Genomic DNA, 144,179 nt, shown 5'->3' on the forward strand with positions numbered 1-144,179 from the left:
TTTGGAGAACAGGTACTTTTTGTTAGTTAATATTTGTTGTGTTAGGAAAGATAACTGCCCCTATTTACAGCCTCTCTCCCTAAGCAAGCATATGGTACACTGCCTATTGAAAAGAGGACAGAAGGACTAAAGTCTCAGGGACTGTCACATAGTTCCAAATGTATCCAAAATAATGACATCCTCCACCCTGAAGTTGGACACCTGCGTTTCGAATTTCTACCCTCAATTGAATTTGTATTCTCTGCAACACCCAAACCATTACACCAAACTAAGTAGAAAAACGTCCAGCATGTCTTTTTTTGGGAGCATTTGATTTTTGGTGTTTAGAATTTATTTTTCAAATTTGGATTTTTGTAATTCTTTTCTTGATTTGTTTAAGGGCTGGAATAAGAAAATGAAAACAACATATATACCCCTCCAGACACAGAGCAAACATATTCACAGAAAAGAGATCGTCCCTCTCCCAATCGTCTTTCGCTGGGCACAAGATGCACTCCACCAATTTAGACTCTGATACAGAAACCCCATCAGACACCTTAAGCAACCCCAGGACCAAGAAGAATGTGGCAATGGGGGAGCTGTCTTCATGCCCTCCTTGTACTTTTGGGAGAAAACATGGTCCTTCCTCAAACTCTCACTTAGCTTCATACCTGCTCCAGACCCCTGGAGTCCTGGCTCTACCCCAGACCCTTGTTGTATGGAATCTCCACCTCCTGAATCCTGTGGCACTGCCTCTCACCCTGCCCCTGTGGTACTGGTTGTGCCACTGAATGAGCCTCCTTGCCCAGTACACCCAGGAGCATCCTCATCACTTTCAATCCCACCAACATCTTCTGCAGCAGCAACATCGGAAGGAGCGGGCAGATATCATGTGCGCCTTACTTTGAGAATACCTGTAAACTGCACATCCCCCTTTTTTAATTCTAAGGAGGAGGATAAGCGATCCATGTCCGCTGGATCCAAATTGCTTACTCCCCCTGCACAGACATCATCAGACCCCCCCCCCACTGCATCCCTGGCATGTTTCCCCCACAAAACAGAGGTTACCCTAAAAAAGTAAAAATGTAAGATTCTTCACTTCTTTGTCGACTTCCTTGAACCTAATATGTCTCTTTTGTATTTTATTGCAGATCAATTCACAAGCCAATGTGATCGCTGGTACCCTTGAAGCGGAAAAAGCGCTTGACTCAGTGTTGGAGGACTTCCTTGTTTCAATATTGAAATCTTTCTGAGTAGGTCCCTTTTTCACAGTTGCATTTGGTTATTAAGCAGAATCTGCGCAAATGGCTTTTTATCTCGTAATATAGCACTGGTTAGCGGCAGGTGAATGTGTGTCCCCTTTCTCCACTGCTGTATGCTCTTTGCATCAAATTGCTAGCTTCAATCACACACGTGAATCATGAACACCGCAGCCTATGTATCTCTGAAATTCTATCTTTATACATGAGCAATGGTCACAGCGCACATTTACATGAGTCTGTCAGGTGGTGAGTTAAATTTCCGGCAGAGTTTGAGCCAAAAAACACAAGACTGACAAACAGAATATTTCATGACGGATGCACAAGTTTCCTAGGCAGTGACACGTGCATCAGCTGGTATATATGTCAATATAGACTACGAAGCCCATAATTCCAAGCGACCGTTTTGTGAGGTCTAAACGCATGCCTGCACAGCGTTTGCAAAACTTTGGCAGACGATAGAAGCGCAGACTCCTGACTGCACAGCAGAGTCCTGATATCCAGCTCTCACCTTTACAAGGTAAGAGAAGAATGATTTTCATAAACAGCAGTGCCGAAGTGCACCAAGTTTAATGAGCAGATACTAATCAGGCCGTTCTGTGTCTGTTGTTTACATAGGCAGCCTTTCGGTTCACGGCCGTAAATCTTGATACACTTCTTGCTAGTGAGCCGGAACAGCGATTTAACATACGGCTGTCTTAAGTAAGTTTTCCCGGTTTTTAAAGCGTGATTGTGCTGTAGTTTATTCAACTATGACAGATGGTTACTGCTTTGAAACATAGCAGTTAATGCATGTTTCTTTGGCTTCGTTTTCTTCTTTGCAGGTGATTTAAAGACACAGTTGCTTTAATGAATTAATTGGCATTAGTTTCGAATTGGAAATTAGAAGAAAGAGAATAATTTCCTTTCTGAGAGTAACAGTGAGTACCAACCCATTATTTATAAATGACCCGAGTAGGTTCTCATTTCTGAACTTTAAAACACACATGTCCTTTTTACTATAGGGCATCCATTATGTGAAGCGCCATTGTTGGAAGCATTCACCACGGGATCTACTCCATCACACCGGTTCACCAGCCCCTGAATGTTTGAGAGGAGGTTAACAGGTGATATATAGTTAACTAAGTAAACTATATGTAGACACTAAGTAAATACAGAGATGACAATTTTTTATTCTTTCTTTCTTTTAGATTTAAGGCTCTCCTGCCACACACCGCTCACCTTTGGTTTTTTTACCAAGAGACAACGCCAAAGTCGGCGATTGTTCTCCTGTCCTGAAGAAGGTTAAACACTAAGTTAATACACGAGGGGACTATCTTTTCCTCGTATGAAAACTTAACCGAAACATGTTGACAACAGTTTTAAAAAAAACCCCGAAAACCAACAGAGGGGCACATTGTAAAATAACTGAGTGTTGAACTTGCAATTGACTGATTTACTATTTGTGGTATATACAAAAGTATCACCTTGTTTTATTCAATTTTTGCAAATATGATTATTGGATGAGTGATGAATGAATGGTTCTGAGTGGGATGTATTGTATTTGGTTCGTAGAGCCGATTTTTTCATGACATGTGTATTTGGATAATAAACAAAAAACTATTTTGATTAAAACAATAGTTATTTGTCATCTCTGGTCTAGTTGGCCTCATTCCTTATTGTATTACAAAACTGCCTGAGGGGCCATAGACAATAATCAGGCCTTCCCTTTTCTCTACCTCTATTTAAGTACAGCCCACGGCTGGAAGGGCTGAATAGTCTTTCTATTAGGTTCCTAAAAGAAATGGATAATGTGAACCTTTTCTCTTTTTCTGATGAACATTACAAAAAAATCCTAGAGACACCAGCATGGCTAACAAAAGATCAGATAGCCGAAACTACCGTAGGGGGTGAACAAGATAAAAGTGAAATAATTTTGCAAAAAAAGAAAAAGATCACCCGCACAGAATTACATGGCAAACTGATGCTAGAGTACCTCAGAGCCGGAATTATTCCGGACGGTCTCCAAGTCAGAAACATACTGTGTATTTTTACTGACAATCCAAAATTTTAAAAAAACTTCAGTGGGGTTGGTAACCGCTGCTCTCGAGATTGGATTCTATTGATAATCGAGACCGCAGAGGAGGAAACAAAGAAACAGGGTGAGGAGCTAGCGATTTTAGAAAAAGAATTTCTTGAAAATAGAAATATACAAGACGCAAAAAAAACTCTGGAAAATCTAGAAATAGAAATTAAGAAATTCAAACAGCTCAATCTAGATCGGAAAATACTTAAATTGAAAAAAGACATAGCTAGTTACCAAGAAGAGAAAACTTACCCGTATCTAAAAGAAGATTTTTTTACTAACCCTCCACAACACTCGAACCAGAACCCGAAACGTAATCGGGTAGTGACTTTTTCCAATTCATCTGGGTCGTCTAGTGGATCCGATTCGGCTTTAGCTGGACCCTCAGGATTACCACAGAGAGGACGTGGTATACTCCGCCAACAAGGGGGTTTTCCCAGAGCAGGCCCCAGAGGACGACCACGACAACGAACCCAGCAACAACAGGGGGTACGAACCAGGCAATGGTACTCGAACCAATGAATCAAGACACACTCCCGATCTTTAATTTATCTACACATATTCTGAGCTCTACAGAAAAGAGTCTTTTAGCCAGAGGTCTTTCTTTCGTACCAGTCACTAAAGCAGACCCTTTCAATGTAGAACTAGAACTACAACAATTTTTTCGGAACATCAGGTTAAAACACTTTTTCGAAGTATTTTTACCTAATCAGAACCAAAAACAAATAGGGGACAAAACAGGGGATTCAGCAGATATAAACATCACAGGTCTTAAAATGAAATCCAATTTCTTTCCACCACCACATACCTGCCCACCAGAAATCATCACCTTTGAAAATCGGGTGACTAAACAAGTTTTAACATGTCTAAAAAAGAAAAATCACTGTACTGATAATTTGACTAAAAATGAGAGATTGAGTTTTCAAAATCTCAGTAACCAAGAAAATTTAACTATGAAATCGGCCGATAAGGGCGGAGGAATAGTACTGATGGATACTGTAAATTATGACAAAGAATGTATGAGATTACTAAACGATACTACATCATACAAAAAATTGGACCATGACCCCACAGAAAGATTACAGGATGAGATTAAAAGTTTAACAGCACATGCGCGACAAGAAGAATGGATTTGTTTGGATGAAGAGAAATTTCTCAACAACATCCAAAAAGGCAGCATTTTATATACTACCAAAAGTACATAAGAGCCTGGAAAATCCACCTGGTAGACCTATTGTGTCAGCAATAGAGTCCCTATTGGAACCTCTTTCCATCTATAGCGAGTTTTTTCTCAAACCTTTTGTCCTGGCGATGCCGTTTTATATCAAAGACACAACGGACATGTTGAAAATCCTCCGAGATGTCACGATAGAAACAGGTGACTTTTAGTGACTATGGATGTGGAGGCGTTATATACGTCCATCCCCCAAATGGCTTGTTTGGAGGTTATAGCTGAAGTATTTGACTCACAGTGTTGAGGGAACACCGTGAACCTTTATGTCACGTTAGTCTCACAGAACTGGGGGCATACTCTGCATTTTTAAGTCTCTCCTGTTTTGCAGGGTTGGGGGAAAAGACTCAATTTCTAAGTCTCTCCTCTCTCACAGGGGTGATGGCACAGCCTGCATTTTTATATCTCTCCTGTCTCACATGGGTGAGAGCACACATTGAATGCTTACATCTCTCTTAAACACTTGTGTATAGGCGTGTTATAAATGCCATATCATATCATATGATATCTCAAAGGCGTGAAGCAACATACTTAATTTGTGTGTCTTTCCTGTCCTGTATTGGTGAGGATATAGAGAGATTGATGTCCTGCACACCAATTTCAAATGTTAACTTAATATAGTTCTAAGCTGGTTGATGAATTTCTGGGTGGGTTGAGGGGGAGTAAAACATAGCTCTGGCACCGAAAGCTGTTACTATAACACTTACATTTTTAGAGTCCTTGTATTAGTGAGGACACAGGCTCACATTTAATGTCTCTCCTGTCTTCCATAGCTTGCATGTTTACATCTCTCCTGCCTCGCAGGAGTGGGGGAGCACATTGATATTTTACATCTCTCTTGTCTTGCACGGGTTGGTGTAAGGCTCAATTTGTATGTCTCTCCGACCTCGCAGTGGTAAGGGCAGAACCTGAATTTTGGCATCTCTCTTGTATCACAGGCGAGTGGACTCACACTCCATTTTCACATCTCTACTGTCTCCCAGTATAGAAGGCACACACTCATATTTTACATCTTTACTATCTTACATAGGTAAGGGCACACACAGAATTTTAAAGTCCCTCCAGTCTTGCAGGGGTGAGGGTACACACTCAATTTGTACATCTTTTCTCTCTCCTGAGGGAACTTACTCAATCTGTCTGGCTTTCCTGTCTTGCTGTGAGTGAGGGCACATAGTAACATTTTATGTTTTCCATGTCTTGCAGGAGTGGGGACACACACTCAATGTTTTAATTCCTCCTGTCTCACAGGGCTGGGTGCACAGCTTAAATTTGAATGGGTCACCCAGGAGACTTGAGCCTGAAAAAAGAAGAGTGGATCGAAGAAACACTCCAAAGTCAGAGCTGAATATCTGCACATGGTGGGATTTAATCCAAAACATTATTACCAAATCTTAGCAAGACATACTACACTGTTACCATAGAGGAGTCTCACACGTATCGTAGATCTACATTAATAAAAGTACAAATGTGCAGGTTTGTGGCTTGGTGAAGCATAGTTCCTTAAACAATTCCACGCCATGTCTCCATTTTGCACTGAAAAATGCATAGTTACCTGTTAGGACCCTCTGCACATTACTGGCTACATGACATTTGGACACCCCACCCCTTTCCCCCGATTTCAACACATTCACACATGAGATGGTTGCCTGAAATTAGCGAAACATCAATGTGGTCATAGAAAGACCGGCCCCTACATGAGGAACAAAACTCAAGGTCCCAGCCACGTTTCAGGGCACTAGGATGCATAGTTTCTGAGATATTTGCACTGCAATGCACTGCATGCGAAAGGTGGGGGGAGAGCACAGAATGTCACAGTATGTAGCAGCAGACTAACCCTCACCTCCCCCAAACATCTGATCCGGGGTACGTCAGCCAGTCACACACACCCATTCTCAGTACATTTAACTTCAGGGTGCCACGCTCATCAATCGATAAGCGAATCGGAACAGCAACCTACAGGATCATTGACTTGCAGCAATTGATTAGAGTGTTATCATGTGTGTCTACAGAATCCATTTGGAGAACAGGTACTTTTTGTTAGTTAATATTTGTTGTGTTAGGAAAGATAACTGCCCCTATTTACAGCCTCTCTCCCTAAGCAAGCATATGGTACACTGCCTATTGAAAAGAGGACAGAAGGACTAAAGTCTCAGGGACTGTCACATAGTTCCAAATGTATCCAAAATAATGACATCCTCCACCCTGAAGTTGGACACCTGCGTTTCGAATTTCTACCCTCAATTGAATTTGTATTCTCTGCAACACCCAAACCATTACACCAAACTAAGTAGAAAAACGTCCAGCATGTCTTTTTTTGGGAGCATTTGATTTTTGGTGTTTAGAATTTATTTTTCAAATTTGGATTTTTGTAATTCTTTTCTTGATTTGTTTAAGGGCTGGAATAAGAAAATGAAAACAACATATATACCCCTCCAGACACAGAGCAAACATATTCACAGAAAAGAGATCGTCCCTCTCCCAATCGTCTTTCGCTGGGCACAAGATGCACTCCACCAATTTAGACTCTGATACAGAAACCCCATCAGACACCTTAAGCAACCCCAGGACCAAGAAGAATGTGGCAATGGGGGAGCTGTCTTCATGCCCTCCTTGTACTTTTGGGAGAAAACATGGTCCTTCCTCAAACTCTCACTTAGCTTCATACCTGCTCCAGACCCCTGGAGTCCTGGCTCTACCCCAGACCCTTGTTGTATGGAATCTCCACCTCCTGAATCCTGTGGCACTGCCTCTCACCCTGCCCCTGTGGTACTGGTTGTGCCACTGAATGAGCCTCCTTGCCCAGTACACCCAGGAGCATCCTCATCACTTTCAATCCCACCAACATCTTCTGCAGCAGCAACATCGGAAGGAGCGGGCAGATATCATGTGCGCCTTACTTTGAGAATACCTGTAAACTGCACATCCCCCTTTTTTAATTCTAAGGAGGAGGATAAGCGATCCATGTCCGCTGGATCCAAATTGCTTACTCCCCCTGCACAGACATCATCAGACCCCCCCCCCACTGCATCCCTGGCATGTTTCCCCCACAAAACAGAGGTTACCCTAAAAAAGTAAAAATGTAAGATTCTTCACTTCTTTGTCGACTTCCTTGAACCTAATATGTCTCTTTTGTATTTTATTGCAGATCAATTCACAAGCCAATGTGATCGCTGGTACCCTTGAAGCGGAAAAAGCGCTTGACTCAGTGTTGGAGGACTTCCTTGTTTCAATATTGAAATCTTTCTGAGTAGGTCCCTTTTTCACAGTTGCATTTGGTTATTAAGCAGAATCTGCGCAAATGGCTTTTTATCTCGTAATATAGCACTGGTTAGCGGCAGGTGAATGTGTGTCCCCTTTCTCCACTGCTGTATGCTCTTTGCATCAAATTGCTAGCTTCAATCACACACGTGAATCATGAACACCGCAGCCTATGTATCTCTGAAATTCTATCTTTATACATGAGCAATGGTCACAGCGCACATTTACATGAGTCTGTCAGGTGGTGAGTTAAATTTCCGGCAGAGTTTGAGCCAAAAAACACAAGACTGACAAACAGAATATTTCATGACGGATGCACAAGTTTCCTAGGCAGTGACACGTGCATCAGCTGGTATATATGTCAATATAGACTACGAAGCCCATAATTCCAAGCGACCGTTTTGTGAGGTCTAAACGCATGCCTGCACAGCGTTTGCAAAACTTTGGCAGACGATAGAAGCGCAGACTCCTGACTGCACAGCAGAGTCCTGATATCCAGCTCTCACCTTTACAAGGTAAGAGAAGAATGATTTTCATAAACAGCAGTGCCGAAGTGCACCAAGTTTAATGAGCAGATACTAATCAGGCCGTTCTGTGTCTGTTGTTTACATAGGCAGCCTTTCGGTTCACGGCCGTAAATCTTGATACACTTCTTGCTAGTGAGCCGGAACAGCGATTTAACATACGGCTGTCTTAAGTAAGTTTTCCCGGTTTTTAAAGCGTGATTGTGCTGTAGTTTATTCAACTATGACAGATGGTTACTGCTTTGAAACATAGCAGTTAATGCATGTTTCTTTGGCTTCGTTTTCTTCTTTGCAGGTGATTTAAAGACACAGTTGCTTTAATGAATTAATTGGCATTAGTTTCGAATTGGAAATTAGAAGAAAGAGAATAATTTCCTTTCTGAGAGTAACAGTGAGTACCAACCCATTATTTATAAATGACCCGAGTAGGTTCTCATTTCTGAACTTTAAAACACACATGTCCTTTTTACTATAGGGCATCCATTATGTGAAGCGCCATTGTTGGAAGCATTCACCACGGGATCTACTCCATCACACCGGTTCACCAGCCCCTGAATGTTTGAGAGGAGGTTAACAGGTGATATATAGTTAACTAAGTAAACTATATGTAGACACTAAGTAAATACAGAGATGACAATTTTTTATTCTTTCTTTCTTTTAGATTTAAGGCTCTCCTGCCACACACCGCTCACCTTTGGTTTTTTTACCAAAAGACAACGCCAAAGTCGGCGATTGTTCTCCTGTCCTGAAGAAGGTTAAACACTAAGTTAATACACGAGGGGACTATCTTTTCCTCGTATGAAAACTTAACCGAAACATGTTGACAACAGTTTTAAAAAAAACCCCGAAAACCAACAGAGGGGCACATTGTAAAATAACTGAGTGTTGAACTTGCAATTGACTGATTTACTATTTGTGGTATATACAAAAGTATCACCTTGTTTTATTCAATTTTTGCAAATATGATTATTGGATGAGTGATGAATGAATGGTTCTGAGTGGGATGTATTGTATTTGGTTCGTAGAGCCGATTTTTTCATGACATGTGTATTTGGATAATAAACAAAAAACTATTTTGATTAAAACAATAGTTATTTGTCATCTCTGGTCTAGTTGGCCTCATTCCTTATTGTATTACAAAACTGCCTGAGGGGCCATAGACAATAATCAGGCCTTCCCTTTTCTCTACCTCTATTTAAGTACAGCCCACGGCTGGAAGGGCTGAATAGTCTTTCTATTAGGTTCCTAAAAGAAATGGATAATGTGAACCTTTTCTCTTTTTCTGATGAACATTACAAAAAAATCCTAGAGACACCAGCATGGCTAACAAAAGATCAGATAGCCGAAACTACCGTAGGGGGTGAACAAGATAAAAGTGAAATAATTTTGCAAAAAAAGAAAAAGATCACCCGCACAGAATTACATGGCAAACTGATGCTAGAGTACCTCAGAGCCGGAATTATTCCGGACGGTCTCCAAGTCAGAAACATACTGTGTATTTTTACTGACAATCCAAAATTTTAAAAAAACTTCAGTGGGGTTGGTAACCGCTGCTCTCGAGATTGGATTCTATTGATAATCGAGACCGCAGAGGAGGAAACAAAGAAACAGGGTGAGGAGCTAGCGATTTTAGAAAAAGAATTTCTTGAAAATAGAAATATACAAGACGCAAAAAAAACTCTGGAAAATCTAGAAATAGAAATTAAGAAATTCAAACAGCTCAATCTAGATCGGAAAATACTTAAATTGAAAAAAGACATAGCTAGTTACCAAGAAGAGAAAACTTACCCGTATCTAAAAGAAGATTTTTTTACTAACCCTCCACAACACTCGAACCAGAACCCGAAACGTAATCGGGTAGTGACTTTTTCCAATTCATCTGGGTCGTCTAGTGGATCCGATTCGGCTTTAGCTGGACCCTCAGGATTACCACAGAGAGGACGTGGTATACTCCGCCAACAAGGGGGTTTTCCCAGAGCAGGCCCCAGAGGACGACCACGACAACGAACCCAGCAACAACAGGGGGTACGAACCAGGCAATGGTACTCGAACCAATGAATCAAGACACACTCCCGATCTTTAATTTATCTACACATATTCTGAGCTCTACAGAAAAGAGTCTTTTAGCCAGAGGTCTTTCTTTCGTACCAGTCACTAAAGCAGACCCTTTCAATGTAGAACTAGAACTACAACAATTTTTTCGGAACATCAGGTTAAAACACTTTTTCGAAGTATTTTTACCTAATCAGAACCAAAAACAAATAGGGGACAAAACAGGGGATTCAGCAGATATAAACATCACAGGTCTTAAAATGAAATCCAATTTCTTTCCACCACCACATACCTGCCCACCAGAAATCATCACCTTTGAAAATCGGGTGACTAAACAAGTTTTAACATGTCTAAAAAAGAAAAATCACTGTACTGATAATTTGACTAAAAATGAGAGATTGAGTTTTCAAAATCTCAGTAACCAAGAAAATTTAACTATGAAATCGGCCGATAAGGGCGGAGGAATAGTACTGATGGATACTGTAAATTATGACAAAGAATGTATGAGATTACTAAACGATACTACATCATACAAAAAATTGGACCATGACCCCACAGAAAGATTACAGGATGAGATTAAAAGTTTAACAGCACATGCGCGACAAGAAGAATGGATTTGTTTGGATGAAGAGAAATTTCTCAACAAAAAACATCCAAAAAAGGCAGCATTTTATATACTACCAAAAGTACATAAGAGCCTGGAAAATCCACCTGGTAGACCTATTGTGTCAGCAATAGAGTCCCTATTGGAACCTCTTTCCATCTATAGCGAGTTTTTTCTCAAACCTTTTGTCCTGGCGATGCCGTTTTATATCAAAGACACAACGGACATGTTGAAAATCCTCCGAGATTTCACGATAGAAACAGGTGACTTTTAGTGACTATGGATGTGGAGGCGTTATATACGTCCATCCCCCAAATGACTTGTTTGGAGGTTATAGCTGAAGTATTGGACACACGAAGTAGACCACATAAACCACCCACAGGATTTATATTAGAATGTACAAGACTGGCCATGACAGAGAATTTCTTTCTCTTTAAACAGCAGATTTACAAACAACAGAAAGGGGTCAGCATGGGGGCTACATTTGCCCCGCATGTGGCTAACCTATACATGGCTAATTTTGAATCAAAATATATTGCTGATATTCTTCTAAAAAATCAGACTAATGGACAATTGAGGATGTGGCGTCGTTACATCGACGATGTTTTCCTGATCTGGCGAGGGGACATTACATCTCTCCTCGCGTTTCACAAATGGTTGAATACGTGTGATTCGAACATTAAATTTACCATTGAATGGAGTAAAGAACAAGTAAGCTTCCTGGATTTGATGATCAGAAAACAAGGGAACAACCTAGTCACCTCACTTTATAGAAAAGCTACGGACAAGAATACTTTATTACACTATTCAAGTTTTCATCCAGAGAGTCTTAAATTCAATCTTCCTTATGGTCAATTTTTAAGAATCCGACGGAATTGTACCAATAAGGATGACTATAATATACATGCCACACAACTCAAAGAAAGGTTGTATAATCGGGGATATCCCAAACGTCTGGTGAAGAACAATCTAAAGAGAGCTGCGAATATAAACAGAGAAGTTTCTTTACAAGTAGAGGACAAAAAATCTAATGATAGATTGGTTTGCGTTACCACATTCAATCCCATCAGTAACGATATTAGAAAAATAATCAATCAGAATTGGGATTTGGTAAAAAATCCCGGTACTTTATTACAGAAACCTTTGTTCGCTTTTAAACGCAACTGTAATCTAAGACAAAAATTGGTTCACACTTATCGAGAGAAACCCAGGGATACTACCATCATGAACCAATGGGGCCTTCCTCCCATCATCGGCCATTATAAATGTGGGAATTGCAGTGTTTGTCCACTTACGAGACTAAACACAGTTTTTCAATACGGGAATAAGACATGGGTGATGAAAAATCACACCAACTGTTGCACAAAAAATGCAATATATGTGATATCCTGTCCATGCGATCTACTATATGTAGGGCAAACGGTCAGAGCAGTTAAGGTCCTTATTGGTGAACATTGTTCTTGCATAAGAAATTACACCCCTGACAAACCACTGGTGGAGCATTTCAGGAGGCTTAATCACAAAGACACAGAAATGAAGTGGTTTGTGTTACGGACCCTAAATCCAAAATCAAGAGGTGGAGATATGGCAATGGCTTTACATCGCCTTGAACAGAAATGGATTTATTCCCTAGATACAGTACATCATGGGTTAAACATTTCTGTAGAGTGGAATGTACTAAATAGCAGCTAACTCCCTGTAGCTCAAACTACCTCATCCACAATACATTGCACACGTGAGCGCTTCACTGGTGCATAGTATTTTTCAAGTAGCGAAGAGTCTCTTTGAAACCTCACCCATTGAATAAGCTCTGCGATAGAGGCACGATATGGTAGAGACATGTGTATCAATTTTTTACAGCACAATATTTTATTATATTGAAACATGGACAATTCTAAATGGGTGTTCTCTGGTCACAGCGCACATTTACATGAGTCTGTCAGGTGTTGAGTTAAATTTCCGGCAGAGTTTGAGCCAAAAAACACAAGACTGACAAACAGAATATTTCATGACGGATGCACAAGTTTCCTAGGCAGTGACACGTGCATCAGCTGGTATATATGTCAATATAGACTACGAAGCCCATAATTCCAAGCGACCGTTTTGTGAGGTCTAAACGCATGCCTGCACAGCGTTTGCAAAACTTTGGCAGACGATAGAAGCGCAGACTCCTGACAGCACAGCAGAGTCCTGGTTTCCAGCTCTCGCCTTTACAAGGTAAGAGAAGAATGATTTTCATAAACAGCAGTGCCGAAGTGCACCAAGTTTAATGAGCAGATACTAATCAGGCCGTTCTGTGTCTGTTGTTTACATAAGCAGCCTTTCGGTTCACGGCCGTAAATCTTGCTACACTACTTGCTAGTGAGCCGAAACAGCGATTTAACATACGGCTGTCTTAAGTAAGTTTTCCCGGTTTTTAAAGCGTGATTGTGCTGTAGTTTATTCAACTATGACAGATGGTTACTGCTTTGAAACATAGCAGTTAATGCATGTTTCTTTGGCTTCGTTTTCTCCTTTGCAGGTGATTTAAAGACACAGTTGCTTTAATGAATTAATTGGCATTAGTTTCGAATTGGAAATTAGAAGAAAGAGAATAATTTCCTTTCTGAGAGTAACAGTGAGTACCAACCCATTATTTATAAATGACCCGAGTAGGTTCTCATTTCTGAACTTTAAAACACACATGTCCTTTTTACTATAGGGCATCCATTATGTGAAGCGCCATTGTTGGAAGCATTCACCACGGGATCTACTCCATCACACTGGTTCACCAGCCCCTGAATGTTTGAGAGGAGGTTAACAGGTGATATATAGTTAACTAAGTAAACTATATGTAGACACTAAGTAAACAGTTTGTTGAGTAAACACAGAGATGACAATTTTTTATTCTTTCTTACTTTTAGATTTAAGGCTCTCCTGCCACACACCGCTCACCTTTGGTTTTTTTACCAAGAGACAACGCCAAAGTCGGCGATTGTTCTCCTGCCCTGAAGAAGGTTAAACACTAAGTCAATACACAAGGGGACTGTCTTTTCCTCGTATGAAAACTTAACCGAAACATGTTGACAACAGTTTTCAAAAAAAACCTGAAAACCAACAGAGGGGCACATTGTAAAATAACTGAGTGTTGAACTTGCAATTGACTGATTTACTATTTGTGGTATATACAAAGTATCACCTTGTTTTATTCAATTTTTGCAAATATGATTATTGGATGAGTGATGAATGAATGGTTCTGGGTGGGATGTATTGTATTTGGTTCGTAGAGCCGATTTTTTCATGACATGTGTATTTGGATAATAAACAAAAAACTATTTTGATTAAAACAATAGTTATTTGTCATCTCTGGTCTAGTTGGCCTCATTCCTTATTGTATTACAAAACTGCCTGAGGGGCCATAGACAATAATCAGGCCTTCCCTTTTCTCTACCTCTACATGAGCAATAGGCCAGTATACATGAGTGACCCAGATACGAACGTCAGCTTCATCCTTGATAAAGTAAAACATTCTCTAAATACTCAGGCTATTGTGTTAATTGGTCTTAATCTGAATTGTTTCCACTAACAGATGCTACTGCTCCACCGAGGGATATGCTGGGCTTCATATGGCCCCCTAAGTCCATTCACCTGGGTCTCCATGCATCTAGATCATCTAAATCCCTACATGCTGACAACCTTGCTAGATACCTTTGGATTCTCACTGCTGAACTAGACTTATGGTCAAGACTTCACATATCCTTATACTCAAACTTCAACACTACTTCGTGAATATACTAATATGGCCCAGTAGGGCTTTCTTTGATGGGATTCATTCACTTGTATCTTCTTCCCTCTGGGCCTCGGGTAAAGCTAGATTAGCTTGATCTAAGAAAACTAAGGATAACCTCTGTCCAAAATCTATACTTGCCCTCACAAATAAATATATACAATGTGTAGAGATGTAGGAAATAAAAGAAATAGTGTACCCATAAGTAGGGGTACTGGACAGTAACCGTTGGTCGGTCAATGGTGGTGTACAACTTTGACCCTTGGATCTGGGGCAGTCCTTGATCGATATAGGGAAGGGGCCATCTTGAGATGTGGACCTGTTTGTTCAATCCCCTCAGGTCTGCACATAGTCTCCACTGGCCGTTTGGTTTGAGTATCCCCAGTACCAAGTTGTTGAAGGTACTGTTTATAGGACAAATTATCCCACGGGATTCTAAATTCTTAAGAATCTCTGTGAGTGACTCCATGGATGCGAGAGGTAACCGGTACTGTTTCACAAATACTGGAGCCATCTCAGGGTCCGTGGAAATGGTGGTTGAATGAATGGATGCGTCTCTACAGTCCAGTCGCGTGAGTCCACCGAAAAGGATAACTTGGAGTTCCACGAAGACCTGTTTCAGCATTTGTCTTTGCTTCTCGGTCTTACAGGCATCAGCAAGATTGACACTTTCCTCGACCATCTGCTTGAAACAGGGGATTCAAGGTAGTGGTCCATGACTCTGATCACTACCTCCTCCCTCCTAATGTCACAGGTCACCTCTTGAACTCTGTAGGGGGCAGGAAGAGTACACCAGGAAATTCCCTCAATACCTAGTAAAAATCTTTTTTGGTGGAATACCGTGGCTGAGGTTGAAACAGTCGTTTGGAATTGTTCCCATGATTTCTTGTCAGCACCTAAAATGATACTTCGAGGGTCGCTGTTACCCACCAATATTCGAATGGTGTTGTGTTCTAAGTCTAATAGAGGTATCAAATTTAAATACAAACCTTGTTGTTGGAAATCGGAATTTAGATTTATATTGGTGTCCTGAGGTTTGAGGTTCTGTCCCTGCTTAATTTTGAGGTGCAGAGTAAATTATCCCACCTGCCCTGGGATGGTAACCTCTTCTCGCACTTGAACTTCAACGGCATAAGACAGCAATTGAGTCGACTAGGTCAAAATTGATTGCAAATCGGTTGAGAATGTCAATCACCAGATAAAAGGCAGAAGGGACATCGCTCACGACCCAACAATTATGTTCTATGCTTTTGTTGCATATAGACATTTTTAGAATACACCTGCTAGGCAGGAGATGTTTGGAATTTGTGGAATTTGGGGTTTCCAGACCTACTTCCCATTTGTCAATCAATTCAAATGTGGGCATGGTCTGATCTTTTGGGAGTTTGCTGACTAATTCTTCACTGATGAAGCACCTCCCATTATTCAGGCATACCCTGGTGAGCACTGGTTCCTCTCCCTCATTTTACTGAATGGGGTAAAGGAACCGCTCGGCCCTTTTTCTGAATGCCCATCAGGCTTTGAGCTGGTTTGTTCCTTGTCTGGTGTTTCTTGTGATTTTGGACTGGTGTCAAATTTTACGATGTTCCCTTCCAGTGTTTATTGCCACTTAAAAACTGGGAGGAAGGTTGATTTTCAAGAATGAAGAAGGGTTCCCATCACCAGTTTGTTCTCCTACAGAGATGACAGTGATATCCGGTACCTGATTATTCTTGACATGGAACTCTACATTCTTAGAACGTTGATCAATTACCTAACAGGTACCATTCAGACTTACATAATTGGTACTATTTTTTTATTTTATAGGGCTGTTAGTCAGACTCCAGAGGACCAGGTTTACACAGTCAATCAGAGGTGATAACCTCTTCAGGAGATTGTTCACCAATAAAAAAGGTGTGCCCTCTCCAGTCACAACTATCACCAGATATTTCAGATGATGCGGTCCAATTTTTATTTCCAGATCTGTAGTCCCTTCAACACAAATATAATTCCCATCGAAAAATTGGAGTTGTCCAGGAAGTGGTGTGCGTGGAATTTGGTGGCCCTCCCCCGTCCTCAGTTTCGTTGGTCAAAGGCCTTTTGGACAGGAGAGAAGCATAAAATCATCCTTATCTCACCTCCAAAGTGCAAAGAAAGTGTGAGTTATTTGACAGCATGGTGGTCATTTTCTTAATATTGAACTCCGACAGTGTGATCTTGGGCAGTTTTCTTTGTCGAAGTTCGGGAATCTGTAAAAAAACGTTGCAACTCGCAATGGGAGTTGTTGGGGAATCCTCTGTTTCCCTGGCTCCTTGGCTGTCACCTGTTACCTGTCAAGAGTTTTCAGAACCTGTTTGGAGAAAGGACGCTGCCTCTGTTTCATTTCTATCTGGCTCACATGTTTGCGGTTGAATAGTTTCTGTTTCTGAGTCGGTCTTCTTATTCACCCTGTTTACAGAGGTCTGCTTACCTGAATCCTCCAGGGATTCTTCTCTTTCAAAGAGGATAATCTGGAGTACCTGCAGCAAGTGGGTTCTTCTTTGACCTCTCCTACTTCTCCATAGCTATATGGGTTCTAAAAAGTTGGGGGTAGAAGAGACACTTTCAGGCTGAGAGGTTTTTAGGGGTTCTGTTTGGGTGAGAAAGGAAGCTTCCTCTAGGGCTTGGCATCTCCCCTCTACCCGGGCCCCCTCCTCAGGAACCTGTAGTTTGTCTGAGGTTTACTCCCATCATTTCCCCCCTGAGGCATCAGACCTGGGTGTTGGGGAATTCTGGGAAGCACAGTTAGGTTGATAGTTGGACTGAGCCCTCAGCATGTGCCCCAGGACATTGGTCAGTTGCTGGACCTGTCGCTCCAGTTGCAAGACCTTATCTGAGTGGTAGGGAGGTCTCAAGTTATACCTTTGCTGGTCCCAAAAAGGGTAACTGTTCCTTCTCCTGGCGTAGCTCAGGTACTGGGAATTTCCCCCATAATTTTTCATCCAGAATCTCCCTTCTCCCGGGTTCAGGATCTATTGCCCTGGAACCAGGAAGAGAGAGGATTGTTTTGGTAGTTTTGATTCAGGGTATATCTGTGGAAAAAGTTCAGATGGGGAGGTGAAGTGATACTTCTCTCCTGAGGGAAGTTTGGAGTGAAGTTTCCCGGGGAAGCATTACCTGATTAGTCCTCTCCTTGGGCCGGGGGAGTTTATAAATACCCCAGGATTGGTTTAGTGCCCTTGTACCTAGGATTTATATAGGTAGCAGGGTCAGAGTGATCATTGTTCTGGGCCCCTGCCTGACTACCATTTGATTCAGTGGGGTTGGGGGTTCCTTCTGCCTTCGATTTTGTTCGTTAGCAGAAGGGTCACTTTTAGGCTTCCCCATCTACAGATCCAGAGGAAGGGTCATTTTTACCTCCACCACCTTCGCAGCAGCAGGGGTGTTAGATGGTTTGGGAGTTTTGGGGGTGTTTTTACTCTCAGCAGGCTTCTGAACCTCATAGATCATGGCGGTCTGTTCAATTACCCAATCCAGGGTCCTATGCTCATGAAAATCACGCACCAGTCGTTATGTATTTGGGGAGCAAATGGAAATATGTAGTTATGCACTCCCTGCTATTGGTGTTCACCCGCTGGGAAGTCTGAGCAAATGTCTGCTTTAACTCCTGCACACACTCCCTAGGAACCTGCTCTCCCCACACTGCAAGTTATGTGCAGCCTTACGGGCCTCTTGTGGGTTCCCATGAGTGGACAAATGTTTTAATATAGAAGCCTTATACTGATCCTGGTCCTCCAATCCTGCAAAGAAACTTGAGTAGTCAGGTGAGAAAGTCCATTCTGCAAATGCTATACAATTCACATCATTCATCATCTGGAATGATCACATCATCTGCTCATAAGCGCTCCCATACTTAATATGTTGCATTCTTATTGTGGGGAGTCAAAAGGCTCTTTATGGCCTTTATCTGTCGAATCGGGTCTTTAACAAAACCCTTCTTCTGTTTCCCTGCCTTTTTCTTCTTCTGCACCAGAGTCCATTTACCGTCTGACTCAGAACTGCTACCGGTACTGCCTTCCTTGTCTTCTAGGTGCTCCCTAACTCTATAAGACTGGGAATATCTCCCAGAAACACGGGGTCTGGACTCCTCTTGCCTGGACCAAAGTGAATTATCAGGGTCACTCTGCCTGGAGTTCCTTGTATGCCCAGGATAGAACTCAGTTTCCTCATCCCTATACCAGAGAGTCTGAGGAATTCCCCCACTTCCCCTGGTTATACAGACATTTTTAGAATGCCCTTCCTAGGCTGAGGATCTGGCTTTTCTCCTTCAGTGAAGCAGGCAAGGTGGTCTCTTTGTAGTCACATCTTCAGCCAATCTAACTCCCAGACTTTCTCCTCATAAGAGTTTTTATGGTCTGAAGTACTTACAGTATTATTGCTTCCTTCCCAGGACACACTGGTCCGGTCCCTTTCCCTTCTGTGTGGTATAGATGAATATTCATCCTTATCAGTCAAGGAATGCCCTTCTGGATCACTCGGACTAAATCTGAATAAATCCAACTGCCTCGTGTTCCCCTGTTCCTTGTCAGTGGCATACATGAGGTCAGTTCCCATTTGTACATGAGAGGTTGCAAATGATGGGCCTGAGACCCCTGATTGGATGGAAATCTCACTTTGATCGTTGGGCCTTGTCCCATTTCCTGATTGGTAAGGATGCCTCAGACCCTGTTTGTAATTCTCAATTTCCTTGGTGAGACTCTCACCCATGCTTCTCTCTGTCCTTATTTCCTGTTGGTATTCAGAGAGCTTGCGTTTTAATTCTGACACTAGGACCTAATTAATCTCATGCACCCTGTTTGGAGGTGCCAACTGATCTTTTATTCACTGTACCTCATGCTGAAGTGAGTCATTCTCCCTCTGCAAGCATTTTGTGCTGCATGAATATTCCAGGTGCTTTTCCTTGGGGAGACTAATCTCTTTCTCTTGCACAACCTAAAGTTCACTGCCCCTGATAGTTTAGCTTCTTTTCGTCTCACCCATATTTCTAGCTCATTCCTTTCTTCTCTAATTTTGGTCAGTTTCTGACAACATCGCTGTTCCTTTTTAACTTCCATTTCCAACTGATTTATCCTCTGTAATAGGACGCTTTTATCCTGATTCAAAAGGTCTTTTTCCTGATTCAGCATACTTATACATTGGTGCAATTCATCAAACTCTTTTTGTGAGTCCATCTCTTTAATGATGGACTGATTATTTTCCCTTTCCAATTCCCTATTTTCTTGTTTGAGGGCAATAATATCATCTAACAACCCTCTATTATGAATAGTCTGATCATTAAACTTATGTTGCAGTGTGCTCAGGTTTTCCACACACTCTTTGTGTGCTTTTTGCAGTGCAGAAAACAGTGTTTCCCGCTATGCATTCTCTTGCTGCAGGGATGTTAACACATCTTTGAGTTGTTCAATGAGATCCTGGGCCTGTGACAGGTCTCCAGCCTGATTAATCCTACTAGCCTCACTGTTTTGCCAAAGCTCTTCCATTAAAAGCAAATGAAAATATAACTGAGCAGTTAGCTGATCAATTTGTATCTGTTCTTCACAAGCATTCTGGGTCATTTAAATTGGCTCTAGTGCTTTGTGCATTTTTCCACCTTCAAGCCAAATATCATTGCTTACTGAGGTAACCTTCCGCACAATTCTTGTTTGCCCGTTTCCAGCATCGCCGCCAACCCAATTAAGAAATAATTTAGCTAGGAGATGTTCCCTGGCATCACCAATTTGTACTGTAATAATTTTCACAATGGCTTTTTTACACCTTAGTAAAACTCTCTTTATGCAGGGGTCAAAATCACCCTGTTCCTGGTGGATTTCATCACAAAAATCAATTCTTACACAATCTTAACTTTTTACCTATACACCTTCCTGGAACTCAGGGGTCAAGTCCTTGCAGTACTTTAACAAAGCAAAGATGACTTTCCCTCCACCTTGATGCAATTGCATCAAAATGAATAGTCTGTCACATTGTACTTGTCATGGGTCAGGAATAGGCAGCTACATCCTGGTCGAGCCTCGAATTTGTAAGGGTTTATTGAGAAGCCATCCTCAACAAAGGGAGTTCCTTCCCTCCCCACTCAAAGTGTTATGCAACAAACTGTTCAACTGATCCTTTTATTCAGCCCTACTTCAGACACATATCATGCCCCTTGGATCCCCACCTCTGAGCTAACAGTGAGTCAAGAACCAGGCCTATGTACAGGAAATATATTTGTATTTATTAAAGAAATAGAAATGTGCACAAAAATGTGAAACACCACTTTATCCATCGCACAACACAATAAACATCTCTCAACATAAATAAATCAAAAAAGTGAGTTGAAAAGAACACAAATCACAATTCTTTACTTTCTACAAATTTCACTTGAAGAAATAATTAACGTTGGTCGGCCGATGTTAGGGGAAAGTTGGTCAAAAAGATTGGACTGATTTAAGAACAAAGACAACCCTCTTCCTTAAAGAAGCAGGAGTCAACACTACAAAAAGGATTATCCAATTAAATTATAGGCTATAGTTTTGCAGCAAACACTGGGAAGTGCACTTTGTTAATTTTGAATTTTATTTAAAAACACCCTGTAGTGTTCAAATAGGGAATTCACTAAATTATTATTATTTTGTTTTTTATTTATTTGGTGTAAAACTTTAGTTTTAGAATTCGTAAACAACTTTTGTCCAAATGCCTTCCACATTGTCTCATGAAAGATAAAAAGGAATAACGTCAAGCATAAGAAAAAAGGAAGAAGAATGTCAAAGAAAATGTCAAAGGTGAGTGTAGAATTGTCACGGATGGCACTCTGTAAGAGTGGCACAGGTTGTGCTGAAGTAAGGTGGACAGATAAGTACACACACAACAGAAAGTCAAGAGAACAAAGAGCAGGCAAGTGTAGCAGGGAAATAAGGTACAACAGAATGGATGCCCTCTTGGGGTGTATGCAGATATATGAAAAGGGTATTCCACGGACCTTAGGAAAAACTCCAACCTTCTGCACAGTTTGCTATAACAGAGGCCCACGCTGTTTGCTCATGGCTTGGAACAACAGCTATGGGTGTCTGTAACGCAGAAACGAGACAAGGGAAGGGGCAGAGGTTGCCTGACGGAAACCAACAGACAAGCTCTGTACAAAGGGGCCTACAAACAGTACAAGAGAAGACACTAACAGACAAATCCAGGAAAAAGAAAGTCGATAAGCAAACTAGCAGAAGGAAATGTAGGGAAAGCCGTATAACAGGATTGGATAGGAATAAAGAACAGAGGGTTGAAAACAAGGAGGAAAGCAGGGGAGCAGCAGTCAGAAAACAGGGGGACTGCAATAACTGAAAGTAAATAATGTAGGAAAACTGTTGTGGATAGCAGACGACGGTAGGGAACAAGGTTGAGAGCTCAGAGGAGCAGGAAAGCAATGAGCAAGCCCAAAGGAGCAGGGACGTAAGGAAGGGGGCAAGGAGCCCAGAAGAGCCGGGCAGCAAGGAGTGAGCCTATAGGAGCAGGGCCGCTGACTGTAGAAGGCTGCAGAGGACTGTAGAGGGCTGCTAGGCTGGGAACCCAGCGGACAAAGGCTGTAGGTAGCAAGCAGCGGAGCGTGATCGGCTGCCAGGTAGGAAGCCCTGAGGACAAGGGTTGTTGGCAGCGGAGAGAAGCAGGCTGCAAGGGGAGCGTGATCGGCTGCAAGGCAGGAGCCTGGAAGACAAGGGCGGAAGGTAGCAGCTGAGCATGATTGGCTGCAAGGCAGGAGCCCGGAAGGGCAAAGGCGGAGGCTGGAAAGTAGCAGAGCGTGATCGGCTGCAATACAGAGAGCCCGGCAGGGCACTGGATTCAAAGCAGGAGTAAGGAGGAACCGCACACAAAGATCCGTAGCTCGAAGCAAAAAGGTTCTGGAAGGACTCTTAATGCAAGAGACTGAGCCCCTGCAGGCAGCAGCTTTTATACCACCCTGCCCAGCACAGAGGCAGGCTAATTGGCCACACCTCGATCAGCACACCTGCATACAATCTGCCTCCTCCCTCTCTGTTCCTGAGCTAGTGGATTGTAGTTCTGATGATGACGAATAAGAATGTCCAGGAATAGATAGTTATAGCAAAGTGCATTGTGGTAAGTGTAGTTTGTTGGGAAAAATAAAAAAGCACCAAAGTCTCGCAAATGGGAAACAAGTGCCAAAAAGTGAACAACGGTTGATCCAAGAGTTCTCCGCAGATAAATGAATAACAATTAGTCCATATTGATCATCAATGTATGCGCCCATGGTGCAGGCATGACAAGAATAGAATGTCAGTCTAGAAATTAAATCATCATTTAGTTCATTGGCCTTTTACACATGCCCTGGAGCCTTATTGTCCATATTCAAGTCCTTATCTTGAAGTAGATTTTCTAGAAAGTTTATACCAGTGCATGTGAATTGATAATCTCTTCCCGATGCAAAATACTCCCACCATTCCTCTACACTTTTTGTTTTAAAAGGCTCTGTGTAACCGTAAAGATTTTGATATCTTTGGTCTTCAATTGCCTCACAATCCATTAGAAGGTGGAAAGTTGATTCCATCTGATTCTCAGTCTGACAGAATCTACATGTCCCTCCATTGGTGCCTCTATTTCCCGTCCAATGTTTATACTCATTGGTTGGATAGACTCCCAGTTGTATTTTCATTAGCCTTTCTCTGTGGTATTTAGTGGGGAATTGCGTTGGATGCTGAAGAAGCAGCAGATTTTTTTTTCTATGCTCGCAGGACATGTTTTTACTGCTCTTTAATCGTAATTTGGCTTCTCTGGTTTTAATCCAATCCTTTCTATATAATTTTTCTTTTACTCGATTTGGGTTGGTGATCAACTCCTCCATTGAGGAGTCCATGTCTTGGAGTATCTTTAACCATTCCTCTTTCCATGTCTTTAATGTTGCCCAGGTTTTTCCTACACTGTTGGATGCAAGGATTTTATATCCTTCTGTTGTTAACTCTTCATTGATTTTTCTTAAGAGCGCTAAGGATTTCCATTTCATTTTTGACTCAAGTGACTCAAGACCCAGCTCAGCTCTTTAACCACAATCGGTGTGTTTCTTGGCAATTTCAGAATTGATTTCCAGAAAATACTTTCTAATTTTGCCCATATACTCCAAGTCAGGTTCATACCACCCTCACTCCCGTAGGTCAGCGTAGGTACTGCTTTTTGTGTGTAGAACTTCCATACTGGTAGCAGAGAGAATTTCCAAAAATCGCCCATTTAAAATAGAACCTTGGGAACTTAGCGTTCTTGCTTTAGAAAAAAGCTTGTCCTTCCAGTTTTTTTTTCAATATTTGAGGTGTTAAATCGTAATCCTAAATATCGGATCTCTCTTACAGACTTTAATATTTCACCTCCAATTTGCCATTTAAAGTTTTTCACAGATCGTTTTTTGCTGCCTCCAATTGAAACAATTTTTGATTTGTTTATGTTTATTACCAAATCGTTTGATGTCATATAGCTTTGTAGCAAATTTAATAGGCGATTTAATAGGCACTGAAGGCGGATTCGTGTTTCATCGACAATAACTATGTCGCCTGCATAACAGATTATTGGTACTTCATGGTCATTGATCTGTGGTTGAAAGTGCCTTATGTCACTCGTTATCTCAGGGAGGCCTGCTATATAGAGCTGAAAAAGGGTTGTTGCTAAAGGGCATCCTTGTTTGACCCCTTTTTTATGGGTAATTCAGTTGTTAGGGTGCCCTCGTTGGTTATCCGAATCTGCATTGAAGTGTTTTGATGCAGGGCTCTTATGGGGTTTAGGAGTTCATCTGGACAATTCCATTTTGTTAATTTAGCCCATAACTTGCTCTTATTTACGCTGTCAAATGCTTGGCTTAGTTCTATGAAAGCCAAGTGAAGTTCTTTATTCTGCTTGTTCACAGTAGCCTTTAGCTTTGACAGAATAAAAAGGTTTAGTTCCGTACCAGTTCTCTTGGTAAACTAGGTTTGTTGGGGATCAATGATGTTATTCTTTTCTGCCCAGTTTGGAAGCCTGATTTGAAGGTGTGAAGCAAAAATCTTCCCAATTGTTGCGAGCAATGAAATTGGGCGATAATTATTGGGATCATTTTGTTTTTCCTTTCTTGTATACAGGCACTGTTATGCTTTTGTTCCAAGCAGCAGGTATTTTTTTGTTTTTCTATAAGGCTAAAAAGTGTAATAATCATGTTTGCCCATGTATATGCCTCTTTTTTGATATGGATGTTTGTTAGGCCATCAGGACCTGCCGCGGTAGAATCGTTTAATTTCCATATTGCGGCTTCTATTTGTTTTTCATCCATCATGTTTATCCATGGTTCATTCGAAGCATCCAAAATCTGGTCGGATATGTCCTTCTTAGCATCAAATAATTTTGAGTAGTGTTTGACCCACTCAGCTTCCGAGACACCATTTATAAGCCGCTTTTGTTGGTTGAATGTTGTTTTATTGATTATATCCCACAATTCTCTTGAATTTGCATCCCGTAATGTAGCTAACATTATCTCACCTTGCTCCTGCTCTCTTCGTTGGAGAAAATGGATGAGCCAGTTTTTATAATGCTCATTGGCTTGTTCTATTTGCCCTATACTAGTGTATCCATTGCCACTTCTTTACATTTGTCTTATTTCTCGCCGTACTTTCTTTCTTTTCTCTACCAATTTCACACTATATTGATGTTTAAGTATTAGAGACTCTGATTTGGTTCCAGAGTTTTTGATTTCGTGGACCTTCAATAATGATTCATAGTCTAACAGAGGGTTCAAACTACTTGTTTGCTTTTTATACCGCCCTGTTTTTGTCTTAATATTCTTCTTAGTTATTTGTAAACGGTTCCCTGCTCGATTAAGTTCCATGTTATTGGATGGATTGTGTTTCTTCTGTTTTACTTGGCTGTTTTTCACTTGTCGAGTCATTTTGAGGATATTGTGTTCACTATCTACTTGTTGTACTACTTCAAAACTAATAATCGTGTCTACATAGGAATGTGACACCCAGATGTAATTGATTATTGAGTTTACAACTCCGTTTCACCATGTTGGATTTCTAGCTGTATCGCCATTAGTTTGTCCGTTAAGCATGTGAAGGTTGTTTTCGAAGGCCATTTGTACCCATTTTGCTGAATTTGACGACCCCATGCTTAATTGGTCCAAAATTGGTATTCCTTGTTTGTTCAGACATTAAATGTTCAGATCTCCACAAACTATGATATTTAACCCAGGGTGATCGATTTTTTGAGCTCTCATTATATCTATTATTTTGTTTATTAATGTGCCTGTGTTTATTCCCACTGGATTTCAATAGGCGTTCACCACCAATCATTTTTCTTGAGATTACAGATCTTTTTCATTTATTTCCAGTAAAACCCATTGTATGTAAGGGTTAGGATTTACTTTTTTTATTATTTGGTTGCCTCTTCCTTGTTTGATCAATATAATAAGACCTGCAGAAGGACGTCCATTTTTTCCTGTTAATGCTGGGTTTATGTGGATTTCGTGGTTTTCGCTTAATGGCATATTCTACAGCCATGTTTCTTGCAAACATATTATGGACGCTTGACTAAGGTAAATGTTTAGTTTATTCACTAAGTGTTTATAACCCCCTGTGTTCCCAGAAATCACACTATCTTGGTCATCTTGCTCACTCCAGGCTTTTGACTCCTATTATTTGATTCATTTTGTATGGTTGATTCCTCCTCTGGAATTTGGTTAGCAAACGTTATTTTACATTTTTATTTATTGTTTAGATGGCTATTTCAACCCTTAATCCTGAGATCCTCAAGCTCCCATTTTGGGCTGTTTCTTGGGAACCTTTCCTCTTGTTTGCTCGATCTCCAAATATCAAAGTCCTGCAGTTCATATCCTCGTATTGTTAGTTTGGGACCTTCTTTTAGTAGCAGGTCTTTTACTTTTTTTGAATTTAAGTGCAGTACACGATCCACATGTTTTTCGTCCAAGTATCCGATTACTGAAATGTTGTCAGTTTTAATGTTTCTCAACAGGGGAACACAATGTAATAACTGTATCACATTCAAACAGTTTAGGTTAATTTCCTTGTTTCCTGAAAGAATACTCTCTATTCTTATCTTCAACGTGTCTTTTTCTTTGCTTCCATCTGTTAATGATTCTGACTTTATTGATTTTTTTATCCCTTATGATCCCAGCCATTTTTTTGGGATTGCAATCAATTTTGGTTGAAACCCTTTCCTCTTCTTTCGTTTTCTGTGTGTGTTGAATGTTTCTTTTTTGATCCATTGTGAGGAATTTGACATCTTTGTCTTCATGCTCGTCTATGGATTCATCTTACTGACTTTCATTTTCTCCATGCTTTGTCAGTGAGTTAATGGATCCCCCAAATTCGATTGAGTCCTGCTCTATTTGGCCAGCCTCACTTAATTGTGATGTGTTCTCCACTTCTTCAATATAAAAAGATGCGTCGTCTATCTGGTCTCGTGTGGTGTAGTCTTCGTACACTATCACTCTTACACTCTATGTTTGTTTTACTTACACTCACAGTCATCTAATAGCACTATTCTTCCTGTGATGCAATTAGTGCTGGAAGTTATTGGGCCTCATTACGAGGTTGGAGGTAGCCATGGTGCTATTAGCGCCATGACTGCCTCCAAAATCGTTCCGACTCCGGTCTGCTGGATGGAGCAATTACCAGTCCATTCCGAAGTCACAGGGCCCGGTAATTCCCCATAGCCATTCCCCATTCCCATTTGAGCCCCCATAGGGCACAATGGGACGGCGGCAATAACAGTACTGCAAATTGCGGTACCATTATTGACCCCGGTATCCTTTTGCGGGTCCCGTCTTTAACACCTGGTAAAACCAGGCATTAAGGAAGGACATGCAAGGGAAACTCGTAGTAGGGTGGTAAGGGATTACCAGCACCGGTGCCCTTACCGGTGCCGGTAATCCCTTACTGCCCACCTCGTAATGAGGCCCATTGGCTTTTCTTTCCCCTCGATGGGATCTTTTTTAATCTCATTTTAGACATTTCGATGAGTTGGAGTTTGAATGTTCCTAAAGAAGGTCTTACACCTGCTCCACAATTCCACTGTACCCCTTTCATATTTCTTGGCTTTTTTGGAACTTTTGAATTTTGGTTAGCTTTTGATGATCCATCTACATTGATGTTTTTCTTTAAGTCTTCCCTCCTTAGGTTATCCTTTAACTGTCCTTGACCTTACACAAAGACTGGGTACATATGGTCTTTATTAGTGGAGTTAAGGCCTTTCTCCTTCTCCCCTTTTCTATTGAAGGCAACACTTTCCCGGGTAACTGCGACGCTATGCTCCTGTGATGTTGTCCCTGTTGTTTTTTTTCTTTTTCTGGCAATTTTTCTATGACGTTCCTAAAGACTTGTTGGTTACTTTGAGGGATGCTTGTTACTGTTTTGATTATTATCAGTGCCATTTTATCTTTTTTTTCTTTATCTTTTTCTTGATGGTTACCATCTTTCTCAACTCTTGAGAATTTTTTAGCACTATTCCTGACTGATTTGGTTGTTTTTTTAACCCTTTGTTGTGGTTAGCAGGTATGGGCGTGTTTCATTTACATATGAGGTGGGTTCACTTTGTTCTGGTGGTTTGTAATTTTCTTGAGCAGTTACTGCCTGTATATTTCGTTCTCTTATTTCCACAGTTTTCCTCATCCATTTGAGCGAGTCTAACAGTGCATGTGTCAGAGTTTCTTTTTCGTCTTTTTCACCACTCCTTTGTCAGGCGGTTGACTTTTCCGATTCTTGATTTAGTCTTGCTCCCAGTTTTACTGAGGTAATTTCCTGGGCCACAAGTTTTGCATGCATCAGTGCTAGCAGAGTGTTATTATCTTTTAAACTATTACTTATAGATTCATATAATTTTGTGTAGGGAATCAGCGAGATGGATAATGCTGCCATGACATTATTATGAGTCTGCATACCAGCCGCAATTGAAAGATGTTTTTTTCCGGATGCAGTTAACTGATCTTCAACACTAGAATCCTTATCTCCACTGTTAGTTTTGTTGGTACTTCCTATATTCATCTCTGAATCCTGGTTGCATATGTCGTCGTCTTTTTTTTCAATGTTTCTGATCTCTTTTCTTTGTTGCTGATACTTAATTGGAAGGTTTGTGCGGCAACCCATTTTCACCCAGTTGTTGGAGTGATGTTACAATCAATGGGTTTTAAGGTTTCATGGTAGGGACTTTTTGACACAAGGGGTGATTGCAGACCCATGTTTTCAAGTATTATAGTTTTTGTTTTTCCAAGTTCCTCTATGCTTAGAGTCGGTTGGTTTCCTTTGGCGTGAGCACGTGTAATCTCGTGTTCTTGTGTAAAAGTAAGTCCCTGTTCCGAGTCGAGACTTTTAGATACTGCGGTGCTGTGAATGTTAACTTGCAGCATTAGTTGTTGAGTACTCATTTTTTTTTACATTCTGGGGTTTGATTAGCCCTTGCTTTCATCGTTTTAATTGAATGCTCCCTCCATTCTAATTCACCAATCTCGTCTGCAATGGAGGATTCGTGTCTACTTAGGTTGCGACTTCTTGTTTTTTTTTCCTATTAGGGGTGTCGACATCTGAGTTTGTGTCTCCTGTAATAGTCGCTTTAGTTGCGTGTGAAGTTATTTACCTTCCATTTGATCTTTTATTCCTAGTACCATTGATGAATGGGCACTCACTTTAATTTTCGATGCTTCATCCCTGTGCATATCATCCGATACCTTTATAGGATCTGTAGTAAATGATTGGCCGTTCTGAGAGATAACCAGTATAAGCTCATTGGACTCAGGAGATTTTATGTGCTCATTTGAGCCTATGTTTGATGAATTTTGAGCCATTTGGTCCTTAGAGTGATTTAGCTATTGTTTTTGTACAGTGCAGAATTTTAGGCTTCTCGCTGCGTTCTTTTGCTTGGATATCTCACCAACATCAGGTGTTTCCACACATTCAATCTCGTTTCAAGGATGTCTCTCCCAATGCCGACTTTGTTCCCCATTAGGGGGCCTGCTAGAGGGCCTGTATTGGAGAGTCTTTTGTTCTCTATAGGACCAACCTTGAGGATTTTTTGAGTTTCTAAGTTTCCTAAGTTAGTCTCCCCGTTGGTCACCTCACAGGAGTTTTTATGTTGTGGGATCCCTAATGACATTCATATCTGTCTCCACGCCTGACAACTCAGGCTTGTCTGTAGCGTCAATTATTTCTGATGCATCAGAATATATTGAAACATTCAGGTCATTTGTTGAGGTGCGCACCGCTTCGTCTTTGTCATCTCCGGTTTCTTCTATTGTGATTACAGGAGTGGCTTGGGTGGTAACTTTGTTTGCCTCATCGTTTGCACAGGTGCTGTCTGACATAGGAACCCCAGCTATTCCGTTACAGGAGCCGTTCCTCATTGTATCTAAGTCCTGTACGAGGCTCCCAGTCTCAGCCACGACTTTGTGATCATTGATTTGTTGGGATAAATTGTGTTACAATTCAATATGAAGCCCAACCTCATTCAGCTCTGCGTCAGTCACATTTAGGGAACTTAATTCAACAGCCTCTACGTTTCCAGTAGGTACGTCTGTTTTCAACATTAATTGAATTACTTGCTTAGAAGTATCCATCTGTGTGCTCCAGGACAAATTGTTGCCGCTCTTCCCCTCACATTCGCTCTCCTGTATGTTTGTTTTACCAATTCGGGTTCAGGATATTTGTTCTATGGTCTGTGAGGAGAGGGCGGAGTAACAGGGGTGCCTGTGGAGAGCGGGCTGGATCTGGCTGTGTTTGTTCCTTTGTTCGGCAAATTCAGTACACCAGCTCACATTCAGATCTACCACGCCCTCGCTCTCACGCGCTTGCCGCCGTTGTGCACACACCTTACCTTTAGTTTTACCTGCTGCTAGTTGCGGCAGCTACGACTGATGTGGCAGATGCAGCTTTCCTCTCGTGTTAGGTCTTTCAGATGTTACCGACGTTGTACAAGATGCCATTGATCAGTCCCCTGGTTACTCCTGGGTGATTGCTGGGCTAAGGCTGGACTTGCCTCGGACTCACGCGTGGGTGCTATGCGTCGGCAGGTAGCTTTTGTAGGTTGGCCTTCAAATTAAAGCGCCAGTGTTGATTTGAAAAATGCTCAAAGTCTGTGTTCACATCAATGTTCCAATGTGGGTTCTGGGCTAAGACTGGACTCGCCTCGGACTCACTAAATTCATCTTTTTACTTCAGTAGGCTAAGGATCTACACAGTTTTGCCCCATCCCTTATAAAGGGAAAGGATTTAAGGCAAGCAGAATCCCCACCTTTGGGTTTCCCAGTGCTCAGTTCTACTTACATAGAAAGCCTCTGTTTAAGGTTCAGGGCATCCAGCTGCATGGCAGGCCCCTCTGGAAAGATAGGGTAGGGGTCTGGTCTCTCCACTCTCAAGGATGGCCTCCCGCTCTCCACCATAGGACCCAGTCAACATTTAGGCCTTCCTAGCAATAGACAGCTCCACCCAGAGGCACTCCCAGCAATCTCCTCTGGTGTTTCCTTGCAGCGGTCAGATTGTACATTGCAGCAGCACTCTTTTTGATGGTACATTTCAGCAGCTCTGTCCCTTCCTCCTAGTGCAGTCCCCTTATATAGTAGTGATGACACCACCAATTTTACAATCTTGGGGAAGTACCCTGCCAGAGTTCCCACAACTTGGATTGGACAGTTACCGTTCTCTCTCCTCCCCACTCCAGCCTCTCTCTATTTTTATTATATTTATTTATTTATTGCATTTATTGTACACCCAAACCCAGAGGTATCACAGCGTAGTTACAGACATCTTGCTTATATATAAAATAATCACAGTACATTTCACTGGATTATATCATGAAGCTTATATATATAATAGATCACAGCACATTTCATAGCATTACATCATAGAGCAGGTGGCCGTACAATAGTGTCCTGGCGTTCAATACTGGGGGATGCGGTAGTGAGTGCTGTTCAAGGGGCTGCCTGGCACTTTCTATCCTTAGTGATAAGGTGAGTGGGGGGGCATCCGGCTCAAATTGATTGAACAGCCACATTTTGAGTGTCTTCTTGAAGCCCTGGTGTGAGGGGTCAATTCTGGCATGGAGTGAGAATGGTTTCCAGAGTTTAGGAGCCATAACTGAAAAGCTGCTCCCCTCTGCTCCAGAGTATTTGAAGGCGTGGGATGAACAGATATGCATTGTTGTTGGATCTTAGTGTCCTGGTAGCTTTATTAGAGGTGACAGTGTTGTTGATATATGTGGGGGCCCTTTTGGCAAGCCATTTGTGAGTGACACAAAGTGTTTTGAAGATGTTTCTGGCTTTTATGCAGAGCCTGTGGGCTTCTCTCCTGGTGATGGGGATATGGTCTGATTCTTTTAGTCCAATGGCTTCTTGTAGAGCTTTATTTTGTAGAAGTTGTAGTTTGGCTATGTTGGTCTTTGAGGTGCCTAGCAGTAATAAATTGCAATAATCTAACTTCGATTAGATGAGGGCCCGGGCTAGATTGATACCGTTTTGTGGCATACGGAATTGGCGGCTTAATGCAATATGTTTGGAAGTGTAGGAGGTGGCTGATGAGAGCACATTCACGTGTTTAGTCATTGTTTTTGTTCAGAGAAAGGTACAACAAGACCAAACTGGCCAGCGGTCAGCGAATCGCAACATGATATAACAACACAGGTGAACATTTACAGTATACACTACACATTTTCACTTTGTTTGACAGTACTAGAGCGGTGACGATGGATTGTCCTCTTCATCAGATAGCATATTACATAGATAGAGCCTGAACAACGACCATATATCTTTGGGGCAGCATCTTGATGGCAATGTAATAATAAATTGTTCTTCAAGTTTATTAACCATCGACAGGTCTTTCAAGAGGTCCTGTCGCCTAGGAGGAACTATGGACTTCCAACATTTCAATATATTACGCTTTGCAATCACACACGCTAAATTGAAAAATCGTCTAGTGGTAGTTGCAGCTTTACCAATATCCCCAAATAAGTATTTCGGCGGGGAGGGTGTAGCAGGTGTTGCCGTAATGTCTTCCAAAATCTCTGCCACCTCCCCCCAGAATTTAGTTATCGGTGGGCAAGCCCAATACATATGATAGGAGTCTGCGTCAGGGGCGTCACATTTAGGGCATTTCCCCGTGTGGCCCTGCACAAACTTAGCTAACTTAGCTGGGGTATAGTGCAACTGGTTCAGGACTTTAAACTGAATAAGACGTAACCCTGAGTTCATGGATACACATGCAGTATCTCGACCATGTGGCTTCACACAGCTCCACAACCAGAACTCGTTCCCAGGTCTCTTTGACATTATTGCATGGCTTGAAGTGGATCTGAACGAGGCTGTATAGTGCCGACAGACTTTTCCTGTGTCCCCCTGGTTCCGTCATGGCTGCAATACATTCGTGTGTGGGTGGCTCTTCTGGGAAGGAAGGCCATTTGGCAGCGAAGGCAGATTTCATCCTGTGAAACTGAAATCGCTTAAGGTGATCACCACCCACTGCCCTGACAAAGTCATCTAGTGCACAATATCTCCCTTCCGGGAACATGCCCTGCATTCTAAATTGCTTCTGTGGGTCCCAGGTACCCTGGACTGCCTTATCAAATGTGGGGCTTATGCCCGGGAAGTTCCATAATGGTACCTCCGGATAATACGGGGTTGTAATGCCCAGTCTCTTATATATCCTGGCCCGTGCACACGCAGTCGCGCTTACAGGATCATATCTGCACGTGTTCTTCCGATTAGGGTCAAACATAACAGCTCGCAGGTCTGAGGGGGATGCCGCAAATCTTTCCAGGGTAATGTGTGGTGCCGTGTCCTCTGGATCAAACCAGTGTCTTGTGAAGTGTGCCTGTGATGTTAGATAGTAAAGTTCAAAGTCTGGTGCAGCAATCTCACCTTTTGCAAAGGGTTCTGTCATTTTGGACCACTTCAACCTGGGCGTTTTCTCTCCCCATACAAATGTAGTGGCGAGCATATTGAGTTTCGTGAAGAATGGTCTGCCTGGCCAAATCGGTATGTTGCAAAAAAGGTATAGGAGTTTGGGTAGCACTACCATCTTAAGTAACGCTATTCGCCCATATAGGGATAGAGGGAGCTTGTCCCAGACTTGTAGTTTAATAGTCAGGGATTGTAGGAATTCGCCATGATTTTCTGTGAGCAATGTACTCCCGTCTCTGGATACCATGATCCCCAAGTAGCGGATGTGTGTTGGTGACCATTTGAATCCCGGTGTGCCTGACATATCTCTAGTTTCAGGTGTAAACTGAAACAGTTCTGACTTAGAAACATTAACCCTGTACCCCGAGTATTCAGATGACCTCTTAACCTCAGCCATAATTGGCGCTAGATTTACCTCCGGGTTCCTAATATATAGTAGGGTGTCATCTGCATATAAGGAAACGATTTGTGGTCCCCCTGTCATACGAAGACCTCTACATGCATGGTTTTGACGGACGTATTCAGCCATGGGTTCTATTGTAAGTGCGAAAAGGATTGGGGAGAAGGGGCAGCCCTGTCTGGTGCCTCTACCCAGGTGAAACAGGGATGAAATGGTTTGGTTTGTTAGTACATTTGCTCCCGGGCAAGTATACAGTAACCTGACACAGCTAACAAAGTATCCTCCTAACCCAAAACTCTCCAGGACCTGAAACAGATAGACCCAGGAGACAGAGTCAAAAGTTTCTCGGCATCAAGGTACACTGCCACTGCTACACCCTCCCCGCATCACTCCAAAGAGTCTGCGCAGATTAAGAGCAGTGGACCTTGTTGGTATAAAGCGAGCCTGGTCCAGATGCACCAATATAGGCATATAGGGCAGTAGCCTGGTAGCTAGAACCTTAGCGAAAATCTTTGCATCGGTATTGATGAGTGAGAGGGGTCTATATGACCCCATGTCCTGTGGGGGCCTATGGGGCTTAAGAAGGACCATTATCACTGCCTCTCGCATAGTGTCTGGAAGTATGCCGCGCTCCAATGCCTCTTCCCATACTTTCAGTAAGACAAGGACTAGGATATCATGAAATTCTTTATATAATTCGGCACCTAGGCCGTCGGGGCCCGGGGCTTTACCTGATGTTAATGCTTTCATTGCCTCTGTAATTTCCTCAAGTGATATGGGGGTGTCTAGTATCATGCGTGTCTCCGGGGTCAGGGTTGGGAGATCAATCACGTCTAGATATTCCACTTTTTCTTCTTTAGTTTTGGTGTCTCTATTGGAATATAGTGATTTATAGAATGCAACAAACATATCATTAGTTTCTTGGTCCCCATTGACTATGTCACCACTAGGTGTCTGGCTTGTCGCTATAGGGGGATGGCCGTGTTCAGCCTTAAGCATCCGGGCTAGGAATCTCCCAGCCTTGTTACTTTCCCCGTATCTACGAGCTCGGACCGGGGCGGCCATGTATTGTACCTCCCTTGCAGCAAGTTTATTAAATTCTGCCAGTGTAGTGTGAATATCCAGTAGGGCCTCTTTACTATGTGTAAAGGTGTATTCGAACTCCAGGAGCTCAAGTTTGGCCTCCATTGTGTTCAACTCCTGCCTAACTGCCTTCAATAGACCCGTAGTTTTGGCCATAATTGTGCCCCGCACCCATACTTTAAATGTTTCCCACAGTGTAGCGCACCGGTCTACCGACCCTTCGTTTAGTTGAAAAAATTCCTCTATTTCAGTGCGCAGTGCTTCACAAACGTTAGGGTCTCTAAGTAGAACAGGGGGCATTTTCCAGCGTCTGGCCCTCGGGGCAGCCTTGCCGACACACAAAGTAATTGTCACAGGGGAGTGATCTGAGAGGGTATGGGGGTACATATCACAGTGATGGACCATATTCGTGAGCGTGGAGCTGATTAGCCAGTAATCAATTCGAGATTCAGAATCATGCACTGATGAATAAAAGGTGAAGCGCAGTTCTTGGGGATGTAGTTCTCGCCAGATGTCTACCATGGCCATCTGTTGCATTATTTGTCGTATCGCCAATGCGGTTTTGGTTAAGGTTCTATGGGAAGTTGTAGACCTGTCGAGGGTCGTGTCGAGTATCGTATTAAAATCACCTCCCCAGATCACTGCCGCATCATCAGCTTCAACCAACAAATTATATATAGCATTATAGAATTTAGGGTCTTCTATGTTGGGGCCATACGTATTAACTATAACCATCTTCCGTCCCGCCAACTCGCCCCAGATTACCACATATCTCCCTTGAGTATCAGTTTTTGCGTGCTGTATACGGAAGCCCAGATTCGGATGTATCAGGGTCATAACCCCTCTGGAATGGGAGGAATATTCGGTATAATATCGCAATGCACCCCATCTAGAGAGAAAATTGGAACACACCTGCCCCAGTGCGTGAGTTTCTTGCAGTAACACGACCTAGGGGTTATGTCTAGTTATGTATGCTGTGATTTTCCTGGCCTTAATCAGGTTGTTTAGTCCCCGTATATTCCATGAAAGAAGTTTAACAGTTACCCCCCTGTCACCCAGTACCATGGTATTTCAATTACTATCAATGTGTGAAGTGAATCGCTTATGCCACCAGCCTTAACAGTTGAACCCGATGCAACCAGTCTCTGCGTTTTGAAACTCCTGCCAACCGTGGCATAACTTTGTACCCTACCCCCACCCCCGCCTGCACCATCAACCCCAACCCTATGATGTAACCCATTCCCCATAACCTGTGGAACTTTCCTGAGGGTTGCTAGTTGCATTCGAAGGGCCTCCATCAGCAGAGGCTCATGATCCCACCCTCTCCAAACAATGTCAATTGGAGCCGTTGCTCTCAGGAGAGACGTCTTCACAGCTTAAGTAAGTATGTTTCCGTAACTCCATGTCAATCGGCTGAATCCGGGACGTTCCGATCTCGTGGATGCTCTTTGGGAAGGATGGGGATGGACGCCTCAATGTACATTATGGCTTCCGCAGGGGTCTCAAAGAAATGCGACCTGCCTCCACGTTGAATCCGTAGTTTCGCCGGGAAGATGAGGACGTAAGGGACATGACGCAATCTCAGGAGCTTTTTGGCCTGTTCGTAGGATCTGCGTTGCATTTGGACGCTGGTCGAAAAATCTGGATAAATGTGGACTGCTTCTTTCATACTGCAGGGAGCCTTTTTCCCTTGAAAGTTTTAGGATCGCGTCCCTGTCCCTATAGTTCAGGAGGCGCACAATAATCGTGTGCGGTGGCGCCCCAGGTTTGGGTGTCGGTGCAAGGGTGCGATGAGCCCTCTCAACAAGAAAGTGGCTAGAGAAGGAATCCGTGCCCAGAAGAGTTTTCAAAAGGGCCTCAACTTGTCGCTCCATCGGACCCTTACAGAAGGATTCCGGAATGCCGACAATACGGATATTATTTCTTCTAGATCGAGATTCCAGGTCATCGCATTTTGCCTGAGTCTTACGCAGTTCCCCTTTCAGCTTTGCTATGTCTCGACCATGTTGTGTCAGGATATCTTCATTCGTGCTGATTCTGTTCTCAGCTTCTGTAACGCGAGTGCTCTCCTTGTCCACTCTAGCCTTAAGGGAGCTGATAGTTGAAACAATATCGTCCAGCTTGACGTTCACTGCAAGGAAGCCATTCTGCACCGTGGTAGTTAGGCGGTCTTCTCTGTCACCATGTTCAATCGCAGCAGGATTGTCATCCCCCATGTTTATGGCGGCCGGCGTCCCCTGGGGTTGGGAGCTGGCATAGGAGTCCATTGGGCCAGTCTTTTTCACTCCCGTGCCTTTTTTCTCGTTGCGGCCCATGGATCACCCGTGCAGAGCAAGGGTCGATGACGCGGGTCAGGCCAGCCGTCTGTACAGGATTAGCACTGTCTCTGGGTGGCAGTCAGTGTAGAAAGGATTTTATGAAACTTTACTTCATGACACAGCCGTTGTCTCTCGGTCTGCACTGCTCTACACCTCTCACCTGCACTCGCAACGTCGGGCAAGGGCTCACTCGGCGGAAGGCCCAGTGCATGAGTCGGCTGGGGCCCTGCGTGAAAAATGGCGTGCTGACCCAGTCGTTATCCAGGAGGTGGGCCGGAGCCACAGACCACTACGTGTCCACACTAGGTCCTGATGTCTGCCCACACGGGCTGATCCCAGACCTGTGTCGTGGGGATGCACGGCGGTGTTCAGCACTCCTCCCCCTCGTGGCCTTGTGCTGATGACGGCACCTTGGTCTGGCGTAGAATTCTTCCAGAGCCCTGGGGCGGGCCGCGGTCCACTGGAGAAGCCGTTAGTTTGAAGCGGGCTGCGAACTCCCCCACGCCTCCGCGGTTTTGAGCAGGATTTGCACACAATGTGCAGTAGGAGTACGGGAAACAGACGGTGTAGTAGTTTCTTCTCTCTGTGGCTCCAAAAAGGATTTATTTATATATAGGATGTTCGTGGGATCGGAGTGCTCCAATCAGGCGGCCATCTTAGTTGCGCGCAACAACGCCCCTCGTGTTTAGTCATTGTTAAGTTGGTGTCAAGGTAAACGCCTAAGGTTTAAACCTGCTTTAGGACAGGAATGGACATTCCATTGATGGTGATTGTGGAGTAGTCAGAGTGGAGGGCATTTATTTTGACAGCAGAGCCCACAATGTGAATCTCCGTCTTCTCATCGTTCAGATTATTTTAAGAGTATGAAGCAGACATATGGCTACTTAATTTACAAGCCCCATTTTTTCTCATGTCAAACTTTTGGCAAAAACTAGTTATGTGGCAAAACTCCATAATTTTAATAATAACTGCCATAATATACATTTTTTCTGATTCAGCTAATCATGGGGAATTAAATAAGATGACAGCCATGTCCACACCATTGTTCAGGTCCATGTGGCAATTTTCTGCCATTTCTGGAAAAAGTAGAACGGTTATTTATATGTAATTTATTACCCATATTCCTAATTTTATTCTCCACCCATTTTCAGATCAGCCAGAAAACTGATTTAACTGGTCATTACAGTTGCCTAACTCGTACTCCAAAATTGCCTGGAAATTATTGAAAGATTGGTACATAAATGAAGAAAATCTGCTTTATGGTTGCAAGGAAAAAGGCCAAATGGTAATAGTGCTTTAATATGGTCTCACTGGGCTCACCTGTTACCAGAGTTTTTTTCATGCTCCCTTAATTGAATTGTCTTCACACTCCCCTTTTCACATCTACTTTATATATTGTGGTCATGCATCAGCCTGGCAAAATGGTCTTGCTGAAATAGCCAGTGTAAAGAACACTTGGCTTTCCACACCTTCCAGAGTGAGCAACATTTTATTGCAGTTGCAAACATTAGGATGCCAGCCTTCCAGAGCTGAAGTTCCTTGTGACGTGTCTAACAGCCAGCAAAAGGATTTGCCTCTGGCATACAGTCCAACGTCTTAGATTTGAATTTACCCAAGAATCAGAGAACCATATGTAAGGGCAACTATTTTTCTCGAATGCCAATACTTGTCAATAGTCTCTGAGAAAGCCAAGCACATTATTTTGTTTCAAACAGTGTTCTACAAACTGTTTCACCTGTTTGAATGAAACATGTGGGGTGTATTCAAAGGCCCCAAACCAATGGTCCCATTCACCTGAAAAGCAGAATTTTTCAATAATGACACAAAACAGCTTTTCATGTGTAATTAAAACTGAAGGGCAATGTGAAAAAGGCCTACCTGTCATTACCCAAGGAAAAGCAGCATTTTAATTCACAAAGCAAGACGAAAAATCAAAAGTCCCTCTTATATGAAAAAAATGGATTTTTAAACACTGTCACAAAAATGGCTAGGCATGTGTATTTCCAGTTTAAATCTGAACATTGTACCACTGCTAATAGGAAAAATGTCATGGAAAAAGACATGGTGCATTTTGACAAAAGTAATGTATATTATGTTTCGCATACAAAATACCAGTGGCATTTGAAAAGCTAATTTGTTTCCCATGGGAAAGTTCTGCACCATCTGTGACAAACTAGTTTGTTGCTAGCTTAGGCATAGATGCACTTACATATCTTTGTGGTGTTAAATTGGTTGCAATTATTCTAAAGGCATTATTTCAAGAATTCTGTTCATTTTTGGAATGCAGGAACAGCAGAACATGACTCTCTCTCTATTCTGAAGAAACTGGGTTCACCCTCCAACACCCCAATCCCACATGTTCATAAAGGAATATATTTAAGTAACATTATTATGACAGGCACCAAAAACAAAGGTGTGTATTATATGAAGTCTGCATGTACTTTAGCTAAGCTAATTAATAGGACGTTTATTGTCTCTAGGCAATACCCTCATAAAGATATGTGTTCACCCACAGGTCTTTATGCCTACCTTTAACAATGAAAATAGCATCACCCCCCCCCCCCACCAAAATAGAATTCATTTTGCCATATGTTATGCTCTGCCTTAGAAGAAGCAAGATCTCATATCTTGAAAATGTGATAAATAAAGCAGCAACAATAAGGTTTTAGTCAGTGTAGAACCTGTGCTCTTTTATTATGTCTTGAATCAGGTCCCAATCCGTCGCTGAATAAAACAATAGTCATCATGACTGCGATGTTGTTGAACATGAGAGGCAATCTGGCCATTGAATGCCATAGCATTGAACCTGTGGGAAAGTTCACCACCTATCATAGCCATACAAACTATAGGAGGAAATACCCTTACTGTATCAGCAGCTACTTCTTCAGGGTGGATAGTCTCACCCGTCATGCAAATTATAATGGCCCACATAGCAAAGATTACCCTCAACTGCTGGTGCCTCTTAGTGTGATCTATTACATACCTCACATTGTTCCTATACAACCACTTCTCTTAAACCTGAGTCTAGCTTGAAATACATTGGGCCTCATTACACGGTAGGTGGTAAGGGTTTACCAGTACCGGTAAGGGCACCGGTACCGGTAAACCCTTACCACCTTACTACGAGGTTCCTTTGCGGGACCCATCCTTAACCTCTGGTGTAGACCAGCCGTTAAAGTTGGGACCCGCAAAGGGACCTTGCTGCTAATTACGGTACCGCAATTTGCGGTACTGTAATTAGCCCCTTCCCCATTCCCATTGAGCCCTATGGTGGTACCGGTATGGTACCGGTGGCAACCATGGTGCTAATAGACCATGGTTTACTACATTCCGTGTAATGAGGCCCATTGTGTTATTCAGCACAAACTTGCCACAATTAAGCTGGTTAGTTAATTGCAATCCATGCCAATAGACCACCTCTTGTCATGTGTTTCAGAGAGTGGTTTTCAGACCCACCTCTGAAAATAGATTACACTTTATGAATGGGCACCATAACCCATGTTTCCTGGAAGGTTGCTATGTCTGCCATTGAGCCTGTCACACATGCCATAATCCGGCATGTGGTCTAGAAAGTAACCAAACAATGCGACTGCTTATCATTCCCCCCAAACAACACTGTTAATAGTAAGCTCAACAAGGGGGTCAGACAGTGTGGCAACACACCAATGGTTTGGATAAGTCCCATAGATGGCCCTATCTATCTACTCTTTGTTCGCTCAAACGTGAATGACCAATGTGGACATTGGTGGGCTAACTAGACTAAAAGGAGGAGGGGGGTAAGGCCTGTTGCTGGGGAATAGGTATCCCAGAAATACATTTTGCTGGTAAATGAAAATCATCGATATTTATCTGACCCCCAACCCACCCAGTGATCAAACTATGCTGATATCTTGAAAAGGAGGTCTATTTTATTAAAACAGAAGATGATATTTGGTTTGTACAAATGTTTTGGGTGCAGCCCTTAATAGCAGTTGCTTGCCATAGGACTGGCCATAGCTAGCAATGCTTTGGAGAGTCAGCGCAATCTCCTCTGGATATAATAGCCAAACTAGTGGGTACCTATTTGAAGGTTTCTTAGCTTTTACCCCCTCCCATTTGCACTATATAAGACAAGTGTTTACTTTTAGGGATACTATACACACACCGATGAGACCAACAGTTCCCGGTCAGGAGGTCATGGACCTGTTTATCAACAGGTTTATCTCCCTAAAGAGAATAAAGCCTCTTACCTTCTCTCCTTCCCTACATTAACCAGATACCAGTCCGCTTGTCATGCATCCACATCACCACCACTTGGTTTCCGCTTTCCTAGCATATATCATAGACAGATCCAACTGGGGAATGTCAGTTCTTATTGGTCGACCGTCACCACCAAGCGCTCTATGTTCTTCGAACCGCAGGTTGCACCATTGAAAGACTAAGTAGGCTGTGTGCACCAAGCTTATTTTAAAAATCAGAAGAATTGCCTGTATAGCTCCTCCACTCTCTCCACCGATATCGCTAACTGGAAGGTAAAGATTTTTCCAGAGTACATCAATCCTTTTATTAGCAAAAGAAAGAGCAGTCAAAAATGGAACATGTTGTGGGCACTGACTGCTGTCACGGTGGAAAGATGGAGGTCAGTGTCTGTTTCCCAATGGTCTTTGCAATGGGATCATCATGGAGTGCAGAAGCTTCCACCATTTTCAGCAGTAACAAAAATGTCCTCTCTCAGCTATGTGAGGTCAGGCCAGGCGGTTACCTTATGGGGTAAAAGTTACAAAGCTGTGTTAGTTAAGTATTTTAAGGGAAAGCCGCCTCTACTTTATCAATTTTTGTTAACAAATATGTATTTATAAGTTGTGATCCACTACAATTCACCAGAAGCAGGCGCATTTATTTGCCCCAGATTCAAAGAAACTGCTAGCCACAGTAAGGCATTGAGCAACCAGCCGGTTGCATCCAGCAGTGCATGCATGTGGAGGCTTATTCACCAATGGGATCTGCATGCAGAAGAAGGGCTGGGCTGTGAATGCATGTCTCGCTGAGCCTGAACCACTTGCATATCTCAATGTATGGCACATGTATTTTTTATTTGCATACTTGGTGACACATTAAACCTAAGTTCGATACCTACTAGGACATTACATAGATTTAACATTGGAGACAAAGCATTTTATGTACAAACAGAAATCTTGACACTTAATATTATAACGTCCATATATGTCAACTATGGTGCATCATTCAGGTAGTCCTTATTAAACAAGAAAACTCTGAAGAAGAACCACACGTCTTTGGGTTTTCAGGACATTGGTGCTAGCACAGGCATGCCTGATTGGACAACATATGGTTGTTTCATGACTCATGTAATGGGAGGGTCAGACTTGCACAAACGTTGGCAGAAGGTGTGTATGTATTCTAGGCATGAGTGTTTCTATTCAGACATGCCTGGAAGTCAAGTGTTTGAAATGTCTTCTATCAGCATCGTGTAACTCCCTGGGTCTGGAATGCCATGGACCAGACCAGGCGTAAGGTGAGCATATCCAGAGCTCTTTCCATTCAGACTAAGGGACATATTCTGGGATATGCTAACAACTCTGACACATGCCCTTTTTGCTTGGGGGGGCCAACTGTGTACACAGAAGTACTCACAGGTAGGTTTTGTTTTTGTGAACAGGCTCTTGGGGAAAAAAAAGGTTTCCTCTTCCCTATTTGTGTGCAGACTTGGCAGATGCAATTATAAAACATGTTTTGTGAATTGGAGCTACATTGGGGCTGCTGTTTTCTGTATCAGAAAACCTTCTCTGGAGAACATGAGATCCTTAGAAAGACGTCTCCAGAAGTACGACGATTTAACTTCCTTTATATGCAGTATGGAGGAATTGTAAGCAGCAAGAAGGGAATTTCTGGTTGTAAATGTTCTTTAAAGGATACCGGCATAGACAAAAACAAAACTAACATAATAAGGACCAAGATAGCTAAGAATCCTTGCCTTATTTCAATCAGATAACCCCAGACAACATAGTGAAACTAGTAAAATACATCAAACTGTCTAGGGAACAATGGTTCTCATCCCAGCTGCAGTACTTATGAAGACTCTCACCTCGTTGGCCTCATAGATAGTATACATAATGCCTGGAGCATGACTGACATAAATCCTCAACTAACCTACCCTAAGCCCTTTCACAAGAAAACATCATTTGATGCCAACAACCCGGGCAGCTACTGAAAACGTGAGCATTCAGTTCATGTCTTAAGTCCTAGGGAATATTATCCACTAACAGAATACAAGTCACAAGGCGTGCTGCATGAGAAACAACCAGAGGTCAGACCCTTTAAAAACACAGAAACTTTCCTAACACTCATGAGTAAAGATATTCTAAAAGCACCTGAATCTGATACTCCCATAATGCTTATTCATGAAGACTTCACAACAGCTTACAACACATGTACATCCCTCCCCCTTCCTTATTGGGAAACTGCACACATGCATGGGTATCAGATGTCAGGCATTGAGCAGCTGAATTTGCTAATCAGAGAGCAATCTACCCATGTGAATGGAGGTGAAGTCAGAGTTCAACCTACGCCCCTCAGGATAGGAGTCACTCATGGGTCCAGCCTTTTATCTTGGTTGTTTGATGCTCACATCAAGCTATACCAAAACAATGCTCACACAATTTGGATGGAAACCACTCCACCAACCAAAAAAGTAGCCCAATGCCTCTAGCCTTGCACAGATGGAAGACAATCCAATAGTTATTGTTTCAGTTCCATTAAAACAGAAATCCTCCTTTTTGGTACCACACTGATGGGGTAAACATGACTATATTGCCTGTAGACCCATCTAAGAACCTAAAAACCCCTCCTCCCCAAACTGATGAGGTTTCCTTTATTTAAACTCCACATGTTAACCAAACTCACGGCTTATCTTCAGATGACAGAGAAGATGGAGCTGACCAGAACTCTGGTCATATCAAATCTTTATTACTGTAACAGTGTGTATAACGGCCTAAACAAATGCCAAATTGAGCAACTGAGTCCCCTCAAAAAATCGAGCATTAAGAATTCTACTGGGCTTCAGAATTCATGATCCCATTGCCCTTGGTCTCAGGGCCCTACACTGGCTCCCAATATAATACCAAATAATTTTTAAAAGTTCAATATGTGACCCGCCAGAACCTCCATAGTAAGGTTTTAAGTACTGAACATATCTTCTTAAGCCCAACCCTAAAAGCAGGAGATACTGGAAGCCAGGGGCGAACTTCATGATACTTTGGAGGTTCAAGAGACAGGTACATGCTGAAAGGAACCTTACGGTAAATACACATAATAACTGGAAAGATCGATGATAAGCCCTTAGAACGGAACCTAGTTGTCACAGATTCAAGACAATCCTAATTACTTTACAATGACAACTGGACACTAGAATTGTCCTGTATTCCATGCCCTTCCTGTTTAAAAAACCCTTCTCAGAACTGTAGTCTGGTGCACCAATCACAGAAGCCTTCAAACCTTCTCACTGCACCTCTGATCTGAGTAGGTTGCATTTATGCTGTATTTTGTCTCCTAATATACAATTGTGTGCTGTGCTTTGTGTTGTATCTGATTGTGTATCCTACTCCCCACTTCCAAGTGATCCTTTCCATTCTATTATCCACATCCACACGCCTTTTTTCTTCTTGCACTTTGAAAAAGATTTGTTGTAATTTAGCACATTATAAAACAACAGCCAAAGAAAAGAAAATCAACTAAAAAAGTAAGTAGTGCCTTTGAAGAGGTTCTTGAAATGTATTAAGAATGAAACATGCTAATGGTAGATTCCTGAGATTCTGCTGTGGGAAAATCAGGCCTCATTACAAGTTTGGCGGTCCAGAAACTACAAGTCTGCTGGTAGGGGCCACAGAACTCCTGGTAGGCCTGACCTGCTGAGAATTTAGGCCCCTACCGGCAGAGTTTTCACTGAAGCACAAGCTCTGTTAACAACAGTGCCAGTGCTTCAGTATCCCCAATCTCGTGGAGTCTTAGTGGACTCCACGGGAATGGGGATTTACTATTCCGCCGCTGCTCATATTATCCCGCTAGCACCGGGATTTCACATGGCAGAAACAGTGTTACGGGGTCAGCAGCAGCCCTCTTCCTACCAGCAGGTTTTAGCGCCGACCTCGTAATGAGGCTCAAATCTTTGTGAAATTGGTATGATTCATTTTTAATGTTATGCTATCTTATGTTAATGGAATTTAAATAGTGCCTTTCACCATTGGTATGGTCTCAACGCGCTGTAGGTTGAACGCCCTCGGGGACCAGAGTCCAGGTCAGTGGAGATAGTCAGAGCAGTAAATAGTGCATGTGTACCATCTGAATGTCTGCAGCTACGCCAAATTTGTTGTGGTGGCTAGCTGCATTCCAATGCTGGAAGTAGTGTGGAGGGTATATGAGACAGGTTGTATGTGTGCAGCTTAGCCGAATGGTCATGTGGGTAGCTGAATTCTAGTGGATGTGGTGCTAGTATGTGAGATAATGGGCCTCATCATAAGTTGGGTGGAGTAGTAAAACTTCAGCGGCAATACTTTGGGTGGAAAGTCGCCAGCTTTACCTCCAGCTGGAGGTAAATCTGGTAAGTTTCTGCCCATTTCTGCCAATAGTCAAAAGGCTATTAATGTGGCCCAAGTTGCACTGTGGTAATATCACCGAAAAGGTCCCATTCTTCCCATCCCCCTAGCAATGCGGGATCCGGTGCTAATTTGCGTTAGGCAGTACCCTGGCGCATTTCCACCTGGGATACCGCCCTTTTCCTACTGACCCCTATGTGTGCAGCTTGGTCAAATTTATTGTGGGGGATAGCTGCATTCTAAAGGTTGTTGTAGTGTGCAAGGTGGTATACAATTGTGCAGTCTAGTGTGAGTATCTGTGGGCTTGGAAGAGGCCTCCCTTTCCCTGATTGCCTTCCTTTGCCAAACTATGCTCCACTTTATAGGTGTCTGGTGTGTCAGGAACCGCTAATTCTAGCATGAACTCAGCTCTATCTGTCATCCACTCACTTAGGTTAAATGCAGTTTTAGGCTACCTTGCACAATCAGGAGAAATGCAATTTTAGGCAACAATACTCTATCAGGCAAAATGCATTTTTAGGCTGACTAGTACAGTCATGCAAGATGCAATGATATCATATGAAATGATTTGGTATTTGTATTGTGCCTCTACACGAGTGTTTCTAGGTGCCAAAAGACAGGTAGGGGAAACAACGGAATGTCAAGACAAACGATCTTAGTAGGCCTTTTGACATTCAGATCGTGCAAGTGCAAATGAGAAGTGCAGGGGAGAGGGTGCTGGGGAAGTGCAGTCAGGGCAGCAGGGCTCAGAGTAAGTGCAAGGATGGTAAAGGACTACAGGGGTGTAGTCCCTCAACGGGAGTGCTGGGTGGGCCAGGAGGCAGTGAAGGGGGACTGAATGAGGGGGGCATGGTACCCTGTGTGACTCTGAGGGCAACCACGCAGCCAGTCAGGATGAGCAGACAGATACATTAGCAGGGGAGAGGGAGAGAGAAGGAAGAGGAGTAAAGAAAGGTCTTCCGCATCTTCTGGAACTTCAGGTGGTCTGGCTCAAGTCTGAGAGGGGCAGGGAGGCCAGTCCAGAGAGAGGCACCTGCAGAGGATATGGATCTACTCTACTCCCCACTCTCTGCTTGGAGAAGCATCTGACGCGCAAAGAGATGGAGGAAGCTGAGTGGAGGACTCTGGTATAAAGGCATTTAGGAAAAGAGAATTGGATATAGTGAAGTCCACAGCCCCAGAAAGCCTTGTGGATGATGCATAGGGTCTTGAATTTGCTTCTCGCTGCCACCAGGAGTCAGTGGAGAGATTTCCGAGCAGGCAAAATGCGATCCCTGAGCTTGAGGCCAAGAATAAGTCTCAAAGCCCTGTGCTGGATTAGTTGAAGAGGGCAAAATGTGAGTTGGGAAGAATGAGAAATAGTGCAGCCTGGAGAGAACCTGAGCTCTGGAGACAGTGAGTTTCTGGGGGAAGGTGAGGAAAGGTAGAATACCTCTAAGGAGGTACAGCTGGAAGTGGGCCTTCTTGGCAAGGTCTGTAATGTGAGGAGAGAAGGAGAGAGTGGAGTTGAAGATGACACCAAGGTTTTTTGCCTCACATGAGGGTGAGGGAAAGGGGCCGAAGAAGGGCAACCAGAAAGCGAGAGGAAAAGTGGAGCAGGGGTCCCAATGAGAGGAATCTCTGTCTTATTGGCATTAAGGCAGAGATCGTTAGAGGACCGGCATCCCTGAATAGCGGATATACAGTCAGGAGTTAGCGAGGAGGGAGAGGAGGATGAGGGTAGTCTGAAAGAGAACTGTGTGTCATCCGCTTAACACTGAAAGTTAGAGGAGAAAGTAGAGATCAGATGAGTCTAGGGGCCAGATAGACATTCAAGAGCCAGGGCGAAAGGATAGAGCACTTAGGAACATTGCATGTGTAAAGAGAGGTGGTGGAGAGAAAGGACCCTAGCTGGACCTGGGAGGGTTAGTCCAAGAGGAAGGAGATCAGCCACTCCAGCGCCTGACCCATGATGCCAAGGTTCACGCTGAGGTGATTGATCAGGGTGGCTTGATTGATCGTGTCAAAGGCAGAAGAAAGATCAAGGAGGATGAGGACAGTTTGAGAGCTGGAGTTAAGGTTGGAGAGCAGATCTTCACAGGTGTTCAGGAGAGCAGTTTCCATGCCTCTTGCTGCTCTGAAGCCAGATTGATGGTCATGGAGATAGCCAACAGATTCAGTGTGAATGTTTAGCTGGGAGATGGCCATTTTTCTCCAGGAGCTTGCCCAGGAAAGGAGTGATGGAGATCAGGCAATAGTTAGCCAGCAAGGACGGATCGGCAGAAGGCTTTTTAGGATTGGTCTACCCTACTCAATCAGGTGAAATGCAGTTTTAACACAGTCAGGCTAGATCCGAAATTAGGATAACCTATTCAATCAGGCAACATGCAGTTCTAGACCAAGAAGCACGATCAGGTGAAAAAAAATAATAGCATAACTAGCACAATCAGGCGAAATGCAATATTAGGCCGACTCACACAGTAAGGCAAAATACAAACAACCAGAGACGCACAGCAGTGGGAAAAACACGAAGATATGGAACACCCAGTAGTGGAAATGCACCAAGATTTGAAAAACACAGCAGTGGGAGAATGCACCTAGATTTGATGTGGTGATATGATATGATATGATAGGTTATTTATAACACGCTTAATACCCAGGAGTTTCTAGGCGCGGACCTGGGGATCTTGCTCCATTTCGTCTTGCTTCCAAGCCGAACACGATGCTGCTGAACTATCCTCCCTAGCAAACAGTTGTGTTGGTGTGTCAGACAGGCATAAAAATCACCCCATTTACCTTTCTCTAATCTACCACACCAGTCGAAGCAGGACTTGCGCTAGTAATAAAAGGTCCACGTTGCATACACAAGGAAAGAAATACAACTGCGTTTGACAAATTTGTGTGTGATTTGAGTTTTATTCACAAACATGTACATTTGTATGGGCCCACAAGCGATTGTTGCATGTAATCATGGCCATAAAGCCACCAAGAGATGTTGGTATTTTAGACAAGGCAGATTTCAGAAACAACGTTAGGATTAGTCTACAGTATTGTCTAATGGGTTCTGTGCACATGTTTCCATTTCCATTAATATCGTTCATGGATGTCCATCTCCCAAACCAGGACATGCTGGTTGGGACACTTAAGCGGCGCCGACACACGTCTATGCTATTCCATGTTTAATGGAGCACTACAGACTCCCATAAACATAAATTGTGATTTAACGCGTTGGTTATCAGTGAACCTCAGATGGGATCCAATGGCGGTTTGATAAAGACTAAGCAATATACCAATTCTGTTAAAGACCGTAAATGCAACAACATGGAATGCATCAATACAAAGGTATACAACACGGACAACATATGCTGTGACCGATGAGACTTAAAAACACAACTAATAACTAGAGGTGTACACCCAAAGGCAAACTATACCCATTCCAACACACAATTACCAAACTAAACCAAAGATTAGCCAGCATAGTTGCCAGAATCGCCAAAATGGTGTGACATTGTTACAACCCACGTCTCAGGTCGAAATAACTGAAAAAAATAGGTACAAGCAACGCCCTTTGATGTTCATGGTTACCATTCGCAAGAGGTAAGTCCAGACCTATGAAGCAACGCGTACTTGCAGCTTCTGGGGCAGCAGTGCGGAGAAAGGCGTGCAACCTCTTCACAGTCCAGACACATGCACAAGCATGTTCAGTACCTTGAAGACACCAGTACTGCTGCGCAGACTCTAAACTATCAAACACTGCCTGCCCTCCTGCATGTAAATGGGACCCCCAGCACAGAGCAACTCTACAGGCAACAGAGAAACACAGAAACACACATGACAATTCACAATCTTGATCATGCATTACCCTCCATCCCCAGTGCAGAAACGTGCAAAGACTTTCAAATCCATTGCATCCAGTATGTTCAAGCAAAGAATAGATGGTGTCATCAAAGAGGTTTTCACAAAGCGATCAAACTCTGGACTCTCTGGAGTGACTACATACACCTCCTAAAGATGCCAGAAGAGCTGCACTCTCACTTTCCAAATAAACTCAAACACTCTTATCATCATTCTGTTTGAAGTCAGGTTAAAATTGAAATTGGCTGCGTGTGTGAACTTTCATAAACAAAAGCTGAGTCTGCATTTAGCAAGCGTGTGGGTAAAATCTCCTCTGTGCCAAAGAGGACCTCCATTTTACCAGCATGCATAGATGCAATTCAAAATGAACCTCTAAAACTACAGCAGGCCAGTGTACAATACATAAACCCTAGTCTTCTTAAATAAGTATTTTGTTTTGCTTTTTATTCTGCATTCCCTTTCAGACATTGCAACCTATATTCTCATGGCTTCTCGTTTCATCCAGCTGTATTTTTCTTCTTCAAGACAGACACGCAAAATACATTGAAACAGAATGTTTTGTTTGTGCTGAAAATGTCAGCTGCACATTTGTGTGAAGATTAATAACTGTCACATAGATCAATATATGGTGGTGCAAGTAATAGCTGGAAGTTAAATGTACCTAATGGCTGCAGAGGACATGCGACGATGAAGCTATTAGATTATTATGAATCTGGTGGTCCTAATACAATGAATGCACATACTTGAACTACTGCATATGTTTGTATTTGGAGCGGGGAAATCGATATATGAAGGCGCAGCATTAGGTTAGCTCATGGCCCAGGATAGGAAATAAGCATTCAGAGAGAACGCAGGGTGGCTTTGGCACAGAGCTAAGTAGTTATTGGAACAAACAACACTAGGCTTTCTATTTAATCATCCCAGGGTGATAGGATCTTTCGGGCCGAGTCAGAATGACCAGAGCAAAGTTATCACGACCTGACCTGCAGCTGTAGTCCAACCTGCCAAAAACACGTTTACTACATGTCCACAAAATAAATCAGATGTAATAGTCCTTTCTTAGTTTTATCAACGTGGATGCCATCACAGATAAGACAATATTTTCCCATCCTGATAAGAAGTTAACCACTTGCCAAAATAACGAGTGCAAGTTGGCACATGTGGCCCATCTTCCACTATAAAAGCGGGAGCACAACCCCTGGACGACATTCAACGCCACCATGAGGGGAATCATACTAGCACTTCTGCTCACCCTTGTGGGTAAGTTGGCTCTTCTTTTCTCTAAAGTTTCCACCCCTGGTATTTGACTGAGGGGTTCACATGATAGAATTCTAGGGTATTTCTCATCACTCCCTTTTTTCTCTCTCCACACAGGCAGCGAGCAGTACAACTATGGTAAGTACTTCTTCGGATATAAGTGCACTTAGTACAATTGTTTGTGGTGTCAGTGAATATGTTTTTTATGTTATGTTACTGGGATCTATACCACACACCGCTGCCATAAGTATGGTCTCCAGGTCTGGTAGATCTGAAAAAGAAGGAAGATGGGTTATGTTAGTGGTAAGAGAGGGAAAATGTAAGATACCGTTGCTGGTGGGTTTGTGCGTGCAGACCATGGGTACCCTGAGCTCTTGTGTGGGTCTGTTTTTAAAGTGGTCTAGGTGCCACATAAAGGCATTTGTGCCCGGATGGGAGCCTGGTGGGCCCATATTGTTAGGATGTACTAGTCAGGCCTTTGGCATGTAAATTGTTTTAGAGGTGTAGGGATCTGAAATTTGATGTCTAAAGGAAAGGATTTTAAAAGTGTGGTGTGTAAGTGGTGTAGTTGTCTGCATATGGAGTGCTTGAGCATGGGAAATGAACGGTTCACATCAGTGTTTGTTCCTCTGTCTAACTTCCAGAACCTGTCCTCAGTGAAAGCAAAACCTATCAGTACAACTACGAGGCCCTGATTCTGAATGGACTCCCCGAAAGTGGCCTGGCCAGAGCTGGGGTGAAGATCAACTGCAAGGTGGAGATCAGCGGGTTTGCACAGAAGTCTTATCTCCTCAAGGTGAGGAACGCCAGGTGAAATGAATGGTCATGAAATTAAATATGTTCCCCACAAGTCACACTATGTTTGTATGGAGGTAAAGCAAGTGTGGAGGTTCTGTGGACAGTTGGCAGCAGAAATTATGTTTCTATTAATTATACTTTATATTATAAAAAATTTTAATTATTTTGTTTGGGTTATTCCTTTTTTGCTTTAAACAAAGCATCTATGATTTATGATTAATGAAATATTGGATTCACTCTGGAAATAATGGCTCTCTTTTGGGATCACCTTGATAAAGCACAGCTGGGCAGAGGGCCTTCAGAGAAACAGCTTGAGCGATGCCCATCGGAATGCCACACAATAAACAATTGTTTTGAGAATAGTGTACTTGTCATGTTATTATGATACAAAACACGCATAGCAAAACATGAATTTAGACAAGTGCAACAATAAATAGTACATCTGCTTTGGGGACTTGATTTACCAGTTTCTGATTCTGCTATCAGCAACCGTTTTTTTCTATGACTACTTTCTTTATTTTTTTTAATTTTATTATTGAATGTATTGGTTAAATAAAACCTTTTGCACATTTACGCATTAACAAGAAACAAATACCATATACACTTTATACACAAATTCATGTCATAAAAATACATTTATAGAAAACATTTCAGCTAAAAATGAAATTCCTCTAGTTTTTTAACTATTTCTTTGCACAAAAAATACAAACTAAAATTCATGACCAAATGTTCTCCCATAAATACATTAGACCAGAATTGATCGGTGTGAATAGAGTTCTAGGCATGTGCTTGGGCATCATAAGCCATTCCATATAACATCTTTAGCTTATTACACTTGGTAATCAAATGTCTAGGGGTTTTAGATTGCATTTTACATAATCTACACAGACAATCCTGATAAGGAATATTCTTCCAAGCACCAAAATTCGCAAGCGTAGGAAGTTGATTAAACCTAAGAAGCATTCAAAAAGTCTAACTTCCGGATTTTACTCATTTTTTATATATGTACAAGGAGAATCAAAATGAATGGATTGTCTGGAGTATTCAACATAGCTTTGTTTATTAGCTAGATGTTTGTTTGTTTGTTTGTTTATTTATTTGTATTGCGCACCAGACCCGAAGGTATCAGGGCACAGAGGTTACATGGAAATTCACAGCTTAGGTTACAGAAATAAGTTACATATGGCAAAGGGTAGCAGGTACACGTTATCACAGACAAAAATAAGGTACAGCTAACTGTAAACAAAGGAGTTCACAGCTTAAGTTACAAAGAGAATAAACATGGCAGGTAAAGGATCAATGTAAGGCACAGAAATGGCAGTTGCAAGTTATCGTAGGCAGAAAACAAAGGCATAAGCAGGTTAAATCATAGTAATAATATCTAGAAGACTGTTTGCCATGTGGCGAGGAGGTGCATTTTAAAGGTCTGTTGACTTAAACCAGTTGATGCAGTTGAATCCTAAGTTCTGGTAGGGTTGATACGCTCTGAGGGGGGCTGCATGAAATTCCAAATCTCGGCTCCTTTGACAGGAAAGCTGCTACCCCCAACCTTCGATAATTTAAATCTAGGACTAGTAAGGCAGTTAGTATTATTTAGTCTAGAGGGTCTGGTAGAGGACCTCCAATGGAATCTCTCAGAGAGAGATAACTGGGTGCGGCATTGTTCTGGGATTTGTGAATGAGAGAGGCAGTTTTAAGCCGGATGTTGTCGTTGGTAGAGAGCCAATTGGTTTGTTGCCTGATCTCGGAGATATGTTCTCTCCTTGCTACACCAAGGACTGGTCTGAGGGCGTTATTTTGAAGTATTTAGATTCTCTTGATAGTAAATTTATTGGAACTGATATAGAGGGCATTACAGTAGTCCAGTTTGGACAGGATCAGGGCTCTGGCCAGGGTGATACAACTGTTATTGGAGAGAAATGTTTGCCTGTTCTGATGAGTTTGCATGTGTAGGAGGTAGCAGAAGCCATGGCATTGACTTGTTTAGTGAAGGTAAGAGTGGAGTCGAGGTGGAAGCCGTTTTTTTTTACCTCGCTGGCAACTTTGATAAGGTTGCCATCGATTATACAGGAGGTATATTCATGGCCTAGTTTTTTGACGTTGGTGGATGTACCCAGGATGATGAGCTCTGTTTTGTCATTATTCAGGCATAGACCATGAGTTGCCATCCATACCTGGATGATGAGATAAACTCTATTCACCAAGGCCAAATCCTTGACGTAATGGGAGGGGAATCTGTGTATCATCTGCATAGTTAGTGTAGGTGATACCAAGATAGTCCAAATCATCGAAAAGGGGCTTAGAGAATATGTTATAAAACGTAGGAGAGACACATGATCACTGGGGCACTCTGCAGATGCTGGGAATGGGTTCCGCAGCTGCTGAAGGGGAGAAGACCCTTATGGTCCTATCGCTTAAGAATGATTCAATCCAGACTATGGACTCTTTTGGAGAAGTGCACAGCTGAGTCTAGATGGCTGCATAGGACCTTGTGGTCCACAAGGGCAAATGCAGCTGAGAGGTCGAGGAGGAGGAGGAGAGCTGATTTCCCCTTGTCCCTTAGCTCATCAATTTGGGTCGATAAGTGCGGTTTCCATTCCGTGTTGTGGATGGAAACCTGATTGGCGGGCTCCTAACAGGTGGTGAAGTTGCAGATAGTTCTGAATTTGTAGGTATGCAACCTTATCTAACATTTTTAAGAGGAAGGCTACTGTTGTGATGGGTCGGTAATTGGTTGGTAGTGATGGATCCAAGGTTTGTTTTTTTAGCAATGGGAGCGCCCATGATTCTTGAAGGTTGTTAGGGATGGTACCAGAAGTGAATGAGGCATTAATAGGCTTAGATATGAAAGGAGCTAGATCCCTAGCTGCATCTTTGATCAGTTGGGCTGGACAGTGACAGATGAGTACATCTTTAATTTCTATCCCAAATGGCTGCTTTGATTTTTATTTCTTTAAATGTGGTAGCCACATTTTCAGTAACTTCACACATACACCCTATGTTCATCCGAAAGGTGCCAATGTCTTTTCAACATTCTTTCAGAGCTACTGAACTCACAAAAAGACCCTGCTGATTTAGAAAATGTGCATATAGGGATTTAGTTTTATCCTGGCTCATTAGGTTTTTAATATAAACATTCCATGCCAATATCATTTTGCTAGTAGTTAAGGAAATAATCTCCAGCTCACTGCAAATAGCTTCTACAGGAACACATTGTGGCAATCCTAATGCCATAAGCCATCATCTTCTCTCCATAAGGCTTAACCAAACTGTTTCTTTCAGGAAGTATATATCTAAGGCCATATGGGATAGCTGGTACCACACAAGTTTTATTCAGTTCTAACAAACCCTTAGTTGACTGCCCTACTGACTTTTGTATAAAAGCTCTTATAGCTTTAAACTTTATAACTAACCTATCAGTAATGGGTTTGGAGAGGGTCTCCTTGTTCATATTATTAGTTATAAGTACACCAAGGTATACATAACGCGATACCTCCTCGATCGTCTCCCCTTGTAAAGTTCAATTGTATTTTTTTTATGTTTCGTCTATTTGTCTTAATCATCATAATCTTATTTTTTCCTAAATTTATGCTCAAACCATTTTCCAAGGAGAAGCTTTCCAAAGACTGTGAACTGTTCTGTAGTCCTAAGGCTGTTTGGTCATCAATAACTATATAATCCACGTATGAAAGCCATGCCTTTGAACATTGCGCAATTTGTGGCTGATTATTATTAGAGTTCTGTAGAGAGGTTCCCAAATCAGCTAAATAAATATTTTTAAAAAGTAGGAGCTAACATAAAACCTTGTTTTAACCCATGGATAACCTGGAATTGTTCACTTAAATACCTTTTTGTTTTATTCTAATATGAACCCTGTTATTCAAATAGAGTGCTTTGACAAAATATAAGATTTGCTAATGCAGTTTGTGTGATCCAATTTTTTCCCATAATGTTTGGCAATTGACAGTGTCAAAAACCTTTCTAAAATCAATAAAACAAATATAGAGGTTCTTACTTCGATCCAACAGGGTGCTAGAAATAAAATACATTCAAATCGATAGGTTTGTGACAGTACTAAAACCCTTTCTGAATCCTAACTGTTGGATACTTAGGATATTATCTTTCTCTAACCATGTATTAATGTATTGTAATAATAACTTGCAGAGCATCTTAGCACTAGAGTCTATCATGGCCAGTATTCTATAATTTCCAGGAGCATCCCTAGGGCCTTTTTCTTATACATTAGGATCAACTGTTTCTAAGATTCTGGTATTTCGCCTATTTTCACAATACTCTGAAACATACTGAACAAAATTTGCGCCCATATTTGTTTGAGGGTGAGCTTTAAATAATACATTTGGCAAGCCATCTGGTCCCGGAGGCTTAGAAGGTTTTGCTCTTTTATATTTTTTTAATATCTCCCTATCGGTCCGACTCACTCTGCAGGGCACCTTCTGGATGCTCTGATCTCCTTAGACCTTCCCCTCTCTGTTCCTCTGTTCCTCTCTCCACTCCTCTCTCTTGGACTGATCACTGTCTCCTCTCCGCCCACCTCACCCTCCCTACCCCTGAGGCCAAGCCACCACCATCACTGCCACCCACCTTCTCGGTCATCCGACCCATGAAGCGCGTGTCAGCTGAGGCTTTTGCTGCCACCTTCTCACCCTTACCGCCCCCTTTGGCTGACTTTCACCCTGACACAGCCTTCTCCATGCTCCACTCTGCTATATCTGATACTCTTGATATCCTTGCCCCTGTCATGGGAATCCGCCTGAAGCCCAAAGCCAAGTGCAACTCCTGGTAAGACTCAGACCTCGTCACCCCAAAACGCAAGTGCAGGGTAGCCGAGACGAAATGGTGTGCTACATGTACATCCTCTGACAAAGAAGAGAGCTCATATACAAGCCTGTGTCCCTGCGGCATCTAACAACTTGGCTGAACTCTTTAAAATCTGCATGGAACTGGCCAATCCTGCTGCAGTCTCTACCTCTACTGTCCCTTCCCAGGCCCTCTGCATGGCACTGGCTTCTCACTTCATCTCTAAAACTCAGGACATCCTGTCCTCTCTCTCCTCCTATCCCCTCCCTCCCCCTACTCCCTGCTCTTCACCTGGCCATTCTGCAGCCACCTCTCCTCCCTCCTTCTCTGCCTTTCCCCTGTTCTCCACTGATGAGATTTCTAGACAAGTCTGATCTATGAAAGTCTCATCGAAACAGGTTCACCCCTGTTCCTCCAAAACTATCAAGGACCACATTGACTCCCTGGCTCCTGCCCTGGCTGATTTCTGCAATCACTTCTTCACCACTGGAGTCTTCCCATGCCCCCTGAAGCACTCCCTTGTGTACCTTCTTCTTAAGAAACCCTCTGCGACCTCTCCTACCCAGCTAACTATCTCTCAATCTCCATCACTGCCTTCCTGGTCAAGCTCCTGGAGAAACTGGCCATCTCCCAGCTTAATCTCCACACTGAATCTGTTGGTTGTCTTCATAACCATCAGTTTGGCTTCAGAGCTGCCAAAAGCATGGAAACTGCTCTCCTGAACATCTGTGAAGATCTGCTCTCCAACCTTGACTCCTACACCCCCTGCGTCCTCAGCTTGCTTATCTCTCTTCTGCCTTTGACACTGTCAGCCATGCCATCCTGCTCAACCATCTCCGTGATAACCTGGGTATCAATGGTCAGGCCCTGGTGTGGCTGACTTCTTTCCTCTCCGACCGACCCTCCCAGTTCCAACTTGGGTCCTTCCTCTCTGCCATCTTTATCTCTACCTGTGGTGTCCCCCAGGGGTCTAGCCCCTCTCCTTTGCTGTTCAACCAATAGCTGGCACTCCTTGCCCACCACATCACTGCTCTATGCCCCAACTTTCAGTGCTATGCGGAGTACACCCAGCTCATTTTCAGGCTACCCTTGTCCTCCTCCTCTCCTTCACTCATCTGTGACTGTCTATCTGCTATCCAGGAGTGGTGGGCCACCAATGACCTCTGCCTTAATGCCAGTAAGACTGAGATTCTCCTCATCGGCACTCCCGCTCCCTGTTTCCCTGTAGTTCTCTGGCCGGCCTCTCTTGGCCCTCACCCTGCTCCCACCTGCAAAGCTAGAAACATCAGGGTCATCTTCGACTCCACAGTCTCCTTCTCTCCTCACATCTCTGACGTCTCTTAGAAGTCACACTACCAGCTGCGCCTCCTCAGAGGTATTCTTCCTTTCCTCTCATTCCCTCAGAAGCTCACTGTCTCTAAAGCTCGGGTTCTCTCTAGGCTGGACTATTGTAACAGCCTCTTTCTAAATCTGCCTGCTTCTACTCTCCGCCCTCTGCAACTTATCCAGAACAGGACTGTGAGACTTGTCCTTGGCCTCAAGCCCAGGGATCGTATCTCTCCAGGACTGAAATCTCTGCACTGGCTCCCAGTGGCTGCAAGGATTAAGTTCAAAACCCTCTGCATCGTTCACAAAGCCTTCTGGGGCCTGGGGCATCAATACCTTCAACTCTCTCTTCCTAAATATCTTCCTTCTCGAGCTCTTCGCTCATCCGCCTCCAACTCCCTCAGGGTCAGTCGCTTCTCCAAGCAACGAGTTGGTGGTAGATCTCTTTCTTCGGCTGGGCCTCCCTCTGGAACAGCCTCCATGCATCCCTTAAACTTGAGGAGAACCATCTCTGGTTCCGGAAGCACCTCAAAACCTTTGTCTTTGCTTCCGCCTTTTCTCCCGCTCTCCTCTGCTGACCTCCTGGCTGTAACCAGCACTGCACTGGCTACCTGGACACTATCTGATCTCGGGCCCAGGTCCTTCTCCTGCCAGCATCACACACTTGCACTGCCCACCTGGCAACCCCCGCACTTGGGGACTGTTCTGTATCCCTACAGTCCCCCTACCAGCCCTTGACACCTGATGCCCGCACTTACCCATGCACTTGCCACATGCTGGCTGTTTATTTACTTATTGTTATCATCTTTCCCACCAAATGCACTGTTGCTTCCCCCTTCCCACACACTTGTGTTATCTGAATGACACCTGGCCTAGTAGGATCTTTGTCCGTCCTCCCTTTGTTCCTCTCCCTTGCCTCGTTGCACCTTGAAACACTTGTGTATCGTCGTGTTATAAATCCCATATCATATCATATCATATCCTACTGCGTGCATATGAACATTTCTTTATCTTCCAAAGTTTGATAAAAGCCATTTTTTTCATGTTCATTCTCTCTAAAATAAAGAGCTAAAATGTAATCCTCCCATCTCTTAGACGAAATAAGATGTGTTTCTTTCACTGTGGAATGGTTTACATAAAATGTATGGAACATATACCAGAACTTTTTCATATCCTTATCCCTTAAAACTGACCACATAGCTTTCCACTGAGCTGAAGCAATAGTGCTCTTATGCATTTTATACCAATTTTTAAAATATGATCTTATCTTTTTAATGCTGTCAATTTTATCCCCCTCACCGTGTACATTTTTTGACCCATCATATAACCTCCATAAACTGCTTCTTTTTAACGCAACCTTATTGTCATACATTTTCTGATATATTTCCTTTGCAATGAGGATTTTTTTCCTTTGTTCTCAGACAACATTTGAATTAAACGAATAAATAATATAGTAAAATTACTTAATATTAGTAAAATTCATTACATTTCCTTTCACTAAGAGAGATAACAATTTAGTAACAATCTTAGTCACATTACTAATACCTTACTCTATTGCCTCCGCTACTAATATTGATCGCTCCAGTCAGTTGATTATGGGATAAATCAACCTTTAAAACAAGAGTAAATTCAAATACAACATGGTCACTAAGATCAATGGGAAAAAATTGGAAATGACTAACATTCATAAAAAACATTATTTGCAGTTAGAATAAAATCAATCCACGAATGTTGTACACCATTTGACCAAGTGTAGTACAGTTCTTCACCCCTAACATTTACTAGTTGGAATAATTTATATGCTTGGGAAAAAAAAGCGTACAGCTACTGTCATATCTCATTTCCTCTTCAGATGTTCCTAGAAATCATACATCAAATTGGTTCATCATATACGAGTCATCTTGACAGACTGTTACTTCATTTCCTTTATATCTTGGTCAAAGAAAATTAAGGTTGCCTATTATGTAGTAATCTTCACCCGGGTAAATAGCTCTCCATGCTGTAATCAGGAGTTCCAGCTGCTCAATTATCTGATTGAACTTAGCATTCCCGGATGGGTTACAGATATTTAGGAGAAGGATAAAACTATTTCCATGTTTCAAAGACAATTCCACCATAACAGCTAGCACCTGCTCTGATTGCTGGTGAGGAAGACACTCTTTGGCCTTTAAATAGTTTGCAATCACCTAATCAGTCCTCTGAAAGGGCAACATTCCTCAAGTTTGCATGCCTTCCTTTGAAACATTGAAAAACCATCCAAAACCAAGTCCTGCATTACCCAAGTGTCTTGTAAAAGACAGATATCTTCCGTAATTACATGATGTACACCCAGAGGGTTCTCTTGAAAGGACCAATAACCATTAGAATTCCAAGATCGAATAAGTACATCCTTAGGATACTTTAGTCACTCAACCCCATCCACTCTGAATAGGTCCACACTTCAGTTCTATATGCCAAGCCTGCTTGGTTTTTTACCTGGAATGAGTGGCAGATCTTAGATAAAATGTCCTTTATTAGATGTTCTGGTATAGATTCTCACCTCTTAGAGCTTTTTTTTGTTGCCATAATCTCATACCTGGGCTTCACCATTATCTTCTTAATCATTTCATATCCCAACTGCAAAAAACTGTTAACTTGAGTCACAATAAGCTCAGTAATAATAGGGGATACAAAATGAATTACTGCCCAATTTGCTTCCCAGCATTGTCGCGGGATTTCAACTTGTAATTATATCATAAGTCCTAATAATTTTTAGTGCAGTCACTTGATGATGTAATTTTAGTACGTTTGAGCGGTTTAAAAAGGGCTAGTTGATGTTGCATAAAGATCTATTATTTTTATCTTATTTGAGGCAACGTTATTTGTTTGGGAAGAGAGATGGTCAATGTCCAGCAAATTACGGTTTTCATCCTCTATTGAAGCAGCAATATCTGTATAGTTGATATTATCTCCACCATCATCTTGCTCCCAAACCAAGTGTAAGTGCTCCTCTGATGTGGAAGGTATCATATTGTCTTTTTTGTTTTATTCACTGAGCAAAAAACATTATCCTTAATTGACTTGGTGCCCAACCGCTCTGGTTTTTTGCGGACTGGTCATATTCTTCAGCTGAAGATCAGGTATATACCCCAGCATAGTTTTCTTTTTGTTTTCTTGAGCCTTATTTGGAATAATGACAAACCCCTTTGCTGTTTCCTGACAAGTCAAACTACTAGGAAAAGCTGCTGCCAAACCTTGTCTACCGCCCTTACTTCGCCAACATCCTTCCCCTTTGCCGCTAAACAGTTCCTTGATTTTGATGTACATTTTTTATTAGGCATCCTCTGGTTCAAATGCTTATCGAATACCACCATTTCTTGATGTGGTGAGGCTGCATTAAAACTCCCATGGGCCTGAGCATCATTAGAACATTCGCTATCCTGTGTATTGTCAATAATAATGACTGTAGTATTCGTTTCATCTGGCTTATTAGTAATGACTTCATTACATGTTGGAATCGATGCAGTCTACAAAGGAAGTAACATTTATGCAATCTCGTTTAGATACTGTTTTATGATTTGCTGATCTTTATACATAACATTACATAATGAGAGCAAGGCTTTAAGCAAAATCATAAACTCAGATTCAATGATTGGATCATCCAAAGAGGATGCGCCACTTGAAGAAAAACTCACATGGCATTTGGGTGAGGAAAAATAAACGTTCATAGCAATTGTTGTACGATTATGTGATTTTGCTAAGTCAGAAGGCGGAATGGGGCAAGGATCATTACTTCCTATGGTTTGCTCTGTCATACTAAGAAGCTGAATTGTTGTGTTTGTCGCTACCTGAATATTTAGACACAAATGTAGTAAAGAGTTGTTGTCAATTGGATTCTCCACAGATTTGTTCTGCTCAATGATCATGGCACTGCTTGGATCTTTCAGAGTAATAACTGAAGCAGGATCTCTAGTATTTTTTTTTTGGGCATATTTAAGAAACATTGTAATCTTGCCACATTCTGAGGCGTCAACCATGTTAATACTCAAAATCGAATATGCAAATCCCACCGAAGTTGGGTTCGATTTCTGATTACTATTGATGGCGTTTCGCTTCTTTTCAAACATCCAACTTGCTGCCAGAACTCAAGAGCACACTGCTGGTTCCTTTGAGTGTAGAAAATATCTGTGGCTGGATGCAGGCAGTATACTGAAATCCTAACAATTAGCACCAAGCCATAAGTACAAAGACATTTTATACGCAGGGAGGTTCAAAGGCCAAATTAGCCCACAGCCACCTCCTGCGCTTTATAATGATATAGTTCAAACCATGGGTAAGAAAAGTTAAATGACGAAACACAAATCTGCGTAGCAAGAGCAAAGAAATTGTTTTCTAAACTAAACAGAGTTAAATTACCAGAGGTTCAAAGGCCACCGGCCCGCTGTCACCTCTAGATAACCAGAGGAAAACAGTCCTTGCAGAAAAGGCAGTTACGACAAAAAATTGGAGATCATAACTGGAATTGCTTCTTTGCGGTGAAAACAAAGGAGAGAAACAAAAACTCTCTTTCCTTTTCTTACCGGCATATTGACCAGAATAGTTTGTTATCCATACTGATACTTAGCTCACAAGTCGCTCCTGCTTCATGAAAGCACCACAAAGCACCAAACACACAAAACACACAGCGCTGCTCTCTGCACTGGTGTGGGTTTTTAGTAGAGATTGAGACCGCCTCCTGTACCCAGAAGACACCGAAGCAGGGCTTACTCACAGATCCGGGAAAGAAAGGTGCAAGTAAGGCAAAACCCCCAGCGCTGCGCACCGCTATCACAATCCTTTCATGACTTGGAAAACAGATTACTGTCAATTACGTGAAACTAAAGAAAGAGGATTTGACCATGCACTGTACAAAACGATGTTCCATAGTTATAGGGGAACAGCTTGTTCATGTTCCAATAGCACATCTATCCTTTTTTATATAATCATTGTGTTTGTCTAGTGTTTCAACGTGTCCTTTGAAGAGTGTAATATCTTTATATTTTTGGATACACTTCAGATTTTGGTAACGCTGGCAAATCTAGACTTCCTTAAAGACTGGAAGGTTGGTCGGATTATTGAACTCAGGCAATTCAGTCCACATCTTGACTTTGGGGGAGCTACTCCTCTCCACCTGAGTAAGTCTATCCTGTGCTCAACAAATGGGAGAGATTTCAATTGTCTCCTAAGAGTGTACAGAATCTTGGTCTGAGCGTTGTCTGTTCTGACTGCAGAGTGCATTGGCATGCTTCTCAGGGGCAGCCAGACCCCCGTCCATTTCCTCGTCATTGGACACATGTGTAGGTCAGTCAGACAGAAAAGGAAGAGCTTTAGGGCAATGAAAATATTTAAAAATAAGTCAAACTCAACGGTGGTCGGTCAAAATACCGAAAATAAAATCTCGAATTACAAAAAGCACGAATTAAAAATCTCGAAAAAAAAATATCACATTTTTTATTTATTTATTTATATGTGTTTTTGGGGTCAGGTAAGTAAAAAAAAGGGGTAAAATAAAAAAAATGAAACCCCCATTTTGAAAAAAAACGCATTGAAAAATCGGAAGATTTTTTTTTTCGAGATTTTTAATTCGTGCTTTTTTTTCGAGATTTAAATTTTCGAGATTTTGACTATGAACCCAAACTCAACAGTTAAGCATCTACATCTTTTAGCCCTCCAGATGTTGTGAACTAAAACTCCCATAATCCTTCACCATTGACTATGCTGGTTGGGAATTAATCCATTCTGATCAGATTATGACTCAGCAAAGCTTGTAGAAGAGGTGTTAATAAGAACTGCCAAGCCACCCAGCAATCAAGATGGTTGAACACAGCAATCTTTTAAAATACAACTGTAGAGAACATGTGGAGATTTTCATTGTAATTCTTTTTGGCCTCATAATGATGCATGAGGATTGGATTGACATGACGTTAAAAGTCATTGGCTTCAGTGCTGCCACTTAGTCCCTCTTCCAAGAACCATTAAATGTTGTTGTTACATGCAGATGCAGTAGTTTGCATCAATGTTGCTACATCATCAGTGACTAACTCAAGCTCTGACATGGAATGGGCCGTATAATTATAATAATGGATAGAGAATTCAGTTGCATTTAAAAAATGTATCCAGAAATTATCCATTACATGTGTTTATTTGAGGACAGCATATCACAATTATAAAAGTTCTGTAAACAGCAACTAAATACTCTTAAGGTATGGAAACACTTGTTACCAAAGTCATGTCCTGTGCGTCTAAAGCTGAACATTAATAATCGCCACATTGGTGTATTTGCAGGGTATCTACCTTCCTGATTCCAGTGTCTTCATGTACATCGTAATACGTGAAACATTAAGCAATGTTATGTATTTTTCCAGATCATATCTCCGGAAATCAAGGAGTACAATGGAATCTGGCCCAAGGATCCGTTCACCAGATCATCAAAACTCACCCAGGCACTTGCGGCTCAGCTTAGCCGACCTGTGAAGTTTGAGTACAGCAATGGACACGTCAGGAACATTTATGCCTCAGACGCGGTCTCTGAAACTGTGGTCAACATCCACCGAGGGATCCTGAACTTGCTGCAGGTCACCATGAAGAAGACCCAAAACGTCTATGACCTACAGGAGGTTGGTTTCAATTATTAACAACGCATAGTTTAAAACAAACGTGCTCGCTCACCAGTTATGTAGCGCACAAGTAATGTTTTATATTCTCTTAAACCTGCTCCCTTTCTAGCAATGAACGCCCTTATCCAAAATTCACATGCTCCACACCTCACGCAGCATGAAGTGAGGCTATTGGTCTGTAAGACACCGCATGGCACTTGCAGGCATTAAATGCTTCACAGTTCATACATGTCAATACAACCTTTGTGTGTTCTATGGGGGATTGATATCCAAAAGAAAAAGTAAGCAAATATAAAGTTTAACTCTTCCTATGTTGGTGTCAACAGACTGGTATCACGGGTGTCTGCCACACAAGGTATGTCATCCAGGAGGACAAGAGGGCGGATCAAATCATTGTCATCAAATCCAGGGATCTGAACAACTGCCAGGATAAAGTGGTGAAGAACATCGGCATGGCCTACATGGAGAAATGCGCTGCTTGTCAGCAGGTATGACCACATTAAATCTCTGCAAATAAAATAGAGACTTGCATGCAATATAACCACTCCCAGTAATGGCTTTCTACCTATTCTTGCATATTTAGACTGCAAAGAACCTGAGACGGGCAGCTACATACACCTACAAAATGAAGCACAGAGACGGTGGTGCTCTAATCACTGAAGCTACCGCACGGCAGGTGTATCAGTTCTCCCCATTCTATGAACTCTCCGGGGCAGGGGTGATGGAAGCCAGGTGGGTCTCTTTCACATGAATACCCTCACTTAATACGTATGTGAATGTAATTGAAGGTTCATACTATATAACAAGTCACATTCCATCTGAGTAAATTGTGATTTTTTGGGAAATGCAGCTAGAATTATACACAATAATCACCCAATGCGCCCCTGAGTGGAGAAGAAGCTGCTTGGCTTGTTTATATCCAGGTGATTTGATGTTCTCCTGAGATCCACTGGATTGCAATGCAGAAATGATTGTTCCCGCTGATGGGGGATTATGTGATGCCCTCTGCTCCCCAAGGAGGTGGCTCTCACAACTGTGCATACCCTAAAACCCTCCCATATCATGACAGGTGCTCTGGAGTCCTGGCAGCAGAACTATTAAACACTGCCCAGGAGAAGACCAAAAAAAGGCATTTATTTTGGCCCATGTTTTTCCCTGATCTGTGTGGTAAAAATGGCATTTTCTTTTAGAACTCTACAGAAATCAAACAGGATTACAAAATTTGCATAGTACATGCGCAACACCATCCCAGATTGGAACAGAGTTGAGTGCTGTACCTCACGTGTAATGCATCCACTCACAAAGGAGCACACTGATTGGCTCTGCTGGCTGTTGAGTAATCAGACATTCAAGACTGTAGAGTTTAATCTCTCAATAAAAAGCATTCCTTTTTAAGACATTTCATGTATATGCATTTGTATGCTTTTACAATGTTTGTCTTCTAAAATTAACAAATTGCAGAACTGAAATGGAAATTAAGAAACATATAGAAGCGTGACAGTTCTAAAGTCCTTGGCCCTCATTACAACACCGGCGCTAAACCATGGCGCTATTAGCACCATGGTTGGTGCCGGTGTTGTAACGAGTCCACCATGGTGAAATGGGGAAATACCGCCCCATTCCAAGGTTTGCGGGGCGGAATTTCCCCTTTTCCCCATGGCCCTTCCCCATTCCCTTTTTTGCCCCATAGGGCTCAATGGGAATGGGCAAGGTGGCAATTACGGTAACGCAAATTGCGGTACCGTAATTGCCTGCGAGGTCCCTTTGCGGGTCCCTACTTTAACGGCTGGTCCAGTCCAGCCGTTCTGGTTGGGTCCCGTAAAGAGACCTCGTAGCAAGGTGCTAAGTGGTTAACGGCGCTGCAGCCTTTTACGGCGCCGTTAACCACTTAGCGCATGGGTCGTAATGAGGCCCCTTGTGTGCAAACCGTGCCATCACTCCAGCAAATTGTGACAAAGAACTGTATGCCAAATTTGTAGGGTTTGCAATTTGAGACTTAAACGTCATCAATTTTGCAATGACTACAGATGAATTGCCTCTCTGGTTGCTCTGTTCCTGAGACAGAGAATGATAGTTAAACATGCAGCTACTTCAAAAGATCACAACTGCTTGTGGTTCCTTGGGTTGTTTGTCTGTGTGGTGGGTATTTTGTCATTTCACTGAGCAAGAAGCCCCTTTTTGTTATCCTCATCTCCACACGCTTTTCCATGTAACCTTAAATATGTCCAGACATGCAACACTAACAAATCCATGTTGCCCATTAGCCTCATGTTTGTAACTCAGACCTTCCACTGTATGGGAGAAATATGTTCCTTGTTCCTGTATGGTAGCGCTTTCTAGGTTTGGATGACAGGTAAATCCAACCTCAGTAATCTGTTAATTAGGTTATCGATTTAGGTTCAAATCTGAGTCAGTAGAGCCATGTTGCTACACTGTTTATTGCAGCCAATTCCATCTACACATGAGGAAATATTTTTTTAACTATTTTCCTATGGCGGATTTTAGAATAGTTTTTTTTCCCTCCAAATCAGGTGTTATCACATTTATACTAATGTTGCCTGCCTTCTATGTCAGGAAAATGTGAGGTTTCCCACATTGCCACCATTCTGTGTCAATTCAACTGCCAACCCATTCGGAGTATTATTTTCCCAAAGCCAGGTGCGTTGTTAATCTTGGCACTCTCTCAAACGGGAGCTATAGGTTGAAACTTTTGACGAGGGCTGTACCCAGACAGAAGTCTGTACTGGAATCCTTGACCTTTAAAGGATAGGCTCTAAGACATTCCAGGCACAGAGAGTTCAGCATTGAAACCCAGATTATGCACCTAGCTAACACACACTCTAAGAGAAAATATATGATGGCTAATTGTTTGAGAAAGCATTGCCATGCTAATCTGAGCTATGCTGTGGGTTTGTGCCCAGAGGTGGGGATTATGGATTTTTCCTCGGTTTTCTGGTGATACAATCTACATTGAGGATGAAGAATTAAATTTTCTAGAAGTCTGCCCTCAATTATTATTTGACACATGAATAGTGGATTAAAAATGATGTTATTGTCATGTCTACACCCCCAGAGGTCAGGAAGAGTAGGGTGTGCAATGCATACTACATACAACTTCTAATAAAATAATGCCAAAATATGACCGTTAGACATAGAAAGTGAACTTGCATCAGTACATTTATATGTCAGTCATCGAGCCACTTGTGTGGCGAAAGAGGACCAAAGAGAATATAAAATTGCATTCATGCAGATGAAAATGGCCCAAACTGACCCACATCAGAAAAGCGCACAATGGAAACCCCATACCTGAGTTAGAAACATGTAAATAAATAAGATTGTCGGGATTTCATGCATATTCACTCTTTTTCTTTACAGACAAGTGCTCACCTTTGTTGAGACCAAAAGCAATCGAGTCAGCGCCCCACAGACAGAGCTGCAGAACCGGGGAGGCCTCCATTACCAGTTTGCTTCTGAAATTCTCCAGATGCCCCTTCACTTGGTGAAGACCAGGAGTCCTGAGACACAGGTGTGCAAAACCCAAAAAAGTGTTGCGCACATTAACTCTAGTGGGGCACGCATAGGTTTCTTTTTGATGTTACCACAATACATAGTTAGATTTGCACTGAGCGGAAGTGAGCATTTATACTGCTTCAGATGAATAGCATGTTGGCCCCCGAACCTGGTTAATGGACCTTATTTGGGATTTGAGAATGATATGGCTTGGTGCCAGTAAACAAAGACTTTTTTACTATTATTGTGTACCCTCTTGCTAGCCCTCCTTTGAAGCACACCCTTTCCCTTTTGTGGGATCTGGCCCTAGGTAGCGCTGTGGCTCTGCCTATCTAACAGGTAGGAGAGACTTTCCCTCAGTCTACAATGTGATAATTGTTGCTAAGCACAAGTTATTGAGTTGTTGACAAAAACATCAAATTGTTATAGGCTCTAAAAACCAAACTGTAAAAGCAAACTATAAAAGACAAGCATTCCACGTGGGTCTATGTGCATTCATTGCTATGTATTTTCCCTCCGTGGGGTGTGTCTATTCACCTTTTTCGGGGTGTTAAGATAAAACTTTGTAGCGGGTGAGAATGGTAGTGAATTATATTGTCTCACCATTATCTGTGTGGCTGCTTCTTTTGCCACTAAAAATTGGGTGCTCTCGCTGAGAGGTCAGATTCCCTTATACCAGATGACGGAGCATACTATAATGTCCTATATAGGCAATAGTATTCAGTGGTTCCTCTTGGCTTAAGTTTAAGATCTGTGTCCTAGTTCTGTCCAGAACCAACCGCACCACGAGGTTCGGACAGAACATACACCGAGGCACATGTCATCCAATGCCAAGCATGCACAGGATATGAATCATGACATGCAGCAACTTACCCGTGTGTCGAGCATATTTAGTCGATCCTTGAAACCAACAGGTCCTGAAGAAGATGATGCATGAAAAGATATATCATTGAAACCGGTCGACCACAGACCCAGATGTCCGCCAAATAAAGGAGGACACAGATCTTAGACTTAAGCCAAGAGGAACCACTGAATACTATTGCCCATATAGGACATCATAGTATGCTCCGTCATCTCTCTGGTATAAGGGGCTCTGGCCTCTCAGCGAGAGCCCCCAATTTTTAGTGGCAAAAGAAGCAGCCACACAGATAACAGTGAGACAATATAATTCACTACCATTCTCACCCGCTGCAAAATTTTATCTTAACACCCCAAAAAAGGTGAACAGGCACCCCACGGAGGGCAAATAAATAACAATTAATGCACATAGACCCACGTGGACTGCCTGTTTTTTACAGTTGTTTTTACAATTTGGTTTTTAGAGCCTATAACAATTTGATTTTTTGTCACCAACTGAATAACTTGTGCTTAGCATCAGTTATCACATTGTAGACTGAGGGAAAGTCTCTCCTACCTGTCCCTTTCAGATAGGCAGAGCCACAGCGCTACCTAAGCCAGATCACCACACGAGGGAAAGGGTGTGCTTCAAAGGAGGGCTAGCAAGAGGGTACACAATAATAGTAAAAAAGTCTTTGTTTACTGGCACCAAGCAAGCCAAATGTCTGTTGTTTAGTGTGGTATTACTATATAGGAAGGTAACAACGATGACACGAGACCCCAGAATCAAGATGTAATGTCTGTCGAATGAAAATTCCTGTAGTATTCGGTTCCCTAGCGTTTGCCCTTAGGTTGGTGCCCTAAGCAACCACATAGAATTGCCTTATTGTAAAGATCCAGTTGCTCATTCCTTTGATATGACTCCTTCCCAACTTATCAGATCATGAATGCAGATCTACTCTGGTTTATTCATGTCTTTGAGTGGTTTCAGTTTGCATTGGACGCCCTTTTCAATATCTCAATAATGATTCTATCTATTTCATGATATAGAGCAGTGCATCATATGTGGAACCATTTCATTATTGAATTTAAAAACTAGTTTGAATTGGAAGAATCACAATACAAATCACAAAACAGCTGAACACTCTGCTGATGAGATAAGAAAAACAGATTACCTTAGTGGCCACCACTCTACATGCAGTAGAGATGACCAGCGGGAAGGGAAAAGAAAGATTAGTAGAGTCTGATCTGTGTGTGTGCACCCTTGTTATCCCAGTTTAGTTTCACCATGAAGGGGAGTAATGTTCCAATCTTTTTTTTGATTTTCTGGAAATCTTTATGACAAGTCACATCTGACTGTAAAATGTTGACCTCTCTCCTCCAAAACAGTGTCTGTGATTTGTGGGGTCCCCCAATCTTCAACATTATCTCTGTCCTTCTTTGATTTCTACCTTGGGCCACTTATAGACATGATCAGTCCTCACACGGCCAGTAGACATTCATACCAAGAGGACAGAGTAACAGGTTAAGCGTGTGCGTGCCACACAGAAGGCTTCAATGGACAAATTAAAAGTCTGGAAGATGTAGAAATGTACATCTCAGGTAAAAGGCCTCAAACAATAGAAATCAGACAAATATTCTTCTTTCTCCAAAATAAACTGTCTAAACTAGACACCTATCCATCATTCTTGTTAGTGAACACACCACATCACCAAATGGCAGAAGCATTGCCAATTGGTAGACGGGGAGATCTCCCTCTATGACCGCAAGTAACCATAGTAATCAAGACATAAATTACCAAATAAATCTGCTCTATGGCTTCCCCGCCCGATCAATTCCCAAGAGAAAGCAATGTCCCTAATGGGGTCCAACAGGAATTACAAATTTGTAAATGTCTTAGGACTCCCAGACTAAAAAGCAAAACCTTACACACGCTACAAAAGATCTGAAGATGCACTGCAAGCCTATTGTCATGAGAAACTCAACTGGTTTCCATTCAAGCATAGAACTGTGTTAAACTCTCACAAATCTGCTTAGACTCTTTTACGCTAATGGCAATGCCTATTTCTCAGGAAATTCCCATAGATAAGCCTTACTCTGGTCTGTCTCAACACATGCTAAATGTCCCACAGTCTTCTTCTGAAAAACCCTTAAGATCTTCCTCTGTCCTTAACCATTTAACAACCCGGATCTCATTTGCTCAGCCTCATTGTGGTCACGAGCATGTGCACTGTCTCGCCTGTGCCCTCCACCAAAGGAAGACATTTATATAACGTGTCATGGTTTGTAATATGTTTTGCTGCAGGTCGCCGAAACCCTGCAACACCTAGTGCAGAATAACCAACAACAGGTACACGCAGATGCACCAGCCATATTTCTGCAGCTCGTCCAGATTCTGCGCACCGCATCCTATGAAAATATCCAGGCTATTTGGAAGCAGTTTGAAGACAGATCTCAGTACAGGTAATCTGTTCTCACAGTACGACACACGTCTTTTGTTACACTTTTAATGTGTTCACATGATTCAAGTTTGTGTATGCTGACTGCAGGCGCTGGCTGCTGAATGCAATCCCAGCGGTGGGAACCTTTGATTCGCTGAAGGCTATCAAGCAACTCACCCGCAACCAGGACTTGAGCCCACGTGAAGCAGCCCAGGCTATAACTCTCGCCATGCAGTTCACCAAGGCTGACCGCCAAACCTTACAAGTTGCTGCGGTGAGTAATGACGCAGCGGCTTTTAAAAACCTTCATATCTGCTGGTAATTCTTGCATGCTTCCTGTAATCAGGGCAGCAGCACATTGCACAGACATGAAATGTAAACATATCTCAATGATTGATCAAACACAAAATCCCCAATTATGGAGAGCAACCAAAAGTTCATTGGGTGTATAGACAGGACAGCTGTCTAAGAGGCACACCCAACCATTATTCCACCAAGCATTGCTTCCATATTGCCATATTTGCCTTTTATCCTAAATGACCAAGAGCATCCCCTCGTTTTTAATTTGTTGACAGTCCTTTAACTATTCTAATAAATATGTTTTAAAAGAAACATCAGTCATTAGTGATAAGAAGGTTGGTAAATAATTTTGCCAGATTAGATAAGGTACGCAAAGCTTCATCTAAAACACTAATCCAAAAGCTCATTGACCTCCATTTTTTGTAGTGTTAACCCAACTAGGAAACCTTAAGACTGTATTTCCAATAAAATTGTGAGTAGGATTTAGGGCAGGAATCGCTGAATAGTGAAATACTGTCAGGATTTCAGAAAAACCAATACAATATGCAAATGATATTAACTGAAATTATGTATAGTTCGATTTTTTCTCAGACATATTTTATTTGTTCTGGATATACAATGCTCTGACTGAATTATAATGTTCAGTGAACCAGGGATCTGCAATCTTTGGCTCTCCAGATGTTTTGGACTACAACTACCATCACCCCTAGCCAATATAGTTAACAGTGAGGGATGATGAAAGTCGCAGTCCAAAACATATGGAGAGCCACAGGTTGCAGACCTCTGAGCCTGTCATTAGGAGGAATTCTCTCCAATGCATACTGGGCTGCTTCTCAGAGATCAACTGAAATCGCTTGATGCCCTGGCCAACAGTGATTCCCCTGGATGAAAGATTCCAACAATTGCAGCCCATTTACTGTGGTGCACCACAGTCAATGGTAATTCTAATTAGCACCAAGCAGGGCAGAGCCAGCCAACCAGGTGGCTAGGAACGCAGGTTGAACCGCTGGTGTAAGCCTACATTCCAAGCCGCCTGATGGCCGACTCCCCGCCGCCATTTTCCAGCCACCCCCGGCCCCTGTTTTTTATTTTGAATCCCCCTCTACCCTAAACTTTCTTTATTGCAGCTGCAGCGGCACTCGCTGCAGCAGCCGCACCTTCCTCTCTGCTCACAACGGCTGCCATGGAAAGGGAAGAGGGGCTCGGTACAGAGCCCTGCCCTCTCTTCCCATGGCGGCCATGTTGGTAAAGGTTTTTCCTTCCAACAATGGGATGCTGCACGCGTCCCATTGTAGGAAGAAAACCACCCTTGGTTGCTGCTTTGGTAATACGGGGTGCTAATGGCCTTAACAACCGATCCGGCCCGCCAGATCGAGTGTTAACGCCCCATTATGAACTTAATTGTTCCTTTATTGAAAGAACACTTATTGCAATTATTCACATTGTAGTCATATTACAATGGAAGGACATATAATAGATGAAGAAACAACATGGAGATTAGGTACCCCAGGTCTAGATGCAAGGACTTCATGTATGGGAGAGGAGGATAACTCAGGTGCACTGCGTTTGTCTTGGAAGAAAGACAACGCAGAGCAACACACATTAGAATTTCGGTCCTGGGCTAAGAGACTGGTATCCATTCGAAAAAAAAGAAATTGAGTAATGTATGATAAAGCATAACAGTTGCTTTCAATATCTGAAGTGATTAAAACTTGCAAAACAGCATTAGGGACATTGGCCTATGGGAGAACAACTTGCCTAAGGCTTGACATCATGTTTACTCGTTGATCCTAATAAAAAGCCTCAATATAATTTTGTCTGATCAGTGCCCCCCATCAGTGTATGTGCTTTGTACAGGGCCTCAACAAATTTACATGATTCACCCTGAATTTCTGCACCCTATTGCTACATTTTTAATCACTGGGTGGGTACTATTTTGGAAATCTACAGTAGATCACTTTTTCGCGTGATTTTAATAATACTGTGACCTTAGGACCCAATATGCCATGGTGATTTGAGGATAATTGTGGATCCTTCTATTGTATGAGTATGTCATGAAATATATGAGGTATCTGTCTTATGGGTTTCTCCCCGTACATTTCCTGCAGGATTTGATGACCGTTGCAGAACATCTGAAATCCCCCATCGTGCGCAAGTGTGCAATCCTTGGGTATGGGTCTATGGTGAACAAGTACTGCGGGGCACACTCCTCCAGTCCTGAAACAGCCCTTGCAGTGAGTATCTTTTCCATACATCGATATATTAGGTGCTTGTTTGTGCTAAATAATTGTCAATGGATAATGTTTCGATCCCTTGTAAAACATGTATTTTTGCAATTTGACAATTTTTGGAAGGCCTCACAAGATCAGAGGTTGCCTTATGAGACTGCAAAGGCCCCAGAACCATAGTGGGGTTTAAGGGGTATAGACTTAGCAGGGTGATGATCATTTAAAGGTAGGTTAATGTATAGATTACTTACTTGTAATCTTCATTACACAAGACCAGGTCTTCCTCATCACAATCCTTACGAAATGAGGAGCATCCACTCCTCAGTCCTTACAAAATGTGAGAAGCACCAATCCATTCTAATGATAAAACAAGTATTTCGCTGCTGTTTAACAATAGTTTATTAAGCTAATGAAGCCTACATTTATCTAAATAACCAAGCTATCCCCTCGCTGTTGGGAATCCATGTTCTGGAAAAAATATGCTCTGTGTTTCATACTATATGTAATGAACTAATAAGAAGTTTGACTTGATGCAAAGCATTTGTGATACATGTACTTTCCTATTTGCTAGAAGAGAAAGAGTAATGCAAAATGTGATCAAGTGAAATGTCTGCAGAGGGAAAAAGGAAAAGACGGATAGAAAAATAGATGTAATTAGAGAGGTTGATAGAGAAAAGGCTAGCGAGGGACATACAGAAAAAGTTGGGTTGTGGAAAGTGTGAGTTGATGAGCGTGTGAAAAAGACAGAGATTTAGATGTTCAGACAGACGGCCAGAGAAAGAAAAGTGTGAGAAAGAGAGCTTGACTGACAAAACGTAGCAAGGAAGTGGGAGAGTGTGTCAAAGAGAGAGCATAAGACGGAGAAATGAGAGAAGGAAAACAGAAAGAGGAGACAGACATGGGAATAACATTTGTTCCTTTTCAGCCCCTGCATGACCTGGCAGCAGAGGCGGCCAACAATGCCCATGAGAAGGACATGGCACTAGCCCTGAAGGCTCTTGGCAATGCAGGACAGCCCGCCAGTATCAAGCGCATCCAGAAGTTCCTGCCCGGGTTCTCTGCCAGCGCTTTCCAGCTGCCAGTCAGGATCCAGACGGATGCAGTGATGGCCCTGAGAAACATTGCACAGGAAGACCCGAGGAGGGTAAGAGGCATTGGCAGAAAACACAGGTTATACAAAGGTGAAAAATTGTTTAGCAGGGAACTTAAATGAGGGCCTTCAACAGTGGAGTGCAAAAATCAAGCATTATAGCTTGTCCATATTAAGGGAAGGTGATGAATGCCCATGCACTTTTTTTACACCACTTTTGATCTAATGTCCTGGTTTACCATTTGTGCTTTCATGATCAGTCATTCAGTTACTCAAGGGAATGGGGTAGGTTAAACTTCCTTGACGGATCTTCCTAATTTACTGCAAACATGTATTTCTACACATGAACATTCAAATCCACGACCAGGCAGTGGTTAACAATACGTTGGATATGATCTGAACAGACAGATTGATGACTATAGTGAGAGGAAACAGGGTAAATACAGGTACTTTAACTTAAAGGAAAGACAAAAGAGGTGGAAGTAGAGCAGAAGAAGCCCATCCTACATAAAAAGAAGTGTAAAGCTAACATGAAAAGAAGTTTAAAACCAACATTTTTAAAAGCAAATGAATGCAACTTTATATTAAAAAAAACTCCAAAAGTAGTACAGCAATAGGTTTGTCCACTAGATACCTTTAGTCTTTTTTATGGAGCAACGCTTTCCTTACAGTCACTGGTCACTGCAGTCTCAATGCTCTCAGTTCGGTTGGGTTGGTTATGTGGTAGGCATTGACAGCGACAGAAGAGGATTGATAGGACAATGAGGCAGGACTCTCTCCTTCTTTATAATTTGTATGGTGCAGAAGGATCTCCCAAGATAAAGGTTGAAACAAAATATCCAGGGGAAGAACTAATGACCTCACTCACCTAAGTAGGTGCTTAAGGTGAATCTGCTTGATGATGAGGAAGATTTTGCACCGGGTGGGAGCAGAATGTAATGGATGCCAAAGTGGGCTACAAAACCCTGATATGCAGGTTGTAGATCCCCTCCATTGTTAATCTGGAGTTTCTTAAACTATTCAGAGATGCTCCTGCTGCCCAGGCCTAACGCAATATGTTACTTTTGTTTACCTCTCTGGAGGATCACCACTTTTCACACTTCGATTATTCACATTTTCTCCTTGCTAGATTAGTCTGATTTATTGGGCTATTAACACTGTGTCGCTCTGTCTCAAGTCTCCTGGGAATTAGACACCATACCAGCTTTAACCCCGGTACTAGACGCAAAGAACATGGCACCAAATGACAATGTCATTACAAGTTAGGAGGTAACCATGCCGCTATTAGCTAGTACATTACTGGGTACCGGGTCTGGGTTCCTTGAATGAGGAATTACCGGTCCATTCTGACCTTGGAGAACCTGGTAATTCCTCATTTAAGGAACCCATCCCCATTCCCATTCGAGCCCCCATACGGCTCAATGGGAATGGGGAGGGTGCTAATAACGGGCCCATTAATAACAGGCCCGTTGTTAGCACCCTGGTCTGCTCGCAGGACCCGCTAAGGGCACCTGGTAAAACCAGGCATCCTTAGCGGGTTCCTGCGAGCAGATTCGTAATGAGGCGGTAAGGGGATGATGGCGCCGGCACCTTTACCGGTGCGGTTAACCCCTTACCGCCTCACTCGTAATGACCCCCAAATTGTTTAACTGGAACAGACCTATACCAATAGGAATGGTGTTGTCTTTGTTCCTGGTTCATTGGCTAGGTAGTGGATCAAAGAAGTGAGTGAAGAACAAAGGTCTTGCAAGGAAACATCAGAATTGGAATAATTGGAATTTTCACACCCTCACACCTGGAGGGCTGGGTACAAGTAGGGCACAGGAATTCCAGTGGGAACACTTTTGAACCACAGATGCAATAACAATGCAAAAAAGTGTTTCTTTTCACAAGTTATGCCAAACCCTTCACATCTTCTATAAAAGAACTCCTCAGAATGATAGCTCATCGTTGGAAAAGTGTTGATGATTACCCACTGACATGAAAGCACTGTTGCACGGTAACATAGGACCCACTGCACTTTCGTTCTTTGTTTCGGCAGGAAAGGGTGTGCTTTGCATCAGGGGATGAGGCTGGAGGAGTTGGTTAGCTCTGATTAAAGTGTGACCAGATTGAAGTGGGAGGATGTGTGGGCTTTGGGTGGGGAAGCGGACCCACCCATTTTCAGAGAGGTGAGAGTGGATGAACCCAAGCTCTATGAGCTCCTGTGGTGTCCTCTGGATGGGGAGGTGGAAGAGTGGATATAAAAACAGAGGCCACTACCAACATTTCAGGGGCAGTGAGGAGTGCTGGGGCAAAAGTGCGCACACAAGAGTCATCTCACCTACTCTGTAAACTTGAATTGGCATCAGTTAAAAATAATAAAGTGAACACAAGTATTAAGGCATCACATTCGAAGGTTTAGAGTGAACCTAGGACTAGGCACTAGAATGCTTAAACCACTTGCTCTTGTTGTGCTATGTAGTTGTTAACATTTGACGGTGCTGTTATGATCAGTGCCTTGACATGTCTTCGAGGTGCGCAGAGGTGATGCAAGCAATAGACAAATGCTTTCTCTCTTCAGGTGCAGGAGATTCTGCTGCAGGTCTTCATGGACCGCAGGGTTCGCACTCAAGTCCGAATGATGGCCTCAGTGGTCCTGTTTGAAACCAAGCCTGGTCCGGCCCTAGTGACAACCATCGCCAACATTGCATCAAAGGAGAGCAAAGTGAACCTGCAGCTTGCAAGCTTTGTGTATTCTCACATGAAGGCCTTGTCCAAAAGCCGAGTTCCATCACTCCATCAGGTGTAAGTTTTGAAGTGCTTTTTATTATATATATATATGCATTCAAGTATTTTGCTAGCACTACCATTTCCCCTTGTGCTACTCCATAAGCATATCAGGCTATTGAATATTTCATTGATTAGTTTGGTGTCGTATGCCAATTAGTTGGTTGTATTTTATATTTCTAGGTTATTGAGCATTAGATATCGTCCTTACCCAGACATGATCATTTGATAGCTGTGTGCATCAGTTTTAACAAAATGGAGTTGTACATAGAATTGTATATGTTAGCATGCATTACTGATGAGATTCAACTTAATTTCGCTCAGGGCTGCTGCCTGCAGTGTTGCCATTAAGATGCTGAACCCAGCCCTCGACAGAATGAGCTATCGCTACAGCAAAGCTCTGCATATGGATACATTCAGATGTAAGTACATATTGTGTGTAGATCTTGAGCTCGCAATGCAGGGGTTTTTGTGAACTTCACCAAGGAACACTTCTGTTAATAGTCACGTACCAGAACGACTGTCATTTTGCAGGCATTGTTGTCCAGAGGCAATGAGATACATTGGTTGTCTGTGCTTGTCATGGAATTTGAAAGTGTTAGATAATGTACTGTTGTCCATATGACTGTTGAGTGTTCATGAGTTGAGGTATTGGTTCTTTGGTAATCGTTGATGCTGTTTTTAAAGAACTACTAATAACCTTGACTTGAAGGGTGGTTGGATGGAGGACATGACAATCCAAGCCAGAGCCACTGTTTTTACCAAAATGTTCCACCTGTGTACCGACATTTTGGATAGTGCTATGATCTGTATGTCCAGCATCTCTATATATCCCATGAGGAATTCCCTTCATGTTATAAATCGATGGAACATCGCATTAATAAGAAAAGGTGGAGGACCAATCTGTTTGTCTCTTTGTGATCTAATGTAGGGTCCCTACAATGAGGTAAGTGATCTTCTTGTGCCTTTTTTCTAAAGATAATCGATAATTATCACTGTTTTTCTAGATATGCTCATGGCCGGATTATCCACAGACACCTTCATCATGAACAGTGCAAACACCATGTTCCCTGTTTTGGTGTTTTCTAAGATGCGAGGGTACTTCACTGGCTCGGAGACTGATTTTCTAGAGGTAAATACTATGCATTGCTTAGGTCTTCAGCACCCAGTTCTATACCAATACATACATTTCCTGAGGATGAATGAATGGCAGTTCATTAAACTATACCATTGCAAGCTAAAGTGATGTCTCATCCAAGAAAGCCCAATGTCCTACTCACAAGGCCACACCTCCTTCGCACTTAAATATAACATTGACCAACTTCTCAAGTATGCTTAATGGTGATCAATTGTGCTCTGATCATTAAGAGATGAATTTAGAATTGTGCATCTTAATATTTGTCAACAGGTCGGTCTGCAGGCCGAAGGCCTGGAACAAACTATGAGGAAACAAAATATTCCATTCGCAGAATATCCGATGCGCAAGAAGATCTCGCAGATTGCTAAAACGGTGAGCTTTTTCAGCACATTTGTTGAACTTATTGTAGATACTGATGATAGTAATTCCATGAATGATTCTAGTTCTTTACCCTGTGCACTCCTCCCGCAATCCCTAGTCCATCAATGGATAGCAACAGTGATAAAACCCGTCCTGCAAATATTGACCAATACCTGAGAATAGCAGCAAAGGGAAGCTCTCGTGTGATCCCATCTTAAACTCTCAAAATGGCTGCCATCTAGATGAATTCTTTCTCACTTCTCCGCAACCCAAAAAAACACACTGATTAATTTAGACACCATTACAAACTACAGATTTCTTTTTCAATTTTCATTACCAAAACACCACTCACAAAAACATACATTCATATTTTGTTGTTGGGAATTGAAACACTGTTTTCTTGTATACCACTGACATATTTAAATGTACACCTGGGCAAATAATATCTTGTAGGAGGGACGTTATCTAATCCCAATTTCATTATTGTTTGATGTCTTACTGTTCAAAGTGTTTTATTATTATATTTGCTGTGTGTGGATTTTCTCTTTTAAATCGTTATAAAAAATTGTGAACTGATAATATCCACAGTGTACACAGAGGTGCTACCAACAGCAAATTGAATCAAAAGCCACTTCAAAGTTATTCAAAAGCTGCAGTTAATGCTCTATGGCTAGAGATTAGGCCCTAGTTAAGTTAATGTCAATGCATGATCATACTGGAAGAAATGGTGAAGAAATAATTCAGGTTCAAACAATTTGCTTCTCAAAAACAAAAAGTCAAATTGCACTTTCCAATTAATGCATCCTAAAGTCAGTGCTGGGAATCCAGCAGAGCTGTTTAGCCTTATGTTGCTCCTCAAAACAAAAAGTCAGATGTCAATTTCTAATACATGCAATTTAGGGCCTGTGCTGGGGGGCATTTATTGGAAATTGACATTTGATTTTCCAAGCAATGAGGCACAATACATGAATCAGGTTTTGCAATGTCCTTGACCGCAGTGGTTTTTCTGAAAGTGATTAATTGATTTTGCTATCGCATTGGAGCACCCCCTTCTTCATTTTCTAAATCGTTTGTATTTGTTACACAAGTTCAACACTTTTTAAAGCTATTATCAGCATCAGAATAAGTCCCCTTTGTGCTGTGGGTTTCTATTTCCTTACCTATCCATCCCTCTGCGAGCACAGTCATTTTAACTGTTTGCCTTTATGTTTTTCATACTACTGTTGATTGAATACATTGTTTGAACGTGAATTATTTCTTCATCATTTCTTCAAGAATGATCATTTATTGACATTAACTCAAGCAGTGTCTAATCTCAAGCCATAGAGCATTTATTGCAGCTCTTGAATAACAGTGAAGTGGCTTTGGGTTAGACGTGCTGTTAGTCGTACACTGCAATATTTCTCTCCAGCTACCAGCAGTAGGGTACACAAGTCCCCTCCAGTACATTTTCTGATAAAATCCACAAACATTGAATGCCATTTTGATAACTTAAGACAACGTGATATTTCAAGAATCATTTAACATGAAGATGACAAATTGCATCCATGCATTGTAAGAATCACATCTGTGCAAGGGAACTACATTGGCCCATAGCTTAGATCTGCCCTCTCGTAAAACTTGCCTTGTGCCTTTGTTTCTCCAGTAGACCAATAAGGCACCAGAGTTTTGCTGGTGAAAGTAGGATAGTTCAGTGAAGACCTACAACCACTTCTCTAATATGGGGCCCCACAATAGAGCGCCCTGCCCGCCTTTCTGCTTCCCACAAACTTAAATATATTGCCTTGCGCTGTATAACTTTTTTTTGATTTATAAATCTTTTGCTCCAACCAGAACTGAATGCTACTTCTTACTTCCTTGTCTGCTATCTTTCCACAGATGATGGGCTATAAAGGACTACCATCAGATGTCCCACTCATATCAGCACGTGTCAAGCTATTAGGCCAGGAGGTCGTCTCCACCGATATTAACAAGGAATCCATTCAAAGTGCAATCAAGGTAAACCCTGCGTTATTTCACCCTTTGATTGCTGCCTATGCAAGACTCCATCACTCATTCAACCCACTCATTCTTTGTCCACTCACAGGCTCTCAATGAACCCGTAGCAAGACACAGCATGGTGAAAACTGTAATAAACAAGCTTCTCAACGGTGTCACGGCACAATATGTCCAACCAGTGTTGGCAGCTGAAGTTCGGCAGGTGGTTCCTACCTGCGTTGGTCTGCCCATGGAATTCAGCATATATGTCGCTGCTGTGGCCAATGCTGCCATAAACAGTAGGTTTTCATTATATCTTTAATTAATATTAAAGGTGCCTTCATAATAAGTTCTTACCAATTATGAGGTGGGCCAGGAATCATATCAAGTTCCTAGTTTTCAATGTATTTACTAACGTTTGTCTTTCACAGCTGACATGAAGGTGACCCCCTCTCCATCCTCGGATTTCAGTGTTGCTCAGCTTCTGCAGTCTAACATTCAGGTTCATGCTGATATAGCTGCCAGGTTAGTTACAATATACAAACATCTATCCTTGTTTTCTAGACAATGACAACCATTAGATGATGAGGGAATAGCCAAAGTTAGGAATGAGAAAGTATCAAAATCAGATGGGGTTGTGTTACATATCCAAGCTGATCAACAGAGTTACCTTTAACCACTTAAGAACCCTGCCTGTTCTTCAGTGGAATACTTGTGGGCTTTCCCTTGATGAAATTCTGAAACATATCCTTACAGCTATTGACTTTAAAGGGGTGTTTATTTCTTTTTTATCTTATAGGGCCATTTCTTCTGCTTGATGAGATTTAAAAAGATTGTTCAAAGGCAGTTTGTTTGTAGACAAACACCGAAAAGTTCCTCAAAGGAAGGGCATAAACCCTATGTCTCAGCTGTATCCCTTGTATCTCTTTTCTTGATGATGAAGGAGTCAAAGCAAGGGTATGATCCCTTTGTTTCAGCTATCAACCTGATAGCTCTGTCCTCAACAAGGAAGGAGTCAAAGCAAGGGCATGAACCCTGCGTTTCAGCTATCTATCACTCTGGTAGCTCTGTCATCGATAAGGAAGGAGTCAACACAAGGGCATGAACCTTTGTTTCAGCTATCACTCTGATACCTCTGTCATTGTTGACAAAGGAGTAAAAAAAAAAAGCCATGAACCATTTGTCTCAGCTATCTCCCTGGTACCTCTGTCCTCGATAAAGAAGGAGTCAAAGCAAGGGCATGAAACCTTTATCTCAGCTGTCACCCAGGTACCTCTGTCCTCAATGACGAAGGAGTCAAAGCAAGGACATGAATGTTTGTGCCAGTTGCCACCTTGGTACCTCTGTCCTTGATGATGAAGGAGTCAAAGCAAGGACATAAACCATTTGTGTCAGATTCCACCCTGGTGCCCATTTCCGTGATGACTCCACATGCTAATAGCCTTATAGAAATAGGTAGGAGTCATGATCACTTTTGATAATGACCCTTCCTCAACTTATATGTGCTGAGCAATAATCTGGGGGTGGGTCATTATACGAAAATCGTGGGCCCTTCCTCGGTCTAAATGACCTAAATGCATAGTTCTGGTGAGGTTGCTGTTGAGCAACTTTCTGAATAAAAACATGATTTTTGGATGGCATCTGGTTCTTTAGTGCTCGTTTTGTAAAAGAGATGCTGTATGCATTTTGTTTTAAAAATATCAATGATAATGACAACTGTATGGTAAACAGATGACTATTTTCTGGGAGTGACCTACCATGTTTGGAAGCAGTGGAGAAGAGGTGATGAATAGTTTCTAATTGTTTCTGGTATCTTGACATCATGAGCAATGAGTTCTAGCTTCCCCTACCTTGCGGCTCTACACTGGAATGCCCTCCCTACTGCCCTGCGAGCTGAACCTTCCCTGACCATCTTCTGCAAAACCTTGAAAACCACCCTGTTTGCTTGATTCCCTACCGTTTATCATCTACACCCGCCACATGTATACCTGACCTTTGTACGCCTCCATGCATAATATCTGTTACACCTAAATGTCAATGCCAAATGATGTAACCTATGCATAATGTAACTAAGCTTTCTGCAAGTAACAGCGCCAAAATGCCCCTGGGCTGCCTGCGCGCTATACAAATGTAAAATAAAATAAAAAAATAAAAAAAATGCTATCAGCAGCACAGGCAAGTGCAATGAATATCACAAGCCGCAGATACTATTGGTTTTCCCTGCAGACAGTTGTTTGAAAACCAGACCACTGTATCCAAAATTGCAGACAGAAAGTTGGGAATAGGGCTTGCCAGGCATGGGTTAGGAACCAGGCCAAAATGCAGTGGTTGCCATTTCATGCCAGGGGAAAGAAGTTGTGTTTGTAACTGACAGGATGTTGAGCATAAGCAGATGATGGAGCAATCAAGAATACAAATAGAAGAGAATCAAGTGTTGGATTGCAAAGATCAAATGTACGGAATAGATCGTGTACCCCAGGAGAGATGTCTTGGACATGTAGGCTTGACCCAATGCTCCATACACGAGGCACCATCACAGTGGATGACAAGTGTGGCTAACAATAGAACTAGAAAAGCAGACTATGAATGCTGGGTGTTCAGTGGAGCAATGTAGTGTGGCATGCATTCTGTGATAAACTCATGATGGGGTGCAGATGACACCTCTGGCCAGCCAATCAGCATTTCCTGTCATCAAACTACCACTTATTACTCTATTTTCCATCATTCGCAATGCAGAAAAGATGGAGGGAAAAGTGCATCTTTTTCATAGCAGAGTGCTGAATAGGGGGAAAAGGTCAGCCATGCTGTTAGACAGTTAGGGACCCACATGATAATCATATATTGGCGTCTGAACCTCACAGACATCCAGATCTGGCACTTAAAGTCCAATCACCTTGCTTTTTGGAATCCATCAAAGATGAACAGGGTGTAGAACCAGTGAATGTGTCAAGAGAATCTCCATTTAGAGGTCAATCAGAAGAACACTTTCTTCTTGTTGCCCAATTCCTCTCCATCAAGTGAAGTGCACAACTTCTGTATTATCTAAGTGACCATGGCTGTTTGCATTCCCCTTTGAACTTTTCCATTTGCAAAGGAGCATTTCCTTATTTACATGGGAACCTCTGGAATCCAAATGAGCGGATTACATTTTGCATGTCTTTAAGGTCCAATTACAGAAGCATACAATTCAACACTGATGATCCCAGGCACCTATTAATTGTGCATGACACATGGCATGGCAAACAGTATGTGTTCCCACATGGATACCTTTGGGATGGGAAACGGAGGCTCCGATTCATGCACTTCACAGCCATTGGTGGGGCTGGCCACCTCTCGTAGGGCTGAAGGTTACTGCTGAAATCACATCTGTGCGGATGGGACAAAGCTAACAGGTTTGATATATCTGCACCTGCCCTCTGAGGTGTGCTCCAGAAATTCTCACGAGGGTGAGGACCGTCCTAGAATGCTCCCACTCTTTTGAGGGCCTTCTGCATTGAAAATCATGACATTTCCAAAGTGAAATCTATATTTATCATCCAAATATCTTTCCTTAGGAAACTCATCCTTAATGTCCTGGTCTGTCCTCTCTGAATGCTGACCAGAACTCCTAAAGTGAGTCAATTACTATCTGCTAGAGGCATCTATTTATCAGTTAGCAAAGCATTAGGGTGAAAGTGTTTCACAGGAAGCTCAGTTAATCTGGAAAGACCTTCAGGGGGATATTGAGAAACCCCTAATCTTTGCAGGTTATAACATTTCTTTTACAGTGAATACGATTATGTGTGCACTGTGTTCTGGTTTCAAGATTTTTAAGGTCAGTGTACAGAGATAGACTGCAATTAACTAGGGCAACATAAACATTTAGAAAACAGGAGCATTACTTTCAGAACAATATACCAGGGGTGCACTGAACTGGCTGGTAAAAGCCCCTGCTCAGTGCTACCTTGGGTTGGCAGGCCAACTCTAACTCTGAGGCTTTTATTGCCATTAGCAACACTGTGTGCATGTGTCAAAAAGAGGACATTGCTTAAAAAAAGAAATAGTAATGTGGCCAGGGTTGATGAGCTGTGTGTTGCACTCAAAGTTGGGAGGGTAGACGTGAGAGTGAAAAAAGGCTTTGGCCATCAGGCTTAAAGCAACAGTTCATGTCTTCTGATTGGAGTAGATTACTGTAACTCGTTCTACCTAGCCCAGCCACTATATCTTTTACGGCGGCTTTCGGTTTTACAAAATTCTGCGCGAGTGGTGTCCCATGTCCCGTTCTCTACTCACATTTCGCCAGTTCATCGTCAGCCCCACTGGCTTCCCATTGAGAAACGAGTACAGTTTACATCTTTTGCTTAGTACACAGGGCATTTTATGGACTTGGGCCAAATACCTGCAACAGAAATGTCCCCAGCCGTGTGCTTCGTTCTGAGGATAACGTTGTTATCGCAGTTCCTAGGATCCGTCTCTCACGTGCTAGAGGCGCACCTTTTCTGTAGCGGCTGCCAAGCTCTGGAACTCTCTGCCTTGGGTGCTGCGGGTTATGGAGAATCACCTAGCTTTTCGCCGAGCCGTAAAGGCCCTTCTTTTTTATAGAGGTCGGCTGATGGTCCGGGTGAATACCAAATCAAATCAAATCATGCCAAAAAAATGAAGAAGCATTGTGGGTTCCTGGTCGGGTAATGGCGGCTGACCTGCTGTTCCTCGGACACACAATAAAGACTATTTCCAAATATGAGGTTGGCAAGTCATAGCTTTGCAAAGGCTGCCCGATTCAGCTTGGGAGCTTGGAAAAGGGAAGAGGGACAATTAGTAGGAGAGGGGTAAAGAGCTAGTACGGGGAGTGTGATGGCCATTTTACAGTGGGAGGGAAAGACATATACGTTAAATGATGACCCACCAGATGCAGTCCAAGCAAATAAGAATTATGTAATTATGAAATGCATGAGTGAAGAAAAGTCACGTTTAACAGTGTGGAGTGGCGAGCGTTCAGTAGCTTCTGGGCCAGGGGAATTTTTTTTTTGATTAGACAACACGCGGATACACAAGATCCAATTACCTCTGGGAGAAGGCAGGGCATGCGGGCATCAATCACCAGTTACAGCCCACAGTGAAGTGGCCAATGATCACCAGTTACAGCTCATGTTCTCTGCACTGTGATAGATAGCACTGCTTGTGTCTGGTGATCATTAATCAATTCCTAATATCTGTCTGGAAAACGTTTTTATAGCTATTAGGATTGAAAAGGGGAAGCACTATGAGTTTTAAAAACATTTCTGTTTGTTTCGTTCTATCACAAGTTTCAAAAGATGCAAACACACCGTTATCAAATAAAGGCAATTCAAGGGAAAACATAAAATAGAGAACTCTTTTACTGAACTGTAGGCTCAGAATCTCACCAGCTTTGGGCATGATTGTTCTAATGAATCAGGGACAATTCAAGGGACATATTTTAATATCACCCAGTTTCCATGCCGCATGCTATAAGTGCCTTTGTTTTCTATTTCAGCATCAATAAGCACACAGTGGCAATGATGGGGATCAACACCCACCTCATCCAGGCTGGAATCGAGTTTCATGCCAAGGTCCGTACCAAGCTTCCAATGAAATTTTCAGCCAAGATCGACATGAAAGCCCAAAACATCAAGATTGAGACCACACCATGTCAGCAGGAGAATGAACTCTTTGTTACAAGGTAACATCTTCATTTTTTTTAAAGGAAATATAAATATTTTTACACTTGATTTACTTGGGTAAGTTGCTTTGTTGAAAACAGGACGCAATTAAGGTATACAATTGGAACCAGTGACAGGAATAAATACATGGTTTTTAAATTATATTAACTTGCTTGAAATCCTTTCTTTCTTCTTTAAATTCTTTATTCGGTATAAAAACTATAAAGGAACAACATATAAGCACAAACATACAAAATCACCTTTCAGTAAATATATAATTTAAAAAATATGAAAACAAACTTATTCTTTTCCAATCAAAGGTATTTTCAATCAATTCATCGTTAAGATTTTTGAAAAAAAGAGTATCACTAGTCATTGTTAATTCATAAAAAGAGGAGGGCATACTTGCAGCCTCATTAAAGACCCATATATAGACCGACCACTGCATCTTAAAATGTACTCACTGCATGAGAGCTATTTTGACACAGATCAATCTTACTCTTTTCCAATAGCTTCAACCTAAGCACTTCAAAGCTTCAATATTAGATTGTAATCTGACACCCCTGATCAATGGCATTATGTATTGAATTTGCAGATATTTCAATTTAACACAGATAGACAAGAATTGAATGACAGTTTCCATACATGAGCCACAAAGTGGACACATACCTAACACAACTTGTTCCCACGTTTTAATAAAGGATGCTAAACATTGCATGCCCATCCTAAACCGTCTTTCTCATAGGGTGGTTGTATATAATAAAGGTAGCATTCAAAGCCAAAATCTGGGTTTCTCTCAATATAGTCTGGGCCCAATTTAAGGTTTCTAACTGCTTCTTTTTCTAAGTTCATTTCCCCTATTTTTCACTGTTTTCTTAATCCTAAGTGAACTAGATGTATCTACATTCTCAGGGTTTTCCCATAGTGAAGCTTCCTTTAATCCTATTAATTGTTTCTTAACGTGTTCCATACATGGGATGCGTTGCCCCCTCTCCAGGTTCAAGATATGTTTTAATGCATCTCAGTACTTTCCAAGGCAATCCGTGCTCCACAGTCTCCGCAGTCTTAGCCAGTAATAACCTGGTTCTAAAGCAAGTAGATCTCATATCGGACTGATATCCACGTCCAAATGTAATAATGCTTACAGGGAACTATGTGGCAATAAAAATACATTCTTTAAATAATTCATTCTTTAAATTTTCAATAATCTCAGTGGCTCTTGGAGTGCCACAGACCCATATTTCTGTACCAAAGATAGAGGATGGTATTGCCTGCATTTTGTATGTAATCCTTTCATATGGCAGATACTTAATGTAAATGCAGAAAAAGTAGTCTTTCATTGATAGAAATAGCAGAAACATTTAAGATGCATTTTCAAACATTTTAAGAGAAGAACATAAATATATGAAAAGAGTCCCCAGCCATACATGTTCCTCTACAAAAGTGCACTCTTGATCTCACTGTCCTCCATCCCTTGTCATTTTCAACAAGCCTTATTGAAGCAGATCCTAGCCGCCATTGACTCATTAACTGTCCTAATAATTCTCAATATTTGAAAATTGCTCTTGCAGCAAGCCAAGCCATCAGTCTTGAAGTACTTCTTCCATAGAGATAACATCATTGGACAAGAAACATCTAGTCAGGCCTCAACAAGAAGTATCCTTTCTTTTCAAGATGATGGTGAACAAATAGAAAGCTCAACTCTAACTTGCCACAGCTGAGGGATCAACAGATGGCTCCAAACCAGAAATTTGGAATTTCATTAGGTTCATGGTCCTTAGTCCGTCCTTCTCTCCCCTAGACCACAAGCACTGGTGTCCGTAGTGTCCATAACTTCTTTCTTAGCCTTCGCTGTATCTTTTTTTGGCTGTGCTTAATGATGTCTGGATCTTTTCTGGATCTTTTCTCTTTGAAACCCTTTGAGAGATCTTCTGGGACAGCATATAACTGGTTTCTTTTATTTGTAAATGTTCAGTCTGTGTTATCATAGATGGGTACCTTCTCATTTACCCAAATAAGTCACTTTATTTTGTATCCCACGGCTCATTTAAATCCCCTGAATTGTTGATTATTTAATGTATACTTCTACACAACCATTTAATGCAATAGATGCTTTCATACCCATGTCAGCGAGGGGTTTAACAGGATCTCAAGTGATCCTGTTTATTATATTATGTTACAGAACAATATTTAAAATGTAATGTATGGAACATTGTAATATATAACATGCATATACAATTGGTTTTGTAGGTCAAATGTAATGTAATATTGTATTGTATTTATTTATTTATTGTGATATAGTTTAGTTTATAAAATTTACACAAGACATAAATAAGAAAAATATAACACATTAATACATCATAATACAAATATGTATACAAAGAAAGTCATATCAAAAAATAAATAAAACATATATAATTTAAAAATCATCTTCGTAGTTCAGATATATCACACACATATCTATACAATATTAGGATGCAGTTACTTAGTCAATTCAAATGCTTCAAATGCTTAAAGTGTTATGCCCAAGCTAACTTCCACCCTCAGCCAGATGGTATATAAGGCTGTCAACAGACGCATGCTATTAGAATTGATACAGTAGTGCCAGAAAAGGTCATCCTTGATATACTCTTTATCATGGGCATAACTATCAAGCAGGGCTTTGGTTGTGCTAGCCATTTTAAGACATTCAGTCAAAAGATGCTTTGCCGTTTACAACTGATCTTGAACTTTGAACAAGCGGCATATTCGTAATGTGACATCAACCTTGGCTTCTTGTATTAAGAACATTACATCATGATTCTTATTAAGTTACAGTGAATAAATGATTCCAGCCAGCACACTGTGTGAAAGGTGGCTCGCAGCAGAATGCCACTAAAACAAATAACATTGATTAACTTTTCAACTATTTTTTTTGTCACGTCACAGCAATTAGTTGATACATATGTTACTATGTTTACTTAATTTACTTCTGAGATTTAGCATAGCAGAGTGGGAATTGGCTGCATGCTTATTCTAAACGACATTGTCGGCTATTCAATTACCTTTTATTAAGCTACTTGTTTTATTCAATCAAACATGATTCTAAATGTAATCCTCATTACAACAACTGGAACATATTTTGCATCAAAGCAAGAAAGGGATTAAGTATTAAAAAGTAATGTTGATGCAAGCATGCATTATACATGATAAAGCACCCCCTACGGTACATTAAAAAGCTATTGAAAGTCACCTTGAAGTTCCGTTGAGTAATAAAGATCCAGCCTCATTCCTCTATTTAACCACGGAACTCCTCAGTGACTTGCAATATCCTTATATTTTCAGGCAGGTGATACTTCCTCTCATGTATTATTACAAATGGGTCTAATAAAGAAAGTATACCCTTTGGGGAGGAAAACACAAGATGGGGTTGGGGGGTTTGGTAAGTGCAATACATGCATTTCCCAAGTAATGCAGTTTGATTCTTGTTTGGAAATGTTGACCTTAATTTGTAAAATAAAGTTAAGCAAGATACAAGTATTGATACCGTTTATTGGACTAATTGAAAGTATTATGCTAAGATGATAGTTCTATTAGCTTTCGAAGTGCCAGAGGCTCCTTAATCATATGGTGGCCGCAATATAAATGAGTAACAAAGAGAAACAAACACAGAGATGGACATCACTTTTACATGGAGAAAAGACAAGGGAGTTTCCCACTTTAAACTCCATTAGCTGCGGGAAAACGTATACAAGGAATTCAAAGACATTTACTGAAACACAGAAAGGCCATTGTCCTTGCTGAGAAGTTGCATTTCAAACAGCTCTGTGTGTTTATTTCTTTGTTACTCATTTATTATGTGACAACAATATTATTTAGAAGTTTCATTTTAGCATAATACTTTCAGTTAATCCAATACAAAGTTATCAAATCTTGGATTTTCCTTGATTTTAAAACTGTACTTAAACAGCGCCAAACCATTTATCTGTCCAAAATGAAGTTAGAATATTCAAACAGACCATAATGTGCAGATTGGCAGTAACACAACAAACATAAACCTCTTGAATAAATTGCATCTTTAAATAAAAATAAAACACACGAGCAACTGTAGACCAAAGAGTGTCTGCTAGTGAGGTTGATTATTTTAATGCCCTGTACCTAGGGTTTAGTTAAAGTCAGAAAGCACATTGCAAGCACTGTAGAAATGATTCAAATTGACCGGTGTACACCCATCACCAGTCCTGACTCAAGACCATTGGATCCTACGGGAGCGCTGAGTAAATACAGGATCCATGAAGGGGAATGCAACATAACGCATTGCCACCTGCTGAAATTAATTCAAGTCATTATTGGCCTGCCCTATGTTTCGACTCAAATGAGGTAAATCTCCAAAGGTTATCTACAAGGGTAAATCATTATTTATACTGAGTCCCATATATTGATAGAGTCTTCTGATAAGTCAGGGAGTCGCAACACGTCTTTTCACATTTAGAAAAAGAGCTGAATAATATATGGTCTAACTTCAACCTCTGCTTTATAATATGCCTGAAGCGTATGCCACTTGCACTTGGAAACCCCTGGGTTGCAGCGGTACACACACCAAATAACACACATAGACAGAGCTTGCTTGGTAAAATATATTCCTCCTAGACTGTTTAAAAGTACAGAAGCTCCTCTATGAAAGAATCAATAACGGTACTACTGCCGAAGCCTGGAAAGGACCGGAGCCAGTGCGCCTCCTACAGACCTATCTCCCTTCTGAACTATGACGCAAAATTTTTTACCAAAACCCTAGCGAACAGGTTGGCCCCCTTGCTTCCGTCTATTATCCACCCGGACCAGACGGGATTCATACCCGGCCGCAGTACCCATGATAACATAAGAAGAACCATCAACGTCATCGAATCTGCCAATAGAAGGGGGCAGGCACTGATGATACTATCCTTAGACGCACACAAAGCTTTTGATATGCTTGACTGGGGCTACATCCGAAACTCACTCTCACATTTCGGCTTCGGCCCAAACTTCATAAAATGGACATTAGCAAACTATCAGCACCCCTCCACCAGCCTCAGAATGAATGGAGTCAGGTCCGAAATGATCAAAATCTCAAGAGGCACTAGACAGGGTTGTCCCCTGTCCCCTCTGGTATTCGCCCTCTCCATGGAGCCATTCGCGATCAGAGTTTACCACAATGCAAGGATCCAAGGTCTGGCAATCAAGTCCCAAACATATAAAGCCGCCCTTTACGCCGATGATGTCCTCCTCACCTTAACCAAATCAGAGGAATCCATGAAGGCCCTATGGAAGGAACTACTAGAATTCGGGGAAGCCTCGGGCTTTAAGGTTAACCTTACCAAGTCTACAGCATTAAGCATCAATCTACCTAGCCAGCTAGTATCAGGCCTGGAGAAAGAATATCAGATCCCTTGGGCCAAAAAGAACCTCCCGTATCTGGGGGTCCAGCTTCCCGGCGCTTCCAGTAGATTATATAAAGCCAACTTTCCGGCACTCCTGAAAGAACTCAGAGGCGATCTCATACGCTGGCAAAAGCAGGAGATCTCATGGTTCGGAAGAATCACGGCCTTGAAGATGAACCTCATCCCTAGACTCCTTTACCAATGTGCTGCCATACCCACCACAATCCCGAAACAAGAGATCCAGAAGCTACAAAAGAATATCATGAGTTACATCTGGGAGGGGAAACAGCCACGCATCCCGCGGAGGGTCATGCTCCGGGGTCAGGAGACAGGAGGTCTGGGAGCGCCCGATGCTGCAAGATATGTGCTGGCCGCTCAGCTCTCATCGGCGTTCGCTTGGCTCCCCGCCACATCTAAGCCTTGCTGGTTGGAGTTGGAGGAGGCCTGGAGTCCAAGCCCAATAACCTCGCTGCCACACCTTAAGGAACCCAGCGCAAACGAGGGCAGGGGTCCCCTGGCGGCAACTGAAAATACAGTAAGGAGCTGGAAGAAAGCGGCGCGACTGTGGAACCTTCGCGGCACGACGGGCCCACTCACCCCGGTCTGGGGAAACCCAGAATTTACCCCGGGCTGTAACCCCAGGAATTTTAGGAGCTGGAAAAATGGAGGTCTGGAGAGGATACAAGATTTTTACGAGGAAGGAAACCCCCTAGACTTCGAGGCCTGCAAGGCGAAATTCGATGCGCCGGAGAGCGAGAGATTCAGATACTCCCAGCTCCGCCACTGGCTCTCGAGCAGGGAGATGAAACGTCACAGAAGCAGAGCCCTCACAGCCCTGGAACTCACCCTCACAGGGTCCCGGCCAAAGGGCAGAATCTCCATCCTCTACAAGCTCTTGGACAGAACAGACCCATCCCGCAAAGAGCCATATATGCTGAAGTGGGAAAACGACATTGGGAGGCCTATCGAGGTGGAGGAGTGGAACCACATCTGGGCAAGAGCAAACAGAAGCTCAAAATGCATCTCCAACAAGGAAGGGGCATTTAAGGTATGCTTCAGGTGGTATCGGACCCCGGAGACACTCAATAAATGCAACCCCACAATTCCCCCGGCTTGCTGGAGAGGATGCCCGGACAAAGGCACACTCTTTCATCTGTTCTGGTCATGTCCCAAGGCTACTCAATTCTGGAAAACAGTGCTGGATCACATCAATAAAATCACAGGACTTACTATCCCATGGGACCCGGGCATCGTTCTATTGGGATCAAGCGGGGAGGGCCAATTCCCCCTATCCGGGCACAGAGCAGAGCTATGCTCCCACCTGTTAACGGCCGCAAAAATCTCCATAGCTAGGCTGTGGAAAAACCCAGAGGGCCCGGTAGTACAAATGTGGTGGACAAAATGCTGGGACATAATTGCAGCGGAAAAAATTATGGCCCTTCGGTTCGGAAACAGAGACAAATTCTCCCAAACATGGGCTCCCTTTTTGGACTTCACCCAGAAATTCCCAGGTCTGGCACGACAACCCTCCTCCCTACGATGGATGGACAAAACCGAATAAACACAAAGGGGACAAAGCAGAGCAGAGGTACAGATTGGCCCAGGGTCCGGACTGCTAATGAACTCAGGAATGAGGCTCCAATGCCCGAATAATCTATCGCTCACCGCAATCTAAGAACGACTCAGTACCTAAAGCCCATACTAGGGTCCCTTTCCGCCCACATGCAATCCATCACTGCCCATCAGGGCTAGACTAAACGCTTGCTTCGACCCATGAACTGCCCTCTGACCTGTTATGATTGTTGTTTTGTTATGAAGGACATTGTCCTTGTTGTTCTACTACTTGTACCTCTAAACTCAATCGCGCTGCGCGCAGCGCTCTTTATGTATTCGCAAACAGTTGATGCAATGTATATACAAAACCAATAAAAATATATTCGGAAAAAAAAAGTACAGAAGCTGTGCATTCAGGGTGTACTGCTATCACCCCTAGTCAAAGGTTAGAAGTAATGGTAAATATTGTTTTTTTGAAAATACTGCCTTTTTTGAACACTTGCCTGATTATTGACAAGGTGGTGCATGATGCATGGACTATTCCTAAGAGTAGTGCCAGATTATGAGGTCAAATACTTTGTGGGGAATCCTGCAATTGTTACATAAACCTAATAAAATATTCATCCCATAGATTGCACAATATTTCTTTCCTTAAATGAAGAGTGCACTACGACATCCTTTCAAATTAATTAATAAATAATGTGACAAACTGGCCATATGATATCTGCATCTTACCACCCCCTCTGCAATGTAAGGCAGAGTAGGGTCAATAGTGACCCTTCAGTATATTAAACATTAATTCACAGTATTGTCATGACCTGCTACTGTACACAATCAATTCCCATCTGCAAAATGAGGGAGCAAATGTTTTTTTTTTAAAAAAGTCTTTAAAGATGCATGCAAGTATTCAGATACATTTCACATGCCCTATTTCTGAAAATCTGCATTTATTACTTCCACCTTCGCACATTTCTCATAATGAGGGGTTAGTGGAATACTATATGCAGTCATTCTGGGAAAAATAAGCAAAACACATAATGAGGGTCAATGATTCAGTAATCAATTAATGTAATTTGTTATGTGGGTAGATTTGGTGCTAAACCCATTGTGGTAAACAATGTGGGGCACATATTACATAAAATTCAATTAATTATTTGATCTTTGATTTTGTGTTCAAGCAGCCTGTTATAATGCACCAGTGTGCAGTATGCTGTACAAACATGCATAATGTATATTTATGCATCCTAAACTAACAGCTGCACATAGTACTCAATTGAGGATTACTTGAAGCTGAATACTTGTATTTATTTATAGATTTGTAAGGTGCCGAAGCCCACAGGCATCAGGGCGCTAACATGGAGAAAGGAGACAAACAAATGTGACACGAGAAAAACAGAAAAGAGGAGGGGCCAAAACAGACTATCCGAGTGATTACTTAAAAAGGGCCGTTTTTAAAGCACAGCTCAACTTCAGGTTATTCAATTCCAGTCTTAGAGCAGTTGGGAGTTTGTTCCAGATTTTAGCCACTCTAACAGGGAAGGATCAGCACAGACCGGTGGACCATTTGTGCTTAATGCTATTGATCTGATACTGGCTTCCGGAAATCAGGGATCTGCTAGGGATGTATGGACAGATTAGTGTTTTCAGCTAGAGGGGACTGTGCCAAAGAAAAAGCCATGCACCAGTGTGCTAGATTTGAAAGCAGTGCGGTCTTCCACTTTCAACCTGTGTAGGTCCCTTCTACTGCCCGGGATGTGTTCTCCTCTCGATATGTTTGTAATGATACGCGCAGCGCTGTTCTGGATTGTCTGACATTTAGTCTGTCATGCAGTATTTACCTCTATTAGGAGCGCGTTGCTGTAGTCCAGCCTTGAGCGTATAGTAGCTTGGGCAATTGTGGCGCAGTTCTCTTTGCTGATCAAAGGCCTTGTGTGTCTAAGCAGGCGTAGATGATATTGACAATTTTTGTTTATTTGTTTGACATGGGCTCCTGCACTCATTGAGGATTCCAAAGAGATGCCTAAAGTATTTACTTTGCCTAGGACTGGGATAGCATTGTTCTTAATATTAAAGGTACTTGCATATCAATATAGATGTAACTGAACCTTCAATCACCCATCTTTGTATAAGGCCTTAAATAAGAAAGCTGACACCAGAATGTGTTAATCCTTAAATCATACGCATATTCAAGGATGGTAAACTAGTATTCAGACATTGAGGATACTCATGTTTACATGTATATACCAATCCTTGCTGTTGACAATAATGAGAGAAGTGTAGGCCACTCCTTGCAGACACTGTTCAAACAATATACATAGACCCTAATGAAACTGTATAGCTGGTACATGAAATCAGGAGAATGTATGAATGCAGACATATTATCAGTATTCCTATTTGGTATTCCCAGGACCCAGGTGTTTGCTGTTACACGGAATGTAGAAGACTTGGATACAGCCAAAAAGACACCTCTTTTGACCCAGGGAGCGGTGCCAAACATCCTCAAGAAACATTTTGAGACAACTGGAAAGTCCTCAGCGGAAGCTGCCAGCATGATGGTAAGATGGGCTTAGTATTTCATTGGTCTTATCGTTAATGGGGTAAATGAGACAACACATATCTTAATTCGGTATATAACACATGACATAAATCTAACCTCGGGTTATTTTGCATTTTTTAAAATCTTTACTTTAAAACTGATTTCAAGATTAGGATTATAGGAAGAATGTAACACAAGCAAATCAAACGTTCAAATCCAGAAGACCAAATTCTAAGACATGCATTTTGTAGCTGGGGAGAGCAATACAAATAAAAAGCCTGCTGTATAATTCATATTAAAGTACGATTCAGGGAATCCATGTGGGTTAAATTGAGAACCAGTTTTCTTTTTTTTTTACAATAAAACTGAATAAACAACAGGAACATAACCAAACAAGTGTAGTAAAAATAACGGAAGATAATGCATTTGAACAGAGCAATAAATAAAACAATGTAAACTCATTACACAGAAAGAGTAATACAGTTGGTTGAAATAACTTGAAGTGAAAAACTGATAATGATAGAGACTCCAAAGAAAGAGAAATGTAGCTTCTGAATAAACACAATGAGTTTTGCGTTTACATGTGAACACTAGTGTCAGTCACCCTTGAGCAATTGTCAAATACACCAGATAGAGAAGTTACAAATGTGTTCATATTGTGCTCAGTCATATTAAAATCCATGCACTGGGTTAAATTCTAATAATATGTAACTGGCCAAGCCCAAATTTGATTACCCTTATCTAGTTGTCATATGTTGGTGAATGTGCACACACACGCACACACAAACACACATCTAACTCCAGCTCAAAGCACACAGAGAGATTAGTAAGTGCATGGAAAGACAGACAGGCAGAGATAGATAGATAGATAGATAGATAGATAGATAGATAGATAGATAGATAGATAACCCTACAAATTTGATGAGGAATTAGTGACTACTTATATTTCACATACTTAAAGAAATCCCTTCCTTATTTTAAAAGGAAATTATGTACATGATACGTGAACATATATGAAACTAACATGTCTTTCTTAATGAAACTTTCTGCAGTCAGTTTTGTTCATTCTTATCACATATCAGCTACTATTATTGTTTCATTCCATTCCATGTTTTCACTGTTACCCAAGAGTATTTCTATCAGGATTTCAACAAACATGATTCATTCTCCCATGCTAATTTTTTTCCCATGGCAATATGATCAATAAAACAATATTGTGTTTATTTGAATCAGGAGGTATCATCTGAACTTATGTCCAAGAAGTACGCCTATACTGAGGAACAAAGGGGTCGCCATTCTGCTGCTGGAAGTTCATACTCATATCAAAACTGTGCCAAAGCCAAAGATTTTGGAATGCAAATCTGCCTCCAGTACAAATCACAAACAGCTGCCTTTCTCAAAAATGCACCTCTCTACAAATTGATTGGGGAGAACGAGGCTAAGATCATCATAAAACCAGGTACAAATATTGATAGCAATAGAGCAGCATTTCTTTATTGTGTCTTTTTCCTAATAGAATGTTGACCTCAAATGATAACTAAACAGCAAGTAAATATTGCATGATATGACGTATGGCATTATGTTGTTTGCAGCTCATGCAGATGCAGCGATTGAAAAGCTAATGCTGGAGGTCCAGGCTGGACCAAAAGCAGCATCTAAAATAATCACCATGGTTACCGTGGAGGAGAATCAAGAAGAGGAACTTGAAGACTCAGTGGTTCAAATGAAACTGAAGAAGATTCTTGGAATAGATGAGGAATACACGGTAAAATAATCAGATGCATATCTCTAAAGTACAGCAATTGTGTTTCTATTCCATTAATTAATGTCTGATGTGTTCCTTCTTAAATCGGTTAACGCTACTTTATTGCTTGGGGACATTGAAGTGCTATTCTAGTGACACATTTGTTTTACAAGCATTACTACTGTACATTTGGTCATATTTACCAATCTGGGTGGTACGCTACATATCGTTTTGTTTTTTAAGACCACTTGATGTGAATTGTACCACGCATTGCAGTGTCCTGTACACTTGTTTTAATAAGTGCTAGAGACATAGTTAAAAAAGAGATAAGAGACTTTTCATTTATATAGAAATTCTGTTTTTAGGTCAGAAATAGAAGCCTGGTCAAAGAACAAAAGAAAGGACATAAGACAAAGCCAAGGAAACCCAAGGACTCCAAACACAATACACCTAATGTGGCTGAGGCTGCAAAGGATCGGAAGCATCGACCCTCGTCTAGTTCATCCAGCTCTTCCTCTTCTTCATCCTCATCATCATCTTCTAGCAGCAGCCAGCAACACCGAGGACGCGGCAGCAGTAGCAGCAGCAGTAGCAGTAGCAGTAGCAGTAGCAGTAGCAGTAGCAGCAGCAGTAGAAACTCACAGAGACATAAGAGAGGCAGCAGCAGTAGCAGCAGCAGCAGTAGCAGCAGTAGCAGCAGCAGCAGTAGCAGCAACAGCAGAAGGAAAGGTAGCAACAGACACCAGCAAACTGCTCACCATGGAAACCAACATCAGCAGCCACAGGACCGTAAGAAGCAATGGAGCATTAGCAGTGCCAGCAGCAGCAGCAGCAGTAGTAGCAGAAGGAAAGGTAGCAGCAGACACCACCACACTGCTCTGCATGGAAACCAACAGCAGCATCAGCAGGACCGTAAGAAGCCATGGAGCATTAGCAGTGCCAGCAGCAGCAGCAGCAGTAGCAGCAACGAGTCTATCAGGAAAAGGGTAATGTGTTTTTTGTTTCATGTTCTCAATGACTTCTGTACATTTTTAAGGTCAAGCATGTTTGTCAGGAATTCTCATAACAAATAATTGTGTGCTCCACCCACTCCTGCATCTAAGTTTAACAAGTCATATTGAAATTAACTTCACAAAGGTCAGACGGTTTTCATATCAATATATTGAGAGATTTTGAAGGAACCCGCATACATTGTTCATATTACTATTTAGATATGTTTTGCTTACTATAAAACACTATTGTTGGGTGAGTTCCAGTAACAAACCCTTTAATGGGTGGAATGAATGTGGCGAGGGGCCATATGGAGGGATTGAACAAGAAGGGAAGACAACTAGGCAGAACACTTTAAAAATAGATCTTGAGCACAGCATGTTCATGAACTCCTCCCAGTTTGCTGCTCAACCCCAGAAGCATAAGGTTTCCTTTGCCACCCTGGATGGCCTTCAGAAGGACAACATTTTAGCTTCACATCACCCTTCACTGATAAACAAAGGTCTAACGTGATCAGTTTTGATGTAGAGACAACACAAAGGTAGTTGGTCTAAACACTTGCCCCAAAGCTTGCCTAAGCCACAGGATGCTGCTGTATTCCCATTCCAATGTCTCTAAATGTAGACAATGCTCCACATTCATTGGTGGCCATAGGCTCTGACAAGCAAACAACGCTTTAACCAAAAGTAAATCATGCAGGTTCCATAATTTACAACCTGCTCCCAAGGGCAAAAGCTGGGATGGGCAATGAGAGTACGTCCCTCAAACGTCTAAGCATTGGATGCAAACAACACTAGATATGTGTTGTCTTCTTTTACCCAGATAAGTGGAGAGCTGGGGTCAGCTTGCCACCCGTGTATGTTCAGGGTCTGTGACTCACAAGGCCTGCCACCTGAAATGCTTGTTTTACATTGCACCCCCACCCCCATATTTGGAAACACTCATGCTCTGCATAACTGTTCCTATACCAGGAAGTGCAAGGCCGCTATCTGCTATGCCAATTCCTCAAGGCAGACCAGAGGTCCTGCCAGGGCAGATGTGGCAGAGGTAGCACTTCACATAGGGCATCTATTATTAAATTAACTTTTGGGCATGAGTCTATTATTTTTAGGAATTCGGCCTGCTTGTGTGCACTGTTAGCAAATGGCGAAATAAAAAATAAAAAAGCTGTTAATGTGCTCTATCACACAAATCACGTAGAATAATGAGTCGTTTATGGTAATGTGACGTCACGTGTGCGTGGTTTAGGAAGAAAAGGCTACCCTTTAAGAATCTGGCGGATGCCATTCCTCTGAAGCAGATCCTAATGCAGCAGCAAGCACAGGTCTCGACCAGTCAGTAACTTCTTTTTGCAACTTATTTTTGGATTGCATCTGGGGATATGGCTTGCAGTCCTGACATAATTATCAAAACACAAGGGAGAGAAGATTATACATTGCAAACAACCTTAGGGATTAATTAGAAGTTTAGTTTCTACAGAAATGTCCTGGACGAGGACCACACAATGGTTGTGTCATTTAGTGCTTATCGAGGCACTGTTTGATATCACAGTGACGTCTGGTGCATTTTGCGGCCAGTGAAAAGGCTTCATTCTCTATAGTGTTAGATTTCTCATTTGATTCACGGTTTACCTCAATTAACGCAGAACCCTTTTCAAATTCATTTTTATTACAATCAGTTTAAGGGAACTCAGTCCTTCTGCCAAAATATCATTACCCATATGAACAGGTCTCCACGCACCCCTGTGCCCCTCAATCCTCTTCTGGCCTCAGGTTAGACATTTGAATGCTTAGTATAGTATATTTTTATGTTAATGACTAATATACCTGATGGCCAGAATGGTCTACACAAAATAACTTTTGTTTTCATTTTCTTTCTTTAGGCAAACCCTGAAATTTATGAGCTGCGCTTCAACCCAACAAACAGACAATCAGTACGTAATGTTTTTATTGATTTTCAGTGCATATCAGGTGTGATCTTGGCCAAGCAATTTGGGGTTGCTAAGAAAATAATTCAGTCCTCACATGTGGAAAATGCCACCATCTGCAGCACTGGGTTTCATTAGTCTCCATTTAATGTGTAAAATCCATGACACTTGAATACCCAGGCATTCCTGTGCTGGCATTCCCATTAGTGCATGTGGACCTGCTCGATTCAAACACATCAATCTCTGTTACCCAAGGCCATGTTCCTGATGTGTTAAATGAACCAGAGCAAATATATTCCCCAAAGAGCACTCATCAAGGGAGTCCTCCTGCGTGTGTGGCCAGTTTCGTTATTAAAGGTTTCGGAAGGGCCACACCGCATTTCCTCTCCCATGGAAGGATCTTGCATGATCCCAGTAAGACAGATGCTATTAGGGACTGCACTTACTCAGAAGTAGAACAGTAGGTGTCCTCTGACAGATCCGACAGCAGAACAGCGTGCACAAAGCAAAGGTGGGGAAGGGGGAGATCTCCTGCCCCCTCCAGTCCTCAGAGATGACCACTGGATGCAGATTCTGCAATCTCTCATCTGCATATGCTTATTTATTTACAGAGGGGAAGGAATGCATGTTCTGTCAAGGTGGTGTTCATTGGAAGACATTGAGAGATTATCACGACCATATGGTTGGCTTATTCATTAAATATAAAATGTTTAGTCTACCTTTTAGATTTTATCCTGTCTGAATATAATAAAAAAATTAAGCAACACATTTTTAAATACAAATGAAAACATTTGCCAATGGTTTGAGAGGCCCTCTACTGGGGAAGAACACGTCTGAATATCCATTTCTATGGCAGTGTGCTCACACAGGTGCGCCTGCAATCACAGTGTAGCATTCTGTGGCGTATCAGGAGGGTCTGCAATCAGACTATAGCTTTATGTGGCCAATCAGGAGTGCCGGCAATCATGGTGTAACTCTCTGTGGCATATCTGCAATCATGATATAGTTCTCTGTGGCCTATCAGGAGGGTCTGCAATCATGGTATACATCTGTGGCATATCAGCAGGGTCTGCAATCATGGCATCACTCTCTGTGGCATAACAGAGGAGAATCATTAATTTGCATACCAGTCATGTGCAACCCACAAGGACAGTCCAGCATGGAAATAACAACCAATTCTGCTCTGAACAAGACTTTCAGCAGCCACCCCAGATGCCTGTTTATGCATGCACATACACTCTTCTTGCATTTCCTACTTTTTGTACCTAGCTATTGCCCATGTTTCTAGTTGGCTTAAACTTCAGCACAGCCAGCAGGACTGTGTAACACCCATTTAGCATTGCCAGATGCCCATTATGTGAGAACAATTTTATTTCACAAAACATAACTATACTAAGTAAAGACAACGTGTGTGTGTGTTGTTAGTCCTACCATCTCTTAACACCAGTGGCATGCACACATATTGAAGGTTATCTATACACATTCGGTATCATAGTTTGCCTTTATGTCATCTGCCCTTGGACATTTTCACAAGATATCCTTGAAATATTACAGAATCCGAACAGGAGAGCCACAGGACAAGGGTCTTCTTCTGAGTCCAGCTCTTCCAGCAGCAGCAGCTCCAGCAGCAGTAGCAGCAGCAGGAGGAAAGACACTGATGCCAGGAGATCCCGCCAGAGGGTGAGTGCTTCATCCAATACGAGTCTAGAAGTGACCTTCTTAACATGTTTGTATTTTGGTTTGTATTGTATTTATTTATTTGACGAACAGGGATGTCAATTTCAATCAGAAATTACTTACAAAAACACATTTATAGATGGCAGAGGCATTCCCATGAATAGTGCCTGTACAATGTCATAAAGATGAGAACAAGTGGTAAAATGCTTGCAATTCAGTTGTATTTCTGGCAGGTCTTGATTTCAGAGCACAACTATGATATATGCTATATGCTATATAGTCCCTTAACCTTTTGATGAGTTCTGCAGCAATATGGAAGCGCAAGACTGTGGGCTGAGTACCTTTAGAAAGCTACTGAACTCTGAGGTATCTGCAAAGACCTAGTAACATATGGTGTGGGGTACTTTATCTTTTTATAAAAATATGCCTTTGAAGAATAAAGGAAAGGTTTTTCAGTAGAATTAGCCAATTTTACATTACGTATACATGCAGAGTTTGACTGGCCCATAGGGAACTCTGGAGATTTATCAGTAGGCCTCTGCACCCTGGGACTGATAACCTATCTTATTTCCAAATGTTTTCATAGGAAAAGGGTTGGAATTTCTGAAAATGTGTAGTATGTGGCCTCTTTCAGAAGTATCCCAAGTCCACCCCTGAATGCATGACTGTTTTTAATAGTTTGTAAGGCCATTCTGTATATAATTTTCTGAGTTTATCATCTGTATTGCCTTTGGATATTTTGATTTGCATTAGTATGTCTCTGTATATTTGTTTAATTTAACCCTGGCAGACTTGGAGCAATCTTGGGAGGAAGCCAGAAAATGTCCACCAATGATTAGCTTCTGTCACATCTGCTGATTGGTTTTTGCAGTTGACTTAGTCCTGCTCGACGTCACGTAGTTTGTGTTAGAATGGCTCACTGACACAATAGACAACTACTCTCATGTAAACGCCCTAGACATGAACATGAAGAAAACCAAAACCATATGTTTCGACTCCAAAAGGAAATTAAACAAACAAATATGGAGGTTGAGACATCTGGATATTGAGGCTGTGCAAGAATTTCAATACTTGACATTACTGCTACATGAAAATTAAACTGGAAGCAGCTCCAAAATACTGCAACATAGCAAGCAAGCACATGGCAGCACTGCAATTCTGCAAAGCCAACAAGGAGTTTACTCTTTACAGTCTCTGCAGATTGCATATAAACAAAAGAAATGTCCTGCTATTTTATACGGGGCCTAGTTGTGGAGTGGCTTTAGTGATTTCTGACTTGACAAGCTAGAGTGGCAATCATAGAGGTCTACATTGGCAATGCTGTAAAAGGGGGCCAATGCTCTATCCAAGAGCTCGACTGGATATAAACTTCTTGGCCGTTCTAGGGAAAAATAAAGAATGTCACACAGCTTATTATAATAAATAATTCCATTATTTCCAATTGACAATGCTGGACAACTTGAGTGCTCCAAACCATAACATCATACAAAAATAAGGAACATTAAGAATTATTGCTCCAAGTAGATTTCTGATTAAAATCAGACATATCTACAATTCTCCAGATACATGATATGGACATTTAAATCAGGGAAATAGATCGGCAGTGTAATTATCCATATCTGAAGACTAAAGCTTAGCTCAAGAATATGTAAACGTTTTTCCTAAGAAGGTAGAACCCCAAACCGTCCCTTATGCTTTTCCAAATCCGGGAAATTGTAAGCAAGTTGTAATTCCAGCTGGAACTCCTTGACACATAAGCAGTTTTGCGATTGGGTAAGGTATTTATCCTCCTGACAGAATATGCAGACTGGCATACAAAGAATAAGATAGCAAAAGTGAAACGAATTTGGACACAGGTAGAGGGTTTCACTTTGGCAGATTCAGGATCTTTGGAATTTGGAAGAACTAGCACTTCTTTGGACAAGTGTCTGGAATGGTAGGAGATCTCTTTGCTGCTAGCTGCATGTGGGTTCCGGACAACTAATTATAAAAAGTACTGTCTAATGATGTACAATAATGGGACTCAGGGTGATTTTCGTGTAATGTGTTTTAATTTAACTGGTATGCTATACGGCATTAAATACTTAACAATAATATGAAAAGGCTGTGTTCAAGTGTGTGATTTATTTTTTCATATTGTTTAAAGTGTGTGTCTTTAGAAATGTCAGATAGGTTTGGCCGCTGGACGGGTACACGGCTCTTCTTGGTATTACATTTAAGCTATTATGTATTTGTAACAAAAATAAAGGGTAGACCCGACATTATCCTGAGTCAATGAAAAAATACGTAGCAAATATAAACGTGATCCACTGTATTACATTAACAATTCATGATGAACAATGCATGATGGCCTTAAGAAATCTGCAAACATGGATGTGATAAATACTTTTTAGGACACTATATGTGAATTCCATTAATCCATTTTTAATCCAATTTTAATGAAAAGGAATCATTTCAAAACCAATTCTGTGGCAAAACAATTTGGAACAAAACGTCTTCTGATTGACACAAAAAACATTAGATTTGATGATATGTTGTATGCATAGCTGTATCTACTGCTGTATGGTGTTATCTACTCCAAGAGCTGTAGGTAAATCAGGCCCCCATTGGCTAAAAACAGACAGTATTTCTGGCACTGGTATTACAACTTGCTTGTTTATAAGAAAACCTGCAGACAGTGGAGTAGAGCTTTCAAAGATTGTAAGCACATTTAATCAACAGCTGCTTGTGATAACTCTCCACAGTGAAGAGGGATGTCACATGTCACAATGCTTTGTGCAGGCCTTCTTTAGAGAAGGAAGATGCTGCAGGCGGGCAAACAAAGTCTGGGTTTTAACCTCAGTTTTTAAGCTCTCTCTGGTTAGTGTATTGTTGTCCTGAGTTGAAGGCCCTTTACTAGCTTTGTGAAAGCAGTGAATCTAGTGTGGTGCCCAACTTGGTGCTGTTTAGTGTACTGCAAACAGGGGGGAAAGCCTGCATCATGCACAAATTCAAGCTGCGGGTATTCATAACTTAGGGAGGAGACTCTGTTACTTTTATTGATTTTAAATTAAACAAGCATTTTATATGTGCAAATATATGAGTACTCTTGAAGGAGTACTTGACTTTTTTTAATCATTGGATTTGCATAGATTTTAATGTGAATTGTAGATGATAGCTGAGATATGAATATTACGAGTGAAGGAAGAACATAAGTGCCAATTGGAAGCATACAGATCTACATCGATGTTTTTCAGCTCTATGGACATATGGAATAAACTACTATCATGAAGGATCAGTGCAAGGCACCTTAACAGCCTCAATGCTTTGCATGTTAAGACGGGGTTTTACGATTGCATTGAGAGTACACATGAAAGGCTTGCAGCTAGTGAGGCTCAGCATGGGGCCTTAAACATGTGACCTAGCATGTATTCTGGCTCCCTTCTGTTATTAGCTTGTGCTGGCCGTAGAGTGTTCATGGGTAACACTCTGATTGGTCTCTCACATACTATACATATCCTACATCAATATTGTTTAAAAATGATCTGATCATTAACCAGTAGTGAATATGGAATGCTTGCTTCTGGTAAGGGTTACAGTGGACTTAACAACATGGGCCTTAGCATGAATCCTGGCTTCCATGTTGACCTGATCATTAATAAGGCAAAGACCGAAGTAATGGTTACAGGGAAAATAAAAGACTCTTGCTCAGTTGGTTGATCTGAAAAGACAAACTTGACAAATACAAAAGAACTGTTTTTCTAAAGAAGATAATGTATAATGTCAACAATATCTGCACATGCTGTGAGGTAGGATTTGGGTGAGTGTTATCTGTTTGCCATTATTTCGAAGATGTACAGGTGCTCTTTTTAGAGAACTCTCTAATATATTTACATGAGGCCACGTTTGAAGCCAAAATACAGTGCAGAATTAAATGTGCCAATTGGGTGAGAGAATACTGTGAGATATTACAGGGCTTGGAAGAAATTTCTACATTTGACAAAATAATAATCTGTTGCACCTTAATGTAGGCCTTAGACTCTGACAAGCTTGAAAGCAGGCTTCCAATATTTAGCATTTTGCCATATTCACACGTTCAAGGGAAGACTTTAGGTAATATGGTGGAGAACAGTCAGCAGAGGGTTTAATTCTTGTAGTACGGTAATATTGGTACAGAACCTTTTGGGCGTCGTCCTATTGGTAAATATTGGAGCAGGGCCGGCGATCTGGAAGCAGTGACATTTCTAGGGAGAGATACCCAACCCTATTACTTAGAACTGCCATTACACTACGACAGAAGGAAATGTGATAAACTGGGTCCATTGGCATCAAGTGTGGCAGTCTTTCATTTAATTGAGCTTTTCTTAATAAAGTTGATAAAAGCGAAAATTAAACTGTTTGGTGCAAATTGAACTACAGAAAATATTTTCAATCAAGGCAAATGCTATTGCAATTAAGGGATATTAATAATGTTGAAACACTTTAGAATATTTGGTTGGACACTTAAATCTGGAAATTATTTACTTTCCTATTCAATATTTATGAACTCACTGCATGGATTGATTTTCACTTGCTTATTTAAAAAAGGGATACCTAGCTTATTTTATATGTTCTATGAACTTTTCTCTTTTTATAACAGACGTATATTTCTATTTTTTTAACCTGTTAAGAAAAAATACAAAGAATAAAGGGATTTGTGTTGAGTAACGAAAGGACCAATTAAGTGAGAACATGTGAAGGAAGAAAGTGTTTTTTAGCCTTAGGATTAAGAAAGAGCAAAGGTGGTGCCTTTGAATTTGCCACATGGCCAGACCAGACAAAAGCTCCAGTGCAGAGTTTGTGGAGCCTCCATTTTCATTGCCTCCTTCATGTTTGTTTCCTGACTTTAGCCTGCGTTTCTGGGAGACAAGCAGCCTCCGGTGTTGGCAATAACTGCTCAGGCTGTGAGAAATGACAACAAGAAGCAAGGGTACCAGGTGATCATATATGCCGACTACCACGCCTCCAAACCCCAGATCCAGGCCTACGTGGTGGAAATCGCTAGCGCCAGTAGGTGGCGAGCCTGCGCTAATGCTGTTGTGGTCAACTCACATGAGGCTCAGGTGAGGCAGAAAGGGAAGGTCTGGAAGAAACAGAAGTCATGGGCAGGAGTCAAATATCACCCCTTTTATAATTTCAGTTTACTAAATTGTGTTTTTTACCTTATAATGTAGGCTTATCTGAAATGGGGCCAGAATTGTCAGGACTACAAAATTGCTGCAAAGGCTGAAACTGGCCACTTTGGCAGTCAGCCAGGCCTGAGGGTGAAAGTAGAGTGGCCAAGAATCCCTTCCAAACTGAAATCAGCTGGGAAATGGTACATGTCTTAATTTTCTAATCAATTCATTAAATTAATCTGTTTTCGAGAGGCTATGAGTGAGCTTTCTGGTATCAGTTTAAATATGCATTTTGAACTCACAATATGGACTACATAGTATTTGTGTGAAAATACCGACCCACAACAATGTGGACATAAAGGAAACGTAGATTGCAGTTTTTTACAGTGAGGTGATGCATGGGAGTAACCATGTCAACAGGTGATAGACAGCAGGCAGCCAATCTAAGGGGTTGCCTGCATCCTGTGAAAGAGATTGAGACCGAAGTCCACGCTCAGTTATTGTGTACAATTGGCATTAATAATTTTGAGGGGTGTCATACAAAAAAAATGCCATTTAATTGTACATATACTACATAGTAGATCCTTATGTAGTCATTAGCCTTCATTTCTTTAGTCATTATATTTTAGATCAATATTTCCATAAAGTAGTAAACCATGTGCTTAGAACCCTCTGAGTACAGATGTGTTTACTTTGTTCTAACAGAGGGAAATATAATCTACAAACCATGTCTTCATTCCAAACTTTACTTGGATAACTAAAGCAATCAGACAAGTCTACCATTTGTTTTGTTCATTACATTTACCTCCAATTCCTGGTATAGCTGCTCTAGCTTTGGATATACATGCTTGCCAAGCACAGTCGCAATGCCATTCGTGCTGGATCAGGAACATGATTTCCAAAGGAGAGAGTTCATTTATTTTTATTGATCCTATAAGTTAAGCTGTGTTTGCCTGAGAAGCATTTTTTCTCTGTATTCCTTAGGTGCTGGGTAGATAGTTCTCTTCTTTAAAAACAGTCTCATAGGGTGAATTTGATGTTTCATCTGAGGGAATGGGCGAGTTGCCTTGATGGGGAAAACAGTGACCTATCTGATTAATGTTGGTGATTACTGTCACCTGATGAGGTTATGGAAACCCTTGTAGGGGAAGTGCAATACAGTCCATCGCCAACAGAGCAGGAGAGGCTTGCTGTGACAAATTGCATGAAAGAGTTCCCATCAACAATACTCCAGCCTCACTGAAAAGGCAGCCACTAGTGTAATTGGAGACTATAATCACTACGTCCCCACTGTTTGTTATGTATCATTGTATAGCTTGATTTTGGTTCTTTTACAGAAATCCAATAAACCTCAAACCAAATACCTGGGGACATTCTCCTCTTTCTAGATTATTTACATGGACATTTAACGCCGTATCATAATTAAATCCATACATCCCCATTATGTTAGCAACAGACCCTATGTGATAACAGCACCTTACTGAAACCCAAAGCAGAACGCCTCTAATGATACCAGAAGGTTTGCCAGGAGTATTGTCCTGCAATGGTGAACTTCACGAGGAAAGGACCTAATCTATCCTCTTCCTTAGCACGCTGCAGGCTGAACTAATCTCTAATCAAGAATATAAAGTCAATTTTCTTCAGGAGCTTTCAACATATGGATCATATTCTCTTCACCTACCAAAGCAGAATGCACAAGTGCATGGAAACATCTGTGCAGGTGCATTGAGCGTAGGCACCAATAGAACTGTGCGTGGTTCTGTAAGTGCAGCCAGAGGACAATTCTTCTAAAATGGGATTTTATGGATATCATTCCAAAAATGTGCTGCCATGCTACTGGTACAGAGGCATGCGGTTGTAACTGTGGATACACACTTTACTGAAGAACTGTAAAGAATTCCATCTGCACTGGCCATCTCATGCATGAATCTGATCATCAGACAGAGGGATTCAAGCGCCCAGCCAGTGATGGTCAACGCCCGGACCCTAACTTTTAAATCTCTTTTCATACACTGGGATATTACTACAGATTGCATATCCTGAAGAACATGTTTCTAGAAGGATCTCAGATTTATTTGGTAAAGGGCCACCAAAATCAACATAAAATATTTACGTCAGATCATCTTAAAGACTATGCTGAGCACAGATCTCCATTTAAACAGAATATCTTCTTACCACCCACAAGCTCATTCCATTGTCCATGTAAAACTAAGCAACCCTCATCATAGAAGGGAAACAGGCATGAGTGTGTAACTGCATGTAAAGCACAAGCGATTAAGCGCTGCCAACTATTCATAGTGTTAACACACTGCACTGTCTAGATTCAGATGCATAAAAATGTGATGCGTCCACCTAAAAACGGATGTGTCTTTTTCTCTGTTCCAGGGCTGCTCAGTATATTCCAGGCGCTGCGTACATGGCAGGATTCTCTGAAAAGTTACAGAAAAATCCCTCTAAACAAGCAAAGGTCATCCTAGCATTAAGCTCTTCAAGAACCATTGATGCAGTTCTGCAGATTCCAAAGGTAAATATGGCAGCCAATGTCAGTAGCACAGTCCCTTCCTGGAACACATAAGGACCCGGATTGAATACCTTGTTTCTGTTTTGTTGGCAGCGCACACTGTACTACAGATCCATCCAGCTCCCAGTGGCAATCCCGGCTGGCCGACCTATCCAGGCCTCCAGCAGTCAGTCTCCCAGCTGGAATATCTTCGCTGAAGCCCCAGACTTCCTCTTGGACAATCTGAGAGGTAAACATCAAGCAAGTGGTCAAATGTATATGCTGTGTTAATTTAAACACCAAAGTCCTAGTCTGGGACATACATTCGCCACACTCTAAAGCTTGTCTCATTGTATGAACTATCAGTCCTCATTGGGTGGACGTCATTAATGCATGACTTCACAGAGGCATAGATGAATTACTATAGGGTACTCATCTGCACAAATGTGAAAGGACAATCACTGAAATAAATTCATACAATCCGGCCGATTTTCAAAATATCAAACCATTCTCCACAATCTAGCAAGTAAGTAATGTAATGCTTAAATGCCTCATCTGCAATGCAAGTTGTGATAAATAAAGTCCTTGAAATGTTTCTTAGGTCACTGCACAGTTACTAAAAACAGGATCACCACCTTCAATGAAGTCGCATTCAATTACTCGATGCCTGAGAGTTGCTACCATGTCCTGGCCAAAGACTGCAGCCCTGAGCTCAACTTCCTGGTGATGATGAAGACTTCGGAAGTGTCCCCTGACAAGAAGGCCATCAACGTCAAACTCGGCAGCCAGTGAGTATTTCTAATCCCCTGAACAGCACAGCCTCGCAGGAGCGGTACCCTTTTGTTTATTAATGTTTTAAACTGCTGTACTTGGGATTTTTCTACCTCACGCTTTATTCGCACAGAATAGGCATAAAGAAATTTACCATTCTTGTGGCAGACGACACAAGGATTTTCGGAAACCTCTCTGAAATACATGACCATAATCTTATTTTCTTTCCCCTCTTAAGTGATATTTACATGTCTCCGTCGGCTGACTCCCTGGAGCTGGTGATTAATGGCATTAAAGTGACCAGCCTGCCATACCAAACCCATTCTGGTGAGTAACTGGGTTTCCATGCACATTTTAAATATCATGTGATGAGAAGCTTCTAGGAAGCACATGTTTATGTATACAGAGATTCAAATTATTTAAATGCACTATTAGAAGTGCCTAGCATGCACATGCATTTTATTTTGGCACGTTTTCTGCAATAAAAAAAGTAATTGCTAAAGAAAATAATTCATTGGTTGCTCATTGGACAGTGTGACAATTTACCAAAGTAAAAATCATTTTTTAATATCTAATGTCGGCAAAGGACCATAATCCAATCAATGACCCACATCCATATACTGTGGGTCTACTCCTAATTTTGGAGGATAACACATATTCTGTGTATATATAGACAGATGTTTGTATTGGATCTTTTTCTCATTACACTCATTATACCCACTCATGCCTGGATAATTCTGGTTATTGCTATGGAGGATTTGTAAATCCCTCATTAGGCAGCGGTCATATGGTGCTCCTAGTGCTTAGAGGATTAGGCTGTTGAAGGAAGATATCGAAGTATTCAAGTCTTCAAATGCTTACAGAAGAAATGACATGGCTTGTTTTCTAAATAGGGACCATACACTGAAGCTGCGTGTAAAAGTAATTGTGGAGAATCTGTCATGATCCAGGCACCCTTGTTTTGAGGCGTGAGTGCTCTATTGCCACGCTGTATGAAGGTAGAGGATGAGCCAACACTCCCATATTGAGTCTCCTAGAGACTGCATAAGGAATGGAAATTAGCTCTAACCAGTAGAAGCCGATCACTTGGTCACAGTCCCCCTTTCACCCACTGAATGATATGAATGCTATGCTTGCATTCTAAAATTGGAGCTCAGTGATCTTCATTGAAGTCACTTATTGCCATTTCTAAGCAGTCTTGTCGTGAGTTCTGCATGTGTCACTCAAGAGTGTATAGGCTTGATTTACAAAGCGTTTTCCCATGCGGTTTTCCCCATTGGAAAACGTGTTTGTAAATTGGGCCCTCTGTCGGCTGATGAATCTTTAGTGCTGCTCTGATGTTCGCAGACCTTGCCATACAAAGCAAGACCAGGTGCCGTGTTCTATTCAGCATTAACAGGACATGGCTCTCGTTTGATTACAGACCCTCACGTGTTGATTGAAAAGGAGGCTGATGGGCTGTCTCTGAGGGCTCCAGACTTCGGCATTGCGAAGCTCTACTATGACGGAATAACATGCCAGGTACCCCAGCCATTTTCTATTCTTGCCTCATCAGCGATGTTTACCTTGTTGCATGCACTTACATCGGGATTCTCTGTTACTCTGTCCTCGTAAAGGTGGGAACAGCCTTGTGGATGAAGGGAAAGACATGTGGTGTTTGCGGCCATCACGACGACGAGACGGAACAGGAATACCAGATGCCCGATGGATTAGTGGCTAAAGATGAAGAGAGCTTCGCCCACTCCTGGATTCCTGCAGAAGACTCCTGCTCAGGAGGTAACACAGTGCTGCTATTTTTCACGGCAGTGATACAACCTATGTATGCGTAGGGGATAGGAAAACATGAATTTTCGTAGTTACTTAGGTAAGGACAGTTATGAAAGGCTGTAGATAAAGGGTGAATTTCTGGGCTCAAAGATATGTTTAAGTAGCTTTAAATCAAGTTAATATGTTCAGGGAGTGTTCCCCTAAAATGTTTCATAATCGGGCCTTTTTGAGCTGTACCCACTTTTGCATTCAGTTATGTACATATACGTCAGAGAAACACCATTTATATTGATAACGTAAACATGAGAATATTAAAAGATTGTGCACTTAGTTATACCTAGGATCTCACTTCTTGCTATCATCAGATGCAATCCAAATAATCTCTTGATATCATTTCCCAGCTTGTAAACTGCAGCGCACTCTCGTGAAGCTTGAAAAGTCTGTTCTCATCGAAGGAGAAGCTTCCAAGTGCTACTCAGTTAACCCAGTTCTACGTTGTGTGAAGGGATGTTCCCCAACCAGGACTACTCCAGTTACTGTTGGCTTCCACTGTCTAAACACTGGTGAGTTTACAAAATTGTTTCTTTGGGAGTGTGCTCTGTCACATGGTGACGGTACTGAGAATACGTGTATATCCATTCTGACAAGGGAGGTGTGTAGCGCATGACAATACTACAGTGCCATGATGTGTTATACATAAATATAGACCTCTGATATGCCTTCATCTTACACATGTACATAATGGGGCGCCATTTGCAGTGACTTAATTTCATCCCATTAATTCTGCAATTTTCTAGCACCTCTCTTCCCCTGTTGGTAAAACCTCATGTTTACCAGTCACAGGGGAGTTCTGACAGGTTACAGATTGTACACACTCCTATAGGACAACATCTTTTATTTATTTATAGCTTCCATCGTGTGTGGTATGAGTTGAATGGAGCTTGTTTTGTAAGATGTGGTTCAGACCTTTCAACCATGTAATGTTGCCCTATGCATGGACCGGCCAATCAGGAAACAATGGCCAAAGTGCAGGATCAGCATGCCAGTTTGTTGGTCAAAGTAGGCCAGTTTGATGAGTTAATTAACTGTCTAGCTAGAATGGTTTTACCATTGTTATTGAATAAATATTCTTCAAAATTCACATTTTGCAACACATTGTTACCAAGCATCACTTAGGGGCCACTGCTCAAACAGTCTGCCACTAAATAAATTAATTGTGACTCTGAGCCACTTTCTCATGGTTCCACAAGCCAGTTGTATACCCAAGTCCAACCCGGATGTCAATGATCTGCATCATGTTTCTATCCGGGGGTTTTGGACTACTACTTCAGTGCCAGTATATCTCGCCATTTACCATTCTGTCCAGGGCTGATTGGAGTTGTCCAAAATATCTGGAGAGCCAAAGGTTGCAGATTACTGCCTTATGTTATGACTCATTTGGTAACAAGGTAGTCGCGTAATATGTTATTGTCGATGCACAGTGCCTTCTGGTTTCAATTGCAATTGAATTCACCTGCTGAGATGCACTGTAACATCTGGCATTCATCTTAGATTGGGACACACTACTAAACTTAATTCTAAACTGCAACACTACTCTACAATTCATACCGTCTCATTTCAGTGATGCTCCTTGCCTGTCACTCAACACAATTTAGAATAATAATCTGCCCCAGCAGAAAAGTGACAATGAATGAGAGGTGCATGCGTGACCCTTTCATCCATTTTTTGTAAATGTGAGCAGCACTGTCTGCTCTTCCACTTGCATTTGTGTCTCTTAACAGAGATATAAGTGTTTTATTCCATTAACAAGCCCATTAGGGCCCTATCCCTGTGTAATGCACACCAGGACAGCCAATAATAACACACAGGTGTCAGGAGTGTGCTCCTGATGCCAATGCATGAAACTGACTGGACAGATAATGAGGTGACCTGCACATTGCCAAACATCTAGGATCTGAATTACGGGCATCCTTTGTCCTATTTATAGAGGTTGTGTGGGCAAATCTCGAGCCGATAAAAGTGAGTTGGTGGAGTTTAAGTACAAATTCCTATAAGCGTGCTCAAATACCTGGTGCAGGTGGACATCACCCTCCTAAAAGTCCTGACACTTCCTTTGAAAACCCTCCAACGTCCCCTTCAAACCCAACACATACATCTTATTTTAGCTCGACCCCCCTCCCTCTCGGCCTTAGCTGCTCGATATTTCTCCTGCCAAAGATTTAAGGATGAATCGGGCTCAGCATATTTGTGAAATGCAAAGCAGTGCAGTAAACATGATCCATTTTCAAATTTTGTTTATGCTGGCCAGACTACAATTAATGTAAAAATCATTTGAGAAGTTTAGCCTTTATTTCTAAATTAACATAGAATAACATTTTGGAAAGACCTGCCCCCAAATGTTCAGTACCACAAGGAGGTTGTCTTTTCCATATTATTTACAAATCAAATCCAAAACGTGAACTAAGCATGATCATGTCTCTCTGCACCTTGTAAGCTGCTGGGCATTTACCCACCGAGCTACATCCTCGAGTTCCTATTCATGAGAAAATGTTACCAAATGCAAAGCAGCCAAACCTACCCCAAATGGGGCAAACACCCCTCCATGTGGAATACAAGGCACAGCAGGCATCACTCTGCCTCACTTCGTTCGGCTTTTCTAGGGAGGTGAAGTGGCATCCGTAAAAACAGACACACAAAAACGAACAGAAGAAAATGGTGAATAGGGCATTGAAAAAAACGAATGCCAAAAACGTGGATCAAGGGAAACAGGGGTTGCAGGGATGTCCCTTGCTTCCCTTGTATGAGGGAGAATTCTCATAAATGTGCTAATTTCCCTTATCTTTTGAGACCCCCCAGCAACTTTGCTGGATTTTTAGGACTTTAATTTTTAACGGGAAAGAGAGTGAGCCTTTTTTCCCACTCTTTCATGTATTTTGATGTGTGTTTTTACTTTTGTGTTCTTGGGATATGGAGTTTTAGGCAACTGCATAGGCATCATCTTTTCTTGTGTGCCACACAGCACCCTCAGTACAGTGACACAGGGATGTCTTTCAGGCTTCCCAAGGTTTAAAATACCTTCTCTGGGACTGACTACTGTCTCCCAGTGAATGTAAATTTAATTTGACTTTGCTAGTCTTTTTAAATTGCTAAACCCAGCACACCCTGCCTTACAGCAGAGTGCTGGAGGGAATACCTAGTATTCCCTATGCCTAGAAAACTCATGTAGCACTCAAATGCTACCCTTTCCTCTCAGAATGGCTGGTGGCAGTGGTATTACCATGATTTTCCTGACCACGACCCGTTTAAATGCTCAGGTAGCTAAATCCACTGGAGCCATTTTGTCAAGATGGCGTCTGAGCCCCCTCTGTAAAAACAGGTTCCGATCGACTTTTTTCACCATTTCTTTTTGAAAAGTTCCTTCTAGTGTTTGTATCTGCGTGCCAAACCAGGATTGGTCCCTTTGTTCCTTTGCCTTTGGCAGGCTTCAATACCGAAGACCGCCTCTGGCGCCTGAGTGTCTGGGGTGAGGGAGGTGCCTGAAACTCCCTGTGCTCAGTCTCCTAGGAGACCTGAATCCATTTTGGCATGATTGGCTGGCTGACTGTCCACAAGGACAGCCACCCTGCTGGGTGAGTGGCAGCTATGCTCGAATGAATGGGAGAAAACTGTTTAAAAGACAGGTCTCTGGGACTTGGAAGGCAGATTCGACCACTGGAACGAAATAACTGAAGACGAGCTAAAGGAAGACGACTGTTGCAACTCCTGGACCGTTGGTTTGCCCGGTGAAGCCCTGCTGCAGGTCTGAATAGCCTGAAACTCCCTCAACAGAGAAGCCCCTTCAAGGACGACTTCTCCCTTAAGCTGGTGGGAACAACCAACTCGCAAGCCACCTGGAAACCATCTCCATACTGGTCGAATTTTCTTCAGAGTACTGTTGAAACCCGGATAGCCAGTGAGAAGGATACCAGTTTGTGGACTTTAAGGCACTGACACCTTAAACCGACGTTTTCCCAAGCTTCTGGATCCATCCCTGTGCAGTGCAGGAACCTCTCAACGTCCCCCCTGTGGTCCCCACGACTGAGGCACAGGAACAGCGAGATCTGCAGGAACTGCCTCAGCTACATCGTTTCTTCATTATCATTACCAAGGTACTGTGCAAACGCGGTTGAGAAATCATCTCTGCCGCGGTGAAAGTTCCTGAAACTTTCCCAACTTTGGAGTCTTGTTCGCTCCGAATCTGACATATAACTCTTTTTTGGGCAAACTACTGCTGAGAACATTGGCAAAGACTTAACTGTATACTACCAGAACGGTGCTATCCTATCCAAGACACTAATCCATTGACTTTGGCCCAGGCCTATTGAATTGATCTGCCTCTTGTAGTGTACTGAAAGTATTTGCCCTGCCTAAGAAAGTATTTGTGTTTAATTCTTAAAACTTGTATCTTTTACTCCCATTTAAAGTTACTGAAGTGTTATTTTGCCCTCACCTCTGGGGAGCCTAACCTGTTAAGAAACATATTGGTTTGGTACTGGAGTGTATCATAGTGTGATATTGAGCTGCTTATTGCTACTGGAGTGTTTTCTAAATGACTGTGTAAATAAAGTAATATTGTTTTACCAAGAAACATGTGCATGAAGGGAACTGGCATCGCAGAGAAATGGTGAGGCGGCAGCATACTTCTCTGTGTGCCACAAGAAGGTAAATAAGGGGGTTATCGGAAATGACCGCAGGAGGAAAATCCAAAAGTTAATTTCGAAAAACCTTTGGTTATTTCTCCCTCAGTCATTTCGGATTCGATTATCTCATGGAAATCCTGTGAATAACGTGACATTTGAAATGTTTCTAGTTATATTAACAATATGGCACTGTTGGTGTTGTAACTTGCAATTTACACACATATAACAATTCCCTTGACAGCCTCCTGCCACACATTCTAAATCTAACTGCATTTAATACTGCATTGTTTCAAATATTTTCATTTTAGGATAGTTATGGCATCAAAGCTAACCTACTTTTTCCCCACCCCTCTTTTCTTTCTAACAGATGCTTCACTGGATCTTTCTGATGGACAGGCGAAACTTGACAAGGCCGAAGATATTGTTGAGACAATTGATGCCCACACGGCATGCTCCTGTGGAGCTCAGCAGTGCGCAGCTTGAAACAACCACTCACAGGAGCGTATCCGCACATAGTTCTTCAACAATCTGTCATATTCTAATCTGCTCTTAAAATTACTTGATTTTACCAACCAAATTTAAGGATGAAAATATTCCTGTAAATATCTCATTTTGCAATAAAACCTTTGTTTATTCAAAAAGTTATCAATGGCTTAGATTTGGCTTCATTTAAGACTTGACATTGTTACTGAACATGGTTATTCGCAAACAGGACCTTTGTTTTACCTGATGTTCCTTGCCATCCACTCTAATTGGGGGTAGGTACTGGCAATGAAATACTGCAAGGGGTAAATAGACAATACTGCTTACGGTAACCACTTCACTTCAGTGTTATTGCTCTGAACCCAACAGCAGCGTAATATCAGTCTAAAACCCAGTGAGGAATTCGGCATGTCGGACATGCATCAGCAAGCCATTCAGTACCCACAAATGTCCCACGATTCGCTGGGAAGGTCCGGTAGCCTAATGAATGGCCTAGCTCACTTCCTGCTTCTCTGTGTGATGTCCATTGCTCGCAAGTGAGAAACAGGGCTGATTCACAAAAAACGTTCTTACTTCCACTGCAAAAAGGTCAAAAGAAAGTAAAGAAACCCTATGTATACATATTTTGTTATGCCCTTACAGGGTTCGAAATTTAAGGGAGCTATTTAGTGTCTGCTTCTATCCTAGGAGATTCTGGTTAGTTGGAAATCAACACCCCAGGAGCTACCTTTGGCTCCCAGGCAAGCTGCTACATTGCAAACAGTCATATGCAGCATTGCATTTGAGTATTTAATTTAAGAATGTGAATAAAGAAGACTTAGGACACATCTAGTCACATTTCAACAAAATTAATCATATATAATGGACAACAAGTTAAAGTGTACCCCTCATGTGGAAGTTAGATATGCAGTGCACTGGGTACTCGCTCTTGATTCCCCAGCAGTAGTTCCTGCTTACTAGGTGATGCCTGGCCACCAGGAGCTGGTTTTAGCTTCTGCTCATTGAATCTTAATTTCGTACCCTGACCTTAGCGATTAGTGTTTTTAATCTCCTTCCCTTTCATCTTACCAAAAACAGAAAAAGAGAAACCCACTGAGAAACACATTGTACTAGAAACCCCCTCCCAACAATTGTTACTGACCAAGTGAATATTTTTGTGAGCATATCACCTTCAGATACAGAGGAGGGGCATCATCAGGAGGTGGTACACAAGCAACAGAGGTAGGATAAGGCAGAGATACAAGGGCAGCTGGAGGTGGAACATGAGGAGTAGGGGCAGCAGGTGGTACAAGAACTGATGGAAGGGGAGTAGGAGGATGCAAGGCAGGAGGTGGCAGATGAGGGGTGGGCGGAGGTGGATTAGTGGCATAAGGAATAGAGGCAGCAGGAGGTGGAATAGGATGTGGATGCAGAGCAGGGCAACAATATCGGCCAGGGAGTAAAAGGGGCATACAAGAAACAGACAAATGCTGGTGACTCCTGTCGTGTTGAAGGGACAAGCTGCACCAGGGGACATGACATACTAAAGGGTCCTCCACTTGCAAGTCATTCTCCACCATGACATAGAGTTCAGAAATGTGAGGAAGAGGCCCAACCACAATCAGAGGCACCAGCTGCAACTATCAGTCATGTGCTGGCTTCGTTCCCCCTGCAATGAGAATGTTTGTTATATCTCCTGTAACCCTGGCAATTTACAGAAGGGTGATTATAGGGGGCAGTGGCTGTTGGACCTGGGGGAGGTTTGTTTGTTTGTTTGTGTTATTTATTTCTATAGCGAACCTTAACCCAGGGGTATCTGGGTGCATTCGATGGTTGCAGAGGTTGCAGGCAGTTGCAGAAGTTACAGACATACAGATGATATATAAATACAGATTTACAGAAGTAAAGGTCATAATTACATAATTACAGAATTACATCATAAGCAGTACTAATGATACGACGTTCTTCAAGTTTAGCGGTCATAAATTCGGTTTGGAAGCTAGGTAGGAGGTAGGTGGCCTTTCATAGGCCACTCTTGATGAAGACTCAGGGTAAGCTAGGAAACCATCACATTAGTCGTTGCCGAAACTCTGTTGATGTTTATGGAGAGGGTTCCAGCCTCAGACTCATGTAAACTTTGTTGATGGCCACAAAGGGAAGTTCCAGCAGCAGACTCAGTGAAATTACATTTAAGATCATAAGGAGAAAGTTCCAGGATCAAACCTGCGATAGGCCCATTAGTATCTGTGGGGACAAGGTACCACCTTAGCCTCTTGAGTGTAGTTCTAGCCCTCCTTCTCTATCCTCAGGGAGGTGGGCCATAGATGAGAAAAAGAGCCCCCAGCCCAGTATGCAGATGGCTGCATGTCCACTCTATGAATTCATTAATTTTCTTAACTCCAAGTAGTGCCAAATAGAAAAACAGCTTGGACGATGATTGTGATTCCATTTTTCTTCTGGCAAGGGTACTGGAGAAAAATGAACAGCAAAGCAAAGTTCTAATTACTTGCATGTGTTTGGTGGATGTACCAGGGATATTTGCAAACATAGTAAACGTATCACTGTAGTCTACAGGTCCATTATAGATACAATACATACACAGTCAACAACTTACAAAATGTTCAGGGCATTTTGCAGGAACCATGCTGATAGGGTCCATCATGGTACTCATGTATGGGTTTTTCTGTTGCTTGAATATCATCAGTGATCTTTATCTGCACACACTGTTTCTTACCTTACAATTGCTTTCAAATATGATTTATTGAAACACTTACAGAACTGGTCTACTAGGAGAAACCCGGTGTGGGTATCCACCATCCTAGACCTCAAGAATACTTGGGACCACAAGTCCTCTGAGGAGTGCATAATAGGGTTACCGATTGGCAACAACCGGTTGTGTTTTGCGTAGTTTCTGCTAGTCTCAAGTGGCCTGAGATGTTCTCCCTATAGCATCTGAAATAACTCTATAGATTTATAAGTCCTCCAATTGTATTTTTAGCCTTATTCTAGATCCAAATTACACGGTTGTGCCTCTCACACCTACCTCCATATTCCAATCCCAAATGAGTCCAACTCAACTTACCGAGGTGCAACAGATGGCCCTAGTCTCCGCCATAAGCCGAGGAGAGAGAGAATATAAAAGGAGAGCTAGCCAGGCTCCTTCAATAGGTTGTTGGAGTAGGAGCTGGAGATGCGTGTTTAAAGGAAAGTAGCAAACAATAGGTGTACTAAGGAGGAAGGAGATTGAAGAGGTAGTTGATGAATGGGAGAAGAAGAGTGTTTTGGATGAGAAGGTTTTCCATCTAAGAACGAGTTATTGGAAGGAGTGGGGATTACCATCTGAGCAAAAGGCTTATCAGAGACAGATTGGTGGAGTGGCAGGTAGTTACTATCTGAAATTGATTTGTTGGGAGAAGGAAGGTTAGCATCTGACAAGGGATTACCTAAGGGGAAGGTGGACAGTGGCGACCAAAGCCCTTCACTGGGGCACAACAGACAGAGAGAGCAACAAGCTAAGGGGCGCATAACTAAAAAAAGCCTGGGAAGGAGGTTGGAGTGAAGGCTAAACTCTTACCCTTAGCAAGTAGGAAGTATCCAGTAGACCAGTCTGCTGCAGAGGAAAATTCACAAATCATCAGGGTCTTGAGTAGCATCCAGATAAAGTACTTAATTCAATCAGAAAACCTACAACATATCGAGAACATATTTAATGGGTATCTGCTTGTTTTCTAGAATATGGCAGTGCCGAGGTATGCACATGATTTTCTTTAATTGTGAGTCCTGACGAAATAAGATTGGTATTAGAAGGGTAACTGCATATGTGCCACATGCAGAAAAATGTGCCTTTACGAAGAATCGACTATTGACATGTTTGTAGCTTTCCAATTTATCAGCAAATTATAATGTAAGAGGGTACACTTGTACTACATTTAGATTCTATTGAATTACTTTTGGAGGAGCCTTGGAGAATCACACATTGTAGGCTTTACTCTAGCCATGACATTGTGAAACACATGTTGGCAATTATTTTGAGAGTACAAGGGACTAGTTGTTTTGCGTTTTGTTTTGTAAGCATGGAATCATATCATCCTATGAAAGGATGGAAGGAATTATTAGATTTAATTGAATAAATATATATATATATATATTAGATGGCCTGCAGTAGCCGCCATGTAGTTTGGTTAAGTTGCTAAACCCATAGGAAGACCACTTTTCCGACGGCTTATAATTTAGCTCCCCCTGGAGGAATCGTCACCAAACTTTGCAAAAAAGGTATATGGCCGGCTCTGAATTCTTTCACCAAGTTGGGTGAGGTTTTCTGCTGGGTGGGCAATGTTATAGTGGAGTCCCAAAAATGTATTTTTTTCCATAGACTGAATGGGCAAAAACTTTTCGCACGGCTACAGGCCTAACGGCAGGACGGATTTTCATCAAAATTGTGGTATGAACGGGGGCTTGGGTCAGAAAGCGTGCTTTTGTGTGTTTAGTTGAAATCGGACGAGTACTTTTGCCACAAAGAACTGAAATGTACATCCCAAAAAATGTGTGATATCTAGATAACTGCGGACCTATTTCCCTGTTCGCTCCACGGACCAAAGTCTCATTGGCCTGCAGTACACTGTGATGTCGGCGAACATTGGACATGGCTAGTGGTTGGCTGGAGGGAAGCGTGCTGTGCTTCAAAGGTTTTGGGAAACGCTGCCATGGTGTATCGGAGGATAGTGTTGTGGTGTGTGTGGCAAGGCTCTAAGCCATTGTGTGCATGGCTGGGCCTCTTGTATGCAGCAGTGTGTGCACTAAAATTAGTCATATCTGGCTCCACTCCGGCATCCCATTTCCCTGTTCGCTGCGCGGTCAAAATGTTGGGTGCAATGCAGTGTGCAGTGATGGGATGTGTGTCAAAAGTGTCCCATGACGGCAGCATGTTGTATCGGAGGACAATGAAGCGGCGAAAGGGGCTGAAAAACATAGTGTAGGGCATCTGGTGGTGGGAAGAAGGGATGGAAAGTGTGCAGGGTTCAGAAGTACTTCATGTGATATATCTCATTAGAAGAAGACGGTGGTGTGCCAGCGCTATCTGTACATGCTCCGCCAATGCGCGGACACCTCAACAGGCAACAATCTTGTGTGGTCATTGCAGGCAGCCTTCGTTATGGCATGCCAGGTGCAGCAGCAAATGTCTTTCTGTGATGAGTGGTGGCAGGCACATTTTTCAGAATGGGGGTGAATTCCACGAGACATGAGGATTTAAACATAGCGTGTACTATGGTGTGCTGTGTGAGGTAAGTCCATAGCCCCATTGATGCATGGCTCCAGGCCTAGTACTGCCTAGTGTGGTTCGGCTGCAGTGCACACAATGTTGGTTGCATGGGTGTGGTGATTGGTAGAACAACCTACAGGTGTCCGTGTATGGTTGGAGATGCTGCAGTGACCAGTCGTGCAGTGTGTCCACTGGGTGGAATAGTGTACATACAGAAGAACTGGTTCTTATATGTGCTTGCGTAGTGGGCATTGCACAGATTAGTAAGTGTTGCAGTGCACTACGCACCATTGGTTCTATGCACGTACTAGAGTGCTGGAAGCAGGCCCAATGTTGTGAAGATTGTCTTGATTGGTTGGCATGCTTATAATGCTTTGTGATTGGAAGTGGGTAGCAGTGCCAAACACAGCAATATGTTTCTGCATTACGGTAAGTGGAACACGTGTCTTTGCCTCCCTGCTTTATGGTGCGGCTGTTGGGTGGAAGTGCTGGTGAATATAATGTCTTTGTGATCTATGGCACATGCCTACATGCTCACCTACATGGCTCCGTTATGTTGTGGTGAGTGTGGCCAAGGCCTAGACTGTTGGGTGAATGGCCGAAAGCCGTAGGCCGTAGGCCATGCACCCAGCAGCCTAGGCCTTCTTCACAGCCACCACAACATAATTCAGCGATGCAGTTGTCACTCTGCATGCTTTTGAAGTTGGTGAGCAGCACACAATGGTTGCGGAGGACATTGTACACTTGGTAGAACATCAGAAGTGAGCTGCTATGCATACATTAGCACATGGTGTTCATCATTGCCCCTGTTGCACAATAGGGAGCCACATGTCACCATTTGCGCTTGCAGCGGTTAGGCCCTGATAATACCCTTGCTGGAGAAAGTGTTTGACCACATTGCCCCATGAAGGAAGTCATCAGCATCAGAAAGTTGCAATATGGACAATATACACAGCCACTCACATACCGTTCAGCACAGGCAACACAATGGCATGGAGCCATGCATGTAAAGATGTACCCAGGGTGAAAGTTGGCAGGCGCAATTGCAGATGGGGAGTGCATTAAACATGACATGAAAAGGAAAACATGGGTTGTACTAGGGTATGCTGTGTGTGGTGAGGCCCTAGCAGTCAATGATGGTAGAGCTATGGCAGAAGGGGAGTACAATAAAGACCACATGAAACTTGAAACGTACACTGAAGTACGGTGTGTTGCATGTGCTAAGCCCGCAGCCCCTTCGATGAATGGGTGGCCACCTTGCACAGCCAAATATGTGCCCTGGGATGAAGTAGGTTTCACATTGTTGCTTTCGGTGTGCGATTTGTGATCATTGCATAAAATGTTGCTTTCATGGTTGTGGGGATTGGTTGCAATTCTTACACTGTGTAGTACATGCCTGGACCTGCTGAAGTGCCGACCCCTCTAGTGTGTCCTGTGGGTGCAGTGGTGAAGTAGTGGATGCTTAGAAGTGGCTAGGGGTGTCCTGCATGTACCTAGCCACTTGTTCACCTGCATAACTCTGTTATGTTGTGCTCGGTGTGTCCAAGGCCTACACTGTTGGGTATATGGCAAAAGGCTGTAGTACATTATGCCACCACCTTGGACATTAGGGAGGCACTGGGCACTGTTTGCGTTTGGCATGAGTTGCCCTTTGCACCACCCATCCTATGGTACGTTTGTGGATTGTGATATGTGGCAAATGTTCCCTTTCATGAGGCCATTATGTTGTACTGGGTGTGGGTAAGGCCTAGACTATTGGGTACATGGCCAAAGGCCCTATGCCATTGTCCATGCACCCAAGAGCCTACCCCTTGACAACAGCCAGCACACCATACTGCAGCCATGCAGAGTTGCATCTGCATGTCTGCGAGGATGGTGACCTTTGAATAATGGGTGTGGAGAGCATTTTACACTTGATGGAACAACCAAACTGAGGTGCTATGTGTTGACAAGCACATGGTGTAGGTCATTGCACGTGTTGCACATTAGGGAGCCATATGTTAGCACTTCTGTTTGCTATGGGATGGCCTTTACAAGACCCTTGCGTATGGAGGTGTTTTAACATATTGCGCCATGAAAGGAAGTCATCAGGATCAGAAAGTTGAAATATCAACAATGTACAGAGCCACGCACATACCGTTCAGCACAGCCAACCCAACGTCATGAAGCCATGCATGCAATGATGTGGCCAGGATGAAAGGTGGCAGGCGCAATTGCAGATGGGGAATGCAATACATATGACATGAGGAGTACAACGTGGGGTGCAGTAGGGTGTGCTGTGTGTGGTGAGGGCCCAGCATCTTGGATGCATGGCTGGAAGCCTTACACGAACAGCTGTGTGGGTTGCTTGCAACTACTCCTCAGATTGTTTCATTTCGTGTGTGGTTTGTGAGTTGTGCATGCATTGTTGATTGCATGGGTGTGCTCATTGTTCACACATGGTAAATTTTCCAGAGCATGGCAGGAGTGTATGGAGTGAACAGTTCTGCAGAGTGTCCACTGAGTGCTGTGGTGAGAAAGTGTGTGTGTACCAGTGCATAGGGTTCAACTGCATAGTGTATGTGCTTGAGTAGTGTGTGTTGCGGAGATTACTAACTACTGTACTGCACTTTGCAGTATTTTATCATTGGAGTTGGTGGAGTGCTGGGAGCAAAAAAACTATGGCTACCTGCAGTTCATGGTGCTGAGTGCCGCGCTGGGTGCATGTGGACTCTGAAAGCGTGCATCAGTTTGGAGAGCTGTTACCTGGAGGTGCTTTCACATGACACAAGTCATGTAGACTGTGAGTGTGTAAAGGTACGTCTGCAGTGCAGTGCATCATTGATAGTGGTCCATTCAGAGGTCTTGGATGTGAGTGCTACATGCGTGGGTGACTATTGAATACTACCTAATGTGGGAGTGTTGCATATACAATAGTGGAAACTAAAAAAGGAGTGCCTGTGCTTTACTGGGGTGTGGCCCTCGCTGTAGCTGGGAAGGCGGACATGCTACAATCTCCCCTTCTGAGAACTGTACCTTTGCAAATGGAACGGTGGGGATTATCCAATCGGTTTACAAGGGTGTGGTTCACAGGAAGGGGCAGTGATATATTTCCCCAAACCTCGATGCCGTGAGGTAGACAGAGATGGACAGACGCAGAGTGCTCATCGTGGGTGATACCTTTGTGCTAGTTGTGCACAGGCATGCTGTGGAAAGAGGCTTTGATTCTAACTTTCAGTTGGAAGCAGTGGAGGCTTTTTGGGGCACAGTATATTAGTGGGGTTTCAGTGCCATGGTTGTCTTTTGTACATGTGTGGCCTCTGTCGGCAGTGTGGATGTTGTGGTCGTGTATTATGGAGCACTACATTTGGGGTACATGTCGTGCTCACATTTGCTCCGTCACCTCAAGAAGTTGATGACAGCAGTGATGCAGATTTTTTCCACTGAAAAGGTGATTTTCTCCTCCATACCACCAAGAGGTGCATGGGACCATGCCGGTGTAATTTGCCCACAGCCAGAGGTCAGGAGGTGTTTCATAAACAGAAGCATGTGTCTTTATGTGCAGTGCTGGGATGTTCTGCACTGACTATGACAGCATTAATAAGCAAGATTTGAAGTGATTCCAAGGAAATGGATTTTTTTTACCTCCATTGGCAATGCTGTTTTGTTTGCCACTCTGCACGCAGTGTTGCAGACAATACTGTAGAACTGTAAGAGAAGCATTGACGTTCAGTACGTACAAATGTGAGGACGAGAAGCAAACAGAAACTCATCAAAAGAGATTTAAAAAAAAATGGTATACAAGCACGTACATAACTAAAACAGGCCAAAAAAATAATAAATAAATAAACCTTTTGTTTTCTGAGACAGTACTATGAACCAAACCCTTACCCAGTTTTACATTTACCCACCCCCCCCCAAAACCTGCACCCTCCCTAGCATGAAAACTCAGCGGATTATGCTGTACTTTCATGCTTCCACGTGCCACATCCGGCCATTTTCTGGATGGGAGCCATGGAAAGGAAATTGTGGAGCGAAAAACACTGCTCTATAAGGTTGGTGGTTCTGGTGTGTACGCAAACACTGTGCCAGAAGGTCTCTTTGCACAAAGAGTGCAGAAGGCTATGGTGGAAGTGTGCAAGGTAAGGGGCAGGCATCCTGGGGGTATGCATGAACTGTATGGATTTATTTGCAGTTAGTAACATGCAAGCTGTGCTGCGTGTCCGTAATATTTTTTTAAAAGTGTGCAGTAAGTGGGGTACTGCGGAAAACAAAACACAACTTTGCAGTGTACACAGTAAGTAGCAGGCATCCTACTGTTGTGCATGCATTGTGTGTATGATATCATATGATGTGCAATTGTATGCTATAGCATTTGTAATGCGCCTACACTCACGTCTAGCAAAGCGCAACGAGGCAAGGAAGGGGAAACAGAGGGGAGACAGAGACAACAACCCTACTAGACCAGGTGTGACTTAGATCGCCCAACTGCATGGGTGGGGGGGGGGGGGCAAGGTACAGTACATGGTAAGAAGAACAAATGACAAAAAGTAAAAATAAGGGCTAATTGTGCCAAGTGCATGGTTAAGTGCACACAACAGGTGGTGGATGCACTGTTAGGCATTACAGAAAAAAACCCTCAAGTGTGGGGTTTGCTAGAAAGCCAGTGCAGGGGTTTGCCTGGCGGGGGGAGGTGACATGGGCCCGACATCACAGAGTTGCCAGGTAAGTAGTGCAGAATCAGTTTACGTCAGGCAGTTAGCCAGGGAGAGGAGCAGAAACAGCAGACACTAAGAGAAAGGCTTTGAGGTGCTTTGAGAACCGGTGATGGTTCCTCTCAAGTGTCAGGGAGCCAGGGAGGCTGTTGCAGAGGGAGGCCGCAGGCGAAAAAGCACAACTACCACCAACTAGTTTTTTGCAGAAGCGCCTGACCCTGAGGAAGTTGGAGGCGGATGAGGAAAGAGCCTGCGCACACAAATATATAGGGAGGCACAGTTGAAGGTCTAGAGGTCCCAGGGGCCAGAAGGCCTTCTGCATAATGCAGAGTCTTCTCACTTTATTCCTCTCAGCCACTGTGAGCTATTGGCTACATTTTAGTGCAGGAGAGATACCATCCCAAGTCGCTGACTCCCTCTTCTGGGTGCGTTCCAGAGGGCGGAGAGTAGAAGGTGCATATTTAAAAAGAGCCTGTTGCAATAGTGCAGCGTAGACAGAAGTACAGCTGTGCAGACAGTGATCCTTTGGAAAGTTGCTTTCGCTTGGTACCATATAGTCAATGCTGCTATTGGTGGAATTTTTTTATGATTTATGTAGGAGGTGGGTTAGTGGGCAAAACATTTTGTAGCATTGTCGGAAGGAAAGAAGAGAGTTCAATATTACAATGTATGATATGGCTAAAGGAGAACGTTGCAAGCACATATCATTGAAGTGCCACTTCATGGTAGGGGATAGGAAAAAAACAGTATGCTTTTAAAGAACGTAATGGCCGCTCAGTGGCAGATACTGTGCGCAGAGACACTTATAACACAGTCATATGCATAGTGCAGAAAAAGTTTCCGTACCTCCATTTTGTGGTGATGGGTTCACAAGTGGATGAATGTGGATGCACACATCTTGCAATCTTTTACTGAACTTTCTACTGGACGTGCTGTCCAGTGACAGTACACTAGCAGACTGAATTTGTAACGGTACCTATGAAGTGCTGTGCAGAACTGATAGTGTTAGATTGTAACATCTTGGATGGCATTGGTGGAATTGTGTGTGCCCATTTACCCATACCCAATGAGGTTGTGCTGGACAAAAGGTAGTGGAAAGGGAAGAAGGACTGCTCCTGCTTTTCTGGGGTGCAGCCCTCGCGGTACTTTGGGCACCGCACGTGCCACAATCTGCACTTCTTACCTTGCTGGCCAATGCACATGGGACTTTTGGGATTATCCAATCAGGTACTGTGGGTGTGGTTCATAGGAAGGGGCGGTCAAACTGCTGTACATTACACTTTGTGTAGTGAGGCTGGCTGATATGGCGAAATGTATTGTGTTGCCTATAGGTGATGCCTTTCTACTAGATATGCACAAGTATGCCCTGGAAAGACGCTTTGATGACAATTTTGGGTTGGAAGGAGTGGTCGCATTGTGCAACGGTATCTACAAGCGCAGTTTCACCGACATGCATGCACTTTGCAAAGACCTGGCCACTTTTGCTAGAGCCGATGTTATCGTCATCCACTATGGTGGCATGCATATGGGTTACGTGTCTTGTTTAGGCTTGTTCCATCGACTGAAGCGGTTGCTGAATCTAGTGAAGAGGCTTTTTCCCACTGCCAAGGTGCCTTTCTCATCTATAACACCACAAAGAGTATGGGACATTGGTCCTGGAAGTGGCAGGCATCCTACTGTTGTGCATGCATTTGTGTATGATTTCATATGATGTGCAATTGTATGCTATGGTATTCGTAACGCACCTACACACACGTCTAGCAAAGCACAACGAGGCAAGGGAGTGGAAGCAGAGGTGAGACAGAGACAATGACCCTACTAGACCAGGTGTGACTTAGCTCGCCCAAGTGCATGGGTGGAGGCAGGGGAAGGTACAGTACATGGTAAGAAGAACAAATGACAAAAAGTAAAAATAAGGGTTAATTGTGCCAAGTGCATCGTTACGTGCACACAAGAGGTAGTGGACCCACTGTTAGGCATACAGAAAACAGTCCTCAAGTGGAGGGTTTGCTAGAAAGCCAGTGCAGGGGTTCGCCTGGCGGGGGGCGGTGACATGGGCACGACATCACAGAGTTGCCAGGTAAGTAGTGCAAAAAAATATTTGTTTCTCTAGAAGCATCTAAAAAAAAAGCTCTTTCAGAGCCACCCCTTACAACAAACTCCCCCTACCCTGGTTGCAAGTTATTCCCCCATGCTCGCACGCAGCATGAAAGCCACATCCGGGGATTTTCAGGATGGCGGCCATGGAAGTGGGACAAGCGTGTGGAACTTTTTAACAGTACGCAATGATGGCGTGCTGCAAAGAAGAAACTGGAAAGGAAAGATGGAATGCTTCTGCTTCATTGTGACACGGCCCTCGCCACCCTTGGGGAAACGCACGTGCGCATACTTCCCTTTGCCGCTAGTTACCCATGAGATTGGTACAATGGGGACTATCGCAGCTGCAGGTGTGGGTCACAGGAAGGCCCGTTCATAATTTTCTCAATTACTGTTGGTACTCAGCCAGACTGACATGGTTGCTATTAGTTGCAGACACACTATAGCACAGCAGATTTAGTGCACCATTAATTACAGAGCAAACCTATGTGGCCTGCCACTCTGTTCTGAAAAGCTGCAAACCGATTGCACAGCACCTCTGGGGTGTGCCCTTTTGTAGGGTTGCTGTGGACAACTTCCTCCTGGAAAGCAGGCCTACATTGTTCCAAAACATACATACATGTGCAACGGCACATTGCAGTGTGTTTGTAAGTGAGTACTTTCTGAAAAACACTCCGTACATTGCTCAACCCTGCTCTTTGACGCTGTTGGAGGGTCTGGCTCCTGTCCCCGAAATAAGGGCCCACGTGCAGAGTTGGTGCGGTTGCATGGTGACATCGCCACTGTTCTCCTTTGGGACGGCTGTCCGCTGGGCGCGTTTTGGGCAGAATGCATTGTGCGCACGTGCATGGGTGTCCTATGCACACCATTGCCTCTTCTCTACTAACTAAAATTGTGCCACACGTGCGCCGACCATTTTGGCAGGCGCTGCCAATTTATAGGGTGCATCAGGTGGGATGTTTATTTTTATAGCTACCTGTAGGACGTGGGTGGATGCCCCAACCCAATTAATGTTCCTTTGCATATGCTGCACAGTGGCGATGTTACCAGGACACAGAGGAACAGATACACATGCGTGTACTTGCACTACGCACAAACGTCTGCTCCCACATGCATTGATAGGTGGTGGACAACATACGGACATGCAGAGCCTGCATGTGCCTCCATTGTCCTTGTGGATAGGCCGGACAGCTGCAGTGTCCATAGGACACCTACCTTTTTCTTACTTGCAGTCATTGCAACAAGGACTGTATGCCGCTGAGTCAGAACCCCATTTCAGGTAAAAAAGAATACCACACAAACACTCAGCAACATTCTCATTATTACCGTTTACTTGTACACATGCATACACCCCATTTTGAATGCGAATGGGTAGCAGAAGTGGATACTTATTGTGGGGAAATGGGTATTTGCACAACTTGGTTGTGAGGGGAGGAAGAGATTGATGTGTTACCGTAACGTCTCCCATGAAACACTTTTTGAGGGAATGGCGGGATCTGACATGGGGAAGGAGTACACGTGCAAATGTGCCAGTGCTGTTTAATTTTGTCCAAAATATATCCTTGTACGCAACCTTTAAAGCGGCACAATTGTTCACCAATTTCTCCACTTTGACTTCCATGCAGTCCATTTCCCTATGCACAGATTTCTTCCTTTCCTATGCCTGTATGCTGTTGTGGAAGGGTTGCCGCTTGTACTGCCTTGCTTTACTTTCCAATATGTTCTCTTACCGAAAAGAGAATGTGTTTGGTGTACATGCAGTAATATATATTACATAATTTATGGTTCACAGCACTGTGCGTACCAATGGGGTTGCTATAGAAAGTCATTGCGTCATGAGGGACATTTTAATCCTGCCACTCTAAGGTGCTTGCCATTGCTGTGTTACAAAAAGACACGTTATGGTTCTGTACTATTGCATACTGCAGCACCTGTGCAATTATTAGACAAAGTGTGGGGTCATTACTACATTGTAGTTACGTTCAGGTTTTAGCACTTTCCAGTTGTTACTCTTGCCATTTGTTCTTTGTTCCCCTTTACAGTAGCAGTGCGGTAAGATTGGTGAAGCCAGATGTCACTTCTGTTGTTGATGCATTCCATTATGGTGCACTCCCTATGCCTTTGTCATGTTTGCTTCATAAGTACACAATTTGCAAACCTACTCTATGTTCCCTGGCAATTCTTGCACATGGTGCTGTTTGTCTATGTTCTTTACGTTTGGTGATTGGTACCACTATGTAAGAGAGCACCAGCCTTCCTTAGCAGGTTGGATGCCACACGATCTCCGCAAACAAACGCATATTCCGCGATTGCTGTCCGCATTAACATGGTGCCAGCAGTTGCAGTATGTTGCACATTTCTTCTTTACAAACTAAGGTTATCCTGCTAAAAACCAATGAAATTCACTGTCAAAAAATGTTGTTAAAGGGACGTTATGGTAAAGTTGCACTAGTAAAAACCTATGCAATTCAACGGACAAATGTTACAGGGATGTTATAGTTACAGGTAAAACCAAAAAATAAAAAGAAATGTGCTAGTTATGGTATGCTAAGCAACCATAACTTGCGCTACCCGTGAGCACTGCAAGCGCTAACAACCATGACATTAAAGATGACATCACAAATGTCAACTGCATGCACGGTGCATAGGGGGACCGGACCCCTGTGGCAGTGAGTTACAACCTCTCTCTCCCACATGGTCCGTGACTGCTCTCCTATCCCCGCCAGAGCCGCAAACATGTTCCCTGTCATCCTGTGGGCCACACAGTTTTAAAGATCCACCAATTTGCTGCGCTGTTATTTAAACACTGAGGGAGTGAAAATAGAAGTTGAACCGGCGCATGCTACGTGGGGTAAGTGGAAGGCAACTAAACCAACCCATTCAACTGCAGCATGGCCTAATAAGATTTGCAACCACTGTGTTGCCCTGCACATTTGTCACATTGTATGGACAATAGGGTACACCCCAGCACGGCCTGGTAGGGTCCTGTGAATCAAGGGTGCTTTGCCAGATGCGCTGATGAGCCTAGTCAGTAAACCCTGTTGACCTATGTGAGATCAGAACGACCACAGGCTAATCTAATGAGATCCTTATAAGATGGGCATACCTGCTAGACACCCCTGGCAATTGAACACACCCTATGAGTACATGGGAGAACACCACACATTCTACATCACCTTTGACCTGGTGTAGCTGGTACAGGCACGGAGAAGCAATATATGGACTACGGATGGTCTTGCTATGCCACAACACCATAATAGATAACGCATGCAGACAGCACTGACCCAGACTGGGTATCAACTCTGGCGCTCTGTAATAGCGTACTAACATTTGTGTATACCTGCAAGTAAGCAGCATACTGGCCAGCATCTGGCCTGGTGATCCTATAGCTCTGTAAGTCCCCACAGGGTTATGGAAAGTAATCAGGAGAGCACCCTAAGCGCGGTGTGAGTGGAAACACTACTTTCCTTTAGGGGTACTATGGTGCAAAGAGAATATCTCCACTCAGTTCTCCTACACAGCTTTTGGCAGACCATCTCCATAAACAGACAGGGTGGTGGCCAACGTAAGGCTTTTGAATCGCAACCCTGCTATTGAAAGCACTCAGTCAGCATAGTGGGGCGAAGTGACAACCTTGGGCTAACACCACCAGCAGAGGTACCCCTGCAGAACAATCCTATTCTCAAGTAACAACCAACTCTTGTGGGGGCGAATTAACTGAAAATAAATAATTGGCTGGAAAAGAACATCTCTCTTGCAAAATCTCAGGGAAGATGAGAAAAGGTGCGGGTGGGAAAAAGAAAGGCCTGATGAATTCCATCACCAACTCGCAGACTCAAGCAACGAGCTCGGAGACACTCCCAGGAGCTAGTGCACCACCAATGCCGGCAGACAATTCAAAAGAAGACCACTCACTGACGACGGTGCAGTTCCTGTCAATAAACATCAAGCTGGATGATATAGTCACTACAATTGTGTCGCTCAAATGGAAGCTGGAGAAGAAGAGCATACGGATAACCTACACCGAAGCTAGAATTAGCGTAAGAGAAGACAAAGTGGATCAACATGACCGAGACATTGCAAAACTGAAGGGAGATTTGGCTAAAATGAGAGGCAAATGCAAGGACTTAGAATCGAGATTTTGAAGAAACAACGTACGCAACGTCAGGGATCCGGAATCGGCCTGTAAAGGCCAGATGGAAATATAGTCGCTACTCAGATACCTGTTCGCTGCCACCACATTCTCTGACCATTTCCTGGTGGAATGTGCACATTGCACCATGGCCCCAAACCCTAAACCTGGGACCCCCCCACCCCTGCCCTATCATAGTGAGACTATTAAACTACAGAGATAGCGACCTGATCCTGAAGCTGTCAAGAGAACTGGGTACACTTAGATACGAGGCAAGCAATATTGACAGTTATCCAGACTTCACGGTGGGGGTGCAGGCCCAGAGGAGAACATATGACCCAGTGAAGAGATAACTTAGGCTTTGACAGATACCATATGCACTGATATTCCAGGCAAAATTGGGGATTCAGCAAGGAGGCAGGGCGCACTTTTTGAAAACCCTAGCGAGGCCAGAACTTCCATTCTGATCCCACCTCCACTCCATGATGCAGACCAGAACAGGAGCCTGTGACCCAAAAATTAGAGGAGGAATCACGCAGACTGAGTAACGAGTCCCATTGCATCCTTAATTTCTGATATAGGAAAGTTAAGTAAACTAGAAGCACCAATATACATGTTTTTGAGTATCCCGAGGGGTGACAGCCAGCTTGCAGCCTTCAGGTGGTATCTGCATCTAACGTGCCTCTGGAATGTTCCATGAGTGTCAAGGGGTACATCATCTAGTTGGGGCAGATGGTGTGGGTGTTGGGAGGGGACCTGGTTTCTATGAGCTCAAGCTCAAGTTTGGAGGAGAAGCCAGTACGTTGCGGTGGACACAGGTTGGGCGACGAGAGGGTAGACTTCTAAGGAACATTACAGAAAGATTGGGCAGGGAGTGGGGGATGCTGGGTTGTTGGTTCTTGAAGTTAAAAGTTGTAGAAATAATGGTCATGTTGAAAGCAATTACACTATTTGTGGGCACACAGGCATTGCATTCACTGTGGAATTTACCGGATATGGCAGCTAAGGGATCCAAAGGGAAACGGTTGCAGATTGAGTTGTTGACCTGGAATGTCTGTGGCCTTAATAACCTGGCTAAGGATAGGAAAGTCAGCGCCTATGTTTCACGACACGGGCCTAAGATACTGATGCTGCAGGAAATGCATGCTCTGGGTAAGGGGAATAAATCCTTTGCACAAAACTGGGGCCCATTGAGGTATTACACGGAATACTCCACGCAGGCGGGAGGCATCCTCACTCTTGTTCATCCCTTCTAGGAACAGTGTGGACCCACTGGGTCAGTATGTTCTGGTGTGGGGTGAAGTGGCTGGCCACCCGATTGTATTGGTCAATACGACCCAATCTCGATGACCTTGGTGATCAAAAGTGATAAGGGGAGGCTCAAAGCATAGTAGTTTTTTGTTCATTTTATCCTCTCCGATTAGATTACCTCTGTTACCTTCACCTGTGGCCTGACTCTCGTCCCCACAGGTAAGCAATGTCTTCTTAGTCCCAAGATAGACATTAAGTGATTTATGTCACATTCCACAGCTAATATGCTTCGAGCCTCCCCTTATCACTTTCCCTCATTCCTCTTTCAACACTTCCTGAATATCTTGACCACACAGTTCTCCTCTCGTCCTGATGAAGGCCCTAGGAAGAAATGGCTCACCTATGATATGATAAGACATTTGTAACGCGCCTATACACAAGTATATACCTAGCCCCTTTATAGGGGTGAAACACCTGGTGTAGATGCATTTTCCACCAATACACAGTATCACCATTGTTAACTCTTTGTTTTCTCCAAGATATGTACCATTGACCTGCAGTTTATTTGTTCACTGATTGTTGACGCCTGTCATCTACTTCCAGTAGCGACAGTAGTGATTGCAATATGTTTGTTATCAATACCACTATGCAAGAACAAATCTTACCTCTGTTTTGTTCTGATCGTACAATTTACGATTGTTTGTGATTGTTGTCTTTTATATGATGTTCAGAAGTATCTATTTAACAATGTGTGAAAGTAGATACCCAAATTCTATGTAAAGATAAAACTTTTGGAAATTACGGGTGTGATTTATTACACCTTACTGTGCTGAAACCCTGAATGAACTGGAAGGGAGGAGGTTCCACAAAAATGTTGTTCTCAACCCTTTCGTTTGTGTTCTAGTAACTTAAGCCTTTCTGGGCAGAATAGGGTTGTATCCGCCAGGAGCCTTGCTATATATTTGACAGGGAGGTTCTACATATGGCTGCCCCTACCAGGGCTCAGAGGTACGGTGGGGGGGATAAGGCAGGTAGGTTATTGGCCAATCTGGTAAAAGCTGAGAATCATTGCAATCCTCTTACTGGGATCAGGGCCCAGATAGCACCTTGAAGACTGGTGAAAAAGACATTAATAACATATTTGCAAACTTCTACTCCACTCTATATTCTAATCGGGATGAGGTCACTGAGGAGGAGCTCTTCCAATATTTAAGGTCTGTGGAGCTCCCCACGCTCTCGACTAGACTCAATCACCCAGTAACTCTGGAGGAGATATCGTGTGCCATAAGGTCACTGTCGTCACGGAAAGCACCGGGGTCGAATGGGTTTGGGATCGTAATTTACAAGGAATTCCATCATGAACTTGCTCTCATCCTATTGAGGGTGTGCGAGGAATCCATGGAACAAGGCACACTGCCACAATCAATGTGTGAGGCTATTATTACAGTCTTGCTCAAACCACACCGCCCTCCCCATGATGTGGCCTCATACAGGCCTCTTTCATTAATCAATACGGACGCTAACATTTTCGTGAAAATTCTTGCTATGAGGCTTCTCCCGGCTATGCCCCAACTAGATCAATCAGGCTTCATCCCTACAAGATCCGCAGCCCTGAACCAGCGTTGCCTGTTCGGGGTAATGACACAGGTGGACCCCCACGCTAGAGTGGTGGTGTCTGCCCTTGATGCTGAAAAGGCACTTGATTCTGTTTGTTGGAGCTACTTATTCTCGGTACTGCAAGGTTTTGGAGTTGGCCCCTACTTCCTGAGCTTCGTTTGATTACTGTACACCAATTCAGGAGCAAGGGTCTTAATGAACCAAACACTTTCAGATTTATTTTCCCTCAGAAGGGGCACTAGCCAGGGTTGCCCTTTCTCTCCAATATTGTTTGCTCTCACTATTGAACCTATGACCCTGCTTGTTAGGAAGCAACATGGACACAGAGGGATAAGAATAAACCCCCCCCCCAGATAATCTCGTTACATACAAATGATACTCTCTTGCAGGTGCAAGACCCCGAACACATCCTGGCACCCATAATCAATGATATTCATACATTCTCCCATTACTCAGGGTACAAAATAAACAACGCCAAGTCTGAACTGTTCCCCATTACACAAATCACCACTCAAACACCAACATGGGGGGATTCAGATGGTTGCCAATCCATTTCAAGTATTTGGGGATTATGGTGTTGGGTGACCGACAATCACTGTACACTGACAACCACAAAAACTACGTGCAGCAATTTTCTACCAAGCTACTGCTTTGCTCTGAACTCCCAATTTCACTGTATGGGCAGGTACCACTATTGAAGATGGTGATACCTGTATTTCTTCGGTATTGTTCCTGTTGGCCGGGATGGGCATTTTTCACCAGGCTCTAATCATTAGTCACCACAGGTCCAGAGTGGCAAGGATCAGTTGGCCAAAATTACCTGAACTATATGTACGTGGAGGGCTAGCAGCACCAGATTTTGAATGATATTACCTGGCATCCAGGCCCAATTCGAAGGCTATTGGTATGGTGTCAATGACACGGCTACACATATACCCCTGGAGAAATACGTGGCATCTCCCATGAATCTTTCCTCAGTTATATTTAGTGAAAGGTATACCGACTCCTGCAACTTTTAGCCTGTAAGTACAACCGTCAATGCCTGGATGAGAATGTTTAGGAAGATCGGGGTGGTGGTACCATATAGTTGCAAGACTCCCGCTGTGGGACTTCCTGGGCATTTCCCCCACATTTCATTAGATGCTACAGAGGTCTTGTGATCCATCCAGTCAGTTGAAAATGGGGGACATGTATCCAGAAGTGAAATCTTTTATCTCAAAGTATGTTCGTAGATATTCTGGGGGGGTGCCCCAATGAGATTATTGCAATACCACCAAATGCGAGCCGCATTTTGCAACAAACGGCCTTCATTTCCGACTGAACCAGAATCACATGACTGTATTAGCGCCATTGTGTTGAATGATGGTACAAAAAGTGGGGTATCCGGATTATACAAGTTAATACAATCACACCTTCCTCCCCTCAACTCAATGAAATAAATATGGGAAAAACACGTGGCAACAGTAATTGGGGATGATAAATGGAATAAATATTGTCAACTAACCGGTATCTCTAAACGCTGGATTGCAGCTGATCCAGTTGAAGGTCCTGAACCAGTTACACTACACCCCCACCAAAATGGTTAAATTTGTGTCAGATTATATGGGTGAATGCTTAAAATGTGGAACCCCGCAGGCGGCCGCTTTCCATATGTACTGGTCATGCCCCCTAATCAGGACGTTCTGGGGTAAGGCCGCAGAGGACATAGAGGATATAGTGAGCATCCCATCCTCACTCGCCCCACTCAAGAAGATTGTTTAATGTTGCATGTGCTGTTGCGAAAAAATGCATATTAAAATATTGGAAGTCCAAGACTGCACCTAGATTTGAGGATTGGTTGTAGGAATTAACTTATGTCAATGAACGCAAAGAGAAATGTATTCTCTCTGTACCAATGACATGCCACTCTAAAGACATTGGACCCCATTCAGATTATACTTGCGTCAGACTAATTCTGATTCAGATAGTAACGGGGATGCAGACAATACCCATTTGTAAATGAAACTGTTATTGCCTACTAATGTAAGTGTTGTGCACTATTGGTATATAATTGTGAATATTTTTGCTTGATATATGACCATTGAATAAATAAAGTTATTAAAAAAACTTACGCCCATCTTGTGTGTGCTTTCATTTTCTATCTTATTTTCATTCATTTGTTTTCTTGATTTTAAATTGCTACACAAATCAGTTTGGTCAACCAAAGGTAAGTCATGGTCATCTGTGTTCTCATCAGGGCCAGAATGACTAGTCACTTATTGTCACTTTGTGCAAGATCACTCCTGTGACATTCTGCACTTTCATTTGACTGTTGTTTTTGCATTGTTCACAATTTTCCTTTCTGAGCAGGCATCTTTACTTGAGCCTCCAAACAGAACCTGTCCATCTCCCTAGATCCATCCCTCAGTGTTCTAGGCTGGTAATGGTTGAACTCACACAGATCAGGCCTGTTCTGGGACCTTTCGTGAGACTGATTCCTGTTTGTGTTTTACCTGGATTCCTGTGACACAGGGGGTGGGGAATGTGGGGTGACCGCCTTCTGAACTTGGTCAACCTGTGGAGAGGACTGAACATATTGGCGAGGTGCATAGCCCACATTCTGTCTTTCAGGTGGCTGCAATATTTCCCTCTGTTGACTTCCATTTTCAATGAACCTATCTACATATATTGGTCTCGCTTGATTGCCATATACCATTGTGGAAGGGTCAAACCTACTTTGGCCCCCAATGCCTGGAATGGCCCATTATACATCTGATACTGGGTATTATTTAGCCCTGGCATATCATAGCGAAACCAAGCATTGGGAGATCTACCAAGATACCGAGGGCTACTGTATGTATTTCTGTCACTGAGATCTATGGAATGGAACACAGGTGTTTGGGGTGGTGTCCTCTCTGAGGACACACGCCTCTGATTGTGTGATGTGTCATTCCTTATTCAAGTTTGAGCTGTCTCTAATGACATCTTTTCAAAAGTTGCAGGTGTAGACCCTTTGTTTTTTTGCTTAGGTTCCTTACTTCTGGCCTCTCCATTTTCATGAGAGATTATTTCATAGATCTGTGATACTTGTTCAATGATCCATTCTAAGGATTTATCCCTGTTAAATTCGCACACCAGCTGACAAACGATATCTCGCTGCAACCCATAGAAGAATGCAGTTTTAAATTCTGTCGAGTGAGGGTCGTAGGCCACATCAAAATGTTAAAATGCCCTTTTTAGGTTTTGTAGTAAATGGTGAGGAGACTCATTTGTCTGGTTGGACATGCTGTAAGCGGCTGTCTTCATCTCTTGAATAAAATTAAACCGGCAAGAACTACCTTCAGATCTCTTTCTCAAATTCTTCCCAACATAGATTATGTTGCTTATTTAGGCCTCATATAAGAGTAGCAGATGCAGCGTCGAGGGTAAGATGAAAAAGTCTTCAATATTTAGCCCTGGGGATTTCAAGCATGTGAAAAATGTCAATTACACTCGCTAGGTGGTCAGGCCTGTTCTGGGACCTTTCGGGAGACTGATTCCTGCTTGTGTTTTACCTGGATTCCTGTGACACAGGGGGTGGGGAATGTGAGGTGACCGCCTTCTAAACTTGGTCAACCTGTGGAGAGGACTGAACATATTGGCGAGGTGCATAGCCCACATTCTGTCTTTCAGGTGGCTGAAATATTTCCCTCTGTTGACTTCCATTTTCAATGAACCTATCTGCATATATTGGTCTCGCTTGATTGCCATATACCATTGTGGCAGGGTCAAACCTACTTTGGCCCCCAATGCCTGGAATGGCCCATTATACATCTGATACTGGGTATTATTTAGCCCTGGCATATCATAGCGAAACCAAGCATTGGGAGATCTACCAAGATACTGAGGGCTACTGTATGTATTTCTGTCACTGAGATCTATGGAATGGAACACAGGTGTTTGGGGTGGTGTCCTCTCTGAGGACATACGCCTCTGATTGTGTGGTGTGTCATTCCTTATTCAAGTTTGAGCTGTCTCTAATGACAACTTTCAAAAGTTGCAGGTGTAGAGCCTTTGGTTTTTTGCTTAGGTTCCTTTCTTCTGGCCTCTCCATTCTCATGAGAGATGATTTCATAGATCTGTGTAACTTGTTCAATGATCCATTCTAAGGATTTATCCCTGTTAAATTCGCACACCAGCTGAGAAACGATATCTCGCTGCAACCCATAGAAGAATGCAGTTTTAAATTCTGTTGAGTGAGGGTCATAGGCCACATCAAAATGTTAAAATGCCCTTTTTAGGTTTTGTAGTAATTGGTGAGGAGACTCATTTGTCTGGTTGGACATGCTGTAAGCAGCTGTCTTCATCTCTTGAATAAAATTAAAACGGCAAGAACTGCCTTCAGATCTCTTTCTCAAAATCTTCCCAACATAGATTATGTTGCTTATTTAGGCCTCAACTAAGAGTAGCAGATGAAGCGTCGAGGGTAAGATAAAAAAGTCTTCAATATTTAGCCCTGGGGATTTCAAGCATGTGAAAAACGTCAATTACACTTGCTAGGTGGTCCTTGATCAAGGTATCCAACCCCTTTTTAAATGGTTTGATTAGGGCCTTGATAAACTTCATTATCATCAATGCATTGCACAATATACTGTCTTGTGTACTGCTGCATGATGAGTCACTTCGGCCCCCCTTTCTATATGCTTTGGTGGCAGACATAGCCCCCAGCATTGGAGATCAGCCAGTTCTTGATGGATGAACAACAGCTGGCCCATTGTGACTGCATTCAGCATGCAGAGTGATGCCCTGCTGCTTACAGGGACTCGAGAACAGCTCCATACTCTATCACCCCTGACACTGAATTTTCGTCATACCAACCTGCACTGGGCTTGGAGATCCTGAGATTGACTGTAAAGGACAGAATTCTCTCTTCTCAATTGAATCATGTATCCCTGCATTTCAGTAACGTGCCAAATCTCACTACAATTCAGCAATCACATCAGAGTCTTTTTCTCGCAACTTAATACATTTGTGTAATGAAAACCAAATATTGGCACATAAACTGATAAAACAGGCAACCTCTCGTTTCCGGTGCCCTGCTTGGAATACATGTGTGTAAAATGCTCCCTTCAGCAAAAATGTTACTAAAACCTTCTTTTTCAATTTCAGCATTAATTATTTCTGCCAATTTGATATTGTATTGGATGACCACGTTGCCAAAGCAAATAATTTCATCCCCGCATAATTAAACAGATCAGTAAATTCAACCTCAATATCTGTCATATTTTAACCCAGTGCCAGCAAGGCAATAAAGAGCAATTGAATGTGCAGCCGACACAATCACTAATGCTTCCATGCAATGCTCTTCTTGCAGGGCAAGAACAAAGTGAAGAAGACTGAAAATGCAGATAGCACAACATGATATGACTATGTTCTGTAAAGCCATGCCCAGCAATTGCTTTAAAAACTATCCCTGCATTCTCCACCATACATTTGTAGGGTATTTTGTGAGGTTTCATAGTTTGCTGCAAAACACAGGGCTAGCTGATGTTATTTTTACATTGAGGTCATTTGCTGAACCAAAAGCAGGACATTGTGCTGCACCAGGTATACAATTTCACTACCTTATTTATATTGGATTGCTAGGTAATTACCCAGTTACTTGTTACATGAGGTATTCATAAAATGGGCAATCAGCTTGCAATTATATTCACTTTATCCTGGGCCTCTTGGAGAGAGACCCAGGTTCTGACACAGTGCTGGACATATAACATCTTTATCATGGAAATATACTCACAATGAACAGCCACAAACAGTACCCTTTGGCGTTTGTCAATTCACAAATGCAATTTACAAAGGGTCAATAGAAATACAGAAAGAAAGAACATTTAGCAGGAAACAAAGTCAATTAATATTTCACACATTAAGACCTGCATTCCACATAGCTCAATAAAAGCGAAAGTATTCTGATGTATTTTTTTTACAAAGCCTCCCACAAAGAAGTTTGGCAGCCGAATCCGGAATTATCTATCCATCCAACTTTCACCTACTTTCAATGATTATTCCAGCTTGCAACTGTCTGCCCACATGCAAAACTTACCCCACTATAAACTATCATACACAAACCCAACGTAATTTCCTCACTTTGTTACTTGTATGCTTACCAAACTTCCTGATGGATCTGCACTTGTAGAGCCAGCAAAGGGCAGGCTCTGTGCCCTTGGTCTCAGCTCCGCTTTGAGTTCCCCCTGGCTCTCTCCTCCCCCTTTCTCTTCTGCAGAATGCCTCTCATTCACAGTCAGCCTGGTTTGTCCGCCTCTGATCGTGCCCAATTTACCTACTCTTTCTGCAATTTTCCTTCTCCCTCTTTCAGCAGCAAAAAGCTCTGCCTTTCTCGTCTGTGCCTCTTTTTGAAGCATCCTTTCTACCTGCTCACTTCATGTATACTGCAGGCATACGATCTGCCTGCCCCTGACTGTGATGTCATATGTCAATCAAACACCTCCTCTGAATGGCCAAGCCTCCTAGAAACTTTCAGAAGTCCCTATTCTACCATCACCTTTGAGCAAAGTTTTAGTTCAATGAAGGACGGAATCGAAAAGTGACATTTCTTATTCTGGGTTCCTGCTCTAGCACATGGACATTGGGCCAACTTTGAGCAACATGATTTTGCACATTCCAAGTTCTCTAACCCTCACTTCTCCCATTGCAAGAGCAGCTTTAGTTCCTGCATTTATTTTTTAAACAGTATTTCACAGACTATGCTTGCAGTCCCAATTACATCCCAGTTTGTACCCTATGTTTGCACCAACAATTTGCACGTAGTGCTATGGACTCAGCTGTCCCATTCTAAACACAAATTGTATTAGTTTGTTACATGTTAGGAGTTAGTAGATAATCATGTCAGAAGTTAGAAATTAGTCCCTACACTACCTGAAGATTTGCACCGCCCAGGCAGGGTAAGTCCGAAGTTGACCCTCCACTCTGGTTTGTATGAATTCTCAACGCTGC

The 144,179-nt window shown here is 42.5% G+C and overlaps 1 protein-coding gene across 1 annotated transcript; it reads left to right on the plus strand.

Annotated features, from left to right (window-relative positions):
* The first annotated feature begins 51,080 nt into the window (after positions 1 to 51,080).
* Positions 51,081 to 118,342, plus strand: LOC138540808 (vitellogenin-A2-like). Its single transcript, XM_069641711.1, has 35 exons — positions 51,081 to 51,134; positions 51,249 to 51,269; positions 51,776 to 51,927; positions 64,457 to 64,708; positions 65,035 to 65,196; positions 65,292 to 65,440; positions 68,084 to 68,234; positions 71,361 to 71,518; positions 71,605 to 71,770; positions 73,905 to 74,030; positions 74,950 to 75,168; positions 77,678 to 77,901; positions 78,208 to 78,305; positions 78,891 to 79,015; positions 79,292 to 79,393; positions 81,260 to 81,379; positions 81,468 to 81,657; positions 81,790 to 81,883; positions 86,853 to 87,038; positions 96,379 to 96,526; positions 97,741 to 97,966; positions 98,100 to 98,272; positions 98,617 to 99,237; positions 101,124 to 101,174; positions 102,723 to 102,848; positions 107,714 to 107,926; positions 108,038 to 108,180; positions 110,366 to 110,504; positions 110,595 to 110,730; positions 111,082 to 111,268; positions 111,490 to 111,578; positions 112,675 to 112,772; positions 112,868 to 113,027; positions 113,420 to 113,581; positions 118,065 to 118,342. The coding sequence occupies exons 1-35, from the start codon at positions 51,095 to 51,097 to the stop codon at positions 118,178 to 118,180; spliced, it is 5,523 nt and encodes a 1,840-aa protein (XP_069497812.1). The 5' UTR covers positions 51,081 to 51,094; the 3' UTR covers positions 118,181 to 118,342.
* Positions 118,343 to 144,179: the final 25,837 nt, after the last annotated feature.

The sequence above is a fragment of the Ambystoma mexicanum genome, chromosome 1q (assembly GCF_040938575.1).
Source record: "Ambystoma mexicanum isolate Mex_15411 chromosome 1q, UKY_AmexF1_1, whole genome shotgun sequence".
NCBI classification, from domain to species: Eukaryota; Metazoa; Chordata; class Amphibia; order Caudata; family Ambystomatidae; genus Ambystoma; species Ambystoma mexicanum.

What these genes read in the sequence shown, in the direction of transcription:
- LOC138540808 (XM_069641711.1), top strand. Translation starts at nt 51,095, where the DNA reads ATGAGGGGAATCATACTAGCACTTCTGCTCACCCTTGTGG. An exon ending in ACGTCTATGACCTACAGGAG is followed by an intron (nt 64,709 to 65,034) that starts GTTGGTTTCAAT and finishes TGGTGTCAACAG; the next exon opens with ACTGGTATCACGGGTGTCTG. An exon ending in AAACCTTACAAGTTGCTGCG is followed by an intron (nt 71,771 to 73,904) that starts GTGAGTAATGAC and finishes CATTTCCTGCAG; the next exon opens with GATTTGATGACCGTTGCAGA.